General features: G+C 41.7%; 1 protein-coding gene across 1 annotated transcript; it reads left to right on the forward strand.

The window, feature by feature from the left end:
• The first annotated feature begins 24298 nt into the window (after nt 1-24298).
• Nucleotides 24299-87994, forward strand: LOC126416522 (molybdenum cofactor biosynthesis protein 1-like). Its single transcript, XM_050084267.1, has 7 exons — nt 24299-24427; nt 25609-25801; nt 30025-30251; nt 41974-42198; nt 52306-52451; nt 65725-65810; nt 87915-87994. Exons 1-7 carry the CDS (start codon nt 24299-24301, stop codon nt 87968-87970), a joined length of 1062 nt encoding a protein of 353 aa, XP_049940224.1. The 3' UTR covers nt 87971-87994.
• Nucleotides 87995-144179: the final 56185 nt, after the last annotated feature.

Here is a 144179-nt window from a genome sequence, read left to right on the forward strand (position 1 = left end):
TACAGTAAAGAAATACAGTTGATGGTAAGTACACTCCCCACATCCTGTGAAATGGTTAAATCAGGAACTTCTCTCACAATATATCGAGTGAGGTGGCACAGTGGTGAGCTCACTGGACTCACATTCAGGGCGACTAACAGTTAAAGTCCATGCATTACTCTCCTGTGGCAACCTGTTCATCTCAGAGTAGCCCTTTCAACCTACAGCCTCAATTATCTGCTGGATGTATTCCAATCTCTGTTTTCCTCTACAGTTTTTGCTCTCTACAGCTCCATCAAGTCCACCCAGACTTGGGTTTCCTGAGCTTTCTTTAAATCAGTACAGGCAAATGCCGAGATGGTTTCTCTGAAAGGGCACAATAAATAGCCTTCCCATCCTTGAAACAATCAGAGTTTGTGCTTAGACACTAAAGACCTCAATGTTTATGGGACATTAAACACTTATCTTCCTTCATTTCTCCTTTCTCAATATTCTTTTGTCTACCAGAAATCACTAAGTACAACTGACTGTGTAATGTAGGTGAAAGCGAACCTGCACTCTCATTTACCTTAGCAGAGTGCACTATGTCTCCATTCGTTAATGGGACAGTGTGACTCACGTGGGCCGTACAGTCTGTCGACCTGCTGCAAAGAGTCACTTAAGGCTTTTACTGGTCATGAGAGATATACTTAGCAGTAGCTGTGTTTCTTTACTGCATTTATGGGAATACATTGAACCACTTCTGCATGCTCCTGGCATCCAGTGATAGTCCGCTGCACCAGTTTACTTTCTTTTTGTTATGAAATATAGCTTTTAGGGCTGTGAGAAGTATACAGCCCACCAAATAACAGTGTTTTAATGGCTCTTGGAAAATATGCTTTCCATCAAAATAGTTTCTCAAAATGGTTTGGGAAGTACACTTGCTGTATTTACCCGAATCTAAGCCGCACTCAAATCTAAGCCGCACCTGAAAAATGAGACTCGAAATCAAGGAAAAAAATTTTCTCGAATCTAAGCCGCACTTGAAATTTGTGCCTCGAAATTCAAGGGGGAGAAACGTTTTAGACCACATCTCCAAACCGAAACAAAGTTGGTCCATTGTAATATGAGACAGTTTAGGTCGAATGAATGATGATGCAGCTACAGTAGTTTGGTGCGTGTGGTAAACTTAGCAGTTAAGCTTTACCACGTAGTCATTGCTATGCGTCAGGCTCTCTGTCCGTATTTATACTAGAGAGCCTTTTTCACGTGCTTCGTCTGGTTTGAATTGATTGCTTATTTTTCTTTGATCTGATAAGTGCCGTTCTCTTTGTTATAGGTGTTTCCGTCACTCTAAGCTCAAAATGCATTATCATACTGTGCCATGCATTGTTTGTCGCATTCTGATTATGCGTGTTTACAGCCTGTCACCGCTCGTGGGATGGCTTGCTTTTGCGCACGCTACCGCTGCTTACAATTAAAAAAAAAAAAAAGAGAGAGGAATCGTCTCATCAGCGAAACAATGGCAAGAGACTGCTATTTGTTGTTAGTTACACTGCCGCTTTCTTTGATAATGATCAACAAGAACCATATAATAGACTGCATATGATAGATGTTCCAAACGAAAGTTTAGCGAAAAATTTTCTCCGTTTGAAAATTTTTGCAGACGCCTCTTTAGTGCATTACATTCTGCACAGAAATTAGAGCCATCTTAGGTTTAAAAATCTAGTCAGTTGCCGTGCTTCATTTCTGACTGTATCACTATTCAGCATAGGAATAATACGAATATAAACATGATATATATATTCTTCTGCGTTTGCTGTTGTCTCACTATAGTTTCGTAGTTTATTAGGAAGACAGGATTTACATGAGATAGCAGGAAAGACGTAGGAATACATGGCAAAATGTTTACATTCGTATTATTCTTATGGTGAAGAGAATACTGCATGTGATTCACAATTCATAAAAGTTCGTAATAACAACCATCTCTTGTCACAGGTAGGACAAAAATTCAGAATGTTGACTTGGCCATATTGACAAACATCCCAAACAGTCTTCCAGTCGGATTTTCGTAGCACATTGAAAGGCTGCAACATTCGGAGATGAAGAATATGGAATTTGTATTTACTTCGTTGGATAAAATATGAAAATGCAGTGGTCGAAACTTGGGGCAGAGAAAAAAGCTCATCTTCCACCCCCCAGCCCCGTTTTTTTTTAATTTGTTTACTGACGCAGACGTTTTGGCGCCAGTATTTATCTTTGTGCCTGCAAAGCATGCCTGTGTAGTGCTACATATATTCAATGGCAGAAGTTAGTTGTGGCAGCACCTACCAACATTTTTCAGAACTTCCGCTTACTTTGCACTTGATTCTAAGCCGCAGGCGGTGTTTTGGATTACAAAAACTGAAAAATAGTGCAGCTTAGATTTGAGTAAATACGGTATTACACAATTATGTCTTTTGTGAATCTCGGGAAGCATACTTGCCAACCACTTAGTGGTTTTACAAAGCTTTTGGGAATATATATTACCATCTGTAGATGTACCTGGTATCTTGTGATAGTACACTGTACCAGATGCATAAAAATTGCTACATCAAACAGTTTGTGGCTATTCTAACAGATATACATAAGGCACTACATTCTAAAATATTTGCATCTTTTACTGAAAAGAAAGCAACTAGAGGTAAAGTTCTCTTGCCATTTGTAAAAACAGTCGCAGATCGCGACCTCCGAGTGCTATGAAGAGAAGGTATTGACGCAGTGCTTAAACCAAACTGAAGACCACAACAGCAGCCATACCCAAGTAAATTGCTATGCACTAGTTTCAGTGAATTTGACAATGATGTGGCTGCTTTCATGGTGGCCCAGTCATATTGTGGGGTAAAAATACGTTTTGTTTATAACAAGTTGTATACCAATAAAAACATCACACACAGATACTCTTTATAAAATTATTTAATTGGATAGATAAAAAATCTACTCACCAAGCAGTGGCAGAACACACACATAAAAGACTGTTGTGATAGGGAAGCTTTTGGAGCCAGTGACTCCTTCTTCAGGCTGAAGGGTTGCAGGGGAAGCAAGAAGGGTGAAGGAAAAGGACTGGAGAGGTCTAAGAAAAGGGGTAGATTTTGGGAAAGTTACCCAGAACCGTGGGTCATGGGTGACTAACCGTACAGGATGAGAAGGAAAGACTAATTGTTGGGGACTGCATCGGGCAAGATTCGGAAACCTGAGAGCTTAAAGGTGGAAGACAGGGTAATATGCAAGACAGAGATTACTACTAAAACTGTACGTGAGTTAATAAGAGTGAGAAGCTAAGTGTATTGTATGCAACAGCTGTTGGAGGGGGCAGTGAAAATAGATGGGAAAGACAATGAAAGATGTAGAAAGCTAAAACGGAGTGAAGCACAGAGTAATTACAGTGAAGAAAGGCTGAGACAGGAGAAATTAACGTAAATTAAGGCGAGGTGGGTGGTGAGAACCAAGGACACGTTGTAGTGCTAGTTCCCACCTGCGGAGTTCTGAGAAACTGGTGTCTGGCGGAAGAATCCAGGTGGCATGTGTGGTGAAACAAGTGTCGAGGTCACGTATGCCATGTTGTAGAGCATGCTCTGCAACAGGATATTGTGAGATTCCAGTATATACACTATGCGTATGCCCATTTATCCTAACTGATCATTTGGTGGTAGTCATGCAGATGTAGAAAGCTGAACAGTGTTTACATAATAGCTGGTATATGACATGTGTCGTTTCTATTTTTCGCCTGATCCGCAGTTCTGGGTGACTTTCCCAAAATCTACACCTTTTCCTGGAACTCTCCAGGCCTTTTCCTTTACCCTTCTTCCTTCCCCTTCAATGCTTCTGTCTGGAGGAGCCACTGGCTCCGAAAGCTTGCCAATCACAACAGTGCTTTATGTGTATGTTCTGCTGCCACTTGGTGAGTAAATTTTTTATCTATTCAATTAAATAATTTTATCAATAATTTATTGTTTTTGTTGTTATAGTTACTCTTTATAACCTACTTAAAATACATCACATACCCTCCTCTCCACAATTCTTCGAACACATAGTTTTGCCTTTTGTAAAAAATCACTGCGTTTCTGTATAACATACTTGGAGTCAAAGTGTCCAACATCTATTACAATCATAAACAGAAGAAAGAAAGTCATTGTATTTATTGGCAGTATTACCCAATCAAATATTTTGAAAGAGTTCCAGTGGTATAAATTTACAAAATCTTACAAATAAATATATACGTTTATTCTTTAAATCAATTCTTAGCAATAACATAATAGTATAAATTGCAGAATCAATATAGCCAATTTTAATGTAATGACTGCAATACAAATACAAAATAACAGCGGTAAGTTATAACAAATGAGAGAGAGGCATTTAGACAATGTTTCATTACAGTGTGAAACTTATTAGAATTAAAATGAAGCCATAGTGAATTATTACATTCCAAAAATAATAATTATTGTGCTCTTTCACCCCAAAATAATACATTCATTAGGTAATATATACTTTTAATTTCAGAAATTTTTACAACAGCTCTGGACTTCACTGCCTCGATGAATTTATTACATGTGTCAATGAATGAGGGTTGATAACACTGCTTTAGTCATTCAGTTGTTCGTCATGTGATATTCGCAATGTTCTTAATAACTTCTTATGTAAAGTTCTATCATCAAAAAGATAATCTACGTAAGTTTTAAAAGTCGCGAATCTTTAAACAACAACTTGAAAATGGGTATATCAGTATTTTGTATACATTCTAGCATTGCTAGATTTACTTTTAAATTTTAAAGTATATGAGCAGATTGAGCTACTTTCCATCCAGAAAATTTGCTGTTGGCAAGACCTCACTACAACAAAAAATGGTCTTTCCGGAGTCAAATGCTAAAGAATTCATAAATACCAGCATTGTAAGTGATACAAACAGGTATTAAGCAACGGGCATAAATATCGTTCTGCTTGATGAGAAAAAAAAGTAGGTAGATGAAAGAGTAAATTGGGTGCAAGGATTGAACATAAACTCACCCAAATTGCAAAGGTTTTTTTTAAAAAAATATGTAAAGAGAATTACAGATAAAGAGTTTTCTAGAATGAGATTTTCACACTGCAGCATAGCGTGCACTGATATGAAACTTCCTGGCAGATTAAAACTGTGTGCTGGACCAAGACTCAAACTTGGTGATCGTAACGCCAGACCTGTGTTGCCATTTTTGGAGGTAAATCTCGAATCTGGAAAGAGATGACAGTTAGGGTACTATGGGCGAGCAGCTGCCATCAATTTTTGATGGTGCAGAACCCACAATAGTGCAACTGCTGCCTAGTCCAAAGGCACCTGTTACCAGTCTTACCCCACAATAGTGTATCGAATCCAGGCGTAATGTCGAAGCTGATAAAAAGTCATATGAGAGATTCCTGTAATCTAGGTGTGACTGCACCAATGCTGCATACAGGCATATCAAACTAGAGTGGACCACACCGCGGTTGGTGTCGCTGAGGCATAGAAGAGCATTCAGGTGCGACCTACATGTCTGCTTTAGTTGACAAAGACGGGGAAGCCATGTCAACTAGGCATCAAAGACCGGTCCTAAAAAACACAATGCCAGAAATGCATAACGTAAGTCATGGCAGCCAAAAAATGGATGCTATGAGTGAAAGCCCAGGATTGTGCTTGGTGTATTGCTCCGTGCATTCTGCCTCCAGCAATAGCCGTCGCGGACGAACAGAAAAGATGGGGACACCATATGTCATGCAGCTGCCGCCAGATCATTGATAGCCACAAAAAGGAGAGCGACACTCAAAACAGAACCTTGTTCAAGCCCCTTCTTCTGCAGGGGGGGATGCTACAGGAGGCACCAACCTTTACCCAAAAAGTGTGACATGGAAGAAAGTTCTGGATACAAATCAGGAGTGGGCCATGGAGGCCCCACTCCTTTAAGGTGGCAAGGACGTTATGGCACCATGTGGTATCATAGGATGTATACGCAGATCAATGAAAACTGCAACAAGGAACTGATGCTGAGCAAAAGCTGTTCAGATAGCACACTTCAAGTGGACTAAATTATCTTCAGTAGAGCGCCCTTGGCGAAAAGCACCCTGGATCGAAGCCAAAAGATCCGGGGATTCAAGGACACAATACAGCCTTCGACTAACCATATGTTCAAATAACTTGCAGGACACTGAGTAAACAATCTGGACGACAGCTGTCCGTTTGAAGAGGCAATTTATCTGATTTCAAAATTGGAATAACAGCATTTTCTCGCTACTGGGAAGAGAATTCTGCATTGCACCAGGGATGGTTAAAGAAAGGCCAGGTACACTGATGGAAAATTTTGCAACGCCAAAAAATAATTAATGTAGAGTAATGAAATACCAGGAATATATTTGTTGAGACAACGTATGTAAAGTGATTAATGTTGCAGCATCAGAGATCAATGTAAGTGTGAGATAAGCCACTGCAAATGTAAAAGTAAATGCTGGTATGCTGTTGTACTCGTGTCATGTGTCAGTTTGTGGGATGGAGTTCCATGCTTGTTGCACTTGGTTGGCCAATATAAGGACAGTTAATGATGTTTGTGGATGGGTTGAAGCTGTCATCAGTTAATGTCCAATATGTGCTCGATTGGAGGTAGAGCTGGTTATCAAGCAAGCCAAGGCAATATGTTGACACACTATAGCATGTTGGCTTACAACAGCAGTATGTGAGCAAGTGTTATCCTGTAGGAAAACACCTCCTGGAATGCTGTTTGTGAATGGCAGCACAACAGGTCAAATAACCAGACGGACATACAATTTTGCAGTCAGCGTTCGTGGGATTCATACAGACAGTTTTGTCAGTGGAAAAGCGACAATCAAGACATTGCTGAAGATGCCACTAAGTGAGACAGGTTCATAGAGAACTGCAATAGAATGCAAAATCGTCAAAAAAAGGGAGTGGGAGATGTCCGAGGAGGCAGACCCCATACGTACTTCGAAAACTCATCTTTTAAAAGTTCCTCAAGGAGATGGGGCAGTTGGCCCCATGTGTAGAGAGTACAAACGATACTAGTCCTCCAACAAATGTCATAGACTTTCTCCAAATTGAAAAACACAGCCAGTCTGGGATTTCCACAGAAAACCATTCATGACTTGGGTAAACAAAGTGGGTGATGGCCAGAAGGAAGTTGTTTGTCCTTACTGGGCTTAGGTGTGGGTATGACAGTGGCTTCACGACAGTGGCTGGAAAACATGCCCTCTGCCCAGGTCCGGTTGTATGTATTAAGCAAAAAGTGCTTGCCCACAAGAGAAAGGTGCTGCAACATTTGAAAGTTAACAGTGTCTGGTCCAGGGCGGAGGATTGAGATGAAGTGAGAGCGTGATCTAGCTTCCTCATAGTAAAGGCAGCACAGTAACACTCATGATTCTGAGAACAGAAGGGTATTGCCCGAGTCTTCTCTGCTCATTTCCAATAGAGGTAGGCAGGACAATAGTGGGAGGAGCTCAAAATTTCTGCAAAATGGCGACCCAAGGTGTTGGAGATAGCAATAGGGTACACGATGATATTGTCTGCTACTGTCAGGCCGAAAATTGGGGAATGGATCTTGCTCCCAGAGAACCGTCGGAGGTTGGTGCACACGAAGGTAGAGGGGGTGGTGAAACTGTTAAAAGAACTAGTGAATGAAGTTCAGCTACCTTTTTGGTTATCCTGAAGAATGCGAATTGCATCGCAGCAGGCTTCAGTCCACCAAAGGACTGGGACACAGCATGGTAAAGAGGAAGTGTGAGGAATGGAATGTTCTGCGACGGTAAGGATAATGTTTGTAAGAAATTCCACCTGGTCTTGACAACTGCGGAAATCGTGTTCGTTGAAGGTCGCCAGGGAGGAGTAAAGTCTCCAGTCAGCCTTAGTGAGCTGCCATTTCGATGTGCACGGAGGTGGGGTAGGAGTCAGCAAATGGATAGCACACAGGAAATGGTCGCTCGAGTAGGTGTCAGAAAGAACGGACCGTTCAAGATGATGTGCAGGACGGGCAGTGAAGAAGGAAAGGTCCAAATGGGAATAGGTGTGTGACGAGTCTGAAAGCAACATGAGTGCTTCTGTGTTAAAGAAGAAAAGGTTAAGTTGATTAAGAATGGCAGCGAAGAGTGCACCTCTCGGATAGGTTCTGGAAGAGCCCCAAATGGGATGGTGTGCATTAAAGTCCCCAAGCAGCAGAAATCGGCGAGGAAGCTGTCTAATAAGCTGGAGGAAGTCGAACCTGGTGACATCGAATGACGGAGGGATGTAAATGGTAGAAAGGGAAAAGCTCAAGTGAGGAAGGAAAAGACAAACTGCAACAGCTTGATGACTGGTAGTCAGGGAGATGGATGGGTTGACTATGAATGTCATCCCATATGAGCAGCATGACTCCCCCATGAGACAGAATGCCAACCTCGAACAGAAGGTCAAAACAGACCAGGAAGAAATGCGAAAGCTCAAAGCAGTCGTGAGGATGCAATTTTGTTTCCTGAAGGCAGAGTACAAGTAGAAGCTGCGATTCTAAAAGCAGTCATAAATCCTCTTTGTTGGATCAAAGGCTGCAAAAGTTCCATTGGAGGACATTCACGATGAGGACAATACAAAGGGGTGTCACCTCGGCAGCTGCCGAGTGCCAGTCTGCAAAAACTCGCTGCTACAGGGCACAGAGGCAAGAGGATCCTGCTCCATGAGGTCCTACAGAAGTGTCGGCTTTCTTCTGCTGTTGACATGAGGAATCCAGGGCATGTTGTCTGTAGTTCAACAATGTCTAGATGATCAATACTGCAGTTCGATTGCATCTGCGTTATTACTTTGTGCCAAGAAGGGCTCTCAGCAAGGGTAGTGTCCAGGCATCGTGGCGTGAACCGTGGCAATGTAGTTCGGACATGGAGGAGATACAGAGAGACAGGAACTGTCGGTGACATACCTTGCTCAGGCCACCCGAGGGCTACTAATGCAGGGGGTGACTGCTACCAACGGATTATGGCTCTGAGGAACCCTGACAGCAATGCCACTGTGTCGAATAATGCTTTTCGTGCAGCCACCGGACGTCACGTTACGACTCAAACTGTGTGCAATAGGCTGCATTATGTGCAGTTTCGCTCCACACATCCATGGCGAGGTCCATCTTTGCAACTGCAACACCGTGCAGCACGGTACAGATGAACCCAATAACAAGCTGTATTGGACTGCTCAGGATTGGCATCATGTTCTCTGCACCAATGAGTGTCACATATGCCTTCCGACGATTGTCAGAGATGTGTTTGGAGGCAACCCGGTCACGTTGAACTCTTAGACACACTGTCAAATGAGTGAAGCAAGGTGGAGGTTCCCTGCTGTTTTGGGTGGGATTATGGGGGGCTGATGCACACTGTTGGTGGTCATGGTAGGCACCATGACAGCTGTGTGCTATAAGTGAATACCACCCTTATATTAGAACAAATAAGCCCTCGGTCACAAATATTAAGTCAAAATTGACCAGGTTTCGATGCTACTATGAGCGTCATCTTCAGAATTAGACTAACTGTTCTAAAATATATTAGGTATATAATACATTAATAAAATTAAAGTTTGTACTGACTGGAAAAGATGCAGTACAAACTTTAATTTTATTAATGTATTATATACTTAATATGTTTTAGAACAGTTAGTCTAATTCTGAAGACGACGCTCATAGTAGCGTCAAAACCTGGTCAATTTTGACTTAATATTTCTGACAGAGGGCTTATTTGTTCTAATATAATTCTGACACGGGCACTGAACCTTAGCAGCTATGTTCAAAGTTTTATGAATGCCATCCTCCGACCAATAGTGCAGTCATATTGGCAACATATTGGCGAGGCATTCGTCTTCGTGGATGACATTTCGCATCCCCATTGTGCACATCTTGTGAATGACTTCCTTCAAGATAATGAGATCACACGACTAGAGTGGCCAGCATGTTCTCCAGACATGAACCCTATCAAACATGCCTGGGATAAATTGAAAAGGGCTGTTTATGGGCAATGTGACTTGCCAACCACTCTGAGGGATCTACGCCGAATCGCCGTTGAGGAGTGGGACGATCTGGACTGACAGTGCCTTGATGAACTTGTGGATAGTATGGTACGACGAACACAGCCATGCATCAATCCAAGAGGACGTGCTACTGGGTATCAGAGGTACCCGTGTGTACAGCAGTCTGGACCAACACCTCTGAGAGTCTCGCTGTATGGTGGTACAACATGCACTGTGTGGTTTTCATGATCAATAGAAAGGGCGGAAACGATGTTGATCTCTATTGCAAATTTCTGCACAGGTTCAGGAACCGAGGAGATGCAAAACGTTTTTTGATGTGTGTGTGTATGTATGGGATGGGCATCAGTTGTTTGGTAAGTGGTGCTTAGGTGTGTGTGTGTGTGTGTGTGTGAGAGAGAGAGAGAGAGAGAGAGAGAGAGAGAGAGAGAGAGAGAGAGAGAGAGAGAGAGAGTGGAGGGGGGGAAACCGTGGTTGGTAAGACCTTTTCCCTTTTTGTAAGAGTGTAGTGGATTTGTTTACGGTTCATTGAGGTAATTTATGTTTGATTAATTTGGTATTATTTTTTGGGGGTATTTATTTGCTTATATCGGTGGGTTTTATGGAGTGTGGTCTGGTGTTGTTGATTTGTGGCAGTTGGTAGTATTGTGCACCTTGGTTGAGCTATATAGGTCAAGTGAAATTTGCAGTACCAGGTTTTTGTGTCTGGTTTCATGGTATCTCTGGCTATGTTTGAGCGGTATAGACCAAGTGAAAGTTTCAGTGTATGTGTGGGTTTCTAGTATCACTGTCTTCATTGGAGCTGTTTAGTTCAGGCAAAATGTATGATACCAATAGCTGTTTTTCGCAGTTTTGGGGTGGGATGATTGTTGAGGGTTTGTTGAGGATTTTGTGTGCATAATTTTTGGTTTGATATTTATTTTGGAATGGTGTCATGATACTTATTGTTGTGTGTGCTGATTGACACTGCCCAAAACCCCTACTTCGAGCGGTTCCCCCATTAGTTTCACTTTATTTCTGGTGTTAAATATTCCACTTGTTAGGGCCTGTTTATGTTTGTTCATGGGTGTAGTGACAGATGTCGTGGTCTCCATATTGAAAACGCTTGAAATAGGAGTGTCACCATCTTGAAGATGCCACGGGTTAAAGCAAATAAGAGAACAAGAACTTTTGGTAATCCCCTGCTGCCTATGTCTGTAAAATATGCTAACAACAAATTATGGCTAGTGCTTCTCTACTCGAATTGATAATTATGAAATTACTTGTAGATTTGTTATGTCAGGGGTAAACCAGCGATTTTGAAAATATCCACTGCTTGTCCTATACTATTTAGCTGCTATTTTTATATAATACTTCAAACAAAACATTCATGTAATGGGACACAGACTACTGTCAGCTCTCTATATATGGTTAAAGTCAGGATCTATATAATAGTATTAGTATGCAGAATTTACCTTCTGGAGCCCAGGTATTCTTATAAATTATGGACACCTTGTCTCATGGGGTATTTTTTTACTTCATTTTTAAGGATTTGGGGATTTTTGTTTGCCTGTCCGTCTCTTGTCATACAGTTACACTTTTGTAGCAGAATATAAAGCTGTAATCTGAACCGTACGGAGAGGTGCACAGTCTACATGGAAATATGCCATTGGTACTTGAGGGAACATAGATATATTAATGCTTAAATTCACATCATTGATTTTCCACAATAGTATTTGTTTTATAGTCTGTTATAAACCAGCGTTTGGCATTCTGTGTCATCCTCAGACAATTTCTGATGATGTCCTAAAAAGCCAAAATCTGATTCATAACGAACTGTAAAATAAATGACTTTGATCATGCTGAGCACCACAGCTGAGACCAATATTAATGATTATATGTGTTATTACATATTTATCATGTTGCAGTTGGTTTCACTGATTGAACATCTTCAAATTGCCCATTTGTGTCATGACTTTACACATGTAGGCCACCTGAATATGTTCAGTGAACAAATCTGGTCATAACACAATAAATGTGTAATAATACAGCTTAGATGGTTATTAATATGAAATAAATATCATTGTGGCACATCAATCATGTGTATTTCCAGGGTTGCCGCATGTTCTGGAAATCAGGGAATTTCAAATGTATCAGGGAAATTTGAAAAGAGCACTGGAAAAATCTTGTTTTTGTCTCAGTAGATGAAATGGTTTATTTACTGAGATGTCATGTGTCATCACTGGCTGCGTGCAGCTGAGTACGTGCGTAACTTCCCTACTCCCTTATTCTTACTGCTTTTCCCCTTTATACCACTCCCCTCGAATTGCAGTCAGTACCGCCACCACTTCTTGCCACTAGCCTAGCAGCTATCGATGAGAGACAGGGAGGCAGGAGGAGTGGTTATTTGAATCTGATTCTCAGAGATTGTTGACGCATCAGCCAGAGGTGGTGATCACGTATACATGAGTTGTGTCTGGGTGAGTGTCTGAATATCTGTGTGCTCCTGTTTTGTGACAAAGGGTATGGCGGAAGTTTAGTTGTGAGAATGTTATTGTCTTTTTTACATGCCTGGATGTGGCTCAGCAATCATCTTTAGCGTGAGTTGCTACTATCCTCATTAGTGTTGATTCTCAGAGTATTTGTGCAACTCACCAGCTACACAACCGGCAGGCCGGAAAGGACAGAAGGAAGACTCCCTTGAAGACTTGCTACATCCCTCCAGCCAATCAACACATGAGTCTCCCTCTGCCAACTGGAAAGGCTCGAAAAAGTCCAACAAAGGCAAATGGTCTTCTCTTTCGCTGACCCAAAGATCCTCTTTGACGGTGTCGCCATGTGATACCTTCTCCTGGCCGGCCTCCATGTCGCCAGTGTGCCCCACCAACCTTTCATGTGCCCTGGATTCCTCATGTCGACAGCAGAAGAAAGCCAACACTTCTGTAGGACCTCATGGAGCAGGATCCTCTTGCCTCTGTGCCCTGTAGCAGCGAGTTTTTGCAGACTGGCACTCGGCAGCTGCCGAGGTGACACCCCTTCGTATTGTCCTCATCGTGACTGCCCTCCAATGGAACTTTTGCAGCCTTTGAACCAACAAAGAGGATTTATGACTGCTTTTAGAATCGCAGCTTCTACTTGTACTCTGCCTTCAGGAAACAAAATTGCATCCTCACGACTGCTTTGAGCTTTTGCATTTCTTCCTGGTCTGTTTTGACCTTCCGCTCGAGGTTGGCATTCTGTCTCATGGGGGAGTCATATGGGATGACATTCATAGTCAACCCATCCATCTCCCTGACTACCTGTCATCGAGCTGTTGCAGTTTGTCTTTTCCTTCCTCACTTGAGCTTTTCCCTTTCTACCATTTACATCCCTCCGTCATTCGATGTCACCAGGTTCGACTTCCTCCAGCTTATTGGACAGCTTCCTCGCCGATTTCTGCTGCTTGGGGACTTTAATGCACACCATCCCATTTGGGGCTCTTCCAGAACCTATCCGAGAGGTGCACTCTTCGCTGCCATTCTTAATCAACTTAACCTTTTCTTCTTTAACACAGAAGCACCCATGTTGCTTTCAGACTCGTCACACACCTATTCCCATTTGGACCTTTCCTTCTTCACTGCCCGTCCTGCACATCATCTTGAACGGTCCGTTCTTTCTGACACCTACTCGAGCGACCATTTCCTGTGTGCTATCCATTTGCTGACTCCTACCCCACCTCCGTGCACATCGAAATGGCAGCTCACTAAGGCTGACTGGAGACTTTACTCCTCCCTGGCGACCTTCAACGAACACGATTTCCGCAGTTGTCATGACCAGGTGGAATTTCTTACAAACATTATCCTTACTGTCGCAGAACATTCCATTCCTCACACTTCCTCTTTACCATGCTGTGTCCCAGTCCTTTGGTGGACTGAAGCGTGCTGCGATGCAATTCGCATTCTTCGGGATAACCAAAAAGGTAGCTGAACTTCATTCACTAGTTCTTTTAACAGTTTCACCCCCCCTCTACCATCATGTGCACCAACCTCCGACGGTTCTCTGGGAGCAAGATCCATTCCCCAATTTTCGGCCTGACAGTAGCAGACAATATCATCGTGTACCCTACTGCTATCTCCAACACCTTGGGTCGCCATTTTGCAGAAATTTTGAGCTCCTCCCACTATTGTCCTGCCTACCTCTATTGGAAATGAGCAGAGAAGACTCGGGCAATACCCTTCTGTTCTCAGAATCATGAGTGTTACTGTGCTGCCTTTACTATGAGGAAGCTAGATCACGCTCTCACTTCATCTCAATCCTCCGTCCTGGACCAGACACTGTTAACTTTCAAATGTTGCAGCACCTTTCTCTTGTGGGCAAGCACTTTTTGCTTAATACGTACAACCGGACCTGGGCAGAGGGCATGTTTTCCAGCCACTGTCGTGAAGCCACTGTCATACCCACACCTAAGCCCGGTAAGGGCAAACAACTTCCTTCTGGCTATCACCCACTTTGTTTACCCATGTCATGAATGGTTTTCTGTGAAAATCCCAGACTGGCTGTGTTTTTCAATTTGGAGAAAGCCTACGACATTTGTTGGAGGACTAGTATCGTTTGTACTCTCTACACATGGGGCCAACTGCCCCATCTCCTTGAGGAACTTTTAAAAGACGAGTTTTCGAAGTACGTGTGGGGTCTGCCTCCTCGGACACCTTTATCAAGGAAAATGGTGTACCTCAGGGTTCTGTCCTGAGTGTCGTCGTCTTTGCTGTCGCCATTAACCCTACAATGGCCTGTCTCCTGCTGGGCATCTCTGGCTCTCTTGTTGTTGACAATTTTGCTATCTACTGCTGCTCTCCATGAGCCTGTTTCATTGATTGGTGTCTTCAGCAATGTCTCGATCGTCTTTACTCACGGAGCATCGACAGTGGCTTCCGTTTTTCTACTGAAAAAAACATTTGTATGAATTTCTGGCAGCACAGCTGGTTTCTCCCACCATTTTTACATCTTGGGCCTGTTGCTCTTCCATTCATTGAAACTACAAAATTCCTGAGGCTCCTGCTTTATACAAAACTATCTTGGTCCTCCCATTTCATGCTCCCTGCAGCTTTTTCGATGGGTGTGAACCCTTCACCATCTTGGCTTCGTGCGGCAGTCCATCTTCACCTTGACCTTCATTCACTTTCTAAAGACACTGCACCAGGCTTGCTCTATTGCCTTCAGTTTCACGACCTATGCATGGAATTTTGCAATAGTATCATTGTGTACACTGATGGCTCTTTGACTGACCATGGTGTCGGGTGTGCCTTCAACGTCAACCAACATTTTTTGGTACTGACTTCCGACACATTGCTCAGTATTTACAGCAGAGCTCTTCACCCTGTATTAGATCATGGAGTACATCTGGTGACATACTCTTTTCAACTGTGTCACTGCTCAGACTCTCTCGGCACCCTTCAAAGCCTCTGTGCACTGTGGACTGTCCATCCCTTAATGCACCGGTTCCAGGAAAGCTTCCACTTGCTCACTTTTTATGGAGCCACTGTGATGTTTATTTGGGTTCCAGGTAATATCGGTCCAAGAGGTTGCTGACACTGCTGCCAAAGCTGCATTCCTCGTACTTCAGCCCAATAATTCTTGCATTCCCTCTGATGATCTCTTGTAGCTTTCTGTCAGGAGGTGGTGTCACTTTGACATCGACACTGGTCCTCCATTCATAGGAATAAGCTCTTGGTTATTAAGCCTCTCCCAGTGGCTTGGACAACCTCCTCTCAGTCCTCCTGCGGCGAGGTCATTTTAACTAGGTTGCATATTGGGCACTGCCTTTTTAGCCATCACCATTTGTTAAGTGGTGCTCCCCCACTACTTTGTGCACATTGCACCCAACTTTTAACTGTCTGCCGTTTCCTGAGGGGATGCCCTTTTTTTTTTACCGTTTACGTTCCCGTTTGGGTTTGCCATCTGAGTTATTGGCCGTTTTAGTGAACAATGCGTGGGCTGTCGACCGTGTTTTACTTTTTATCAGTTGTAGCAATATGGTGAAGGCCATTTAATTTTTAGTTCGGGGCCTCCATTTCCCTATTGCGTACTTCGTAGACCTTTCTCCACGTCCCTGTTTATAGCTGTCCTCTCTTCTGTCATTAAACGTTGACATGTAATCATTTTTAACTCCTCTCTTCATCTTTGTGTTTCACAGTTTTGGCATGGACACATATGACCCTAGTTGTTTTTGCGCCCTAAAACAAAATGGGGGAGAAATACAAAGCCCTTACATTCTTTTGTTGACTTATGTCTTTACCTCTCCTTGAGACCTCAAAATTTGTCGGGGAAAAATTCTAAAATGTGTCTGTGGAATCAGAGAAATATCAGGGAATTTCACTTGGAGAAACTTGTGGCAACCCTGATATTAGGTTTTTATATATGGAAATTATTTTTGCTTCTAGTATTGCAGTTCTGAATTGCTGAGTTCATCTTAAACTAACTCTTGTTATTAATCACAAATACCATTAGGGAATATAACTTCTATAGGCATGTAAGTGTGAGAATCCATGGGTCCCTGATGAAGCTTTTTCAAGATGTAGAATAAATATTTTTTTCCGCTTAGCTGAAGTACCTCAGAAGATTATGCCATATGAGTAAACTGAGTGAAAGTGTGTTAGCAATCCTTTGTCCAGTTTCATACAGTAAGAGATTTCTAAGCACAAAATGGGCGGAACTGAGCTTCTCGGTTAACTGACCCACATGCTGGTCTCACACGTGATTGGTATCTGCATACCCAGGAACTTAGAACACGGGAGCCTAATTGCCCATTTATCCCCCCCCATGAACCATGGACCTTGCCGTTGGTGGGGAGGCTTGCGTGCCTCAGCGATACAGATAGCTGTACCGTAGGTGCAACCACAACGGAGGGGTATCTGTTGAGAGGCCAGACAAACGTGTGGTTCCTGAAGAGGGGCAGCAGCCTTTTCAGTAGTTGCAAGGGCAACAGTCTGGATGATTGACTGATCTGGCCTTGTAACAATAACCAAAACGGCCTTGCTGTGCTGGTACTGCGAACGGCTGAAAGCAAGGGGAAACTACAGCCGTAATTTTTCCCGAGGGCATGCAACTTTACTGTATGATTACATGATGATGGCATCCTCTTGGGTAAAATATTCCGGAGGTAAAATAGTCCCCCATTCGGATCTCCGGGTGGGGACTACTCAAGAGGATGTCGTTATCAGGAGAAAGAAAACTGATGTTCTACGGATCGGAGCGTGGAATGTCAGATCCCTTAATCGGGCAGGTAGGTTAGAAAATTTAAAAAGGGAAATGGATAGGTTGAAGTTAGATATAGTGGGAATTAGTGAAGTTCGGTGGCAGGAGGAACAAGACTTCTGGTCAGGTGACTACAGGGTTATAAACACAAAATCAAATAGGGGGAATGCAGGAGTAGGTTTAATAATGAATAGGAAAATAGGAATGCGGGTAAGCTACTACAAACAGCATAGTGAACGCATTATTGTGGCCAAGATAGATACGAAGCCCACACCTACTACAGTAGTACAAGTTTATATGCCAACTAGCTCTGCAGATGACGAAGAAATTGAAGAAATGTATGATGAAATAAAAGAAATTATTCAGATTGTGAAGGGAGACGAAAATTTAATAGTCATGGGTGACTGGAATTCGAGTGTAGGAAAAGGGAGAGAAGGAAACATAGTAGGTGAATATGGATTGGGGGACAGAAATGAAAGAGGAAGCCGCCTGGTCGAATTTTGCACAGAGCACAACATAATCATAACTAACACTTGGTTTAAGAATCATGAAAGAAGGTTGTATACATGGAAGAACCCTGGAGATACTAAAAGGTATCAGATAGATTATATAATGGTAAGACAGAGATTTAGGAACCAGGTTTTAAATTGTAAGACATTTCCAGGGGCAGATGTGGACTCTGACCACAATCTATTGGTTATGACCTGTAGATTAAAACTGAAGAAACTGCAAAAAGGTGGGAATTTAAGGAGATGGGACCTGGATAAACTAAAAGAACCAGAGGTTGTACAGAGATTCAGGGAGAGCATAAGGGAGCAATTGACAGGAATGGGGGAAATAAATACAGTAGAAGAAGAATGGGTAGCTTTGAGGGATGAAGTAGTGAAGGCAGCAGAGGATCAAGTAGGTAAAAAGACGAGGGCTAGTAGAAATCCTTGGGTAACAGAAGAAATATTGAATTTAATTGATGAAAGGAGAAAATATAAAAATTCAGTAAGTGAAACAGGCAAAAAGGAATACAAACGTCTCAAAAATGAGATCGACAGGAAGTGCAAAATGGCTAAGCAGGGATGGCTAGAGGACAAATGTAAGGATGTAGAGGCCTATCTCACTAGGGGTAAGATAGATACCGCCTACAGGAAAATTAAAGAGACCTTTGGAGATAAGAGAACGACTTGTATGAATATCAAGAGCTCAGATGGAAACCCAGTGCTAAGCAAAGAAGGGAAAGCAGAAAGGTGGAAGGAGTATATAGAGGGTCTATACAAGGGCGATGTACTTGAGGACAATATTATGGAAATGGAAGAGGATGTAGATGAAGATGAAATGGGAGATACGATACTGCGTGAAGAGTTTGACAGAGCACTGAAAGACCTGAGTCGAAACAAGGCCCCCGGAGTAGACAATATTCCATTGGAACTACTGACGGCCGTGGGAGAGCCAGTCCTGACAAAACTCTACCATCTGGTGAGCAAGATGTATGAAACAGGCGAAATACCCTCAGACTTCAAGAAGAATATAATAATTCCAATCCCAAAGAAAGCAGGTGTTGACAGATGTGAAGATTACCGAACTATCAGCTTAATAAGTCACAGCTGCAAAATACTAACACGAATTCTTTACAGACGAATGGAAAAACTAGTAGAAGCCAACCTCGGGGAAGATCAGTTTGGATTCCGTAGAAACACTGGAACACGTGAGGCAATACTGACCTTACGACTTATCTTAGAAGAAAGATTAAGGAAAGGCAAACCTACGTTTCTAGCATTTGTAGACTTAGAGAAAGCTTTTGACAATGTTGACTGGAAAACTCTCTTTCAAATTCTAAAGGTGGCAGGGGTAAAATACAGGGAGCGAAAGGCTATTTACAATTTGTACAGAAACCAGATGGCAGTTATAAGAGTCGAGGGACATGAAAGGGAAGCAGTGGTTGGGAAGGGAGTAAGACAGGGTTGTAGCCTCTCCCCGATGTTGTTCAATCTGTATATTGAGCAAGCAGTAAAGGAAACAAAAGAAAAATTCGGAGTAGGTATTAAAATTCATGGAGAAGAAATAAAAACTTTGAGGTTCGCCGATGACATTGTAATTCTGTCAGAGACAGCAAAGGACTTGGAAGAGCAGTTGAATGGAATGGACAGTGTCTTGAAAGGAGGATATAAGATGAACATCAACAAAAGCAAAACAAGGATAATGGAATGTAGTCTAATTAAGTCGGGTGATGCTGAGGGAATTAGATTAGGAAATGAGGCACTTAAAGTAGTAAAGGAGTTTTGCTATTTGGGGAGCAAAATAACTAATGATGGTCGAAGTAGAGAGGATATAAAATGTAGACTGGCAATGGCAAGGAAAGCGTTTCTGAAGAAGAGAAATTTGTTAACATCCAGTATTGATTTAAGTGTCAGGAAGTCATTTCTGAAAGTATTCGTATGGAGTGTAGCCATGTGTGGAAGTGAAACATGGACGATAAATAGTTTGGACAAGAAGAGAATAGAAGCTTTCGAAATGTGGTGCTACAGAAGAATGCTGGAGATTAGATGGGTAGATCATGTAACTAATGAGGAAGTATTGAATAGGATTGGGGAGAAGAGAAGTTTGTGGCACAACTTGACCAGAAGAAGGGATCGGTTGGTAGGGCATGTTCTGAGGCATCAAGGGATCACCAATTTAGTATAGGAGGGCAGCGTGGAGGGTAAAAATCGTAGAGGGAGACCACGAGATGAATACACTAAGCAGATTCAGAAAGATGTAGGTTGCAGTAGGTACTGGGAGATGAAAAAGCTTGCACAGGATAGAGTAGCATGGAGAGCTGCATCAAACCAGTCTCAGGACTGAAGACCACAACAACAACAACATCCCTACTTTTGATATTCGTATCTGTAAGTCGCTTTTATTTCTTTAGAACTGCACAATACAAGTTTTTAGGCCTTAAGCTGGTACCTGTGGATCAGTACAAGCCTGTTCTGTTATTCTCCTGGATGTTTCTGGTATGGATGAGTTTAGATCTTGCATCAATAAGTTTGTGACACTGCAAAACATTAGAGTTTTTCCAAAGCCCTCCAGTGCCCCAAGTAAATCATTTTTGTGGACTTGGCAGCAAACACTGTATGCCACACCATATTTTATGTTTTCCCTTTTTGAGTTTAATCTTATTCCTGTCTTATCATTTGTTAATGTGACCTTCCATTTTCTGTAGTTAAAGTACAACTCAATCCATGCAAGGGGAAGACTTTTAATGCCATACTATTTTAGCTCCCCCTCACAGAATTTTTTAATCTAAACAGTCAAAGGCTTTGGCAAGATGACAGGGGGGATAATTTCCACTATTTAATTCTACTGGAATTGAATTTTTGAGATATTATGTTGGATTCTCAGTATAGAACCTTTACAGAAGTCAAACTGTGTTGTTAAAAAGTTACTCTCTGAATGGTGGTTCACCATTCTAAGTGGATTTAGGTTGAAATACTATGCAGAGATGAAGAGGCTTACAAAGGCTGGAATAGGCTGGTGAGATGCACCAAAGCAGTAGTTGGATGAAGACCACAACAGCAGACTTCAACTCAGTTTATTGAAGGAAATCCAGCTCTTGCCGAAATTAGCTCTCTCTCTCTCTCTCTCTCTCTCTCTCTCTCTTTCTCTCTCTCTCTGTCTCTCTTTCTCTCTCTCTGACACACACACACACACACACACACACACACACACACACACACACACACACACCCTTCCTTCTAGCTACCACTCCATCTCTCTTACCAGTGTGTTCGCAAGGTGATGGGACATATGATTCATGCCTGGATGATATGGTGGCTCGAGTCTCACAATTTTTGATGAATGCACAGTGTGGCTTTCAACACGGCATTCTGCAGTTGACCGTCTCATTATTTTGCCCACCCATGTCATGAATGGTTTTCTGCAGAAATCCCAGACTGTCGCCGTGTTTTTCAATTTGGAGAAGGCCTATGACACCTGCTAGAGAGCTAGTACCCTCCATACTCTTCACATGTGGGGCTTCCGTGGCCACCTACCCTGTTTCCTTCAGACATTTTTAAAAGACTAAGTTTTCGAGGTGCATGAAGGGTCTCCCTTGTTGGACACCTTTATCCAGGAAAATGGTGTGTCTCAGGGTTCCATTCTGAGTGTCATTCTCTTTGCTATCACCATAAACCCTATAATGGCCTGTCTCCCACTGGGCATCTCCGGCTCCCTTTTTTTTGACGATTTTGCCTTCTATTGCAATTCTCTATGAACCTGTCTCACTTAGTGGCATCTTCAGCAATGTCTTGATTGTCTTTACTCCTGGAGCATCGACAATGGCTTTCGCTTTTCCACTGACAAAACTGTCTGTATGAATCCCACGAACGCTGACTGCAAATTTGTATGTCCGTCTGGTTATTTGACCTGTTGTACTGCCATTCACAAACAGCATTCCAGGAGGTGTTTTCCTACAGGATAACACTTGCTCACATACTGCTGTTGTAAGCCAACATGCTGTAGTGTGTCAACATATTGCCTTGGCTTGCTCGATAACCAGCTCTACCTCCAATCGAGCACATATTGGACATCATCTGATGACAGCTTCAACCGATCCACAAACATCATTAACTGTCCTTATATTGGCCAACCAAGTGCAACAGGCATGGAACTCCATCCCACAAACTGACACATGACACGTGTACAACAGCGTACCACCATTTACATTTATATTTGCAGTGGCTTATCTCACACTCACATTGATCTCTGATCCTGCAACGTTAATCACTTTACATATGTTGTCTCAACAAATATATTCCTGGTATTTCATTACTCTACATTAATTATTTTTTGGTGTTGCAAATTTTTCCGTCAGTGTACCTGGCCTTTCTTTAACCACCCCTGGTGCAATGCAGAATTTTCTTCCCAGTAGCGAGAAAATGCTGTTATTCCAATTTTGAAATCAGATAAATTGCCTCTTCAAACGGACAGCTGTCGTCCAGATTGTTTACTCAGTGTCCTGAAAGTTACTTGAACATCTGGTTAGTCGAAGGCTGTATTGTGTCCTTGAATCCCCGGATCTTTTGGCTTCGATCCAGGGTGCTTTTCGCCAAGGGCGCTCTACTGAAGATAATTTAGTCCACTTGAAGTGTGCTATCTGAACAGCTTTTGCTCAGCATCAGTTCCTTGTTGCAGTTTTCATTGACCTGCGTATATATCTTATGATACCACATGGTGCCATAACGTCCTTGCCACCTTAAAGGAGTGGGGCCTCCATGGCCCACTACAGATTTTTATCCAGAACTTTCTTCCATGTCACACTTTTTGGGTACAGGTTGGTGCCTCCTGTAGCATCCCCCCCTGCAGGAGAAGGGGCTTGCACAAGGTTCTGTTTTGAGTGTCGCTCTCCTTTTTGTGGCTATCAATGATCTGGCGGCAGCTGCATGACATATGGTGTCCCCATCGTTTTTGTTCGTCCGCGACGGCTATTGCTGGAGGCAGAATGCAGGGAGCAATACACCAAGCACAATCCTGGGCTTTCACTCATAGCATCCATTTTTTGGCTGCCATGACCTACGTTATGCATTTCTGTCATTGTGTTTTTTAGGACTGGTCTTTGATGCCTAGTTGACATGGCTTCCCCGTCTTTGTCAACTAAAGCAGACATGTAGGTCGCACCTGAATGCTCTTCTATGCCTCAGCGACACCGACCGCGGTGTGGTCCACTCTACTTTAATATGGCTGTGCAGTCACACCTAGATTACAGGAATCTCTCATATGACTTTTTATCAGCTTCAACATTAAGTCTGGATTCGATACACTATTGTGGGGTAAGACTGGTAACAGGTGCCTTTTGACTAGGCAGCAGTTGCACTATTGTGTGTTCTGCACCATCAAAAATTGATGGCAGCTGCTCGCCCATAGTACCCTAACTGTCATCTCCTCTTTCCAGATACGAGATCTACCTCCGAAAATGGCAACACAGGTCTGGGGTTATGATCACCAAGTCTGAGTCTTGGTCCAGCACACAGTTTTAATCTGCCAGGAAGTTTCATATCAGTGCACACTATGCTGCAGAGTGAAAATCTCATTCTAGAAAACTCTTTAACTGGAATTCTCTTTACATATTGGCTATTTTCTTCACATATGTGGGACATGGTCTCATCTGAAAAGTGAAAGCAAGCCTGTAAAAGAAAGGGGGGGCAGTTCTCAATTCTTGAGCAGTGACCCTCTTTTTTTTTCTTTTTCTTTTTAAAAAAAAAAAGATCCTTTGTAATTTGGGTGAGTTTATGTTCAATCCTTGCACCCAATTTACTCTTTCATCTACCTACTTTTTTTCTCGTCAAGCAGAACGATATTTATGCCCGTTGCTTAATACCTGTTTTGTATCACTTACAATGCTGGTATTTATGAATTTTTCTTTGTAGTGAGGTCTTGCCAACAGCAAATTTTCTGGATGAAAAGTTGCTCAATCTGCTCATATACTTTAAAATTTAAAAGTAAATCTAGCAATGCTAGAATGTATACAAAATACTGATATACCCATTTTCAAGTTGTTGTTTAAAGATTCGCGACTTTTAAAACTTACGTAGATTATCTTTTTGATGATAGAACTTTACATAAGAAGTTATTAAGAACATTGCGAATATCACATGACGAACAATTGAATGACTAAAGCAGTGTTATCAACCCTCATTCATTGACACATGTAATAAATTCATCGAGGCAGTGAAGTCCAGAGCTGTTGTAAAAATTTCTGAAATTAAAAGTATATATTACCTAATGAATGTAGTATTTTGGGGTGAAAGAGCACAATAATTATTATTTTTGGAATGTAATAATTCACTATGGCATCATTTTAATTTTAATAAGTTTCACACTGTAATGAAACAATGTCTAAATGCCTCTCTCTCTCTCTCTCTCATTTGTTATAACTTACCGCTGTTATTTTGTATTTGTACTGCAGTCATTACATTAAAATTGGCTATATTGATTCTACAATTTATACTATTATGTTATTGCTAAGAATTGATTTAAAGAATAAACATATATATTTATTTGTAAGATTTTGTAAATTTATACCACTGGAACTCTTTCAAAATATTTGATTGGGTAATACTGCCAATAAATACAATGACTTTCTTTCTTCTGTTTATGATTGTAATAGATGTTGGACACTTTGACTCCAAGTATGTTATACAGAAACGCAGTGATTTTTTACAAAAGGCAAAACTATGTGTTCGAAGAATTGTGGAGAGGAGGGTACGTGATGTATTTTAAGTAGGTTATAAAGAGTAACTATAACAACAAAAACAATAAATTATTGATAAAATTATTTAATTGAATAGATAAAAAATCTACTCACCAAGTGGCAGCAGAACATACACATAAAACACTGTTGTGATTGGCAAGCTTTCGGAGCCAGTGGCTCCTCCAGATAGAAGCATTGAAGGGGAAGGAAGAAGGGTAATGGAAAAGGCCTGGAGAGTTCCAGGAAAAGGTGTAGATTTTGGGAAAGTCACCCAGAACTGCGGATCAGGCGAAAAATAGAAACGACACATGTCATATACCAGCTATTATGTAAACACTGTTCAGCTTTCTACATCTGCATGACTACCACCAAATTATCAGTTAGGATAAATGGGCATAGGCATAGTGTATATACTGGAAACTCACAATATCCTGTTGCAGAGCACGCTCTACAACATGGCATACGTGACCTCGACACTTGTTTCACCACACATGCCACCTGGATTCTTCTGCCAGACACCAGTTTCTCAGAACTCCGCAGGTGGGAACTAGCACTACAACGTGTCCTTGGCTCTCACCACCCACCTTGCCTTAATTTACGTTAATTTCTCCTGTCTCCGCCTTTCTTCACTGTAATTACTCTTTGCTTCACTCCGTTTTAGCTTTCTACATCTTTCATTGTCTTTCCCGTCTATTTTCACTGCCCCCTCCCACAGCTGTTGTATACAATACGCTTAGCTTCTCACTCTTATTAAGTCATGTACAGTTTTAGTAGTAATCTCTGTCTTGCATATTACCCTGTCTTCCACCTTTAAGCTCTCAGGTTTCCGAATCTTGCCTGATGCAGTCCCCAACAATTAGTCTTTCCTTCTCATCCTGTACGGTAAGTCACCCATGACCCACGGTTCTGGGTAACTTTCCCAAAATCTACCCCTTTTCTTAGACCTCTCCAGTCCTTTTCCTTCACCCTTCTTGCTTCCCCTGCAACCCTTCAGCCTGAAGAAGGAGTCACTGACTCCAAACGCTTCCCTATCACAACAGTCTTTTATGTGTGTGTTCTGCCACTGCTTGGTGAGTAGATTTTTTATCTATCCAATTAAATAATTTTATAAAGAGTATCTGTGTGTGATGTTTTTATTGGTATACAACTTGTTATAAACATAACTTATTTTTACCATTTAATATGTTTCCAGATATTTACCAGTGGTAAAGATGAAATTGGGTTGATTGTACTTGGTTCTGACAAGACACAGACTCCACTTGATTACCCAAATGTGAGTGTGGAATTTCCTCTTGCACTGCCTACATGGCAGATGATATCCATTGTGGAGAAATCTTTACATGAAAGAGAAATAAAAACAGATTGGATAGATGGTGTTGTTGTTGGCATGCAAGTCTTGAAAGATGAGCTAGATTAAGTATTTAAAGCTGTCTGTTTCATGACATTCCTGGAACATGTTCCAGAATGTGTGTTACACAAATCACAGTGACATAGTTGTGACTTTATAAACTTGAATCAATATGTTTTTGTAATGAAAAAGAAACAGAAGGCACAATACCTGCAGAAATAGGAAATTTGTTTGTGTGATTTTACTGTATGAATGTTTCTTACAGTTTTTCAGCTCAATAATTAAGGAGGTATTGATACAAGGCTTTGCCAAAAATCCATCTGTCACCTACAATTCCAGCCCTGTCACTGGCATTCCCTACCCCACAATATGACTGGGCCACCATGAAAGCAGCTACATCATTGTCAAATTCACTGAAACTACTGCATAGCAATTTACTTGAGTATGGCTGCTGTTGTGGTCTTCAGTTTGGTTTAAGCACTGCGTCAATACCTTCTCTTCATAGCACTCGGAGGTCGCGATCTGCGACTGTTTTTACAAATGGCAAGAGAACTTTTCCTCTAGTTGCTTGTTTTTCAGTGAAAGATTCAAATATTTTAGAATGTAGTGCCTTATGTATATCTGTTAGAATAGCCACAAGGTCTGAAAGTTATTTTCAAATGATTGAGCTCTTCTACACAGTATTGAAATTCACAGATTCTTCCAACCTGGTCCACCAATGTCTTACATACTCCTCTTCCTCCATGAATTGTTTCCAGCATTTGGAGATGAAACATTAGGCAGCAAAACGTGCCTTATAACCAAAATATAATGAACATATAATTAAATTAACCAAAGATGTAATGTTGCACTCTCAGGTAAGACTGATCTTGAATGCAAAGCCAAAGTGGAAATTAAATGTACGCTGCAACATTCATCACACTTTTTGTTATTGAATTTATTCACAGTGCCATAGGGAGAACTGAGTTTATGTGTTTTATAGAGTCAGATACACGCTGTGGCACAGGGTGCTGTCCGTTATTCTCCTGACTATGATGTGCAGGAATGGTAGTCTTCCTTCTTCTTTGGTCTCCATAGTGAATTTGATTTTGTGGCGTGTGGAGTTCACATGTACAAAGAAGTCAAGAAGTTTGTCTCTTCCATGAGGCCAGATGACAAGTGTGTTATTTACATAACAGAAGAAGAAGAAGATGGATTTCCATTTGGATGACATCAGGGCCTCTTCCTCGAAGTGCACCGTAAACATATTCACAATCTCTGGTCAGAGTGGCCTGCCTATTGCGACTCCATCTGTTTGCGGGAGGTGGGTGTGCCACAAGTCAGTGAAGTGGGAAAGCTGACCAAGTAATATGCGTGACGTGTCATACCTCGACCGATATTGAGAACAGAATAAAAAATTCAGAGGCATTACTTTTCAGCACTCCCATGCATATTCTGTATGCAAGAAAAGCTTATGGAGCAGGTTTCTCATTCAGAAATTCTATTTCAGTGTTGGTTGTTCACATGAAGACCGTGTTAAGCATAATGGAAGAAGGAGAAATGTTTATCAGCATTCCAGATTTGGCAGTGGAAGGCTCATGGTCTGCTGAGACTCTGGTTTATTGTTTCACTATATTGCTGCTTGCATTGCTCAGAATCTCATTTTGTGCGAACATAGAATTGGTAGGTTCAGCTGGGCCATGCTAAATGCCTTGCAGGGCCTCAGTAGTGCCACCCAACTAGCACCTGAGAGGGCAGACAAGTGTTCGCTCATGCGTACATGATCCTGCAGTGAAGTTGTGTACATTTAGTCAGGAAGTGGGCTTGTATACAGTGAGACAAGTATCCACACAGACAATGTGATGGCATCTGGAGCAGCACAGACTGTCAAGCCCTTAATGCAGCTCTAGAGAGAGGTGAACTGACAGCGGTGCAACTAACAACAATGCCAGACACAGGAATGGCACTGTGTCATCGTATCAGATGAGTCTCGGTTCTGCAACATCGTCACAATTGATGTACTTGTGTGTGGAGGCTCTGATGCCAACAGACCTGGCCAGATTGTACCTGTCATTCCCATGCGGGTCCAGCTTGTGATGTGATGGTATGGGGTGAAACTGGATACATGTCACAACCTCTGGTTCGCATCGCCAGTAATTTGGACAGCAGCCATTGCATTTGTGTTTTGTTAAGGCCTATCGCTGTGCCATATTTTCAAGGGCTCCATGATGTTATCTTTTAACAAGATAATGCAAGACTACACATCACCTGAGCTGTACTGAGCTACCTCGATACAGAGAGTGTTCCACTGTTGCCATATCCAGCATTTTCTTCAAATCTGTCAACTGTGGAGAACGTCTGTTCACAGAATGCCAAGAGATGGGTATGCCACCAGTCGCCAGCCACCAGTCGCCAACCACTACAGTTGATGAACTCTGACATATGACATACAGTTGAGTAGCATGAATTAATGTACCCATGGCTGTAATCCAACCTCGATTTGATATCCAGTGTGATGAGAGCTGTTCTGCTGTTCCAGTTTCAATACTGAAATTCATATATTATTTTTATGCTATCCTTACCAGATTGGACTGTGGTGTCATACAGCATAAAATATCTTACAACGTGTTGAATCAGTGATGAGAAGTGTAGAACAGCCAGCAGGGGAAAGATGTTGGCAATGAGACAGCTTTTATGTAGAACAGCAGTACAGTGTTTTACAGTGCATAATACTTCCACTGATTGAGAACAAAATGTGCAGTTTGCTGTCATCCATTTTCACAAACATAGCCTTGAAAAATAATGTTGACATTACTGTGCATTTCACTCTGAGGCATATTGCACTCTGAGAATGTTCATCGAATTCAGTTACTTTGTATTATATTTCAGTAACAGTGACATAATAGCAAATTGGACTGTATGAGTTTTTATTGATTTTTTTTTCCAGAGACACACTACCATTTCTTCAGATTTATTTAATTTGGGTATAAATCCTTTCCAGCATATATGCTGTACACAAAATGTTGAACATAAAATATAGCTATCTGCTGATTTAACATCTTGCTGAGTATACCAGTACAATGTTCTGTTGTAACACATAGTTCAATGTATTTTACACACTTATAAACTTATTTATACAGTTATAGTAATTTATACCATTACATTAATGTTGTACCTTAATGTTCTGGAAGATGATATTATAAGGAACCTCATACTTTTCCTGGATGATAGAGTTGTCTATAATGAATTATTGCCTGAAAAAGATCTGCACAAATTTGAGTCAGATCATAACATTTCAAATTGGTCCAAAGATAGGCAACTGAGTTTAAGTTTTCAGAAATGTAAATTGGAGCACATCACAAAATAAATAAAAGACAGTATTGTATGACTAAATTATCAAATAATCACAGTTTTAACTGGTCAACTCATACAAATATCTGGATGAAATGAAATGGTGACATAGACTCACTTGTAGGCAAAGCAGAATGCAGACTTCAATTCGTTGGTAAGATACTGGAAAATGCAATCAGTCTATAGAGGACATTGCTTACAAAATACTTGTGTGGCCCATTCTAGAATATTGCTTAAGTATGACCCATAACAAATAAGGCTAATGGCAGACATTGAATGTATACAAAATAGTGTAGCATGATTGATCATAGATTTATTTGATGCTTGGGAGAGCATCAAGAAGCTACTAAAAATTGGAAATGCCAGACAAGTGAAGATAGACGCCAAATATATGACAAAACCCAACTTATGAAATTTCAGGGACCTGTATTAAGCGAGGTATTTAGGGATTATACAATAACCACATATATATCACTCCTATAGGGACCATGAAGGCAAGATTAATTACAGCATGCACAGAACCATTTAAAGAATCATTCTTCCCACACACCACATGAGCATTGAATGGGGAAAAACCATAATAGGTGGTACAACAATGTACTGTGTCGGACAAACCCACAGTGGTTTATACAGTGTGCATGGAGACATGGAATCAGTTGACAGTAGCTGGGTAATGGTTCATATTGATTCCCATTTCCCTGTTGTAGTAGGTGATCTTATGCCTCTAATTATTTTTTCATTGCTATCTTAACTTGCATTCTTCAATTCAGTTTATTAACCCTTCTTATCTCTTTGTATTAGGGCAAATGTACAGTTAACTTTTAAGGAATTTGTATTTTCAATTTATCAACTGGAGTTTTGTTTCATATGCAGCAGCAATGTTACAAATTATTTGTTTCAGTTTGTTTAGAATAATTTGCTGTTTCACAGGTGCCTTGAAGAAAATAAAAGATCTCGAAAGTGTCTTAATGACAACCGATGGCCTCATATTGACAAGACAGCTGGTTGCTTTGCAGAGGGCAGGGCTTGACGGTCTGAACATCAGCTTAGACACCCTGCAGTCCCAACGCTACAACCAGATCACGAGGAGGAAAGGCTGGGAGCGTGTCATGGCTGGCATAGATCTAGCCTTGCAACTTGAATACGACCCTGTGAAGGTATTACTAGTGCAGCTGTCATCGCATGCAGACTTTCATAAGCAAAAGATGTAAATCTGTTGTTAAGAATATCAATACAAGAATCACCATTTTAAAGCAGTATGCCCTCACCCTCGCCCCCATCCCTGCTCCCACCCTCACCCCTGTCTCCACACTGCAGCTGTAAGTGAAGGAAGGTATATTAAGACAGAAGAAGTAAATTTTAGCTGACGATGCTAACAGTTTCGTAGTTTATACAACATAAAAAGTATGCCTTGCAAGTTTACCAATTAAATATCGTATATTTTCCTCCAAAGAGAGTCTTATGAGACTCAAGATCTTTATAGTTTCTCTTTTTTTCTTTTGTGTCTTTAGTTTAAAGTAAGTTTCCTCTATTGTGGTGTTGTTTTGAAAAAAATACTCAATTGTTTGGAAAAATTATTCTTAATTCTGTAGTCACACTTTTGTTGTGTCTAAGTACTACTGGTTTCAGTAGCGAGTACCGGCATCAGTTCATCTTATTATCAAAAATTTCTGTGCAAAATAAAAGCTGACCACTGTGGCCGAGCGGTTCTAGGCACTTCAATCCGGAACCGTGCTGCTGCTATGGTCGCGGGTTCGAATCCTGCCTCAGGCAGAGATGTCCTTAGGTTAGTTAGGTTTAAGTAGTTCTAAGTCTGGGGGACTGATGACCTCAGATGTTAAGTCCCATAGTGCTTAGAGCCATTTGAACCATTTTGCAAAATAAAAAGCTTCTGTACAACTGCAAACTAGACATACCATTTTCAGGGTGCAGTTCACATCTATTGAAAGCACAACAGTGACCTTTACTTTTAGTAGATAAGACACCTACTGGGGTAAGTGACTTGATGAATGCACACAAGAAGTTGTCATTTATTCCACATGTAGCTGCCATGCAGAATCATATTTTGTATTAGTTTGTCCTTACTCTTCCAAAAGGTTAAACCTTGTCTCTGCAGCCACAGCTTCCTCTCTTCAGCAGTTGTCTTCATCTCCATGTGTGAAGAAAATCCCATTCATTGATCATATTGTTTAAGTAGGATGTTCTCAGTCATCCCCTTGTTTTCTTACCTACGATCTTGCCTTCAGAAATGTTTTTTAAAAGATTATCATCTCCAGTTAAGTGTCCAGTGTATTTTGCTTTGCTCTGGCCTATAACTTTCAGTGGTTCTTTCTTCTCTCCTATTTCCTTTAATTTTTCTGTCAATGCAGATAGTTCTTGTACTTCTCCTCCAGAACCACATTTCAACAGGTTTGAGGTGAGCTTCCTTTGGCTTTTCTAATGTACAGATTTTGCATCTGTGTGTCAGAACACTCCACACAAAGGTCTTTACAAATATTTTCTTAATGTGGGAGCTGATATGTTTATTCAGTTGCAGCTTCTTCTTATTTTGGAAGGAACTCTTCACCTGTGCTATTCTTTTCTTGAATGCCTTGAAATATTGGTTGTTTTCTTGCAAAATGCTACTGAGATAGTGAATTTCAGTTCCTTTCTTGAGTTACTCATTGCCTGTTCTTGTGTCAGTCCTACCTCCACCTCCTTTCTTGTCTGTAGCCATAACTTTTGTCTTCTTTGTATTCATTTTTAGCTTTAGTTTTACCATTTCTTGATTTAAGGCCTGAAACATTTTATTTAGTTCCTACTCTGATTTACTATTGCGATGTCGTCAATCTGCAGTGTATATGCATGCAATTAAGTCTCCATATCGACATCATGCTCCAAAAACCACCTAACTGTGTGTGGCAGGGGGTACGTCTCATGCTACCAACTGATCCCCTCTGCCTTGTTCCATTTGTGAACAGTGCTTCGGAAGAATGACTGTCAGTACGCTTCTGTATTATCTCTAACTTCTCAAATTTCCTTCTCGTGATCATTTCGTGAATTGTATATGAGTGAAACTATTATGTTGTCAGACTCTTCTCGGAAACTACTCTCTCGAAACGTTGGTAGTAAATCTTTCCGTGATGCACAACTGCTCTCTTATGGCATCCACCACTGGAGTTGCTGAGCATCTCTGTAATGATCTCACAGTGACTAAATGATCCTGTGACAAAACACTCCGCACTTCATTGGATCTTCTTTCTCTCTTCTGTCAGTCGTACTGGGTAAGGACACAGGGGTAATTTACATTCACTTAAGATTCTTCCTGTGGATGTTAGTCTGGCATCTGCTTTTCTATTGCTGTTTTGTGTGGTCATTCCACTTTAAGGTTGCTCTGGATAGTTACTTCTAGATATTTTACGGTAGATTCTGTTTCCAGCAATTTGTCATTAATAGTGTAGTTGTACAGTATTGGATTTTGGATTTCTTTTCCTGTGTGTGTGTGTGTGTGTGTGTGTGTGTGTGTGTGTGTGTGTGTGTTACATTTATTTATGTGCAGGGTCAACTGCCAGAGCCTGCATCATTCACCAATCCTCTGCAGGTCATTGTGCAAATTGATACTGTCTTCTGTTGTTGATACTTTCTTATGGACAAGTGTAATACCTGTGAACGATATTAAGGAGCCTCTGACACTTTCTACTGGATCATTTATATACATTGTAAATGTAATGGTCCTATCACATTTCCTTGGAGTATTCCAGAAATTACCTTTTGATTCTTGTCATCTTTTCTTTGTTGTTGTTATCACTTCCTTGATGAACATATTAAGGAAGTAAGGTGATAGAAGGCGCCCTTCTCTCACTGCCCTTCTGGTTTTCCTTCTTTCATATCCGGTTCAGTACTCTGACTTTTGTATATACTCAAAATTAATCATCTGTCCTTCCACTTTGGACATTACTTTAAGGAATGATGATATAATGGTAATCTGTTTATTAAACAATATTTTAATGATACACGATGCTTTCTGATCATATAGTGGCTTGATGATGGAATTTGATACTGAAATTAGTAATCATTAGACAAAATAAAAGTGAAGCTATAATAAAAGAAAGTAATATTTTGGATCATGTCAGTTGTTGTTCCAAACAACAGCACGTCAGGAATAGGTTCAAATTGCTCTGAGCACTATGCAACTTAACTTTGAGGTCATCAGTCACCTAGAACTTAGAACTAATTAAACCTAACTAACCTAAGGACATCACACACATCCATGCCCGAGGCAGGATTCGAACCTGCGAACGTAGCGGTCACTCGGCTCCAGACTGTAGCGCCTAGAACTGCACGGCCACTCCGGCTGTCCAGGAATAGGTACTAAATTATTTGTCCGCTGATGACCTCACAGCTTAGAACACTAAAACACAAATGTTACTTGTTTGTTATGTGCCCTGGTAGAGTGTACAACTGTTTACAGTTCACGATTGGTTGTTGGAGATTGGGCGTTACTCACATAGTGTATTTGGTGCACAGTGCAGAAAAAGGCAGTGTCCAGAAAAGTAAACAAGTGTAAAGGCAAAAGTTTCATGACAGGATGTTGTGTCACCATACTTGGAAGACAATTATAGCCAAAGACAGAAATTTAAAAGAAACTGGCTCATTTGAGCTGCGGAGACCTAGTCGAGGAATCTCAGTAGATAATTGTTAGCACAGTAGAATTTATAAAGAGACAATGTCAGTTCGTGTGAGGGAAGGTTGATTGGTAAGTACCTATCAGCTTTCTCATAAAACTCACAATTTGAAGAATACACATCAAGGAAAAGGTAGAAGTCCAACAGTGTCAAATCTAGACAATAATATCGATCATCCAACAGTTTTGCAAAATCCCCAGTTGTACTTACTTTACTTACTTACTACTAACTTACTCAGATTTGCTGTGTACCATACAAGGAACTGCTTTCAACTAGTTCACTCGATCAGCTGCCAAGTTCTCACCTTCCTCCAAGTTTGTGTCCATGCATTGAAGATTCATTGCAAAAGTTCCAGGTGTTAAAAGGTCTTCCTGTACATCTGTATCTGTCCATTGATTTCAACAACAGTGGTGATTTTGGGATTCTTCCACCTTACATGCGTAGAACATAACCTGCAATCTTCAGTCTTCTTTCAACAATAATTTTGTGCAGGCTGTGTAGACCTCGTATTCTCAGCACTTCATCGTTTGTAACTTGGTTGGGTTAACATCTTCAGAATTCATCTCTAGCATTGTTGGTGAAAAATATGGAGACTGTGTGCTGATTTTACTGACATTTTCCAAGTCTCACACATATAAACGATAAAGGAGTACAGTCAAAGCTTTGTTGACATATTACAGACCTAATTGCCATATGGACTGATTTTCCAGTTCTGCTGGTGATTTCTGCATCTGTGACCTCATTATTACATATAAAGCTACCGAGATATGGCATCTGTCAACATCTTGTAGTATCTTCTATTGCAATGTAATCGGGGAAGAGACGAGTAATTTCCACTTACTTTGCACATTCTGTTTGCCTTATCTCTATTAATTTTTAGCCCTACACAATAGGGCATTTAATGAGAAAGCAGATAAAAATTAACTTGATGCCTTCAAAGGAGATGGTCTCTACTAAGTCTCTACTCCTTCAAGTCTGACTATGTAAGTGTAGACCAGAGATGGTTTGAATTCAGAGAAATAGTATCGACATCAATTAAGAGATATATACCAAATAAATTGAAAGGATACCAAATAAATTAAAAGGGTGGTGCACAAAATATGTCAAAACTCAGCTGCAGAAGCAATGAAAAAAAGCATGTCAAAATTTAAAAGAATGCAAAATCTCCAAGATTAGCGATGTTTTACTGAAGCTCGAAACTTAGGGTGGGTTTCAGTGCAAGATGTGTTTAATAGTTCCCATAGTGAAACTTCATTTTGAAATCTGGAAGAAAATCCAAAGAGGTTCTGGTTGCATGTATAGTACACCAATGGCAAGACACAACCAATACCTTCACTGCGCAATAGCTGTGGTAATGTTACTGATGACAGTGCTACTAAAGCAGGGTTACTAAACACGGATTTCTGAAATTTCTTCACCAAAGACAACAAAGTAAATATTGCAGTATTCAAATCAAGAACAACTGCAACTGTGAGTAACTTAGTAGTAGCTCTCCTCAGTGTCATAAACCATTTATGTTTCTTTCAGATAATGTTGATACAATAGCTCCATTAGAAATCATATATAGCTGCTCATTTGATAAAGATCCATACCTAGAGACTGAAAAGTTGCTCAGGTCACACCAATGCTCAAGAAAGAAAAGAGGAGTAATCTACTAAATAACAGACTCATATCACTAATGTTGATTTGCATTAGGATTTTGGAACATAAATTGTGTTTGAATATTATGAATTATCTCAAAGATAATGATTCATTGATAAATAGCCAAGATAGAGTCAGAAATATTGACCTTTTAAAACACAGCTAGCTCTTTAGTCACACAAAGTGATAAGTGCTGTTGATTGGGGATCTCAAATTGATTCCATATTTGTAGATTTCCAGAAGACTTTTTGAAACAGTTCCTCACAAGCATTTTCTAATCATATTGTGTGCCTATGGAGTATTGTCTGAGTTGTACAACTGGATGTGTGGTTTCCTGTCAGAAAGGTCACAGTTCATAGTAATTGATGGAAAATCGTCAAGTAAAAGAGAAGTGATATCTGACATTCCTCAAGGAAGTGTTATAGACCACCTGCTGTTGCCAATCTACATTAACAATTTAAGAGAGAATCTGAGCAGTCCTCTTAGATGATGCTATCATTTACAGTCTTGCAAATCATTTACTGTCTTTTAAAGTGATCAGATGATAAAAATGAACTGCAAAATGATTTAGGCTACCTATCCATATGATGCAAAAAGTGGTAACTGACCTTAAATAATAAAAATTGTTATGTCTTCTGCATGAGTAGTAAAAGGCATCTACTAAATTTTGTTTACATGATAATTCACACAGATCTAAAGGCTGTGAAGTTTACTGAATACTTAGGAATTACATTTACAAATAACTTAAATTGGAATGCTCACATAGATAATGCGGTGGGAAAGCAAGCAAAAGACTGTGATTTAATAGTAAAACATTTAGAAGATTAGGATTACTAAAGAGACTATCTACAACTATACCTGTCTGTCCGCTTTTGGAGTATTCTGCATGGTGTGGGATCCGTACCAGATAGGACTGACAGAGGACATCATTTAAAAGTTCAAAGAAAGGCAGCTCATTTTGTATTATTGGGAAACAGGAAAGTGCATGCCACAGATATCACATGTGAATTGGGGTGGCAGTCATTAAAGCAAAAGCATTTTGCTGGAGCAGGTTCTTAAAATTTCAATCATCAACTTTCTCCTCTGAATGTGAAAATATTTTGTTAGAGCCCTCTTACATAGGGAAAAATGATCATTGTAATAAAATAAGAGAAATGAGAGCTTGTACGGAAATATTGAAGTGTTTGTTTTTCCGCAAATGCTGTAGGGGAGTGTAATGGTAGATAAATAGGTTGAGAGTGGTTCTCTGAACCCTCTGCCAGCATTTAATTGTGAATTACAGACTAGTCATGCAGATATAGATAATGTAGATAGGCTTTCAATATTGTGCACTGATTCTCTAATTTTATACATTGCTCAAATACTTTCGTGGCGCTTTGGAGTGACCCCTTTAAAATAACAATTTACCAGTCTTCTTAATATGTATTTTGGTCACGAGGTTGATAAGAAGTTACAACAATACTCTCTTATTACTCCCCAGTTTTGGTTTTTATTAATGAACAAAATCGCCGCAGTGTTCCATAACAATTACGGGCTGAAGTTTCCTGCTGATGGAACCAATATGATTTTCTGTGTTTCTGAGCATACAGGTTGTGTACGCTGTTTGGAGTCTGGTGTGTGCTGAATCAAATGTTTTTATTGTTTTGATCTTCCATCTGAAGATTGGTTTCATGGAGTTGCCCATGCTAGCCTATCCTGTGTGACCCTCTTCACCTCTGCGTAACTACTGCAGCGTACAAAAACTTGAACTTGCCTACTGCAGTCAGTTTTTGGTCTCCTACACTTGTTACCCCCATTATATTCACAGATGACCACATATTGTGGAAATTGCATATTGTAATGTAGGATGCAATAATAACGTACGGAAAGTTTCTGTTGAAAATTACGAATTATTTAGGAATAAAGCAGATGGCTCACCAAAAGGCAGAAGCACTGTCTCATCGATAGGCACACGAACAAAAGGTATGTAGAATGAGATTTTCACTGTGCAGTGGAGTGTGCACTGATATGAAACTTCCTGGCAGATTAAAAGTGTGTGCCGGACTAAGAGTCAAACTTGGGACCTTTGCCTTTTGTGGGCAAGTGCTCTACCATCTGAGCCATCCATGCACTACTCACGACCCGTCCTCACAGCTTTACTTCCACCAGTACCTCGTCTTCTACCTTCCAAACTAAAAGGTACGTTGCTTGGCGAGCTTCCAGAATGCACTTTCTTTTTCTAGCTGTAGGGAAAACATGCGCGCGCGCACATACACACACACACACACACACACACACACACACACACACACACACACATACACACACACACGCGCGCGCATGCATGTCTCCTTATGTTGTGGTCGCTCAACTGCCAGCTCCTTACTGGCCCATGGTGAGTGTTCTGGAGTGAGGTGGGGCTTTAGAGTGGGGTAGGATGGGGTGGGTTGAGGCAATGTGAGGGATGGAGAGAGATGGAAGGGGTTTGGAGGGAAGCATTTAGTGGCTCGTGGGAGAGTGGGGAGCCATCTGTGGGCTAGCTAGGGGTGCAGGTAGAGGGGTCAGGCGACAGACAGCTGGGCACTCATAGACTAGGGTGTGACGTAAGATAACAGCACACAACTAGCTGATTGATGGGGGGGGGGGGGAGGGGAGAGGGGGGGGGGAGTGGCATGTGTGTGTGGGGGGGGGGGGGGGGTAGGGGGGCTGGTAGTTAACTTGGATTTAGGTCAGGAAGCAAAGGATGTGCTGTAAGTATGGCTACGAAAGTTGAATATTCTTAAATAAGATCAGCTGGTGCCAATGTATTGGAAAGTAACTGGCACACAAAGTGCAATTGTGGCTCCTTTTTCTTTGTGAATTTTAAATAGTCTGCAGAGCAAATTGAATTAGGAGGATCAGGCATTTGTGTGGGTCTAGGAAAGTAAATTGTAGAGCCAGATAAAAGGCGCGCAAGACAGGAGGGGTACTACTGCTCATCACTGCTGTATCGTGCTACTAGTACGTGTCAGTGTGAGTGCACCGGAGTGGTGTTGCCGTACATGCGTCTTTAAATTGGTCACCCACTGATCACTGCAGGCTGGCTGCTGGATGCCGTCTCTGGAAGCCAAGCATGTGGCGCGGTCCCTGCCGTGCCATCTGCTGGCGACTCGCACATATATAGGTGTGGAACAGTGCTGACTGTCTCTCTGTGTGATTCTAGTTTGTAATGTGCACATCAGTGTTCTGTGTCTTGTTGAGTCCTTAGAGGCATATTGTTCGGAGGTTATTATTAAAGCCATATTTGTGCGACTTGGATCACACTTCAGTATTACTTGGTTATTACATCACCACAAACATATTGACCGGGAATGTACATGCTTTGACAGTTTGCTACGTCTCTCTCTTCTAGGATTGACATGGTAGCTGCCTTGCATTTGTTAATGACTCTGACCTTGTCAACCAAAAACCGAATCTTAGTACAGTCATGATTTCCCTGAAGAGATTACATGACAGCAGAGACTTGTAAAATTGTGTTACCCATTTCTCTAGCCAGTGAAGATTCATTCTATACCTTCAGATACAGTGTCATGTAGGAGTAGAACAGCAAGAAATACGTAGCTCCTCTAACCGTAATGACAGTTTATCACCTCCCAACACTACATGTGCCAATGTTTCAGTGCATTTTTGAATATGTTTGTTAACAGATTCATCAACACAACAAAAATTTACGATCTCAGTAGCATCTTATTTCTTAACTCATACTTTACTATTCATCAGAATCTTCATCGCTGCTCTTTGATTCGTCAGAGCTCCCTGCTGTACTTTGTTTTATTTCATAGTCAGAATTAGTTGAAATACCACCTACCGTATTTACTCAAATCTAAGCTGCACTCAAACCTGAAAAATGAGACTCGAAATAAAGGAAGGAAAAAAAAAAAATTCCCGAATCTAAGCCGCACCTAAAATTTGAGACTCAAAGTTCAAGGGGAGAGAAAAGTTTTAGGCCGCACCTCCAAATCGAAACAAAGTCAGTCCATTGTAATATGATACAAAATTTAGGTCGAATGAATGACGATACAGCTACAGTAGTTTGGTTCGAGTCGAAAGCTTAGCACTTAAGCTTTACCAGGTAGCCTTTGCTATGTGTCAGGCGCTCCGTCCGTATTTATACTGGTACCCTTCCTTTTTCACGTGCTTCGTCTGGTTTGAATCAATTGCTTATTTTGCTTTGATCTGATAAGTGCTGTTTTCCTTGTTATAGGCGTTTATATCACTCTAAGCTGTAAATACATTACTGTACTGTGTCATGCATTGTTTGTCGCATTCTGATAGTGCGTGTTTGCGGCCTGTCGTCGCTCGCGGCATGGCTTGCTTTTATGCACGCTACCACCGCCTAAAATTAAAAAAAAAAAAAAAAAAAGAGAGGGAAATCGTCTCATTAGCGAAACAATGGCAAGAGACTATTTGTTGTCACTTACACTGCTGCTTTCTTTGATAATGATCAACAAGAACCAAATAATAGACTGCGTATGATAGAACATGTTCTGAACGAGAGTTAGGCGAAAATTTATCTCCATTTGAAAATCTTTGCGGCCGCTTCTTTAGTACATCAAATTCTGCACAGAAATTAGAGTCATCTTGGATATAAAAATCTAGTCAGTTGCCGTGCTTCATTTCTGACTGTATCACTATTAGGCATAAGAATAATACGAATATAAACATGACACGATACGTATATTCTTCCGCATTTGCTGTTGTCTCACTCTAGTTTCGTAGTTTATTAGGCAGACAGGATTTAAATAAGATAGCAGCAAACACGAAAGAATACGTGGCAACATGTTTATATTCGTATTACTCTTATGATGAAGAGAATACTGCATGTGATTCACATTTCATCAGGTTCCTATAAGCAACCATCTCTTCTCACAGGTAGGAAAAAATTCAGAACGTAGAGTTGGCCATATTGGCAAACATCCGAAACAGTCTTGCCAGTCGGATTTTCGTAATACATTGAAGTTCTGCTACATTCGAAGATGAACAATACGGAATTTATATTTACTTCGTTGGATAATGTATGAAAATTGTCTTCCACCTTTTTTTTTAATTTATTTACTGACGCAGAGGTTTTGGCGCCAGTATTTATCTTTGTGCCTACGAAGCATGCCTGTGTAGCGCTACATATATTCGATGGCAAAAGTTAGTTGTGGCAGCACCTACCAAAATTTTTCAGAACTTCCACTTGCTTTGCACTCGATTCTAAGCCGCAGGCGGTTTTTTGGATTACAAAAACCGGAAAAAATGCGGCTTAGATTTGAGTAAATATGGTACATCCTCTCCTTTGGATTCAACTTCTTAAGTATTATCTTTCAAGTCAACACCTGCTAATCTGTGAGACCGAAATGATGAGCCATACTACTCTATTTCACTGTGCCTGTTTGTTTCATTTATATAACATTTTATTCCATCATAGATGCTGCACTTACAGTTTCATATATGCATTGCAGCAGCAGACACAATAAAAGTAGCAATCAGCAGTGCTTAGTTTGTTGAATGGGTAAAAAATATGCCATTGTCCCAGTTCCACATATCCCCAAAATTTGATTCTCCCAAATTCTGTACTCTCTGAAATCGAATGTTTAATCCAAAGATGAAAGTGAACAAGTTTGATGCAGTATTGCTAATATTGTTTATTACTCATCTTGCTAAATGAAGTGCATACCGTGTCTTTTCTGAAAGGTAAGCAGAAGTAATGCACATACCAGTTTTCTAAAAACTTACATTGAGGTTGTGCTCTCCTTCCTCTTGTACAAATTAGTAGAGCCCTTCGGATTACTCCACGATATGCCTCTTGGCAAGGTGGTAACGACAGTATTATGAAAAGGATAGATAGGCACTCACTGTATAGTGTAGATGTTGTGTTGCTGGCAGGGGGGGGGGGGGGGGGGGGAAATACACCACCCATTAAACACGTAAGCTTTTGGTGCGTTGGAGTGGGGAAAAAGATTGGAGATGTATGTAGTTTAATTTTCGTAAGTTGTTAAGATGGTTAACAGCTTGGCATGGTAAGATAAATTCCCACATTCTCTAAAAAGAGAGAAAAAGATTAATTTTACAGAATCAGTGAGGTATACAAATATAACAGCAGACTTGTAGAACCATTATTTTGTAGGTTAGATTAGATTAGATTCAGCTTTTGTTCCAAGACCCAAAAAATGAGATGATTCTCGTGGGTGAGTAACATGCCAGAAAGTATAACATAAAAAATATAAAACATTTGAATACCCTGATCATTTGTCAGGAGATTGTCAAACTAGGTGAATACAATACAAACTGGAACAGCTAATATTTTCAGAATTGATACACTGTCAAACTGAAACATTGTTATGCACTATTAATAAATTTATCAAACAAAAAGTACATAATCTTGACTGTTATGACAAGGTGCTCTCAGAACTGAAATCTAACAGACATTCTTATTTAAGCTGGCCCAACAGCCACTGTTAAGATATTCATCTATAGAGTAGGATGAGTTGCCTATCAAAAAGTCTTTCAAACTCTGTTTAAATCATGCTTTATCTGTTATCAAGTTTTTAATGGTGTCTTTCTTCCACAGATAAATTGTGTTGTAATGCGAGGTTTTAATGAAGATGAAGTGTGCAGTTTTGTGGAGTTAACAAAAGAGAAAAATGTTGATGTAAGATTTACCGAGTACATGCCTTCCAGCGGCAACAAATGGAATGATGGGAAGATGGTCTCATTTAGTGAAATGCTCCAAATAATTAGAAAGCAGTGGCCTGATTTTGATCCTCTTCCCAATGGGTCCAATGATACCTCAAAGGTACGTGCAGTATTACATATGAACATACATTGAAAATAATTTAATGTTAAACTTCCTGGCAGATTAAAACTGTGTGCCCGACCGAGACTCGAACTCGGGACCTTTGCCTTTCGCGGGCAAGTGCTCTAGCAACTGAGCTACCGAAGCACGACTCACGCCCGGTACTCACAGCTTTACTTCTGCCAGTACCTCGTCTCCTACCTTCCAAACTTTACAGAAGCTCTTCTGCGAACCTTGCTAGAGCACTTGCCCGCGAAAGGCAAAGGTCCCGAGTTTGAGTCTCGGTCGGGCACACAGTTTTAATCTGCCAGGAAGTTTCATATCAGCGCACACTCCGCTGCAGAGTGAAAGTCTCATTCTGGAAACATCCCCCAGGCTGTGGCTAAGCCATGTCTCCACAGTATCCTTTCTTTCAGGAGTGCTAGTTCTGCAGGTTCGCAGAAGAGCTTCTGTAAAGTTTGGAAGGTAGGAGACGAGGTACTGGCAGAAGTAAAGCTGTGAGTACCGGGCGTGAGTCGTGCTTCGGTAGCTCAGTTGCTAGAGCACTTGCCCGCGAAAGGTAAAGGTCCCGAGTTCGAGTCTCGATCGGGCACACAGTTTTAATCTGCCAGGAAGTTTCATATCAGCGCACACTCCGCTGCAGAGTGAAAATCTCATTCTGGAAACATCCCCCAGGCTGTGGCTAAGCCATGTCTCCACAGTATCCTTTCTTTCAGGAGTGCTAGTTCTGCAAGGTTCGCAGAAGAGCTTCTGTAAAGTTTGGAAGGTAGGAGACGAGGTACTGGCAGAAGTAAAGCTGTGAGTACCGGGCGTGAGTCGTGCTTCGGTAGCTCAGTTGCTAGAGCACTTGCCCGCGAAAGGCAAAGGTCCCGAGTTCGAGTCTCGATCGGGCACACAGTTTTAATCTGCCAGGAAGTTTCATATCAGCGCACACTCCGCTGCAGAGTGAAAATCTCATTCTAATTTAATGTTTATGACTTACTACCAATCACAAGAATACTTCACATCTGCTGGTGGTATGAGAGATAGACTGGTTTAATTACATATTTCTCATCCCATTCAGTAAGTCTGTCCTGGCCTGGGTTTCTCTGCAGCTTTTCTGCAACTCTCCCCATTTCCTAAACCTTGACAATCCTTTTCTTTCTTCCCTTTTCCTTCCCCTTCATTGTTTCTGCCAGAAGAAGAAGCCACTGGCTCCGAAAGCTTGCACATTTCCATAACTTTAAGGGGAGTTAGAAGGGGAAAACATTCTTTTTCACTTTTTCGGGTTTTTATCTGATTATAAAATTTGCAATTTTCCAAATAAAATGATATGTATATTACTTATAAACTTGCGTGGGAAGTATTTTATTTTATTTTCTAAAATATAATCTACACCAGTTGAAAATGTTAAAATTTTTACATGCATTACTTCAAGACCTAATAAAATCGGTAATTTTTTATATACAGGGTAGTCCATTGATCGTGACCGGGCCAAATATCTCACGAAATAAGTGTCAAACGAAAAAACTACAAAGAACGAAATTTGTCTAGCTCGAAGGGGGAAACCAGCTGGTGCAATGGTTGGCCTGCTATAAGGCGCTGCCATTCTCAAACTGATATCAACTGTGTTTTTTAAAATAGGAACCCCATTTTTTATTACATATTCGTGTAATACGTAAAGAAATATGAATGTTTTAGTTGGACCACTTTTTTCGGTTTGTGATAGATGGCGCTGTAATAGTTACAAACATATGTCTCATAATTTTAGACAAACAGTTGGTAACAGGTAGGTTTTTTAAATTAAAATACAGAACCTAGGTACATTTGAACATTTTATTTCGGTTGTTCCAATGTGATACATGTACCTTTGTGAACTTATCATTTCTGAGAACGCATGCTGTTATGGCGTGATTACCTGTGAATACCACATTAATGCAATAAATGCTCAAAATGATGTCTGTCAACCTCAATGCCTTTGGCAATACGTGTAACGACATTCCTCTCAACAGTGAGTAGTTCGCCTTACGTAATGTTCGCACATGCATTGACAATGTACTGACGCATGTTGTCAGGCATTGTCGGTGGATCACGATAGCAAATATCCTTCAACTTTCCCCACAGAAAGAAATCCGGTGCTTTGACGACCAATCCACCTGTCATGAAATGTGCTGTTCAATACTGCTTCAACCACATGCAAACTATGTGCCGGACATCCATCATGTTGGAAGTACATCGCCATTCTGTCATGGAGTGAAACATCTTGTAGTAACATTGGTAGAACATTACGCAGGAAATCAGCATACATTGCACCATTTAGATTGCCATGGATAAAATGGGGGCCAATTAACCTTCCTCCCTTAATGCCACACCATACATTAACCTGCCAAGGTCGCTGCTGTTCCACTTGTCGCTGCCATCGTAGATTTTCTGTTGCCCAATAGTGCATATTATGGCGGTTTAGGTTACCGCTGTTGGTGAATGATGCTTCATCGCTAAATAGAAGACATGCAAAAAATCTTTCATCGTCTCGTAATTTCTCTTGTGCCCAGTGGCAGAACTGTACATGACATTCAAAGTCATCGGCATGCAATTCCTGGTGCATAGAAATATGGTACGGGTGCAATCGATGTTGATGTAGCATTCTCAACACCGACGTTTTTGAGATTCCCAATTCTCGCGCAATTTGTCTGCTACTGATGTGTGGATTAGCTGCCCCAGCAGCTAAAACACCTACTAGGGCATCATCATTTGTTGCAGGTCGTGGTTGATGTTTCACATGTGACTGGACACTTCCTGTTTCCTTAAATAATGTAACTATCCGGCGAATGGTCCCGACACTTCAATGATGTTGTCCAGGATACCGAGCAGCATACATAGCACACGCCCCTTCGGCATTTTGATCACAATAGCCATACATCAACACGATATTGACCTTTTCCGCAATTGGTAAACGGTCCATTTTAAAACGGGTAATGTATCACGAAGCAAATACCGTCCGCACTGGCGGAATGTTATGTGATACCACATACTTATATGTTTGTGACTATTACAGCAGATGACCGGAGTGACTGAGCGGTGCTAGGCGCTACAGTCTGGAAACGCGCGACCGCTACGGTCACAGGTTCGAATCCTGCCTTGGGCATGGATGTGTGTAATGTCCTTAGGTTAGTTAGGTTTAAGTAGTTCTAAGTTCTAGGGGACTGATGACCTCAGAAGTTAAGTCCCATAGTGCTCAGAGCCATTTGAACCATTTTTGACTATTACAGCCCCATCTATCACAAAGTGAAAAAGTGGTCCAGCTAAAACATTCACATTTCTTTACGTACTACATGAATATGTAATAAAAAATGGGGTTCCTATTTTTAAAAAATGCAGTTGATATGAGTTTGACCTATGGCAGTGCCATCTAGCAGGCCAACCATAGCGCCATCTGGTTTCTCCCTTCAAGCTAGACGAATTTCGTTCTTTGTAGTTTTTTCATTTCATGCTTATTTCGTGAGATATTTGGCCCGGTCACTATCAATGGACTACCCTATAGAAAGCTGTGGATTGCTGTGTTATAAAGGTTAAATTATGTGTTTGTATTGGTAGCACTGTCAAAAATAGTATCGTATCTTTTCATAGTATAAACATGCTTTGTATATCGAAGTGCTAACGTTTTTCTGAGGAAAAGTGACGAATAGACTGGTAAATCTCTCAAAAAGTATGACTCCAAAATGAAGTGTTTTTAAGAAATGTGGGTTTCATGGTAATAAATTTTTGAATAAAGAGAAAAATTGTGTTCAGCATGTGGTGTGTGAAGTTACAGACAATGAAATACTGGCAAACTCATGAGTATCTAGAGAAACACCCATTAGTGCTTCGAAGATTAAAATAAAACATAGTGATAACACAGTTATCTCAAAACAAAACTCATGTAAACGGTAGGTTAGGTTATATTCTGATACATTTACACATCCTAACAGGGGTGTTATGTGAATGTGTATGCTGTATGTATGTGGAGGGCCAGTTAGTTTACATGAAGACATTAAGGTATCAAATGGACTAGCCAGGAAACTTATCATTAATTCTGCCAGTTGTAAATACACTCATTCATTTTGGAATTCTGATAAGTGTAAAGATAATTATTTTGACATAAATGTTAGGTGGTTTTATGGATTGAGAGCTATTGGCAAAGGACACACTGCAGCAGAAACAATGTGTTTCGTGATGTATATGCCACACCCACTTTGTAAAATGGACAAGTATGCAGGATTTATTGGAGCTGCTGTGAAATCCACTGCATGTGAGTCAATTAAGGGTGCTGCAAATGAAGCTGCTGAAATAAACGATGGTATGATTGACATAGCTTTTGGGGCACTTGGTAGAAGCGCAGCTGCAGTTCTAAGAATTCTGTTGCTACAGTGATCAGTGTGGATACTGGAAAGCTAATAGATTTCCAGATTTTAACCAAACATTGTTATAAGTATAAATCAGGGAATGAAGAAGGGCATATCTGTGACAGAAATTATGAAGGACAACTAGTCGTACGGAGGCCTGTGCAGCTGTTGAAATTTATAATCGATCTGTAAACTAAAGGGGAGTGTGTTACACTAAGTTCTTAGGTTATGCAGACTCAAATGCGTATAACAGTGTAGTAGCCACTCAGCCTTATGGTGAGAAGTTTATCACAGAACTGGAATGAGTTGGTCATGTCCAGAAGAGGATGGGTACCAGATTGAGGAAGTTGAAACAGAGTTTGAGAGACAAGAAACATTCAGGTGGTAAGACCACAAGAAGCAGGCTGACAGACAAAATGATTGATGAAGTACAACAGTATTATGAGATTGCCATTAGAAATAATACTGAGGATTTGTTGAAAATGAAGCAGGCAGTATGGGCTACCTTCTTCCAGAGACTGTCAGCTGATGATAAACCAGTACACCATCTTTGCCCTCCTAGATCTGGTTCATGGTGCAATTACCGCAATGCCCAGTACTCAAACAGGTCATACAGCCATAAACATTCTATCCCAGCAGCAGTTGTGGATATCATAAAACCTGTTTACAGAGACCTGGCAATCCTGAATTATTGAAGAAGTGTCTGCATTGTCAGACTCAAAATCCCAATGAGTCGTTCAATAATCTTATTGTGTCAGTGTTGTCGTAACTGCCATCTGGGTCACGTCTGCTGTGCAGCGAGCTATGCTAATTTAAGTATTAACTCTATTTTTCTTACTTGTCACTTCTTTTTCCGTGTGTTTTTGCTTTTAGGAAGCTTTAATTGTCGGGTGCTAGTAATAGTGTTCCATAGATTTCATGTTTGTTTTGAATACAGTCAGAGAGAGTCCGTTTAGTCAGCCATAGTGCCAGTAGTGCTAGTGTTTGTTTTCAATACAGTCCAGAGACAGGTAGTGCTATTTTCATTGTTTTCTACAGGAAGTGTCTAGTAACCACAGTTTAGTCAACTATCAGCCGCCTTTAGTGAATTAGCAGTCTAGTTATAAGTTGATTAACTCTCTACAGTAAATTGATTTCTTAGGATGGATAGGATGTGTGACTGCTGTGTACGGACACAGGAGGAGCTGGCCACTGTTCGCGAACAGCTGAATGTATTGAAGCCACAATTAGCCATCTTCAGGCGGCTGCCTCAGAGTGTAGCAGCAGTGGGGAGTCTGGTGCGTTGCATGGTACACCCCAGGTGTTACATGCTTCACCCACTGACCCTGCTGTCAAGACATCTTTGCGGGTACCGGGTGCAGTTGGGCCACCCTCTTCCCAAGGGGAGTGGCGGGTTCAGCGGCATTCGTGGCGCATGAGGCGGAGGGTCAGTGTGGAGGCTGGCCGTGTGGCATCGCCCGTTCTGCCTGTGAGTGGACATGTGGCCACTCCTTCAGCAAGGTCCGAGCAGGCACATGGGGGGAGGGGTATATTAGTTATTGGGAGCTCCAACGTTAGGCGGGTGATGGAGCCCCTTAGGGAAATAGCGGAAAGGTCGGGGAAGAAGGTCAGTGTTCACTCTGTCTGCTTGCCAGGGGTCTCATCCGAGATGTGGAGGAGGCCGTGCTGGCAGTGATAGAGAGCACTGGGTGCACCCGACTGCAAATTGTTGCTCATGTCGGCACCAATGACTCCTGCCGTCTGGGTTCAGAGGTCATCCTCAGTTCGTACAGGCGGTTAGAGGAGTTGGTGAAGGCGGAAAGCCTCGTGGGGTGGAATCTGAGCTAGCTATTTGTTGTATCATTCCCAGAACCGATAGTGGTCCTCTGGTTTGGAGCCGAGTGGAAGGCTTAAACCAGGGGCTCAGACAATTCTGCGGAGATCTGGGGTGCAAATTTCTCGACCTCCGCTATCTGGTGGAGAAATGTAGGGTCCCCCTGAATAGGTCACGCGTGCACTACATGCAGGAAGCGGCTACAAGTGTAGCGGAGTATGTGTGGAGTGCAGATGTGGGTCTTTTAGGTTAGAGAACTCCCTCCCTAGGCCCGACAAGACACCTCCTGAGATGCGGCAAGGTAGGAATAGACAAAATGCAGCAGGGAATAACAATATTAATGTGCTAATAGTAAACTGCAGGAGCGTCTATAGAAAGGTCCCAGAACTGCTCTCATTAATAAACGGTCACAATGCCCACATAGTACTAGGGACAGAAAGTAGGCTGAAACCAGATGTAAACAGTAATGAAATTCTAAACTCAGATTGGAATGTATACCGCAGAGACAGGCTGGACAGTGAAGGGGGAGGCATGTTTAAAGCGATAAGAAGTGCAATAGTATCGAAGGAAATTGACGGAGATCCGAAATGTAAAATAATTTGGGTGAAGGTCATGGTTAAAGCAGGCTCAGACATGGTAATTGGATGTCTCTATAGGCCCCCTGGCTCAGCAGCTGTTGTGGCTGAGCACCTGAAGGATAATTCGGAAAATATTTCAAGTAGATTTGCCCACCATGTTATAGTTCTGGGTGGAGATTTTAATTTGCCGGATATAGACTGGGAGACTCAAACTTTCATAACAGGTGGCAGGGACAAAGAATCCAGTGAAATTTTTTAAGAGCTTTATCTGAAAACTACCTTGAGCAGTTAAACAGAGAACTGACTTGTGGTGATAACATATTAGACCTTCTAGTGACAAACAGACCTGAACTATTTGAAACAGTTAACGCAGAACAGGTAATCAGCGATCATAAAGCGGTTACTGCATCGATGATTTCAGCCGTAAATAGAAATATTAAAAAAATGTACGAAGATTTTTCTGGTTAGCAAAAGTGACAAAAATCAGATATCAGAGTATCTAACGGCTCAACACAAAAGTTTTGTTTTAAGTACAGATAGTGTTGAGGATCAGTGGACAAAGTTCAAAACCATCGTACAATATGTGTTAGATGAGTATGTGCCAAGCAAGATCGTAAGAGATGGAAAAGAGCCAGCGTAGTACAACAACCGAGTTAGAAAACTGCTGCGGAAGCAAAGCGAACTCCACAGCAAACATAAACATAGCCAACACCTTGCAGACAAACAAAAATTACGCGAAGCGAAATGTAATGTGAGGAGGGCCATGTGAGAGGCGTTAAATGAATTCGAAAGTAAAGTTCTATGTACTGACTTGGCAGAAAATCCTAAGAAATTTTGCTCTTATGTCAAAGTGGTAGGTGGATCAAAACAAAATGTCCAGACACTCTGTGACCAAAAAGATACTGAAACAGAGGATGATGGACTGAAGGCCGAAATACTAAATGTCTTTTTCCAAAGCTGTTTCACAGAGGAAGATTGCACTGTAGTTCCTTCTCTAGATTGTCGCACAGATGACAAAATGGTAGATATTGAAATAGATGACAGAGGGATAGAGAAACAATTAAAATCACTCAAAAGTGGAAAGGCCGCTGACCTGATGGGATACCAGTTCAATTTTACACAGAGTATGCGAAGGAACTTGCCCCCCTTCTTGCAGCAGTGTACCGTAGGTCTCTACAAGAGCGTAGCGTTCCAAAGAATTGGAAAAGGGCACAGGTCATCCCCGTTTTCAAGAAGGGACGTCGAACAGATGTGCAGAACTACAGACCTATATTTCTAACGTCGATCAGTTGTAGAATTTTAGAACATGTATTATGTTTGAGTATTAAGACTTTTCTGTGAACTAGAAATCTACTCTGTAGGAATCAGCATGGGTTTCGAAAAAGACGATCGTGTGAAACCCAGCTCGCGCTATTCGTCCATGAGACTCAGAGGGCCATAGACACGGGTTCCCAGGTAGATGCTGTGTTTCTTGACTTCCGCAAGGCGTTCAATACAGTTCCCCGCAATCATTTAATGAACAAAGTAAGAGCATATGGACTATCAGACCAATTATGTGATTGGATTGAAGAGTTGCTAGATAACAGAACGCAGCCTGTCATTCTCAATGGAGAGAAGTCTTCCGAAGTAAGAGTGATTTCAGGTGTGCTGCAGGGGAGTGTCGTAGGACCGTTGCTATTCACAATATACATAAATGACCTTGTGAATGACATCAGAAGTTCACTGAGGCTTTTTGCGGATGATGCTGTGGTATATCGAGAGGTTGCAACAATGGAAAATTGCACTGAAATGCAGGATGATCTGCAGCGAATTGATGCATGGTGCAGGGAATGGCAATTGATTCTCAATGTAGACAAGTGTAATGTGCTGCGAATACATAGAAAGAAAGATCCCATATCATTTAGCTACAATATAGCAGGTCAGCAATTGGAAGCAGTTAATTCCATAAATTATCTGGGAGTATGCATTAGGAGTGATTTAAAATGGAATGATCATATAAAGTTGATCGTCGGTAAATCAGATGCCAGACTGAGATTCATTGGAAGAATCCTAAGGAAATGCAATCCCAAAACAAAGGAATTTCGTTACAGTACACTTGTTCGCCCACTGTTTGAATACTGCTCAGCAGTGTGGGATCCGTACCAGATAGGGTTGATAGAAGAGATAGAGAAGATCCAACAGAGAGCAGCATGCTTCGTTATAGGATCATTTAGTAATCATGAAAGCATTACGGATATGTTAGATAAACTCCAGTGGAAGACTCTGCGGGAGAGACGCTCAGTAGCTCGGTATGGGCTTTTGTTGAAGTTTCGAGAACATACCTTCACTGAGGAGTCAAGCAGTATATTGCTCCCTCCTACGTATATCTCATGAAGAGACCATGAGGATAAAATGAGAGAGATTAGAGCCCGCACAGAGGCATACCGACAATCCTTCTTTCCACGAACAATACGAGACTGGAATAGAAGGGAGAACCAATAGAGGTACGCAAGGTACCCTACACCGTCAGGTGGCTTGAGGAGTATGGATGTAGATGTAGATGTAGACCAAAAAATGTTTTTCTTGTAATGAAGACACTAAAGTGGGGGTCAGTCATGCTGTTATTGCTTTTAACGATGGCAACATTGGTAGCGTGAAAGTGCTACAACATATGGGAATTAATTCTGGAGCAAACTGCATCAGAGAATTTGAATGGATGGACACGGTTTGCAATGGTAAAGCAGAGTATGCAGCACAGTTGGCCACTACGGAGTCCAGAAAGAAGAAAACAAAAAAAACTTAAAAAAGATCAAGAGGATGATATACAGTATGGTGCAGGGTGCTTTTGAGTGACTAAAAATAAAATGTTAAGCATATATTGAGTTACAGTCTATTAAAACTTTAAAAACTCTTCCTGAAAATTTACATTTTCTCTTGCATTTTTCCCTAAATCTCAGAAACTAGTTCAAGTAGCGAATTCAAATTTTCAGGGAGTAATGACATATGTATCCTGAGTCTTCTGAACTTAAAGAAGAACATAATGTTATGTATAAATAAAATTATTTAGAATAACATACAAAAAAGTACACAAAATTTTAACTGTGTAATTAAAAAATTGTATTTCCAAAAGCAGTGGCTGAAATGCAATTATTGTAAGACTCAGAACATATAGTTTAATGTCCTGTAAAAGTTTCTTGTCAATGGCTACAGTTGTTCCTGAAGTACGGGGAAGTTAAGTCACTAAATTTAACATTGTCAGGATAGGGCGTTCAAACTCCCCTTAATGCACATTTTCTCCTTCCTCCACTTGGTGAGCAACACATTTATAGTATTTTCACAACAGCAGTAGCTATTTTCTTACAATTTCTTTTTGCAGGCATACCATGTCCCGGGCTTCAAGGGACGTGTGGGATTTATTACCTCAATGAGTGAACACTTCTGTGGCACGTGCAACCGTTTACCGATAACAGCTGATGGCAATTTGAAGGTGTGTCTCTTTGGGAATTCAGAGATATCTCTCAGGTGAGTGATGAAACATAGAATAATCATGTCCAAGTGAAAATTCATGCAAGGAAACCATAAAATTACTAGAAGACTGACAGACTGATCAGTATTTTACCTTCAGGAGGTGAAATTCCAAAACTTCTTATAGACACATTTGTTCCTCTTGTCCTCACATTAGTTGTGGAGTCCGAGTGACCTTTCAGACCTTCAGAAACTTATCCCTCTTTCCTCTCTCATGAAGGAACTGATAGTTCCAAATGCTGAGTATAGAATAATACTTTCAAACTGTTTGCCATGCACATTAGGTATGTGGTTGGTATATGGAAGAGATAAACTGCAGTTAAATCCAGCAGGTATGAAATGAGTAATCTTTTCTTGAAGTTTTCAGCTTGCACCCTCCTCCCTCCCAGACATACAAACCAGATACCTCTAGCTAAATAATTTGTGAGTATATATAATTTGCCTCTGTCAACATCATGTTACACTAACATATTTGTGAGATTAAATTAAAGGAAAGTAATCAGGACTGGAAATTATGTGAAGACATTTTTAGCTATGTCCCTAGGTTGTAATAAAGTTAACACAGTATTTCTGTCCATGTGATGGTAACTATGATTCGCCAGCCACCGTTGCCGAGCGGTTCTAGGCGCTTCAGTCCAGAACTGCGCGACTGCTACGGTCGCAGGTTTGAATCGTGCCTTGGCTCAGATGTTAAGTCCCATAGTGCCCAGAGCCATTTGAACTGTGATTCATGATTATCAGAGTCTATATGTTCCAAATAAAAATTGGAACGTCATGTGTATAAATGTACAAATTATTAGACAATGGGACCAACAACTGACACTTTTAAATTGATGACTAGACTAAGAGATTAATAATAGGAAAAAAACTGCAAGATACTTGGCGATAAGTTTGTTTCAGGACAAGGTAAGGTGGGTGGGGGGTGGGAAGAATCAGCTCTCTCTTTGTGAGCATACCAGAAATCCTTTATCAACCGAAGGTAAAATAAGATATAAAAATACAGGGTCAAACAATTAATTTAAGTATCTTAAAAACCAAATGACTAATAAAATTGGAAGCTAAGAAAAGTAAGTTCGTAGTAAGTAGGGTGAAACACAGGGGGCTGCAACATATTGCCATTGTTGTTTGACTTGTCTATCAAAGAAAAAAGAAATGGATCGAAACAAAATAAAAGTGAGAATGGAAATGTATCAGAAGCAGATAGGAATAAGCAAGGAACATATTCTTTAATAAAAAAAAAAAAAAAACTGACATGTGAGGCAGATTTTCCTACAATTTTATGTTCAAAGCACAGCAGTCTGTGAAAGCAAAATATTTATGACATTGAAAAAAGAAAATCAGTGAGTGAAAAGTGTGTGTAGGTGAATTGTGGTGAAAGATTGGATATTGGAACTTCTGTTAGGCTGCCCAGTATTAGTTAACTTGGTAGTAAAGGAGCAAGTTTGCAAGGGCAGATAACTGTTTGACTACGTAAAATAGAGTGGGAGTATGGAAAAGCTAGTCCAAGATAGGATGAAAAAGATAACAGCAACTTAAAAAATGAACTGATAAGTTACCATGAACCCCATTCCAATCTAGTGAATGCAGTGGTTGACAATATCTTGTGACATTCACCTATAAGGCTCAAACAATAATTCAATAATTGCTAAATAAAAATACAAAATGTTGACAAGACTGTATCTAAGCTGTCACTCTCTTTTGAAACAAGGGTGTTTAAACCAACAAACACGCAGGAAAGCAGGGACAACTCGCACACTAGAGAAGGATGGGCAGTATCATTGAAGGAGTGAGCATAAACCATGTGGAATATGAAAAAAAAAAGAAGAAGAAGAAGAAGAAGAAGAAGAAGAAGAAGAAGAGGAAAAATGTTGATCTGCAAACAAGGGAATAAAAATTTTCCACGTGAAGAGACAATATGGTACTGTGCTGATGAGTGTGTACAAGTGGTGATATACAATATACATTGATAAAGGAACTCTGCATTGGGCCCAGAAGACCACGCAATGCTCTTCGAGAGATGTCCTCTACTATATATCTATGGAGAGTTAGGGGGTCAGTATACGACTCTCCAGGCTGTTATCAACTTCCAGAAGTTGAAGACACTACTTCTCACTTGAGTATCTCCTCAGCTGGAACTACAAGCAGAGTGTACCCTATTCCAGTCTGTCCACCGAGCAGAATTTCCCGGCTCTACAAGGAATTGAACCTGATCCCTTTCTATGGCACGCCTGTGGCATACTGACTGCATGGCTGTGGCAAGAGTCATAATATATACTTGTGAACAATTGAGTTATAATTATTCTGTTTATTGGGGAGAGAGTATGTATATTGCCACTGTGAATGAAACAGTTTAGTGTATCATATTTGGAATGTATTCAGACCTCGTACTTGTTGTGTGAGAGCGCAGTGTCTTAGACACTTGTAGTGTTTGTCTTAGCATGTACTAACTGGTGTGCCTTACTTTCTAGTATTTTTAATTGTATATCATTACTGGTGCCTCTGGCACTTTTGTGTTGCAATAGCAATAGCTTGCAATAGCAAACATTGAGTAAACCATGGTTTTTGGATTAGAAGTAGAGGTCAGCTGGATTGACATTGGGAATAGAGTGATGGGAAGTGGACAATAAGCAGTTATATCGAAGGGTGCATTATTTGATATGTCAAGGTTAATTACAAAATGTGAATTGGAGAATTTTTCACGTTGAGCAGAAGTAAGTTTACAGGACCAGGTGTCAAATTACATATGATCAGTGTGAATCCCTATAGTCAGCATGAACACTGGCACACAGAATAATTTATAGGTAGCCTTGCTGTATATAAAAAATCAGATTTGTGCTGAACTGTCATAAACAAACTGTCACTTCTCTGGAATAAATAGACTCTGATTTGTTAATTACATCTGTGTAAATGAAAAATATAGGAAAACATAGATTGCTGCTTACTGTAAAGGAGACATGTTACACTGTAGACAGGCACAATTAAAAAGGCACTTACACAAAGCTTTCGGCCACAGCCTTCATCAGCAAAAGAGATACAGAGAAACACACACATTCATACACACAGGCAAGCACATGTCACACACATATGACTGCCAACTCCAGCAGCTTGCCCCTAGCTGCTGGACTTGGCAGTTTTTTTTTTCTCTGTGTGTGTGCAGGGAAAGATAGATCACTATTTACCATAAAGAAAACAAAGTTGCACCAGGCACAACACACAAGCATTCATTACGTATCCTGTTTCAGACCTCACGCCCTCCTTTTTTAACTTAGCGCTTGCCTTTCGGCTTCCTCTCATTGTGTCTAGGCTGTCTTGTCTAGACACAACAATTTTTGGCGACGAGTCAACGGAAAGGGTCTTGTCCTTTCTAATTGCTTACATTTACTTGTGTCATGTCTTCGCCAGATGTACTGTCCGAATTTTATCGCTTGCAGAATCAGCAGACGCAGGCGTTATTGGATGCCCTTGGACAGCTCGTCCAGGGTCAATGTGAACTGCACAACGATGCGGCAGCCGCCGCTCTACCACTACCGCAGCCACAACTCACAGTTGCACCGCCTTTTAGGCCGTTTGACCCAGCTAAGGAAACATGGACGGAGTGGTCACGCCAGTTTGGATTTCATCTCGCCGCCTACAGAATTCAAGGTAACGAGCGGCAGCCTCATTTATTGGCGTGTGTAGGGGTGCAAACGTACCATGTGATAGTGAAATTATTTCCCCGACGCGACGTAGCAACTCTGTCCTACGAAGAACTTTTGTCTGCTTTAGATGCCTATTTCAAGGAAACAGTTAATGTAGTTGCAAAAAGGTATACGTTCTTTTGTACAAAATGTACGGCTGGTCAAACTAATAGGGAGTAGGTTGCAACATTGCAAGGCCTTACAAGGGATTGTGCTTTTGAGTGTGAATGTGGACTCCCTTATTCAGATACAATGGTCCGTGATGCAATTGCACAGAACGTTTCTGATGTTCGTATATGGGAACAGATTTTGAAACTAGTTAATCCCTCCCTTCAGCAAGTGATAGACATATTAGATAGACACGACACGCTTGAATTTGCTCAGGAATCATTTGCAACTTCGCCAGCCGTGTGTAACATTAACCGGCCCGTCGGGCGCGCTGCACGGCCCGGTAAACTGCCCTCGCGCACGTCCACGCAGCTGCCGCTATGCTCTAAACCAGGTGTGCCGCGACACCATACAACTGCAGTGAAATCATGCCCGCGGTGTGCTACTAGACATTCGCGTGAAAATTGCCCGTCACGCCAAGCTATTTGCTTTTTCTGTAATAAGAAAAGACATGTTCAAAGTGTTTGCCAGAAAAAGCTCAGATCAGACAATCACAACCATTCCAGGCCTTTTGCTTCGCGCTGGAATCGAACCAAGGACACTCGGGCTCGTGGACCTTCGCCCATGGACATTCATGTAGTGAATTCCACCCCGTCCAGTGCCACTTTCTCAAACAGTGACAGTGTTCGTCCCACACAAAGTGTGCGTCGACGTCGCCGGAAATCACGTCAATTAGCAAGTGATGCTGTACCTGTATCAGTTCAAATTGCACGAGACAGTCGCTCTTGTCGTCAGCAGGACGATAAACTTTTTGTAGATTTGGACTTTAATGGAATGGTCATACCATTCCAGCTCGATACCGGAGCTGCAGTTTCATTGCTCAATCACGACACGTACAAACAACTGGGCAAACCTCCGTTGCGTGCCGCAAATGTTAAGTTAAATAGTTATTCAGGTCAGAATATCCCTGTGTTAGGACAGTGCAGCCTTCTTGCAACATACAAGGGACAAACAAAACTTGTCTCATTTTACGTTCTTCGTTCTTCTACTGCAGTGAACTTGTTTGGTTTCGATTTATTTCAGTTGTTTAACATGTCTATAGTAAATCAGGTCCTATCAATGAATCAGACTGTGCCTTCAGACAATGTTTCTCATCTGTGTGAAGAATTTGCAGACATTTTTTCACCGGGCTTAGGTTGCGCTAAAAACTATGAAGCACATTTGGAACTGAAAGTCAATGGGCAACCGAAATTTTTCAGAGCGCGCAATGTTCCTCACGCATTGCGTGATGAGGTCGCAAGAACATTACACGATTTAGAATCACAAGGTGTAATTGAACGTGTGCAGGCTTCTCTCTGGGCCTCACCATTACTAATTTTGCCCAAACCTTCCGGAAAACTGAGACTTTGTGTGGACTTCAAGGCCACTGTGAATCCACAACTAGTGATTGCAACTTTTCCATTACCCCGCCCGGAAGATCTTTTTGACAAACTGTGCCCGGGTAAATATTTTTCAAAGTTGGACGTCGCAGATGCGTACTTGCAAATACCAGTGGACGAAGAATCCCAGCGCGTCTTGGTGGTTAACACGCATCTTGGTTTGTACCGATTCAAAAGACTGCCATTCGGGTGTGCATCCGCCCCTGCATTGTTTCAGCAATATTTACAAACTGTTTGTGTGTCGGTCCCTACTGCTGCGAACTATCTGGACGATATTGTGATCTCCGGAAAGACAGCAGACGAGCATTTAGCACACCTACGAACATTATTTCAGGTATTGCGACAAAATGGTCTTCACTTGCGAAAGGACAAATGTGTGTTTTTTGCTCGTGACTTACCATACCTGGGACATGTCTTCAATGCCCAAGGCATACATCCGAGTCCAGAGCACCTCCGTGCCATACAAGACTTGCCTTCGCCGCAGAATTTGAAGCAGCTACAGAGTGTGTTGGGTAAAATTAACTATTATCATCGCTTTCTGCGCAATGCCTCTTCCATTTCAGTTACGCTTCATAGCTTACGCCGTAAGGGTGTTCCGTTCGTCTGGACGACGGAATGCAAACGCGCCTTTCGCCAGTTGAAATCGGTGTTGCTTTCTAATAGTTGCCTTACGCCATTCGATCCCCAGAAACCCCTTTTGTTGATGGTAGATGCATCAGATTTCGGGATCGGTGCTGTGCTTACGCACAAAGATGGGTCGCATGATCGCCCTATTGCCTTTGCATCCAAATTGCTCTCGTCTGCGCAAAGAAATTATTCACAGATAGAGAAAGAAGCTTTGGCTCTCGTGTTTGGTGTTACTAAGTTCCATGATTTCTTGTATGGTCATCACTTTACCATCATCACAGACCACAAACCTTTGACGTCGCTTTTTCATCCGAACAAGCCTGTACCTACGCGTACAGTGCAGAAATTCATTCGCTGGTCTATTTTCCTCTCGCAGTACCGCTACGATATCTTGTATCAGTCCACTGCTAAGCATGGAAACGCTGATGCGTTGTCCCGTTTGCCTGTTGCTGAGGATAGAGCATTCGATTCTTCTGAACTTGCTTGCATGTTCATTGATTCGGAAACCGATGACGTGGTCGACTCGTTTCCGATTGATTTTCGTCGTGTAGCTACAGCCACAGCTGCTGACCCGGTCCTTGCTACCGTTTTGCGTTTTGTTGCTACGCAATGGCCTTTGTCAAAGTCTCGGATCGAGGATCCGTTGGTTCGCCGATTTTTTGCTCACAAGGAGAGACTTTTTGTTCGACGTGGTGTTTTGTTGTTGCGTTCTGATAATCATCAGTCCAGAGTCGTGGTCCCACGTTCGTTACAGTCCTCTGTTTTACGGCTTCTTCACCAAGGACATTGGGGTATAGTGCGAACGAAACAACTTGCTTGTCAGCACTGTACTTAGTTCGGAATTGATGCTGCAATTACGAATATGTGTTCTTCTTGCATGGCGTGTGCCGAACAACAATCCGCACCGCCGCGGAAAGTCTTTGCATGGCCAAAAGCCACTTCCCCTTGGCAACGCTTGCACATCGATTTTGCTGGTCCATTCTGGAATGCTCGGTGGTTTGTTCTGGTAGATGCCTTCAGTAATTTTTCTTTTGAGGTCCGGATGTCTTCCACGACGTCAACTGCCACCATCCAAGCGTTGTCTGCTATCTTTTGCACTGAAGGTCTTCCACAGACTATTGTTTCCGACAATGGCCCACAATTCATGTCCGCATAATTTCAGTCATTCTGCCAGACCAATTGTATTCAACATCTGACATCCGCACCGTTTTCGCCTCAGTCAAACGGTGCCGCTGAACGATTGGTCCAGACTTTCAAGTCACAGATGTTGAAGTTGAAAGAGTCGCTTTCTCGGGAGGACGCGTTGTTGCTCTTTTTGTCTTCGTATCGCTCTCAGCCCCGAGATGGTCGCTCGCCGGCTGAGTTGCTCCACGGTCGTCCTCATCAAACCTTGATGTCTTTGCTGCACCCGCCGCATCAGGTTCCTGTGCAGCGGCAGACTTCTGCTTTTGCTCCAGGCGACGTTGTATTTTATCGCAACTATCGAGGTTCACGGCGTTGGCTCGCTGGGCGCATTCTTCGCTGCCTTGGCCGCGCGATGTATTTGGTTTTGGGGGCCTCTGGTGAGGTGCGTCGGCATCTCAATCAGCTGCGCCTCTGTTGTCGCACGGGTTCTGCCGCTCCCCGTCTGCTTTCAGCGACGGTGCCATCCGGTCAGCGCCCTCGGGACCCATCTACTGGCTCGCCTCATCCCCAGGTGTTACCGACGATGCCTTCCATTTTGCCCCATGGCGACGCCCCGCTGCCGCCTCCGCCGCCGCCTGTCCTCCAGCCAGTGCCGCCCGCAGTGGATGCTTCGCTGCAGCCACCAAGCGCCTCCCTGGGTCATGTGCCACCGATCGCTTCCCGTGACCAGCTGTCCTCCACCATGGAACTCTTGCCCGCTCCGGACCACATGGCGTCTTCGCGCGTCGGGTACCCCGACGCAATGGAGGTCGACCCTTCGGCCCCTCCTGTCTCTTTACGGGCGCATACACCGCATGTTGACGTGCACCCTGGACTAGGTTTTCAGGTGTTTCCTAGCTCCCCTTGGACCGAATGGCCGGGTGCGGGTGGCACAGCCTCGCCTGTTGTTAGGCTCCCCACCTCATCGCATACGTCAACATGGGGTTCTCCCCACGGCGGGCGGAAGCCTTATAACACGACCGTTCGCCGATTTGCAGGGGAGGAATGTGGTGTCACCGCCAGACACCACACTTGCTAGGTGGTAGCTTTAAATCGGCCGGGGTCCATTAGTACATGTCGGACCCGCGTGTCGCCACTGTGTGATTGCAGACCGAGCGCCACCACAAGGCAGGTCTCGAGATACGGACTAGGACTCGCCCCAGTTGTATGGACGACTTTGCTAGCGACTACATGGACGAAGCATTGCTCATTAGCCGAGCCGATAGTTAGAATAGCCTTCAGCTAAGTCAATGGCTACGACCTAGCAAGGCGCCATTAGTAACATTGCATGTATATAAAGAGTCTCACTTGTATCACCACAATCACCAGATGTACCAAAAGGATGGATTAAAGTTAAGTATTGCAGAAGCTACGTACTTTTCTTTATAGCATTCATTACGTATCCTGTTTCAGACCTCACGCCCTCCTTTTTTAACTTAGAGCGTGTCTTTCGGATTCCTCTCATTGTGTCTAGGCTGTCTTGTCTAGACACAACACGAAGCATGCAGGAAGGTCTGATGATTTGCGGTACATATTGCCAAGGTGGCAGGGAGCAAAATAAGGAGTGATCAAAAAACTTCCATTTGAAGGTTGCATAGTTCAGATCAGATCAGTATGCCACACACACACACACACACACACACACACACACACACACACACACACACACATATCCATCCACACATATACCCTGCTTGTGTCTGTATATGTGCGGATGGATATATATCTGTGTGTGTGTGTGTGTGTGTGTGTGTGTGTGTGCGCGTGCGAGTGTATACCTGTCCTTTTTCCCCCCTAAGGTAAGTCTTTCCACTCCCAGGATTGGAATGACTCCTTACCCTCTCCCTTAAAACCCACATCCTTTCGTCTTTCCCTCTCCTTCCCTCTTTGCTGATGAAGCAACTGTGGGTTGCGAAAGCTTGAATTTTGTGTGTGTGTTTGTTTGTGTGTCTATCAACATACCAATGCTTTCGTTTGGTAAGTTACATCATCTTTGTTTTTAGATATATTTTTCCCATTTGGAATGTTTCCCTGTATTATATTATATATCAGTGCTTTCCTCTCCCACAACTATCCTGCAGATCTTGTCCACAAACAGATCTCCCAAGCAATACATTCCTCCCCACCCAACAACAATGTTACTACCCCCAGACCACACAGAAGCATCCCCCTTGTCACCCAATATTATCCTGGCCTCGAGTACATCAACTAATTACTCCGCCAGGGATATGACTTTCTCAAGTCAAGCCCTGAAATGAGATCATCCCTTGACAATATTCTCCCCACACCACCCAGAGTTGCCTTTTGCCAACCCCCTAACCTCCGTATCATCCTTGTCAAACCCTACAATATTCCCAGACCACCTTCTCTACCCAGCGGTTCCTACCCCTGTAACCGACCCCGATGCAAAACCTGCCCCATGCATCCCCCCACAACCAACTACTCCAGCCCCGCTACTGGTAAAACATACACAACTCAAGGCAGGGCCACATGTGAGACAACACGTCATTTATCAGCTGACATGCCTGCACTGCACAGCCTTTTACATTGGTATGACGACAACTAAACTGGCTGAGCGCATGAATGGGCACAGACGAACTGTCCGCCTAGGAGATGTCCAATACCCAGTAGCGGAGCATGCCCTCCAGCATAATTCTAGGGACCTAGGAACCTGCTACACCATATGTGCCATTTGGCTTCTCCCACCCAACACCAGTACCTCGGAACTGCGGAGATGGGAACTTGCACTCCAACACATCCTTTCATCCCGCCATCCCCCTGGACTGAAACTATGTTAACCAACCTCACTCCCATTTACTCTTTAGTCTTCTCCTCTTTCCCTTTCCTCTTTAGCCATTCATGCATCTTTTCATCCTACATAGTTGCATTTATCTTTATACTATGTACCTCTTTACTTCTGTATTCATCCTCCTTGGTTTGAAGCTGGCAAAGTAATTACAGTAGAATATCTTTGGCTTCCCTCTGACATCCATGCCTCCATCTTTGCTACCCTCCCTGTTTACCTTTCCCCTGTTGCTTCATAACCTGGGTTGTGAATAACTGAATCCACTTTCCCTTCTTCCCCTTTTTTCCCCTCTCTCCACCCTGATGTAGGAACGAAGTTCCGAAAGCTAGGATACGTCAATTTTCTGTTCTGTTTTGTGTATGTATCGGCTGTACTGAGCTGAGGTAAGTACTGGCCAGGCCCTCTATCTCTTTGTTAGTATTTGTTTCATATATATAAACACACACACACACACACACACACACACACACACACACACACACACACAAGTAATTTAATACAAGACACATGGGATCACAAATGTTGGATACAATACAAATGTTGGGAAATGTGTCAAAAGTGAATGATAAATGTCGCCAGATGATGTACCTTGCCATGCTTGCAGTGGTAGAGCCTCTCGGTCTGTCACACTTGATCATCCCAACCCAAGTCAAGTATTCATATCATTGTGGCTACGGACACACATGTGCGACTTTAGTGATGGCGTTCAGGATTTGAGTCTTGCATCTGGCAGGCAGTATTTTTTCATTGTGTTAAACAATTATGTATTTATATTGAAGTTTATTATTTTATTTACCGATCTTGCAGTTTCCTTGATTTCTTGCAAAGTACAGTACAATGAAAACCTACCGTATTGCATAAAAAGTAGATGAGTATAAACTTCAGAATAGCATCATTGCCATTAAATGACCTATGTTTTCTTTACTAACTAATGTCTGTAAACAAAAAGAAGACAGAAGCAAAAAACACAAAATCAGAACTTGTTTTGCTTGATTACAGCAGGGACAATAATTTTGTAACATCTACAATTACAACAGATCATATTTACAAAATGTTTTCGAAATTTGCTCTGTTTGCTCAAATGAAAGTATTGCGCTGCTCAATCATTCCTTTACACTCAGCCCTGACTGCTGCACATGCTGTGGGGTATGTCATCTGGTTATGTCATATGTTCAGTGTTTCTCACCAATTTTTGGGGTATTTTGAAATGTACAAAAAGGCAAATGCAGAAAATTATCACATTTTGCTGCACATTACATGCGTCACATAAAAATAATGTATACAAATCTTCTCAGATTTGCCACTGAATAACTTTGTGCAAGCCTCACAATATTTCACCAACACAACTGTTCGTCATCTTCAGGTAGTGGTGGGTCCTGTCATCACTGCTGCAAGATGTGACTGGTGATATTTGCACAGCAGAATTGAAATTTGTCAGGCTAGAAGCAGGAGTACGAATGTGTGGACAGGCACTCCCAGTTGTATGGAAATGCCATTCATAGTAGCCTTCTGCTTATGTGTTGTGGGCAATGACTGCACTTCTGGACACTCATGTGGTTAAAAGCTGAATTAACTCTCTGCAAGGTGCTGCATCAGGTCATACATTGGAGGATCTGGTTTCTACTGTTTTAATTTCATGGCAGTCAGTGCTGGATTCTGGGCAGTGCTTAGTCAAAATTCCATATTCCTGTTGGTAAGATTGCCCACCGTATGGATACATGCCTCATTCTTAAAAACACAATCCTAAAGTGATGATGCTGAGGATAAAATTTCAGTCCTCTTGGGAAATGTGTGGTGCCCTGTATTCAGGCAGTGCTCTGCTACCACTAATTTACTGGGTGGCATTTTTGTCAGCGCTGTTGAACACAGTGTTCTTGCACAATGTGAGGTGTCTGCCCTATATAAGATTTCCCATAATGGCATCAGATCTTATATATGATCTGTGTTTTCTAAGGTCAAGATTGTCTTTAACTGAACACAAACAATTCCTTAGTTTTGCTGGTAGACGAAAAACACACTTGATTCTGTTTCTCTTAGTGATTCTTTATATTTTTGAAAACATGCCACTGAAATATGGTAGGAAAGCCATTTGCAGTGCTTGTCTAAGTATCTTCATTTACATCCCTACACTGAACTTGCTTTGCTCAGAACACATTGCAAATCTGTTTACAAGAATAAACATTCTGCTGGAACACTGTTCTTAGGTGTTACAGTTCACCAGGCAGACTGTCAGTATCTGAGATCACGTGTGCTCTATGTGCCAGGGAGTGTAAGACACTACCACATTGTGCAGGGTGACGGCAACTTTTGGACCGCAAATATAACTCTGCGTGTATCAGTTTGCAGTAGAGACTAAGCCCCAGTGTTATGTCAGCTTTTCTTCTAACCGTGACATCCAGGAATGGTAAGCTGCTATCTTTTTGTACTTCCACAGTGAACTGAATATTCAGATGGACCGAGTGCAAATGCTGCAGGAACATAGGTAGTGTCTGTATTATGTGGGCCACACCACAAATGTTTCTTCAGCATTCTGCCAGAAGGAGGAATGTTGGATATTTACTAAGGGAAATAGAGGATCTCCCATGGGAACACTGTCCACTTGATCAAAGTAGTTGGTGTTACATAAGAAATAGGATGAGGTATGCACATGTTTAAACAGCACCACAATTTCTTTCTCAAACTTGCTGCTAATAACCTCTAATGAGGGCTGCAGGGGCACTTTTGTAAGTAATGGTATAACATTTGAGCTAACTAAAAGATCTGAAAGTTCTAGTTTAAGCATCTTCAGGTATTCTATGAAATCCTCTGAATTCTAAATATGATGGTCATAGTCATCCACATGATAAATTTCAAAGCTGTCATGTGGAAATTGCCAGTTCCATCTTGCAGCAGTGATGGTGGAAATCACCACCACCTGAAGATTCCAAAACGTTGTGTCACTGAAGTATTGAGGGAGGGACTTGCATAACGTTATCTGGTGGGGAACCCAAAGTGTTTTTGCAACAGATCTATCAGGCAAGCCTGAAAAGTCACATATACTCCAAGCAGTAAGTACCTGTTGTAAAATGGCCACATTAGTGAGCTTGGCAATTAATTAACAGTTTATCAATAAATTTGGCTTCATTTTGCAAGAAATTGTGCTGTGTTCCACTACTCCCTCTTCAACAAAACTAATGTCAGTTTCTGCTCCACCTCTTCAGCCCGAGATCCTATGTATACTCTTGAGCATTTGTGTAAGATACCTGTTTATTTATAAAAATAAAAGTAACTTCTATCATGACTTTCCCATTCTTGTCCAGTGGGTTTGTTATCCTGCTGTTGCCTACTGCAGACTACAAGATTACTGTTGAAGATTTCTGCAAAGTTTTTCTTTCTTTTTAGTGTACCAACATTTCACTGTGTGGTAATTGCCTGGTACTGTTTAACGGGTGTTTTAACTGTTGTTTCAGAGATGCAATACGAAGCAAATGCAGTGAGGATGACTTGCTTGCCATGATTGGGGCAGCAGTGAGAAGAAAGAAGAAACAACATGCAGGTAAGATACATTACAGCAAATGTAACTCTATAGATAGAAAGAAAATTTCTGCTTAACAAGTCATAGCAAACATAAGAGCAAAATAGAACGAAAAACAACAGTGATAGAACCTGAGTTTTTTGTGTAAAATTGGATTTAATTTTTTATTTAGTATTCATTCTGATTAATGCCCATTGGTCAACAGTACATTTCAGCCCTAGAATTTGGTTCTGCAAGGTCCACCAGATAACCATATATGGCTGTTGTAACTCCTTTATTGGACTTCAGAAGTTTTCCAGCAACAAATCTTTTTTTTTTTCTTTCTTTTTTTAAAAATAGCTAAAATGCAGAAAACATCATAAAGGAAACACTCACAGAAAAGCATCAGTGTCCTTGAAACAATGGAAACTCCAGTAGGAATATCAACAATGTTGGAAAAGACAGATTACTACTTACTGATGAAGGCTGTGGCTGAAAGCTTTATGTAAGTGTCTTTTAATTCTGCCCATCTGCAGCCTAAGGTATCTTCTTTATGGTAAGTAACAGTCTGTCTTTTCCTTCATTATTCATTAGTGTTCTTTGTTTTTATTGCTGTTTAGCAAGCATCGTGTGGTATATAAGGGATGTGAATAGCGTCAGATGTTGAATCATCACTCTGGAGGATATGAAGGTGCTGCATATTGGTGTGAGACAGCATTATCTGATGAGAGTTTGAAAGAAACCTCATTGTGGATGTCCATTTGGTCGCCTGGTTAAACCTTGCAACATCTGTATTTTTGGAGTATTTGGATCTGGCAGTGGCCTGATGTTGGAAAGTAAGGGCATACTCATCATCAATCTTCCAGTTGACTACATCAGACCACTATAAGTGAGCATCACTGTGTAGTGTACTGAGTACATTGTAATCTGTTCACGTCTGTGACTGCCATCTGAGAACAAGTACAGTAAACTCTCGTGCAGCTACACTTTTGGCTAGCTAGATTGACACTTGACAAGTTTCAATTTGCGTGCACCTGGAGCCAAGCATTTGCTGGTGTTTTTTGGCAATCTACTGCTAATCAGTGCACTGGTGCGTGTCAAAAGTCCAAGTATCGTCAATTTGTGCGTGTGTTGGTTGAAGCTCTAGTGTGTTTCTTATTCGTATTGCATGGTTTCATGCCACTGCCATCTATTGGAACTCCTTGGAAGTACAGTACATACAGTATTGTTCTGTGCAGTGCCACGTAGCCCTGTCGAAACCGACAATTAGAGTGCGCCGTCTAACACTTTCCACTTGTTGTCGGTACATCAAAGCTGAGTGTTTAACAGTGAATGTACAACACCCTGTTGTGTTGCCACGTGGGCTTGGGTATAACAGAGGAAATGGCATAGATGTATCGAATGCTTTCATTTGATGGCTGCCACAGCCTGGTTTCAAAAGTCAAAAGTTTGTCTAGTGCATCTCGAGTGTTGTCAAGTTGTGCATCTGTGTGTTTCTGATTTGAGGTTTTGTGCTCCCACTATGTGCCTTAAAGTGTCCAGAGATAAAAGGGACCAAAAACCATAAAGGACTCAGTCGAGTGTCTGTAAAAAGAACACTGAACGTGACTACGGGCACAAAACATAAAACGAATGTGATCTTGTTGGAAAAAGAGCTTCACACTTTGCAGAGAATTGATGCTGGTGAGCCACCCACAAAAGTTGCTGCAGAGTAGGAGTACAATTACTGATCGGAAGACAAATCGATCAGGAATTGAAAAATTTTGTTCCATCCAAGCATTGGGCAGCGCAGTGAAATCTTGAAAAACAATGAGAAAAGGTGCACATCCTCAGTTAGAAGAGGCATTATTTTTGTGGCACGAATAAATAAGAGCCAAAGGTGTGTCAGTTTCAGGTCCTCTACTTTGTCAAAATGAGCTGATGAGTTGATTGAAGGAAAGAAGCAAGAATTCCTCGGAAGTAATGGCTGGCAGGATCGTTTCAAGAAGCGGCATGGCATTCATGAAATTGCCATCAGTGCCAAATCATTATCTGGGGATGAAGCTGCTACGCTGATTTTAAGAAGAAACTGCACACAATCATTGACAAAGGAGGTTATACTGGCAATCAACTTTACAAATGTGATGAAACTGAGTTGAATTACAAAGTGCTGCCAACGAAAACCCTTGCCTCTAAAGAAGAAGAAATGGCTTCCGGATACAAAAAAATCAAAGAAAGATTTACTGTCCTCACTTGCAGTAATGCCACTGGTAATCATAAACTGTGTCTTACTTTAATTGGCAAATCCAAAACACCAAGAGCATTTAGACACCAACCAACCAGCTTTGCCACTGAGGTACACGAATCAGTCTTAAGGCATGTATGAACAGTGCCATCTTCAGAGAGTGGTTCCAGGCAGAGTTTGTTCCAGCTGTAGTAAATTACATGGAAGGAAATGGACTTCCTTGAAAAGCGCTACTTCTTGTGGACAGTGCTCCTTATCACCCAGGTGATCTGCAAGATGGGGATATCAAAGTTGTATTTCTCCCACAAAATGTCACATCTCTATGTCAACCGATGGACCAAGGTATTCTTGAGGCGATGGAAAAACATTACAGACGCAAGATGCTGGAATACTTAATAGGTGTGATTGATGCTGCAGATGATTTTGTGGAAGCTCTTAAAAAAATCGATGTTTTAAGTGTCATTCATTGATTGCTGAAGCTTGGAATCTAATTCCTCCAGTTCCTCTTGTTAGGTCTTGGAAAAAACTCTTAGATCGTAAGGCAACCTAAGTGATGGGAAGGAGGAGGCAACACCGAAACTCAAGCTGACATAATTTTGGTGAATTTACTGGAGAAGCTGGTTGTAAAGACACACACTTCGAAGACATTGAAGAGTGGATGGAAAATGGCATTTTTTCATGTGACTGAGGATGAAATCGTCCAAATTGTGACCGATCATAAAGTGTCAGAAGACTATGTTTCTGATGATGAATCAGAGAAAAATATTCCTCACACATTCTGTTACGAAGTGATCCAAACTGCCCTGGAGTACATCAGCCAACAGGAGGAGACGATTTATCCTGAAATAGTTTGATTTCAACGTTGGAGATGTATTGTTGCAGCAATAGTTTCTCAAGCAAAAAAACAAAAAAAAAGACATTTGTGACTTCGTTACCAAAAAATAAACTCTAATGAAGCATCCTAGAACTTCTATGTCCATAACTTAAAAAGTTTTTTTTTTTTTTTTTTTACTTTTCTTGAAAGTTCCTCTGGACAGACTTTTCGTTCCTTTGAGTAATCTCTAGATTTGTTTCGTAATTTTGTTCAGTAGTTTATTTTTTATTCAAAAGAGCAGGTAATAAAATTAAAACTCCTGTTTTTTCCTGCTGCCAAATAAGGGAGATTTTTTTCTGTAAGAATGCAAAATAAACGAGCTTTGTTATACAGCATTTAAAAACTTTGAGTTTTCAATCATAGTTTGGTGCCTTTTTAACATGTCAACACAATTTTTTCAGTAAAAAAGTGCAGGGTTATTTGCAACCGTATCAGAAACGTTTTACATACCCTACACACATTTTACGATCGTATTTCGCAATATTGACACAATTTGAAGTGTTCACATGTGAAAACAGGGGGACTTTGATTTATCTGAAATTTTCGTTATCGGAACCGGCCACCGTCCTGATCATTTTGGATAAACAGGAGTTCACTGTAATAGACTCCTTGCAACATGCTGTGTCATACAGCTAGGAGCAGCCAGACTGGAATTGCCATCCTGCGCATAGGCTGCCATTAACACCCAAGCAAATGACTGCGTGTGAAGTGGTGCCATGATCGAGAAGTATGGACTGCTAATGAATGGTGTCACATTATGTTCACTAATGAGTCCCAGTCCTGCACTGCTCCAAATGACTATCGTGAAGTTTGACAGTGACCCGGGGAGATTGGGAGAGGTCCCATTCTTCCACATTTTGGGGGGGGGGGGGGGGTGTCACAAAGGAGTCCCATGGTGTGGGGAGCCATTGGGTATGACTTCAAGTCACGGCTTGTAATGGCCGAGGGAACTCTGATGGTACAGCAGTGTGTAATAGTATTGTGGTACTATTTTTCAACAGGCCAGTGCTTGTCCACATGTAGTATGTGTCTCTTTAAATTGTCTGCGTGATGTTGATATACTCCTGTGGCCAGCAAAATCCCCATATCTGTCCCCGATAGAACATTATGGGACCAACATGGACGTCAACTCCGTCCCACTACCTGTATCCATGATTGCAATGTCCAGTTACAACAGTTGTGGATCACCTTTCTCAGGAGGGTATGCAGCAGCTTTACGACATCCTCCCGCACTGTCCAAGCCAGACAGGGTGCATTTCTGTATTGATAAGTGGGCTCAAACTGATAAGTTCTGTGTAAATTTGACTCTGTTTTGTTATCACTGAAATAACATCACATATCCTCTAAATTCGCTATGTTTCAATTTGTTTTCTCCCCACCTTCTGAGTGTCTCACTTTTTTTCAAGCATTGTAATTTAAGACAGACATAAGAATATGAAAATGGGATGGCATATCACATTGCTATTCAACTATGCCCCTAAGAAAATTGTAAGGTAATGGAGAAGAGCAGGTGCACTATTACACTGACTAGAACGTAAACTTAAAGATAGAATTATATTGTGTAACCTATACCGATGACATAATACTAATTGACAAAAACATCACTGATGTGCTAAAGCAATTTGAAATATTAAGGGAGCAAGCTAGGAAAATTGGACTACTAATTTCACCTGGAGAAAAAATTCTTGGCTGATACCAAAATGGCACTAGTTGAACTTATATAGGCAACGACATAGTATTTGGTGTTAAAGAGTTTAAATAATTAGGTGAAAAAGACCACTGAACATCATAATGAAAAGAAGGCCATAGAATCCAGACTTCAGAAAATACAAACTGTCTCTCAGTTAACTAAAAGTATTTTTCCTGGAACTTTAAAATCTAACATTGTACAACAGTGATCAAATTAGAATTTCTTTATGCATGAGAGAGACTCTTTGTCCAACACAAGACATGAAAACAGCAAACTGAATTAGAAGAATGTAAAACTGTAGTAAAAATCTTAGGTCCAAGAATAAAAGATGGAACACATCACACAGAACCCAGCGTGAAATCTCCAGGCAAATTCCAAAAAACTCTTGTTACAATGTGTCTCCAAAGACTCCAACTTGTGGGACATACAGAAAGAATGTATCCAAACAGGCAGCTCATTGGATTCCCACATACTTGAAAAATAAGATCCAACTGATGAAAACAAACAGGAAGAGACCTTAAGAAATTGGAATCACTACATTTCCAGTATTCTGATGTAGTGATGAGTCACACAGAGTGCAGTTTCACAGTAGCTTGATCGATGCTTGTACTTGTGTATGTAGTATATGCAAGTGCGTACAGCGTCTATTCTGGTGTACTCACAATATGCTAATTTAGTGGCTGAGCAGTAAACCGGATCCCTACTCGGTTCCAGTGTGCTGTGCTAATTATTCTTCTTCACTTGACATTTATGCTTGGAGCTGCAAGAGAGGTCATTTTCCAGATAGTGCCACAAAAACAACAAATTCTCAGATATCAGTTTAACTTACACTCTTCAACATCATAGACAACATTTCACATTAATATGTTGCAGAACACTAGATTAGTGTTAAAATTGCCAGAGTAAACATTGTTCTCCATGTGACAGATTGTCACCCAACGTCCAAAATAGATAAATTTTATATCTCTGCACAGAGAAGCAGCTGGTTGCTCATTGTCATCTGTGGTGCTAATCAATGGGTCGAGCTCGTTGCTGGCACAGTGCCACCACAGAGTAAGTGGCCCCTCATCCCAGCAGGTGGCGATGTTTTAACACCCGTATAGCTCCCCAGACTTACCACGTCTGTGGATAACTCCGTCTCTGCACAGAACTTCCCACATTTCCCACACAGTGGGCCATAGTGCCTTTTACACACAATAAATCTTCAAACTTATTTCATTGGCTAAGTTAAAATTCGAGTGTGACATGCTATTTCGTAAAAAATAGCAAACGGTAGACATGGATGTTATTGTGACTCTTTCCTAAGGCAACATTTGTGTATTACACTTGTAGAAGTGCACTGCAACATAAAACAGTAGACCATAAGTTCAAACAATGGAAACTCCAGGTTGGAATATCAGCAGTGTAGGAAAAGATAGAGTGCTAATTACCATAAAGATGGCACGTTAAAATGCAGACAGGCACACTTAAGACACTTACACATAAGCTTTTGGCCACAACCTTCATCAGAAAAAGAAATAGAAATACACACCATTCATTCACACAAGCAAGCGCACCTCACACACACATGACCGCCAACTCCGACAGCTCAGACCAGAATGCTAGTCTGTAAGTTTGCTACACAATAAAATAATTATTCTGAGCTACAAAAAAATGGATTCAAAGAACTAAACTGCTTGAAGAAAAAAAAGGGAAGCTCCCTGAAGCAACGTAGTTTCACGAGTGTGCATACCAGTGGTAAATTATGAGAGTCGCAACTCTCTGAAATGGATACAAAGGCCACCAGATTGCATTAGCTTTGTTTGTGTCTGGGATTGTTACCATGAATGGTAGGAGCTATAAGAGATGTGAAGAGTGTAAGATGTTGAGTGATCCCTGTGAAGGACACAGATGCCCTGTACTTCTGTGAGTCAGCATTATCAGCACATAACAAAATTTGAAGGGGCCTAATTGTGTGTCTCCATTTGCCAGGCTGATTGAATTATGCAATATGCAGATTTGTGAGACATTCAGACATGGTAGTGGCCCCATGTTGGACTGCTTGGGAACGTAAGGGCGGCGTGCTTGTCAGCAAGCTTCCAGTTGACCGTGTCTGACGAGCCCATGGGAGAATCGCTGTAATGTACGCCGAGCACATTGTAACCCTTTCACACCTGCACCTGTCATGTGATCAGCAGTGAGTCACATTCTGCAAGACCCGCAATGACAGTTGTCAGTGAGTATGACAACGACATAGGGAGAGGGCATGTGGGGCAGCATCGGATATGACTTCAGGTCACTCTGACAGCACAGCAGTATGTCATGGACATCCTACATCCTCATTTGCTACCTCCATGTCCAACGGAGTTACAAGAGACAGAGCAGTGAAAACATATCCAGTTGTTGACTCACAAAACGGTTTTGAGCTGTGACGCATGTAGTCTCAAGTGAATCATTCATACAAAAAGAAAAGAAGAAGAAGCTAAAGTCAGAATGTGAAAAAATTGGAGAATGGAATAGATATTTGAAGACTTCACACTTGAAACTCCCAGTTTTCCTATTGTGAAAGTACCTTTGTGACCATATGCATTTCACTGACGATAAACTTTCTTTCTCCCCCTGGGTCTTGGCTCCATATTTTTTCATCCAGTTGAGTCATAATACTTGCATAGTATTTGTGAGGTATTGTTTCAGTCTTGCAAGCTAATCTAAAATACAATCCCTTTTGCATCCTAGAAAACAATGACCACTCTTTCTCTCCGATGAAGTCACCTTGGCTATTTTTGTGCAACTGCTGTTTCATTTCATCCACGGGAACAGATTGGTGCATAGAATCAGTTGTGTGTCAGATTGTCCCAAATTGTTTTTCACATTAGGTTGTAGTCAGGCTTCAACAGACATGCCACTCACTTTCTGGTACAGCCACGGCATCAGCTGGTTTGCACATCTTTTTAATTACTGATCTTGCAATATCACACTGTGTTCTTTCTCAGCATTTTCATATTTGATTGTAATTCTAGGAAGTTTGTTCATGAGTCATCTTACAGACATATGCCACATATGAATTCAGCCACCCATTCCTTAACTGTTGACTATGAAGGAACTCTCCCCATGAACCATGGACCTTGCCGTTGGTGGGGAGGCTTAAGTGCCTCAGTGATACAGATGGCCGTACCGTAGGTGCAACCACAACGGAGGGGTATCCGTTGAGAGGCCAGACAAACATGTGGTTCCTGAAGAGGGGCAGCAGCCTTTTCAGTAGTTGCGGGGGCAACAGTCTGGATGATTGACTGATCTGGCCTTGTACCATTAACCAAAACGGCCTTGCTGTGCTGGTACTGCGAACGGCTGAAAGCAAGGGGAAACTACAGCCGTAATTTTTCCCGAGTACATGCAGCTCTACAACTTGACTAGAAGAAGAGATCGGTTGGTAGGACATGTTTTGAGGCATCAAGGGATCACAAGTTTAGCATTGGAGGGCAGTGTGGAGGGTAAAAATCGTAGAGGAAGACCAAGAGATGAATACACTAAGCAGATTCAGAAGGATGTAGGTTGCAGGAGGTACTGGGAGATGAAGAAGCTTGCACAGGATAGAGTAGCATGGAGAGCTGCTTCAAACCAGTCTCAGAACTGAAGACCACAGCAACAACAACATGAATGAACTGACTCCTAATAAGTAAGATGATGCCTGTAGAAAAGTACAGCAAAACAGTAATCTCAAAAAAGGACAGGATAGACAGTACATTCTGTAGGACATATTAAAAATGATTGGTAAAAGAGACTTGCCGTGTTAAATGCAGCTTTTGATTACATGATAATTGAATTGGATAGATAAACAATCTACTCGCTAAGTGGCGGCAGAACACACACATAAAAGAAGATTATTATTAGGCGAGCTTTCAGAGCCAGTAGCTCATTCTTCAGGCAGAAGGGTTGAAGTGGAAGGAAGAGGGGTGAAGGATAGGTCTAGGAAAAAGGGTAGATTTTGAGAAAGTTACCCAGAACTGCAGATCAGGGGAGACTTTCCAGATGGGATGAGAAGGAAAGACTGATTCCACATCTACATACATACTCCACTAGCCACCATATGGTGCATGGCAGAAGGTACCCTGTCTCACTACAATAGTCTGAATAAAATTACTTGACAGTTGACATCAATCACTTGCTGCAACAATGTTGCCACATTGGCTACCAGCAACCGTTTGGTTACAGGTGACAACAAACAAGCGGCTCACTTCACAAATTATGTTAAATGTTTAACACAGAGCAATTTTTCTGGTGGCTGGTGCAAGGTATGTCAGAAATGTTGGATACTCTGTCGACTATTGATTTAAAGTGACCAGTGACTGAACTGGGGCAGACAACCCGTTTTGTATCCCTGACTGTAAACTTGTGTCCTAACCCAGCTGAGAAAATTGTGGTCAACAGTCTGCAGCAGTACTAATATCACTATCGCTTTGTTCATGGCGATTAAAGCTAACCCTTAAGGGTAAACTCAAGACAACAAAAACTCAGTTTCAGGGCTGAAAGCAAATTGAAATTTCTCCGTGTCATTTGTTACCTGTAACTATCCTTACACTAGCTGCACATGCTGCCATGTTAGAAACCAGTGAACAGTCCGTGTGGGCCCTTAGTCGTGGATTATAGATGACTGAGGCAGATTCCAAATGAAGAAATAATGACAGGAAGAAAAATAAGACCAAATAGAACAGTCAAAACAATGATGAAAAATGATGCAGCAAAGTATTAAAAATAAAAAAAAATACATTTAAACCAATTAATTGAATGAAAATAATAATCACACTCATTTGGTTAGATTTAGAAATAAAAATTTTGCTACAATGATGAGATTCGAACCTACGACATGCTACACATTAGCTTAATCTGCCAACCATTGTGCTATGCCACAGCACTGCATGAAGTATTTATATATGTGAATGTAGTGACCCTAAAAATTTCAGTTTCACGCAGTGTAGTGAAAAGCTTATCTAATGTAACATGATCTCTGTGAATATGATAACTATAAGTATGATACTGAATTACACCTTGTGCTGATTTATTCGGTAATGTTTGGTTAGTGCTATGAATGAAATGTGTGTCTTTCATTAGCATTGTTAATGTGTGTTGTTTTTGGTGTAGTTATCGCGTGTCATGAAATACATAATAAAAGTGTTGGGCTCATAATTCGGGATACAAATACATCAAGAAAGAATGCTGAACCAGGAATTGGAAGTGACTGGCCAATTTTGGTGGAGTTTGGCAACAGCAGACAGTTCAAGTGTGACACTGACAACTCTTATTGACGTTTGAAGTGCCAACTATCAAGTAATTTTAATTCGACTGTAGTCAGTTCCTTTCCCGTTCCATCTGCCAATCGAGTGGGGAAAAAGTGAATGTCTATATGCCTCTCTATGAGTCCTAATTTCTCGTCTCTTATCTTCATGGTCCTTATGCGTAATGTATGTTGGTGCAAGCAGAATTGTTCTGCAGTCAGCACAGTGTTCCTCAAAATCCCTCCAGGGATTCCCATTTGAGTTCCAGAAACATCTCCATAATACTTGTATGTTGTTGTTTCAACCTACTGTTAACAAATCTAGTATCCTGCCTCTGAAATACCTCAATGTCTGCTTTAATTCGACCCCTTGTGGATCCCAGACACTCAAACTGTACTCAAGAAGAGATCACACTAGCACCCTATATGTGATGTCCATCACAGCTGAGCCACACAAGTAAAATCCACCCAACAAACGAAAGATGATTATTCACCTTCCCTACCATGACCCTCACAAGTTTGTTCCATTTCATATCACATTGCAAAGTTATGTCCAGATATTGAAACAATATGACTTCTTCATTCATGACACTACTAATGCTGGATTCTGGCACTATGGATTTGTTTTTCCGACTCATTTGCAGTAACTTATATTTTTCTACATTTAGGGTTAGCTGTCATTTATGGCACAAACTGGGAACTTTGTCCAAGTCATCTTTTATCCTCCTAAATCACTCAACAATGACACCTTCCATACACCACAACATCATCAGCAAACAACCATAGATTACTGTCCACTTTGTCCATCAGATCAGTTATGCACATAGAAAATATGAGTAATAGCGCTCCTATCACACATCCCTGGAACGATCCTAATGATACCCTAGTCACTGATGGACACTCACCATCGGGATAATGTAGTGGGTTCTATTACTTCAGAAGTCTTTGAGCCACTCACATGTCTGGGAACCTATTCCATGTGCTTGTACCTTTGTTAAAAGTCTGCAGTGAGGCACTATGTCAAATGCTTCTCGGAAATCAAGAAATATGGAATCTGGGTTTGTGAATTTTGTGATGGCAAACTTAGAGGAGCAATGCATCTGCATTAAATTTTGCGTGAAACTCAAGAAAACCTTTACAGAGATACACCAAATGATGCAGGGAGCCAATAGCGATGAGTGCTTAAGCCATACTCGGTGTTACGTATTATTCACACATTTTAAAAATGGCTTTACAAAAGTCAAAAATGATCCTTGTTCAGGACACTCTTAGATGTCCTCTGATGACGCTTGTGTCAGGAACGTCGACGAAATTGTGTGTGCCAGTCGAAGATTCACTGTCCGAGAGATTGTAGAAGAATGTAACATTTCAATTGGATCATGTTATGAAATGACACAGCATCTTGGAATGCATTGTGTTGCCGCCAAGTTCATTCCACGGCTCATGAGTCAAGACCAAAAAAACTTTTTGGATCTCACAAAAGAGAATGAGATGTTCCGTGTGAGAATAGTATGACCCCTGCAGACTTCTTTTTATTTCCAAAGTTGAAAAGGATGAAGTTTTGCAATGGAAGATGAGATAAAAGAAAATTCGCAGACGGCACTTTATGCGACCCAGCAAAAGGTGTGTCAAGACTGCTCCTGGAAGTGGAAATGATATTGGGAGCAGTGTATCAATTGTGGAGGAGAGTATTTCGAAGGAGACAATCCGTAGTAACTAAAAGATAAGCATAGAAAATTTTGTGGACAAAGTTCTGGAATTTTTTGAACAGACGTCGTATGACAAAAGAGCATGCTGAGTTGCCCATGAGCGATGCTTTGTACTGATTTGTGGACATAAACTTATTGGTCTCTATGAAACTGATTAGATTCAAACCCAGAATATGTTCAAGAATTCTGCAGCAAACTGATGTTACGGGTATTGGTCTGTAATTTCGTGGGTCTGTTCTTTTGCCCTTCATATATACAGGAGACGCCTCTGTATTTTTTTCCCCAGTTGCTTAGGTCTTTCTGCTGGGTGAGAGATTCACAATAAATACAAGCTAAGTAAGGGTCCAGTGCCATATAGCACTTTTTGTAAAACCAAATTGAGATTCCATCTGCAACTGGCGACTTATTTGTTTTTAATTATTTCAGGTGTCAGGGATGCTTACGAGGGTGGTTTGAAAAGTTCTTGAAACAGAATAGAAAAAAAGTACTTATGTCACTGAAACTTTTTTGTTTTCCAATGTACCCTGCTTGTAGATTAATTCACTTGGTCCAACAGTGTTCCAATACCTTGATCCCATCTCGACAATGATTTTCCTCCAGGCCTACAAAATAGTTGTCAACTCAGGCTACCAATTCTTCATTTAAGTGAATCTTCATCCACAAAGAAAAATTTTCTGTTTAGGGAAGAGGCATGTGTGGCAACAGTTCATACCTTAGTTTGTGTAATTTTACCATGGCGATGGCACACGCGTGCGAGCGTGCATTGGCTTGATGCTAGATGACTTTCTTCCTTATTAAACCTGGCCTTTTTCGTATACCTTTTGTTGTAATTTGTCCAGAAGGTTAGCATAATATTCTCCAGTAATTGTTTGCCCAGTGGGGAGACAATGTACAAACAGAATCCCCTTCTCATCCCAGAACACTGATGCCATGATCTTCCCAGCTGAAGGAATTTGGTGGCGCATCCCAGAACACTGACGCCAAGTCCTTCCCCGCTGAAGGAGTTTGGCGGCAGAGATTCAGCATGTTTCCACTGCTTTGATTGTTGCTTTGTCTCTGGGGTATAGTAGTAAACCAAAGTTTCTTCGTGGTCACAAAACAGCACAAAAGATCTTGTTTGTTTCTCCTAAAACAGGCCAAACATTGTTGTGATATGTCCATTCTCATGCGTTTTTGACCCAGCGTCAAGAGTCGCGGCACCCATCTTGTGAATACCTTTCAGATACATCTGGCAAGCGTGAGCAATTTCATGCCCTCTAAATTGGTGATCCTCCTTGATCATTATGCGCACTTTTGCAATGATTTCTAGAATAGTGACACATCTTGGCTGACCTATTCATGGATGATCATCATCTAAGCTCTCCTGACCAAATTTAAATTCATTTATCCACTTGGCAACAGTTGAAGACAAAGGAGCAGATTCCCCTGGTGTATTCTGGAAATCGGCATGAATGTCCTTCACTTTCATACCTTTCTTTATGAAGTAATTAATCACTGCTTGAATCTCGACCCCCCCCCCCCCCCCCCTGTACTGTCACGTCTTTGCAGATCACTACACAGGAACAACAACAGAGCCGTGTCACTGCCACAGCTCTCTTCCAAGAGCACTGACATGGCACGTGTTTACAGGCAACAGTCCAACGAATATCATGTGAACAACTTGTGCTAGCGCTGGCCTCTTGTGGTGATTGTTGTTAGGTGTCTTTGTGCTATTGTCAAATGACGGTATGTTTATATGATTCTCTTGCATGAATGATTTCTTGAATGCAAAATTTAAAACATTTATCTCCTACTGCCACACCAGACTGGTCAAGTGACTTGATGGAAAACTTTGACTCACTTAGTGATTTTACATAGGACAATAATTTCCCCTGCTTCTCAGCCAGATCTTTTGCTGAGGTATGACAGTGGTAGTAACCTTTCCTTGTTGGCATTTGGCATTCTCTTTTGAACTAAGAGTGCAGTAGCTTTTCCTTCCTCAGTATTTTCTGAATTTCATTGTTAAACCACAATGGCTGTTTTGCATCCATAATTCGTATACTAGGTACAGACTTGTTGAGAGTGCAATTCACGAACTATTTAAGCTTTGACCATAATCTCTCTACGTCCATCTTAATGGATCTAAGTGATGTCAGTTCTGTCTAAGTGAGATGCTAACATCTGCTTATCTGCTCTTTCTGGCATGAACATTTTCCTAGCTTTCTTGACTGATTTTTTAATTTTTGTAATCTTAGTTGCTATGATGTTATCATGATTATTAATCCCCATCTCTATGCTGAAGTCATTGATGATATGTGGCCTGTTTGTAACTACAAGGTCTAAGATATTTCCATTGCATGTGGCGTGCCAAACTAGGTGCTTAAGACAATTTTCGAAAACCACATTCAAAAGTGCTTCACAAGATTGACTGCACCCCCTGTAATAAAGGCATAGGCTACCATCTATACTCAGTAGGCTAAATTCACCTCCAACCAGTATTGCATGATCTAGGTATTTACATGCTACTGTCTGTATACTTTCTTTGAATGGCTCCAAAACTGTCATAGCAGAACCGGGTGGCTGATTAAAACATCCATTAATTAACATGATTTTACATAGACTTGTTATAGGCAACCAGATAACTTCACTGTCACAATCAGCTTTGACCTCAATAGAGACAATGGACACTCCCTCTCCTACAGTGTCTAACCTGCCTTTCCGATATACATTCCATTAATCACTAAATATGTCAGAGCTTTCTACTCTGGGCTTCAGCCAGCTCTCAGTCTCTGAGAATAATTTGAGTTGGAGACTTCCCTGGATGGCAGTAAATTCGGAAACTGTGTTACAAGTACTTTGACAACTGATAAAATTCTGACAATCTACACTGGAGTGAATTCAAAAGATAAACCTCAACCAACATTGAATGTATCTTGGTGATAAAGAGCCAAAATAAATAAATTGATGATTTTATTCCATTTCATCTGATTGAATGAAACACACACAGCATAACTACTCAGAAAACAACTATAGTGCGGATTACATTTACTATCATACATGTAGCACTCTGAGAACATTTCACCTTGTCATAGTAGTCCTGTGTTTTGGAACTAGGCAGTGCTTCATTTCACAAAGCGAAAGGAATGGCTTGTGTAAAAAAAAAAAAAAAAAAAAAAAAAAAAGAAGAGGAAATAGTGGTTGCTGGTGTTTTTAACACTATCATTCAATTTAGTTCCTATTGTGAACTTTGCAGCTGGGATATGTAACTGCTCTGAGACTGCTATTGATAATATCTTTATGAACAAATCTAGGGGAAAAAAGTCATATCACAAAACCAATAGTAAATGGACTATCTGATCACGACGTGCAGCATCTTGTGTTAAATGTTGAAACTTGTCAGGATAAAAAAATATTAAATCTGAGTACAGGAGGATAATAAATAAGCCAGAAATTGAGGAATTCAGGAAATTGCTCAAAGACATGAACTGTAGAGATGTTTACCTGACTCAAATGGAAAATGCAAAGCATTTATTAATAAAGTTACCTCCTCTTTTGAAAATTGTTTTCCCCTAAAGGTAACTCAAATCACACAGAAAAGTCAAAAGATAAACCATGGATTACACAAGGAATAAAGATATCATGTGGGGCAAAAAGGAGACTGTATCTACTATCTAGGAACATTTCTGATATTAGCATTGTAATGCATTACAAAGAATACTGCAAAATATTGAATCAAGTAATCCAGAAATCGAAGTAGCTTTATTAAGAGAAAAAGATAATTGTATCGGGCAACAAAATAAGAACTGTATGGGATATAGTGAAGACAGAGAGAAGTGGGGCCAAAAAGGAAGTGGAACAGATAGCTCTAAAAGTAAATGAGACTTTGGTAACAAGTGCATGTAGTGTTGTAAATCTCTTAAGCAACACTTAATTTTTGTTACTGACAGCTCGGGGTTATCAGGTTTGGTGAATGGTGCAATGGAGTATCTGGGATCAGTCTTTAAAGAACATCGTGTAGAACCTATTCGAGGAACTTTGAATTCCAACCATTGCTTCTCAGTATACTTACTCCTTAATGAAATTCGTTGCAAGTTATATATCTATATTTCCAACAAATAGCTCAATACATATTATCAATACTAGGAATAAGAAAAATCTACATAAAGACCTAAAATCACTTATGTTGGTCCAAAAGGGGGTCCAATATTCAGGAACACACATTTTCAATAAATTACCAGCAACCATTAAAAACTTGGTTTCAGATAAAGCACAGTTTAAACAGAGTTTGAATGACTTTTTGATAGGCAATGCCTTCTACTCTATAGATGAATATCCTAACAGAGACTGTTAGGCCAGCGTAAGTATAAATATGTTAGATTTAAGTTTTGACAGCACTTGGTTGCAACAGTCATTATTAGGTATTTTGTGTATGCTAAATTTATTAATAGTGCATAACAATGTTTCATTCTGACAGCGTATTAATTCTGTAAATATTAGCTTTTCCAGTTTACTGTATTGTATTCACCTATTTTGACAATCTCGTGACAAATGATCAGGGTAGTATTAATTATATTAAAATGTTTTGTGTTATACATTCTGACATGTTCCACACCCTCGAGAATCATCTCATTTTTTCGGTGTATGTAACGAAAACTGAATCAAATCAAATCCAATCACCATCTCTCGTCATGTAATAACTTCACTTCTTCTTCTTCCCTTGTCGTCTTCTGTTTTTCCAGTACTCGTCCATCTCCTCCTCATGTTTTTCCCCCTTTATTCTATTCGTGTTGTTCTCAATCCCCTATTTCTTCTGCATCGAAAGCCTTTTATTTTTATTTATTTATTTTTTTTATCGAGGTGAGTCTCTATGGACGGCGTGGTAACAACCGACTTCACTCTAGTGTCCAGGTCTTGTACTTGCTCCAGCTTTGACTTCCTGCCAGTATCTTCTGAGTCCCTCCAAGAAGTGCCTTTTTATGCCCTTCAGATAATGGTCCTGACTGTCTTTCGGATGTTGATGCCATGTTAAAACCTTGGTAGTTGGTCACCAATCTTCTAAATTTGTTCCTTTCAGGAATTTCTCTCTGAGACACCAATCTGCTTAAGATCTTTTTCACATTCTTTGAACCATCTCGGCCTCGTTTTCTTAGATAGGATGAAACTCTGTATTCTTTTTGTTAGTCGATCACCGTCCATTTTCATGAGATGACCATGAAATAACAATCATTTCTTCGTAATGGCTGCTGTGATAGGTTCTGTCTTGCTGCACGAGTCCTCATTTGCTCTCATTCGCCATTGTCCATCGACCCATCTATTACCTTAGGATTTTCCTTAATATCCTACACTCACGCTTTTCCAGCCACTCAGCTTGACCTTGTCTATTCGTGGTCAAAGTTTTGGATGCTTATAAGCCCTCAGGTTTTACAACTGTATTATAATGTTGGAACTTGGCCCATATACTCATAGACTTTTTGTTATAAGTATTCTTTGTCAGTTGGTATGCTTGGTCTAACTTCCTCATCCCGACAATTGCTTCTTCTTTTAATCCATTCTCCTGGTAGATGACTTCACCGAGATACCTGAAATTCTTAACTCATCCGATTTTTTTCCCAAGTTGGTTATCATCCATTCAGGTCCGTTACAGATGTTCATCATATATTTTGTCTTTTGAATAGAGATCTGGAGTCTAACTTTTTTCAACAATTTCTGACAGCCTATTTATCTTGTTGACTGCTGACTCTATGTTGTCAGCAAAAATGGCCAGGGCAGCCGCAAAATCTAAGCAGTCAATGCACACCCCTTTGTTCTTAGGACCAAGTCTGAACCACTCTTCATTTGTTTCTTCTTGGGCTAATAACTTTCTCCACTCTCGAATGACCTTTTCCAAGACACAATTGAAAAGGAGAGGTATAGTCCATCTCCTCGTCTTATGTCCGTTCTGGTTGTAAAGGGTTCAGATACCTCACCCATAAATTTAATTTTTGACACTGTGTTAGTAAGAGTTTGTTTGATCAGCTTTCTTGATGTATTATCCATCCCAAACTTTTCCAAAATATTCATTAATGCCTGTCAGTCGATGGAGTTATATACTTTTTGAAAATCAACAAACATGACCACATAGTTATTTCTTCCAGTTTTTTGGACCTGATGATGTTCTTCAGGCTAAAGATCTGTTCTGCGCAAGAATCGCCCTTTCGGAAACCAGCTTGATAGTCCCCAATCAGTTGGTTACAATGACCTTCTATTCTATTCTGTATCACTTTGGAGAGAATCTTATATGGAACAGATACTAATGAGGTACCCCTATAGTTATTGACATTCAATTTATCACCTTTTTTGTGTAGACGAAGGATTAAAGCTGACTACCATTCAGTTGGTATCATCCCAGCTCTCCAGATCTCCTCAAAAAGTTGGACTAGTATATCTAGAGTTTCATTATTTGCCAGCTTCAGTAGTTCCACCACTATTGAATCCTCTCCAGCTGCCTTATTATTCTTAAAGTTGTTGATGATCTCTTTGGTCTCCTCTTTACTAGATGGAGATGAGGGGTAGTTTGTGGATTGGGGCACATACACGGAATCTTTCTTTTGGTTCATCACAATTAAGTAGGTTTTCAAAGTAACAAGACATGATCATGCAGTTTTCTTTGTTGGTCAGGCCGAGTGTGGTGTGCGTACTGTAAGACCTTCAGTACACACACCATCAGATTATTTGACTTGTTGCTCTAACGAAGTAAGCGAGTGTCAGCAATATGTCTCGTGGTCTTATCATGGTGTGTTTATCTTCTGCCATTAGGTCAGTGGATAGAAATGCCACTTGCACGCTTAGAGTAGCAGATTGACGGTGACCAACTTTAAACAGAACTTGATTAATTTTCACACACATTTATTAAAATAATAACAAATATAAAAATTACTTAACTTGGTTCTGGATGCTATTTACAATTGACAATCTGAAGTTCTTTGGGATTGGTACGTTAATCTTATTCTCACATATATCTCAGATACTTGACAAAAGTGTCTATACATTTATCTTCATGGCTATGTACAGGAATATGGTAATCTTATTAGGCGCAGACTGAATCTTGACTATGGACTGGTACAGACAATTGTAGAACTCGACAGACTGGTACAGACTAATGCAGACTGGTACAGACTAATGCAGACTGGTACAGACTGGTGCAGACAAATGCAGACTGACTGATCGAAGGTCTTTACACTCGTTATAATACCTCGCACGTTCATGTATCACTGCGCGAGTGTTATGCGCAAGGAGAAAATGTTCTATGTTAGCAGCAATCTCATTGGCTGCGCTACATATTAATAAGTGGATCGGCGGAAGCAGAATTTGGTCCGTCTCTATGGCAGCGCCATCTCATAGTGTGGAGATGGACGAGCGCTGCGCCTTCGCTGTTGTGCTTAGCGGGGCGCACTCTAGTGGGAAATTTGTGTACGCGCTGAATATGCGGAACTATGTACACAACACTGAGCTTTCCATTTTCGTCTCTAAAACAAAAACTAGGGGCTTGGTATCCTTTCAAATTCGATTTGAACGTCTGATAGAAGTCTCTGACATTGTTTATCTGGAAACGCTGATCGATCTGTTCTAACTGCGGTTTCTCATGCAATTGCTTAGACCTTCATAGAGTTCTGGCTGCATATTTTCGAACTTCATGGAATACATCAAAATCATCAGGTCTCCTGGTAGAGTTCCACTTTTTCCATGCACTTGCTGTTTGGGCCACCACCTCGCCACAAACCTCATTCCTGATTCCTCTTTTTATCTGTCAGGATTGTAGTATTAGCTGCTTGTTGGATCATGGAGGCAATGTCTGCCCATTTATGGGATTCAACTGTCAGTTACTGGTGGCATTGTTCCAATATGTTTTGATTGATTTTGAGCTTCGCAATATCATATTTATGAATTTTATTTCCGGTTTTCACGGTCTTATTGAGAGGGATGAAATTAATTTTGATCTTGGAGAGGTGATGATCCTTTTAAATTCAGTATTTTATCTGTAAAAAGGTTTCTTTCTATTATTTCTGATTGTTTGATGTTGTTTCTTTCTTATTTCTGTAATCCATGCTATCATTGATTCCTTCTTCCAGAACTACTCATTCAGTATAGGTCTCTAAAAAAAGATTAATCTTCTTTTAGCCATTACTTCTGATATTTTCTCAAAATTTTTGTAGATCTCCTCATTACTTCTAATTTTCCAGCCATCTGTAGCTTGTATTGCAACCATTATTTTCTAATAATCCTCCTTTGAGGATCCTCTGTTCTGTCCAGCTTATAGTTCATGATTAGGCATCCTCATCCATATAAATATCCTGGTCATACCACTGTGGGATAGTGTTTTAGTTTTGTTTTTTTAGTTGTGCATTTCTTGTTGTAAATATCCTTTGTCAAATGATTTGCTCTCTCCAGTTTGCTGACTCTTGCATCTACTGTTAATTCTTCTAGTCCATTTTGTTGTACAGTTTGTCCAATATATTTAAATTTACTTACTAATGCTATTTTACATTTTTGTTTTTCTAAGAATGTTGATGCATTGTTTGAAATTGTCATCAATGTTGTTTTTTCAGCTGAAATTTTGGGACCAGCTCTCTTTGCTATTTCTTCCAAAAGATTTCTTTCAATAACTGTCTGTCAGATTTTTTGAAAGTATATCAGAATCATCTGCAGAAGCCAGGCAGTTTACCTTAATTCCACTTGTTATTCGTCCTAAAATTATTGGTTCAATTTTGTGATTTTTTTTTCTCCAAATTCCAGATACTTTCTATTTTTTCTAGAATGCAGTGTTACAGTAAAGGTGATAAACTGTCCCCTTGTCTAACACCAGTTTTTATTTCAAATGGTTGAGATACTTCTCCCATAAATTTAGCTTCAGTCATCCTATTTGCTATTGTTTTGACGATTATGTTTGCTTTAACACAAAATTCTTTGATGATTTTACCTATAGTTTCTCTGCCTACCAAATCAAATGTTTTCTTGAAACCAATACATGATACTATTATAGGTTTGGTTATTAGCAGTCTGTGGAGGATTACCGATTTTCTAATAAACATCTGCTCTGTGCAGGGTCTTCCCTTTCTAGAGCTCCTCGAGATTCTCCCAGTTATTTGTCTAAAGTTTCTACAACTCTGTCCGTAGAATTTTTGATAATATTTTGTATACCACTGGCAGAAGTGAGGCATCTCTGCCATTGTTGACATTTTGTGTCTCCCCTTTTTTTCATAGCTGTGGATTAATGCTTTCCATAATCTCTTCAGCTTTCCAAATGTTCTCAAACAGCAGTTGTAGATCATTTGTGTGTTCTGACTATTTCAATAATTTTGCTGTAGTGGAGTCTTCATTTGTTGCTTTGAAGTTTTGGAAGATTTGATGGCTTCATGAATTTATTGCTCTGTTAGTGGAAAATCTTCCTCCAGATGTTGTGGGACTGCTATTATATATTGCTACAATGTGCTGTTATTATTGTTGTTGTTGTTGTTGTTTGGTTGCCTGTTCTTCAGCACTTTCTTTCTGTTTCGTTTATCTATTTGCCGCCATTTTAGCCCATTTACCGGTATTTTCAGCTTGTTCTTCACTTATTTGACCTTTTGGTGGCTCCTCTTGAAGAGATCTTATTTCTCGGCATTTAAAATTACATCATCTGCTGCTCTTTCGCAACTGAATTTCATCATGTCCATCTTCCTTGACTCAAGATCCTGAATTTTCATCCTTAATTCTTGAACAGTCTCATTTCTCTTTTTACGTTTTCCAGATGAAGAAACTTTTGGTCCTCAAAGCTAAGATTAGTATCAGTTTTTTTATTTGTTTCTGCCTATGGCTGCTATATCTCTTTAGTTAGAATATTTTCTCTCTCTGTATTTGATTATAGTCTAAGTCTGAATATTTTTATAAGTACATTTATTGCTGTAGCATTGAGTAAAATAAATTGTATTGCACTGCCTGTAGCATGTAGCACCATTTTGACTGTTAGTCCTCTTGCTGTGCAAAAAGTAGCTTTGATGATTACTTAATGCAAGTATTTTGTAAGAGCTGTGGAACGGTTAGTATCTGTTTATATTTTTCTGATTAATTCAAGCTCGTCAATGCACATCCTGTGTTAAGGAAATATTTGAACTGAATTTACTGTGTGTTAAATATAAGCAGTGGATCCATTGCGGTAGTCTTTTTGGTAGAAATATGTCAAGGTGAACAAAACAGGAGATGGTGAAGGAAGAGAGGGAAAAGATCAACATTTGCTTCTCATCAGCAATATAACTGGGTTGCAACATTCAGTGAAAATTATCTGTGACAGGAAGTTGTCAGAAATACATTTTTTGAAGAAACTTTATGTTTGTATAAGCATTTATTAAATTTAAAAAGTTGGATTTCATCTGTTAATACAAAAGATAATGTTTTGCATTGCAGGCATGATGAACCTGTCAAAGATGAAGAATCGGCCAATGATTCTTATTGGAGGATAACAGTATGTATAACTTAAACTTGAGATTCTTGAAAATAAAGCTAGTCAGTATTTCTTAACAGTACTGATTTAAATATATCTAAAAGATCGCTGTTACCTAAATGAAAGTTGACGAGCAAAGTCTTAGTGGACATTTGTATAAAATTGTCATAGGTGTTATTTACAAGAAGAGTAAATAGTTTCAATAGGAATGTGGTGAGACATTTAACAAATGTCATGACCACACATTAATAGGACCTTATAACACTACCATTATGATATTAGTATGCTTTTACGTAAATAACAGAAACCCTGTCTCTATGTTGCCACGTATAACCCTCTTACTAAAATTTAGTTTAGTTTCCAAATAAAATACACTATGGAAGGATAGTCCTGTTTATAGGAAAAGATAATCAATAGAGTTATCCTTCTTACAGGATTTACCATGTGTTGCGTCTAATGGACTATTCACTTCTTTTCCTAAGATCTTACCCAGTGGCTAGATAGGAACACAGTATGAATAATAATATACTGAAGCTAGGACAACTCATTTCCAAGTTCATTTAGTGATTTAAAACATGTACTTAATGGTCACCAACCTATCCTGGCAATGAAATAGTGAAGTATTGGAGAAGCAGAAATGTGAATTTTGCCTACTTTCTTGCTACTGTTTAGTTTGGCTCTTCAAATAAATTACCCCACTTAAACAATTTTGGGCTACATCTTTATACATTATGTTTTTAAAAAAGAAAAAACCCAGTAGATAACTTCAAGGAAGGTAAAAAAAATTAGCTGGGGTGGGGGGGACTACCTTTAGAAAAGCACTTTCCATAATCAAGAAACTTAAATACTTAGACACTAAAGCACACACATTTTAACTGAACATTTCACTTAAAGAAAACCTCTTTCTTGGTGTAATTTACTTTCAGAAGCTATTATTCTTTGAACTAATTCTGTATAGCCATCTAACAGGTTCTAGTAACTTGGCTTCACTCTGATTGAATTTTATGTAAGCAAACCATAACACTTTGCAATAGTTAAGAAAACATTTTTATTATTTACACTAAAGCAATTTAAATGGTGCCTCTTTATATTAACTTGGCACTTCATAAGTCTGTAAAACAGGACACTCGGATTAATCAAACACCAGGAAGGAACCCTATACAGATGTATGATTAGGATGAAATAACAGGGTGAGCCAGTTTCCGTAAAGTTCAAGAATGATTATTAAAACACAGTTTAAATTAATGGTTCATGCTGTACAAAGGTAAAAATAGAAAAAAATCTTATCTGGTGGCTGTAGGCTTGGGTGTGGCGAACAGTTATGATGGCTACACTACCCACACTACGGCCTGCAAGTTTCTTGCTGTACGGGCTCAATTTATCTTCTTGGCTTCATTCAGTTTTACATACAGTAGCTCAACAACTCGCAGCTATGCTGTAAGCTGTTTGCAGTCTTCAACCGACGCATTTTTATGAAAATTTGCAGGCAAAGCTTCTGCTCCACAAAGGAGTTACCTCAATCACTGCTGCCTTCAGACTGTGTGACTTACTTCCCGAACTTGCTCAAGGTAGCACGCCAATTTGCCTTTCGCACCTTTTCCACTCGCCACAGCCATTTTCGTTTCAAACAAAAGCACACTGGCTTTTACATAACACCTATTTCTTACATTTTTCAAAAGCATGACCATTTCTTAAATTGTCAAATTTACAACAACATGAACAATTTATACACACACATATTTTTAAATACAAAATGTTATCAAAACATTATTTAGACACTTGGTATCCTTTGTAGAGGACTTGGGCAGGTTTGTCCCATCCTAGTACACATTATTTTGTTACTACCCTTCAGATATTCCATTTAGCTACATCTACAATAATTCCCAATGTTCTGCCTTTTGAGGTGTCCAGTGTGGGTTGCTCTCCACTTCCTGGGTGTATTGTATCGAGTTACCTTTTTCAAATTTCCATGAGGGTTTATCAATGTATTTTGTAACTGATATTTCAGCACCAATGATAACTTTTGTGAGCCAATGTACACTCCTTGAAAAATGTTTCAGTACTACTATTGAGTGATTCAGTGGTAATTTGTTCTCATCAGTGGAAAAGATGGATGGGTCAGGTTTTGTATCAGTGTCCATCTGCCTGCCCAAAACGTTTTAAATTCCTTGGCATCAAACTTAGATAATTTCTTGTGTGTTGATCCATTCGAACAATGGTTCTCTATTTTTGTCTCTATTTATGTATCTCCGGGTTGTGTTTTGGAATTAAAATCTTAAACATATACGTGCTGTCTAGTTGCTGTGTGTAAGACTAGTGTCAGACACTTTCCGTTAGGTGATTTGTGGACTGATGTAATAACCAGGCCTTTGCGTTTTATCCTAATTACTTCTACATCACTAATTTTCTGACAGCTTAAGCCAGCATAATCCAAGAGCTGTTTCTTTTTTCATTTATTGTGGATGCACCTAACAATTGAGAGGAGTATTGATATTGCTTTATATTGCGTAATCTTGCATGTAGCTGCTGAATTATCACCTAAATGCATTTCCTATAGAGCTATAATACTGATGGCATGCTCATCATTTAATTTGTTTTGGTAACTGCATTTGTCACTTGTTAATCCTACATTAATTTGCATAATATGGACACCTTGCCTGATAATTTTTGACTGTAAGCTCTGAGAAGTGCTGGACCATCTTTTGTGTAGAGTTTTTGCTGTCTGCTCCTGCAGTCACACAGCCTTGGTGCACCATCTCGGGGGTTGTCTACTTGCCCCACAACAGTCTTTTTGGTGTCCAGTGTGAATGATTCACTGGTAAATATCCTGTCCCATACACTTTTGTTTGTAGACAATACTTCTGTGTTAGCTGAAAATAGAAACCCTGGGCCAGGAAGCAGTAGTCTCAGTACCTCAGAGAATTAGTTTCAGGTAAAGTATATGGATCTAACATATCTAAAATGCACATGGTGTAATTTGGAAACCACACAAACACCCAAATGTACACACCTGCAGTAGCTGCAGGGGGGGGGGGGGGGGGGCAGAGTGATTGGAGAAGACAGTACATGGTCTGAATGGGAAAAGATTGGTGGGTACAGAAGATAGAAGGGAAAAGGTAAAGTGATACAGTGGGAAAAAAATTAGCAGAGGTTTCGGTCAGGTGGATGGCACTAGATGTGCAGGAGAGACAATTTCCACCTGCATAGTTCAGAAAAACTTGCACTGGAAGGGAATATCCAAATGGTATGTCTAGTGAAGCAGTTGTTGAAGTGGTGTACAGCCTCTTGGCAACTGGAATGTGAAGTCTCTGGTTTGCCACAGTTTGGTGCTAGACATTACTGCGAGTGAACAGTTGGTTACTTGTCATCCCTACATGGAAAATTTTATGGTAATTGCAGCATAGCAGATTTTTAACAGGTTGCTTTTGCACATGATCGTGCCTTTTATATGGTGGGAGATGCCTGCGACTGGACTGCTGTAGGAGGTGGTGGGTGGATTTGTGGGACAGGTCTTGCACCTGGGTCACTCACAGAATTAGTGGCGGACAAGTATGTTCTCTAGATTGTGCGGGCTGTGGAACACTACTTTGCAGGACATTGACCGTGAAACACAGAGATTGCATCGGGATTGAATAGAATAGGCACTATGCCCACTTAAGTACAAGAAGAGTGAATCTTTTAAGATTTTGTGCTTTGAGTGGCTCCTGGGTGACCAGTATTAGATTCATATACACCAGTGGAGGTTTACTGTATCCCTTGGACTTTCAGAATGACATGGAACACAGAAATTGCATCGGGGCTGAATACAAAAGGCAGAATGCTGACTTAAACACAAGAAGAGTGAATCTTCTAAGAGTTTGTGCTTTGAGCGGCACCTGGGAGACCAGTATTAGATTCTGTTTCACCAGTGCAGGTTTGCTGAATCCCTTGGACCTTCACATTGACAATGAGACACAGAAATTGCATGGGGATTGAATACAAATGGCACAATGCCGACTTAAGTACAAGAAGAGTGAATCTTCTAAGTGTTTCTGCTTTGTACAGATCCTGGGAGGCCAGTATTAGATTGTGATGCACCAGTGCAGGTCTGCAGAATCCCTTGGACGTTCACATTGACCATGAAACTCCGAAATTGCATCGTGATTGAATACAATAGGCTCTATGCCGACTTATGTACAAGAAGAGAGAATCTTCTAAGAGTTTGTGCTTTGAGCGACTCCTGGGGGTAAAGTATTAGATTCCAATGCACCAATGCAGGTTTACTGTAAACCTTGGACCTTCACATTGACCATGAAACAGAGAAAATGCATCGGGATCGAATACAAAATTCACAATGCCGACTTAAGTACAAGAAGAGTGAAACTTCTAAGATTTTGTGTTTTGAGCTGCTCCTGGCAGACCAGTATTAGATTCCGATGCGTCAGTGCAGGATTACTGTGTCCCTTGGACTTTCACAGTGACCGTGTAACACAGAAATTGCATTGGGATTGAATACAAATGGCACATTTACGACTTAAGTACAGGAACAGTGAAATGTCTATGAGTTTGTAGTTTGAGCGTCTCCTGGGAGACCAGTATTAGATTCCGATGCACCAGTGCAGATTTACTGAATCTCTTGGACCTTCACATTGACCATGAGACACAGAAATTGCATCGTGATTGAATAAAACAGGCACACTGCCGACTTAAGTACAAGAAGAGTGAATCTTCTAAGAGTTTGTGCTTTGAGCGGCTCCTGGGAGACCAGTAATAGATTCCGATTCACCAGTGAAGGTTTACTGTACCCCTTGGACCGTAACATTGACCATGAAATACAGAAATTGCATGGGGATTGAATACAAATGGCACAATGCCGACTTAAGTACAAGAAGAGTGAATCTTCTAAGAGTTTCTGCTTTGAGCGGCTCCTGGGAGACCAATATTAGATTGCGATGCACCAGTGCAGGTTTACTGTATCCCTTCGACATTCACATTGACCATGAAACGCAGAAATTGCATCGGGATTGAATACAAAAGGCTTAATGCCGACTTAAGTGCAAGAAGAGTGAATCCTCTAAGAGATTGTGCTTTGAGCGGCTCCTGGGAGACCAGTATTAAATTCTGATGCACCAGTGCAGTTTTACTGAATCCCTTGGACCTTAACATTGAGCATGAAACACAGATATTGCATCGTGATTGAATACAAAAGATAGAATGAAGACTTAAGTACAAGAAGAGTGAATCTTCTTAGAGTTTATGCTTTGAGTGGTTCCAGGGAGACCAGTATTAGATTTCGCTGCACCAGTGCAGGTTTACTGTATCCCTTGGACCTTCATATTGACCGTAAAACACAGAAATTGCATCGGGATTGAATACAAAGGCACAATGCCGACTTAAGTACAAGTAGAGTGAATGTTCTATGAGTTTGTACTTCGAGCGGCTCCTGGGAGACCAGTATTAGATTCTGATGCACCAGTCCAGGTTTACTGTATCCCTTGGACATTCACACTGATCATGAAACTCAGAAATTGCATCGTGATTGAATACAAAAGGCACAATGCCGACTTAAGTACAAGAAGAGTGAATCTTCTAAGAGTTGGTGCTTTGAGCGGCTACTGGGGGTTAAGTATTAGATTCCGATGGACCAGTGCAGCTTTACCGTAAACCTTGGATTTTCACATTGACCATGAAACACAGAAATGCATCGGGATTGAATACAAAAGGCACAATGCCGACTTAAGTACAAGAAGAGTGAATCTTCTACGAGTTCGTGTTTTGAGCTGCTCCTGGTAGACCAGTATTAGATTCCGATGCACCAGTGCAGGTTTACTGAACCCATTGGACCTTCACTTTGACCATGAGACACAGAAATTGCATCGTGATTGAAAAAACATGCCGACTTAAGTACACGAAGAGTGAATCTTCAAGAGTATGTGCTTTGAGTGGCTCCTGGGGGTTATGTATGTGATTCCGATGCACCAGTGCAGGTTTACTGTATACCTTGGACCTTTGCATTGACTGTGAAACACAGAAACTACATTGGGATTGAACACAAAAGGCACAATGCCGACTTAAGTACAAGACGAGTGAATCTTCTAAGATTTGTGCTTTGAGGGGCTCCTGGGATACCACTATTAGATTCCGATGCACCAGTGCAGATTTTCTGTATCTCTTGGACCATCACATTGACCAAGAAACACAGAAATTGGTTCAGGATGCAATACAAAAGGCACAATACCGACTTAAGTACAAGAATAGTGAATCTTCTAAGAATTTGTGCTTTGAGCGGCTCCTGGGAGACCAGTATTAGATTCCAATGAATCAGTGCAGATTTACTGTAGTGCTTGGACATTCACATTGTCCATGAAACACAGAGAATGCATCCGGATTGAATGCAAAAAGCACAGTGCCAACTTAAGAACAAGACGAGTGAACCTTGTAAAAGTTTCTGCATTGAGTGTCTCCTGGGAGACCAGTATTAGATTCCGATAGACCAGTGCAGGTTTACTGAACCCCTTGGACCTTCATATTGACCATGAGACACAGAAATTGCATCGTGATTGAATAAAAAACGCCGACTTAAGTACAAGAAGAGTGAATCTTCAAGAGTTTGTGCTTTGAGTGGCTCCTGGGTGTTACGTATGAGATTCCGATGCACCAGTGCAGGTTTACTGTGTACCTTGGACCTTCACATTGACCATGAAATACAGAAAAAGCATCGGGATTGAATGCAAAAGACAGAATGCCGCCTTAAGTACAAGAAGAGTGAATCTTCTACGACTTTGTGCTTTGAGCGGCTCCTAGGAGACCAGTATTAGAATCCGATGCACTATTCTAGCTTTACTGTATCCCTTGGACCTTCACATTGACCATGAAACACACAAATTGCATCGCGATTGAATACAAAAGCACAATGCTGACATAAGTACAAGAAGAATGAATCTTCGAAGAGTTTGTGGTTTGAGCGTCTCCTGAGAGACCAGTATTAGATTCCGATGCACCAGTGGAAATTTACTAAATGTCTTGGACCTTCACATTGGGCATGAAACACAGGAATTGCATTGCAATTGAATACCAAAGGAACAATGATGACTTATGTACAATTATTGTTAATCTTCTAAGTGTTTGTGCTTTGAGCGTACCTGGGGGACAAGTATTAGATTCCGATGCACCAGTGCAGGTTTACTGAATCTCTTGGACCTTCGCATTGAACATGAAACACAGAAATTGCACCGGGATTGGATACAAAAACACAATGCCGACTTCAGTACAAGACGAATTAATCTTCTAGGAGTTTCAGCTTTGAGCGGCTCCTGTGAAACTACTATTAGATTCCGATGCACCACTGCAGGTGTACTGTATCCCTTGGACGTTTACATTGACCATGAAACACAGAAATTGCATCAGGAACGAATACAAAGTTCACAATGCCAATTTAAATACAAGAAGAGTGAATCTTCCAAGAGTTTGTGCGTTGAGCGGCTCCTCGGAGACCAGTATTTCATTCCGATGCACCAGTGCAGGTTTACTGTATCCCTTAGACCGTCACATTGACCATGAAACACAGAAATTGCAACGGGATTGAATACAAAAGGCACAATGCCGACTTAAGTACAAGAGGATTGAATCTTCTAAGAGTTTGTGCTTTGAGCGGCTCCTGGGAGACCAGTATTAGATTCTGTTTCACCAGTGCAGGTTTGCTGAATCCCTTGGACCTTCACATTGACAATGAGACACAGAAATTGCATGGGGATTGAATACAAATGGCACAATGCCGACTTAAGTACAAGAAGAGTGAATCTTCTACGAGTTCGTGTTTTGAGCTGCTCCTGGTAGACCAGTATTAGATTCCGATGCACCAGTGCAGGTTTACTGAACCCATTGGACCTTCACATTGACCATGAGACACAGAAATTGCATTGTGATTGAAAAAACATGCCGACTTAAGTACACGAAGAGTGAATCTTCAAGAGTATGTGCTTTGAGTGGCTCCTGGGGGTTATGTATGTGATTCCGATGCACCAGTGCAGGTTTACTGTATACCTTGGACCTTTGCATTGACTGTGAAACACAGAAACTACATTGGGATTGAACACAAAAGGCACAATGCCGACTTAAGTACAAGACGAGTGAATCTTCTAAGATTTGTGCTTTGAGGGGCTCCTGGGATACCACTATTAGATTCCGATGCACCAGTGCAGATTTTCTGTATCTCTTGGACCATCACATTGACCAAGAAACACAGAAATTGGTTCAGGATGCAATACAAAAGGCACAATACCGACTTAAGTACAAGAATAGTGAATCTTCTAAGAATTTGTGCTTTGAGCGGCTCCTGGGAGACCAGTATTAGATTCCAATGAATCGGTGCAGATTTACTGTAGTGCTTGGACATTCACATTGTCCATGAAACACAGAGAATGCATCCGGATTGAATGCAAAAAGCACAATGCTGACTTAAGAACAAGACGAGTGAACCTTGTAAAAGTTTCTGCATTGAGCGTCTCCTGGGAGACCAGTATTAGATTCCGATAGACCAGTGCAGGTTTACTGAATCCCTTGGACCTTCATATTGACCATGAGACACAGAAATTGCATCGTGATTGAATAAAAAACGTCGACTTAAGTACAAGAAGAGTGAATCTTCAAGAGTTTGTGCTTTGAGTGGCTCCTGGGTGTTACGTATGAGATTCCGATGCACCAGTGCAGGTTTACTGAATCTCTTGGACCTTCGCATTGAACATGAAACACAGAAATTGCACCGGGATTGGATACAAAAACACAATGCCGACTTCAGTACAAGACGAGTTAATCTTCTAGGAGTTTCAGCTTTGAGCGGCTCCTGTGAAACTACTATTAGATTCCGATGCACCAGTGCAGGTGTACTGTATCCCTTGGACGTTTACATTGACCATGAAACACAGAAATTGCATCAGGATAGAATACAAAGTTCACAATGCCAATTTAAATACAAGAAGAGTGAATCTTCCAAGAGTTTGTGCGTTGAGCGGCTAATCGGAGACCAGTATTTCATTCCGATGCACCAGTGCAGGTTTACTGTATCCCTTAGACCGTCACATTGACCATGAAACACAGAAATTGCAACGGGATTGAATACAAAAGGCACAATGCCGACTTAAGTACAAGAGGATTGAATCTTCTAAGAGTTTGTGCTTTGAGCGGCTCCTGGCAGACCAATATTAGAATCCGATTCACCAGTGCTGGTTAACTGCATCCCTTTGACTTTCACATTGACCATGAAACACAGAAATTGTATCGGGATTGAATACAAAATGCACAATGCCAACTTAAGTACAAGAAGAGTGAATCTTCCAAGAGTTTGTGCGTTGAGCGGCTCCTGGGAGACTAGTATTAGATTCCGATGCACCAGTGGAGGTTTACTGAATCGCTTGGACATTCACATTGACCATGAGACACAGAAATTGCATCGGGATTAATTCAAACGGCACTATGCCGACTTAAGTACAAAAAGACGGAATCTTCTAAGAGTTTGGGCTTTCAGCGGATCTTGGGAGACCAGTATTAGATTCCAATGCACCAGTGCAGGTTTACTTTTTCCCTTGGACCTTCACATTGACCATGAAACCCCGAAATAGCATCGGGATTGAAAACAAAAGGCACAATGCCGACTTAAGTAAAAGAAGAGTGAATTTTCAAGGAGTTTTTGCTTTGAGCGGCTCCTGGGAGACCAGTATTTCATTCCGATTAACCAGTGCAGGTTTACTGTATCCCATAGACCGTCACATTGACCATGAAACGCAGAGATTGCAATGGGATTGAATACAAAAGTCACAATGCTGACTTAAGTACACGAGGATTGAATCTTCTAAGAGTTTGTGCTTTGAGTGGCTCCTGGGAGACCAGTATTAGATTCCGATTCACCAGTGCTGGTAAACTGTATCCCTTTGACTTTCACATTGACCATGAAACACAGAAATTGCATCGGGATTGTATACAAAATACACAATGCCAACTTAAGTACAAGAGGAGTGAATCTTCTGAGAGTTTTTGATTTGAACGGCTCCTGGGAGATCAGTACTAGATTCCGATGCACCAGTGCAGGTTTCCTGAATCCCTCAGACGTTCACATTGACCAAGAAACCCAGAAATTGCATCGGGGTGAATACAAAATGCACAATGCCGACTGAAGTACAAGAAGAATAAATCTTCTAAGACTTTGTGCTTTAAGCGGCTCCTGGGAGACCAGTATTAGATTCTGATACACCAGTGCTGGTTAACTGTATCCCTTTGACTTTCACATTGACCATGAAACACAGAAAATGCATCGGGACTGAATACAAAAAGCACAATGCCGACTCAGGTACAAGAAGAGTGAATCGTCTAAGAGAGTGTGCTTTGAGCGCCTCCTGGGAGACCAGTATTAGACTCCGATGCAATAGTGCAGGTTTACTATATCGCTTGGACCTTCACATTGACCATGAAACACAGAAATTGCATTGGGATTGAATACGAAGGCACAATGCCGACTTAAGTACATGAAGAGTGAATCTTCTAAGAGTTTCTGATTTGAGCGGCTCCTGGGAGACCAATATTAGATATCGATGCACCAGTGCAGGTTTACTGTATCCCTTGGGCTTACACATTGACCATGAAACACAGAAATTACTTTGGGATTGAATACAAAAGGCACAATGCCGACTTAAACACAAGAAGAGTGAATCTTCTAAGAGTTTGTGCATTGACCGGCTCCTGGGAGACCAGTATTAGATTCCGATGCACCGGTGCAGGTTTACTGAATACCTTGGAACTTCACATTGACCATGAAACAGTGAAATTGGATCGGGATTAGTTCAAACGGCACAATGCCGACTTGAGTACAAGAAGAGTGAATCTTCTAAGACTTTGAGTTTTGAGCGGCTCTTGGGAGACCAGTATTAGATTCTGATGCACCAGTATAGGTTTAATGTATCCCTTGGAGCTTCACTTTGACCATGAAACACCGAAATTCCATTGGGATTGAATACAAAAGGCACAATGCCGACTTAAATAAAAGAATAGTGAATTTTATTAGAGTTTGTGATTTGAGCGGCTCCTGGGAGACCAGTATTAGATTCCGATGCACCAGTGCAGGTTTACTGTCTCAATTGGACCTTCACATTGACCATGAAACACAGAAATTCATCGGGATTGTGTACAAAATGGACAATGCCGACTTAAGTACAAGAAAAGTGAATATTCTAAGAGGTTGTCGTTTGAGCGGCTCCTGGGAGACCAGTATTAGATTCCGGTGCGCCAGTAAAGGTTTACTGTATCCCTTGGACATTCACATTGACCATTAAACACAGAAATTGCATCGGGATTGAATACATAAGGCACAATGCCGACTTAAGTACAAGAAGAGTGAATCTTCTAAGGGTTTGTGCTATGAGTGGCTCCTGGGAGACCGGTATTAGATTCTGATGCACCAGCGCAGGTTTACTGAATCCCTTGGACCTTCACATTGACCATGAAACACAGAAATTGGATCGGGATTGAATACAAGAGGCACAATGCCGACTTAAGTACAAGAAGATGAATCTTTGAAGAAATTGTGCTAGAGCGGCTCCTGAGAGTCCAGTATTACATTCCGATACATCAGTGCAGGTTTACTGTATCCCTTGGACCCCCACATTGACTATGAAACTCAAAAATTGCATCGGGATTGAATACCAAAGGCACAGTGCGGACTTAAGAACAAGATGAGAGAATCTTCTAAGAATTTGTGCTTTGTGCGGCTCCTGGGAGGCCAGTATTAGATTACGATGGAACAGTGCAGGTATACTGTATCCCTTAGACCTTAACATTGACCATGAAACACAGAAATTGCATCGGGCTAGAATATAAAACGCACTATTCCGACTTAAGTACAAGAAGAGTGAATCTTCTAAGACTTTGTGCATTAAGCCGCTCCTTGGAGACCAGTATTAGATGCCGATGCACCAGTGCAGGTTTACTGTCTCAACTGGACCTTCACAATGACCATGAAACACAGAAATTGCTTCGGGATTGAGTACAAAATGGACAATGCCGACTTAAGTACAAGAAAAGTGAATATTCTAAGAGGTTGTCGTTTGAGCGGCTCCTGGGAGACCAGTATTAGATTCCGGTGCGCCAGGAAAGGTTTACTGTATGCCTTGGACTTTCACATTGACCATTAAACACAGAAATTGCATCGGGATTGAATACATAAGACACACTGCCGACTTAAGTACAAGAAGAGTGAATCTTCTAAGAGTTTGTGCTTTGAGTGGATCCTGGGAGACCCGTATCAGATTCTGATGCACCAGTGCCGGTTTACTGTATCCCTTAGACCGTCACATTGACCATGAAACACAGAAATTGCATCGGGATTAAATAGAAAAGGCAAAATGCCGACTTAAGTACAAGAAAATTGAATCTTCCAAGAGTTTGTGCTTATAGCGGCTCCTGGGAGACCAGTATCTGATTCCGTTTCGCCATTGCTGGTTAACTTTATCCCTTTGACTTACTCATTAACCATGAAGCTCTGAAAATGCATCGGGATTGAATACAAAATGCACAATGCCGTCTTAAGTACAAGAAGAGTGAATCTTCTGTGAGTTTTTGCTTTGAACGGCTCCTGGGAGACCAGTATTAAATTCCGATGCACCAGTGCAGGTTTACTGAATCCCTTGGACTTTCACATTGACCAAGAAATACAGTAATTGCAGCGGGGTGAATACAAAAGGCACAATGCCGATTTAAGTCCAGGATGAGTGAATTTTCTAGGAGTTTGTAATTTGAGCGGCTCCTGGGACACCAGTATTAGAGTCCGATGCAGCATTGCAGGTTTAATGTATCCCTTGGACCTTCACATTGACCATGATACACAGAAATTGTATCGGGATTGAATACAAAAGGCACAAGACCGACTTATGTTAGAGAAGAAAGAATCATCTAAGATTTTGTGGTTTGAGCGGCTCCTGGGAGATCAGTATTAGATTCCGATAATCCAGTGCACATTTACTGTATCCGTTGGACCTTCACATTGACCATGAAACAGAGAAATCGCAACGGGATGGAATTCAAAAGGCACAATGCCGACTGAAGTACAAGAAGAGTGAATCTTCTAAGAGTTTGTGGCTTGAGCGGCTCCTGGGAGACCAGTATTAAATTCCGATGCACCTGTGCAGGTTTACTGTATCCCTAGGACCTTCACATTAACCATGAAACACAGAAATTGCATCGGGGTATAATACAAAAGGGACAATGCCGACATAAGTACAAGAAGATGAATCTTCAAAGAGTTTGTGGTTTGAGCGGCTCCTGGGAGACCAGTATTACAATCCGATGCACCAGAGCAGGTTTATTGTATCCCGTGGACCTTCACATTGACCATGAAACACAGAAATTGCATCGGGATTGAACACAAAATGCACAATGCCGACTTAAGTACAAGAAGAAAGAATCTTCTAAGAGTTTGTGGTTTGAGCGGCTCCTGGGAGACCAGTATTAGTTTCCGATGCACCAGTGCACGTTTACTGTATGCCTTGGACATTCACATTGACCATGAAACACAGAAATCGCAGCGGGGTGGGATACAAAAGGCACAATGCCGACAGAAGTACAAGAACAGTGAACCTTCTAAGAGTTTGTGGTTTGAGCGGCTTCTGGGTGACCAGTATTAGATACCGATGCACCAGTGCTGAATTTACTGTATTCCTTGGACCTTCACATTGATCATGATACACAGAAATTGCATCGGGATTGAATACAAAAGGGACAATGAAGACTTAAGTACTAGAAGAGTGAATCTTCTAAGAGTTTGTGGTTTGAGCGGCTCCTGGGAGACCAGTATTAGATTCCGATGCACCAGTGCTCGTTTACTGTGTCACTTAGACCTTCACAATGACCACGAAACACAGAAATTGCATCGGGATTGAATACAAAAGGGACATTGCCGAGTTAAGTACAAGAAGAGTGAATCTTCTAAGACATTGTGCTTTGAGCGGCTCCTGGGAGACCAGATTTAGATTCCAGTGCAATAGTGCATTTTTATTGTATCACTTGGAAATTCGCATTGACCATGAAACACAGATATTGCATCGGGATTAAATACAAAAGGGACAATGCCGACCTAAGTACAAATTGAGTGAACCTTCTAAGGGTTTGTGCATTGAGCGGCTCCTGGGAGACGGGAATTAGATTCCGATTCAGCAGTGCAGGTTTACTGTATGCCTTGGACCTTCACATTGACCATGAAACACAGAAATCGCATCGGGATTGAATACAAAAGGCACAATGCCGACATAAGTACAAGATGATGAATCTCCTAAGAGTTTGTGGTTTGAGCCGCTCCTGGGAGAATAGTATTATATTCCGATGCACCAGTGCAGGCTTACTGTACCCCTCGGACCTTCACATGGACCATGAAAAACAGAAATTGAAATGGGATTGAATACAAAAGGGACAAAGCCAACTTAAATACAAGAAGAGTGAATCTTCTAAGAATTTGTGGTTTGAGCGGCTCCTGGGAGACCAGTATTAGATTCCGATGCACCAGTGCAGGTTTACTGTATCCTTTCAACCTTCACATTTAAAATGAAACAGAAATTGCATCTGTTTGAATAAAACATGGACAGTACTGAATTAAGTACAAGAAGAATGAATCTTCTGAGAGTTCGTGGTTTGAACGGCTCCTGGGAAACCAGTATTAGATTCCGATGCACCAGTGATGGTTTACTGTATTCCTTGGATATTCACATTGACCATGAAACACAGGAATCGCATCGGGATTGAATACAAAAGGCACAATGCCGACTTGAGTACAAGAAGTGTGAATCTTCAAAGAGTTTGTGGTTTGAGCGGCTCCTGGAAGACCAGTATTAGATTCCGATGCACCAGAGCAGGTATACTGTATCCCTTGGAAATTCACATTGACCATGAAACAGAAATTGCATCGGGATTGAATAAAAAAGGGACAATGCCGACTTAGGTACAAGATGAGTGAAACTTCTAAGATTTTGTGCTTTGAGCGGCTCCTGGGAGTCCAGTATTACATTCCGATTAACCAATGCAGGTTTACTGTATATTTTGGACCTTCGCATTGACCATGAAACACAGAAATCGCATCGGGATTGAATACAAATGGGACAATGCCGACTTAGGTACAAGAATTGTGAAACTTCTAAGACTTTGTGGTTTGAGCGGCTCCTGGGAGAATTGTATTATATTCCAATGCACCTCTGTAGGTTTACTGTACCTTTTAGACCTTCACATAGACCATGAACCACAGAAATTGAATCGGGATAGAATACAAAAGACACAAAGCCAACTTAAGCACAAGCAGAGTGAATCTTCTAAGAGTTTGTGGTTGAGCGGCTCCTGGGAAACCAGTAATAGATTCCGATGCACCAGTGCAGATTTACTGTATTCTTTGACCTTCACATAGACAATGAAACACACAAACCAAATCGGGATTGAATTCAAAAGGCACAAAGCCGACTTAAGTACAAGAAGGGAGAATCCTCTAGGAGTTTGTGCTATGAGTGGCTCCTGGGAGAACAGTATTATATTCCGTTGTACCAGTGCAGGTTTACTGAAACACTTGGTTCATCACATTGACCATGAAACGCAGAAATCGCATCGGGATTGAATACAAAATGCACAATGCCGACTTAAGTATATGAAGAGTGAATCCTCGAAGAGTTTGTGGTTTGAGCGGCTCCTGGGAGACCTTAATTACATTCCGATGCACCAGTGCAAGTATAGTGAATCACTTGGAAATTCATATTGTCCATGAAAAATAGAAATTGCTTCGGGATTGAATACAAAATGCACAATGCCGACTTAAGCACAAGAAGAGTGAATCTTCTAACATTTTCTGCTATGTGCGGGTCCTGGGAGACCAGTATTAGATTCCGATGCACCAGTGCCAGTTTACTGTATCTCTGAGACTTTCACATTGACCATGAAACTCAGAAATTGCATCGGGATAGAATACAAATGGCACATTGCCGACTTCAATACAAGAAGATTGAATCTTCTAGGAGTTTGTGGTTTGAGCGGCTCCTGGGAGACCAGTATTAGATTTCGATGCAACTGTGCAGGTTTACTGTATCCCTTGGACCTTCACATTGACCATTAAACACAGAAATTGCATCGGGATTGAACACAAAAGGCACAATGCCGATTTAAGGTCAAGAACAGTGAAACTTCTAAGAAAATGTGGTTTGAGCGGCTCCTGGGAGACCCGTATTAGATTCTGATGCACCAGTGCAGGATTACTGTAACCCTTGGATCTTCACATTGACCATGAAACACAGAATTTTTTTTGGGATTGTATACAAAAGGGACAATGCAGACTTAAGTACAAGAAGAACGAATCTTCAAAGAGTTTGTAGTTTGAGCGGCTCCTGGGTGAATAGTATTAGTTTCCAATGCACCAGTGCAGGTTAACTGTATACTTTGGACCTTCACATTAACCATGATACACAGAATTTGCATCGGGATTGAATACAAAAGGGGCAATGCCGACTTAAGTACATCAAGAGTGAAACTTCTAAGAGTTTGTGGTTTGAGCTGCTCCTGGGAGACCAGTATTCGATTCCGATGCACCAGTGCCGGATTGCCGTATCCCTTGAACATTCACATTTACCATGAATCACAGAAATTCCATCGGGTTGAATACAAAAGGGACAATGCCGACTTAAGTACAAGAAGATTGAATCTTCTAAGAGTTTGTGGTTTGAGCGGCTCCTGGGAGACCGGTATTAGTTTCCGATGTACCAGTGCAGGCTTACTGTATCCCTTGGACCTTCTCATTGACAATGAAACACAGATATCGCAGCGGGATTGAATACAAAAATCACACTGCCGACTTAAGTACAAGAAGAGTGAATCTTCTAAGATTACGTGCTTTGAGAGGCTACTGGGAGACCAGTATTAGATTCCGATGCACCAGTGCAGGTTTTGTGTATCCCTTGAACCTTCACATTGACCAAGAAACACAGAAATCGCATCGGGATTGAATACCGAAGGCACAATGCCGACTTAAGTACAAGAAGAGTGAATCTTCTATGAGATTATCACTTGAGCTTCTCCGGGGAGACCAGAATTAGCTTCGGATGCACCAGTGCAGGTTTACTGTATCCCTTGGACCTTCACATTGACCATGAAAAACAGAAATTGCATCGGGATTGAATGCAAAAGGGACAATGCCGCTTTAAGTACAAGAAGAGTGAATCTACTAACAGTTTGTGCTTTGTGCGGCTTCTGGGAGACCAGTATCAGATTCCGATGGCCAGTGCAGGTTTACTGTATCCCTTGGACCTTCACATTGACCATGAAACACAGTAATCGCTGCGGGATTGAATGCAAAAGGGACAATGAAGATTAATGTACAAGAAGAGTGAATCTTCTAAGAGTTTGTGGCCTGAGCAGCTCCTCAGGGGACCAGTATTAGATTCAGATGCACCAGTGCAGGTTTACTGTATCCCTTGGACCTTCACAATGACCATGAAACAGAGAAATCGCATCGGGATTGAATCCAAAAGGCACAATGCAGACTTAAGTACAAGGAGAGTGATTCTTCTAAGAGTTTGTGCTTTGAACGGCTCCTGGGAGGCCAGTATTAGATTCTGATGCACCAGTGCAGGTTTGCTGTATCCCTTGGACCTTCACATTGACCATGAAACACAGAAATTCCATCGGGATTGAACACAAAATTTACAATGCCGACTTAAGTACAAGGTAAGTGAATCTTCTAAAAGTTTGTGCATTGATCGTCTCCTGGTAGCCGGGTATTGCATTCCGAATCATCAGTGCAGCTTTACTGTATCCCTTGGACTTTCACATTGACCATGAAACACAGAAATAGCATCAGGATTAAATACAAAAAACACAACGCCGACTTAAGTACAAGGAGAGTAAATGTTCTAAGAGTTGATTGAATACCGAAGGCACAATGCCGACTTAAGTACAAGAAGAGTGAATCTTCTAAGAGATTGTCACTTGAGCTTCTCCAGAGAGACCAGAATTAGCTTCGGATGCACCAGTGCAGGTTTACTGTATTCCTTGCATCTTCACATTGACTATGAAACACAGAAATTTTTTCGGGATTGGATACAAAAGGGACAATGCAGTCTTAAGTACAAGAAGAGTGAATCTTCTAAGAGCTTGTGGTTTGAGCGGCTCCCGGGAGAATATTATTATAATCCGATACACCAGTGCAGGTTTACTGTACCCCTTGGACCTTCACATAGACCATGAAACACAGATATTGAATCGGAATTGAATACAAAAGGGACAAAGCCAACTTAAGTACAAGAAGAATGAATCTTCTAAGAGTTTGTTGTTTGAGCGGCTCCTGGGAGACCAGTATTATATTCCGATGCACCAGTGCAGGTCTACTGTATCCTTTGAACCTTCACATTTAAAATGAAACACAGAAATAGCATCGGCTTGAATACAAAAGGGACAATGCCGCCTTAAGTACAAGCAGAGTGAATCTTCTTGGAGTTTGTGGATTGAGCGACTCCTGGGAGACCAGTATTTGATTCCGATGCACCAGTGCAGGTTTACTGTCTCCCTTGGACCTTCACATTGACCATGAAACACAGAAATCGCATCGGGATTGAATACAAAAAGACAATGCCGACTTAAGTACAAGAAGAGTGAATCTTCTAAGAGTTTGTGGTTTGAGCGGCTCCTGGGAGACCAGTATTAGATTCCGATGTACCAGTGTAGGTTTACTGTATCCATTGAACCTTCACATTTACAATGAATCACAGAAATTGCATCAGGTTGAATACAAAATGGACAATGAGGATTTAAGTACAAGAAGGGTGAATCTTCTAATAATTTGTCGTTTGAGCGGCTCCTGGGAGACCAGTATTAGTTTCCGATGCACCAGTGCAGGTTTACTGTACCCCTTGGACCTCACACTGACCATGAAACAAAGAAATCACATCGGGATTGAGTACAAAATGCACAATGCCGACTTAAGTACAAGGAGAGTGGATCTTCTAAGAGTTTGTGTTTTGAGTGGCTCCTGGGAGACCAGTATTAGATTCCGACACACCAGTGCAGGTTTACAGTATACCTTGGACCTTCACATAGACCATGAAACACAGAAATCGCATCGGAAATGGATACAAAGTGGAAAATGCAGACTTAAGTACAAGTAGTGTGAATCTTCTAAGAATTTGTCCTTTTAGCGGCTCCTGGGAGACCAGTATTAGTTTCCGTTTCACCAGTGGAGGTTTACTGTACCCCTTGGACCTTCACGTTGACCATGAAGCACAGAAATCACATCGGGATTGAGTACAAAATGCACAATGCCGACTTAAGTACAAGAAGAGTGGATCTTCTAAGAGTTTGTGTTTTGAATGGCTCCTGGGAGACCAGTATTAGATTCCGACTCACCAGTGCAGGTTTACAGTATACCTTGGACCTTCACATAGACCATGAAACACAGAAATCGCATCGGAAATGGATACAAAGTGGAAAATGCAGACTTAAGTACAAGTAGTGTGAATCTTCTAAGAGTTTGTAGTTTGAGCGGCTCCTGGGAGAGTAGTATTAGATTCCGATGCACCAGTGCAGGTTTACTGTATCCCTTGGACCTTCAAATTGACCATGAAACACAGAATATGCATCGGGATTAAATACAAAATGGAAAATGCCGACTTAAGCACAAGAAGAGTGAATCTTCTAATAGTTTGTGGATTGAGCACCTCCTGGGAGACCAGTATTAGATTCCGATGCACCAGTGCAGGTATACTGTATCCCTTGGACCTTCACATTGTTCATGAAAAAGAGAAATCGGCACGGGATTGAATACAAAAGTGGCAATGCCGACTTAAGTACAAGCAGAGGGAATCGTGTAAGTGTTTGTGTTTTCAGCGGCTCCTGGGAGACCAGTATTAGATTCCGATGCACCAGTACAGGTGTACTGTCTCACTTGGACATTCAGATTGACCATTAAACACAAATATTTAATCGGGGTTGAATACAAAAATTACAATGCCGACATAAGTACAAGAAGAGTGAATCTTCAAATAGTTTGTGGTTGAGGGGCTCCTGGGAGACCAGTACTAGATTCCGATGCACCGGTGAAGGTTTACTGTATCCCTTTAACCTTCACATTGACCATGAACCCAGATATTGTATCGGGATTGAATACAAATGGGGCAATGCTTATTTAAGTACAAGAATATGAAATCCTCTAAGAGTTTGAGGTTTGATTGGCACCTGGGAGACCAGTATTAGATTCCGATGCACCAGTGCAGATTTACTGTATCCCTTGGACCGTCACGTTGACCATGAAACACAGAAATCGCATCGGGATTGGATACAAAAAGCACAATGCCCACTTAAGTACAAGAAGAGAGAATCTTCTAAGAGTTTGTGTTTTCAGCTGCTCCTACGAGACCAGTATTAGATTCCGATGCACCAGTGCATGTAAACTGTATCCCTTGGACCGTTAGTGACCATGAAACAGAGAAATCTCAACGCGATTGAATACAAAAGGGACAATACCGACTTCAGTAAAAGAAGAATGAATCTTGTAAGAGTTTGTGGTTTGAGCGGCTCCTGAGAGACCAGAATGCGATTCTGATCCATCAGTGCAGGTTTACTGTATCCCTTGGACCTTCACATTGACCATGAAACACAGAAATCGCATCGGGATTGAATGCAAAATGGACGATACCGACTGAAGTTTAAGAAGAGTGAATCTTCTAAGAGTTTGCGGTTTGAGCGGCTGCTGGGAGACCAGTATTAAGTTCCGTTGCACCAGTATAGGTTTACTGTATTACTTGGACCATCACATTGACCATGAAGCACAGAAATCGTATTGGGATTGAGTACAAAATGCACAATGCCGACTTAAGTACAAGAAGAGTGAATCTTCTACGAGTTTGTGGTTTGAGCCGCTGCTGGGAGACCAGTGTTAGATTCCGATTCACCAGTGCGTGTTTGCTGTATCCCTTGGACTTTCACATTGACCATGAAACACAAAAATCGCATCGGGATCGAATACAAAACGCATAATGCCGACGTAAGTACAAGGAGAGTGACTCTTCTAAGAGTTTGTCTTTGAGCGGCCCCTGGGAGACCAGTATTAGATTCCGTTGCACCAGTGCAGGTTTACTGTATCGCTTGGACCATCACATTTACCATGAAACACAGAAATCGCATCAGGTTTGAATACAAATGGCACAATGCCGACTTAAGTACAAGAAGAGTCAATCTTCTAAGAATTTGTGGTTTGAGCGGCTCCTGGGAGACCAGTATTAGATTCCGATGCACCAGTGCATCTATACTGTATCCCTTGGACCTTCACATTGTTCATGAAAAAGAGAAATCGGCATGGGATTGCATACAAAAGTGGCAATGCCGACTTAAGTACAAGCAGAGGGAATCGTGTAAGTGTTTGTGTTTTCAGCGGCTCCTGGGAGACCAGTATTAGATTCCGATGCACCAGTAAAGGTGTACTGTATCCCTTGGACATTCAGATTGACCATTAAACACAAATATTACATCGGGGTTGAATTCAAAAGGGACAATGCCGACATAAGTACAAGAAGAGTGAATCTTCTAATAGTTTTTTGTTTGAGAGGCTCCTGGGAGACCAGCATTAGATTCCGATGCACCAGTGCAGGTTTACTGTATAACTTGGACCTTCACATTGACCATGAAACACAGAAATTGCATCGGGATTGAATACAAAAGGGACAATTCGAAGTTAAGTACAAGAATATGAAATCTTCTAAGAGTTTGAGGTTTGAATGGCACCTGGGAGAACAGTATTTGATTCCGATGCACCAGTGCAGATTTACTGTATCCCTTTGACCTTCACATTTACCATGAAGCCCAGAAATAGCATCGGGATTGAATACAAGTCGGACAATGCCGACTTAAGTACAAGATGAGTGTATCTTCTAGGAGTTTGCGGTTTGATCGGCTCCTGGGACACCAGGGTTAGTCTCCGATGCACCAGTGCAGGTTTACTGTATTCCTTGGACCTTCACATTGACCATGAAACACAGAAATTGCATCGGGTTTGAATACAAAAGGGACAATGCCGACTTAAGTACAAGAAGAGTGAATCTTCTAAGAGTTTGTGGTTTGAGCGGCTCCTGTGAGAAGAGTATTGGATTCTGATGCACCAGTGCAGGTTTACTGTATCCCTTGGACCTTCACATTGACCACGAAACAAAGAATTTGCATTGGGATTGAATACAAAGTGCACACTGCCGACTTAAGTACAAGAAAATTCGATCTTCTAAGAGTTTGTGCTTAGAGCCGCTCCTGGGAGATCAGTATTAGATTCCGATGCACCAGTGCAGGTTTACTGTATCCCTTGGACCTTCATATTGACCATGAAACATAGAAATTGCGTCGGGATTGAACACAAAAGGGACAGTGCCGACTTAAGTACAAGCAGAGTAAATCGTCTAAGAGTTTGTGCTTTGAGCGGCTCCTGGAAGATTAGTATTAGATTCCGATACACCAGTGCAGGTGTACTGTATCCCTTGGACCTTCACATTGACCATTAAACACAAATATCACATCAGGGTTGAATACAAAAGGGACAATGCCGACATAAGCACAAGAAGAGTGAATCATCTAATAGTTTGTGGTTTGAGGGGCTCCTGGGAGACCAGTATTAGATTCCGATGCACCAGTGCAGGATAACTGTATACCTTGGACCTTCGCATTGACCATGAAACACAGAAATTGCATCGGGATTGAATACAAAAGGGACAATGCCGACATAAGTACAAGAATATGAAATCTTCTAAGAGTTTAAGGCTTGATCGGCTCCTGGGAGACCAGTATTAGATTCCAATGCACCAGTGCAAGTTTACTGTATCCCTAGGACCTTCACATCGACCATGACACAAAAATCGCGTCGGGATTGAATACAAGAGACACAATGTCGACTTAAGTACAAGAAGACTGATTCTTGTAAGATTTTCTGCTTTGAGCGACTCCTGGGTGACCAGTATTAGATTCCGATGCACCAGTGCAGGCTTACTGTATCCCTTGGACCTTCATATTGTCCATGAAACACAGTAATTGCATCGGGATTGAATACTAAAGGGACAATGCCGACTTAAGTACAACAATATGAAATCTTCTAAGAGTTTGAGGTTTTATCGCCTCCAGGGAGACCAGTATTAGATTCCGATGCACCAGTGCAGGTATACTGTACCCCTTAAACGTTCACAATTACAATGAAATACAGAAATTGCATCGGATTGAATACAAAAGGGACAATGCAGAATTAAGTACAAGAAGAGTGATTCTTCTACAAGATTGTGGTTTGAGTGGCTCCTGTTAGACCAGTGTTAGATTCCGACTCACCAGCGCAGGTTTGCTGTATCCCTTGGAGCTTCACATTGACCATGAAACACAAAAATCGCATCAGGATCGAATACAAAATGCACAGTGCTGACTTAAGTACAAGAAAATAGGATCTTCTAAGAGTTTGAGTTTAGAGCGGCTCCTGAGAGATCAGTATTAGATTCCGATGCACCAGTGCAGGTTTACTGTTTCCCTTGGACCTTCACATTGACCATGAAACATAGAAATTGCATCGGGATTGAACACAAAAGGGACAATGCCAACCTAAGTACAAGTAGAGGGAATCGTCTAAGAGTTTGTGCTTCGAAGGGCTCCTGGGAGACCAGTATTAGATTCCGATGCACCAGTGCAGGTGTACTGTCTTACTTGGACATTCAGAGTGACCATTAAACACAAATATTTAATCGGGGTTGAATACAAAAATTACAATGCCGACATAAGTAAAAGAAGAGTGAATCTTCAAATAGTTTGTGGTTGAGGGGCTCCTGGGAGACCAGTACTAGATTCCGATGCACCAGTGCAGGTTTACTGTATCTCTCTAACCTTCACATTGACCATGAAACCCAGATATTGTATCGGGATAGAATACAAAAGGGACAATGCTTACTTAAGTACAAGAATATGAAATCCTCTAAGAGTTTGAGGTTTGATTGGCACCTGGGAGACCAGTATTAGATTCCGATGCACCAGTGCAGGTTTACTGTATCCCTTGGACCTTCACATTGACCTGGAATCACAGAATTTGCATCGGGATTGAATACAAAAGGAACAATGCCAACTTAAGTACAAGAAGACAGAATCTTCTAAAATTTTCTGCTATGTGCGGCTCCTGGGAGACCAGTATTAGATTCCGAAGCATCAGTGCAGGTTCACTGTATCCCTTGGACCTTCACATTGACCATGAAACACAGAAATCTATCGGGATTGAATACAAAAGGCACAATGCCGACTTAAGTACAAGAAGAGTGAATCTTCTAAGAGTTGGTGGTTTGGGCGGCTCCTAGGAGACCAGTATTAATCCGAAGCACCAGTGCAGGTTTACTGTATCCTTGGACCTTCACATTGATCATGAAACAGAGAAATCGCAACGGGATTTAATACAAAAGAGACAATGCCGTCTTAAGCACAAGCAGAGGGAATCGTCTAAGAGTTTGTGATTTGAGCGGCACCTGGGAGACCACAATTAAATTCCGATGCACCAGTGCAGGTGTACTGTATCCTTGGACCTTCACATTGACCATGAAACACAGAAATTACATCGGGATTGAATACAAAAGGGACAATGCGTACTTAAGTACAAGAATATGAAATCTTCTAAGAGTTTGAGGTTTGATTGGAACCTGGGAGACCAGTATTAGATTCCGATTCACCAGTGCAGATTTACTGTATCCCTTGGACCATCACGTTGACCATGAAGCACAGAAGTCGCATCGGGATTGGATACAAAAAGCACAATGCTTACTTAAGTACAAGAAGAGAGAATCTTGTAAGAGTTTGTGGTTTGAGCGGCTCCTGAGAGACCAGCGATTCTGATCCATCAGTGCAGGTTTACTGTATCCCTTGGACCTTCACATTGACCATGAAACACAGAAATCGCATCGGGATTGAATGCAAAATGGACGATGCCGACTGAAGTGTAAGAAGAGTGAATCTTCTAAGAGTTTGCGGTTTGAGCGGCTCCTGGGAGACCAGTATTAGATTACGATGTACCAGTGTAGGTTTACCGTATCCCTTGAACCTTCACATTTACAATGAAACACAGAAATTGCATCAGGTTGAATACAAAATGGACAATGCCGTTTTAAGTACAAGAAGAGTGAATCTCCTAATAGTTTGTCGTTTGAGCGGCTCCTCGGAGACCAGTATTAGTTTCCGATGCACCAGTACAGGTTTACTGTACCCCTTGGACCTCATACTGACCATGAAACACAAGAATCGAATCGTGATAGAATACAAAAGGCACATTGCCGAACTAAGTACAAGATATGTGACTCTTCTAAGATTTTGTCGTTGAGCGGCTCCTGGGAGACCAGTATTAAATTCCGTTGCACCAGTGTAGGTTTACTGTATTACTTGGACCATCACATTGACCATGAAGCACAGAAACCGCATCGGGATTGAGTACAAAATGCACAATGCCGACTTAAGTACAAGAAGAGTGGATCTTCTAAGAGTTAGTGTTTTGAGTGGCTCCTGGGAGACCAATATTAGATTCCGTCTCACCAGTGCAGGTTTACAGTATGCCTTGGACCTTCACATTGACCATGAAACACAGAAATATCATCGGAAATGGATACAAAGTGGAAAATGCCGACTTAAATACAAGTAGTTTGAATCTTCTAATAATTTGTGGATTGAGCACCTCCTGGGAGACCAGTATTAGATTCCGATGCACCAGTGCAGGTTTACTGTATCCCTTGAACGTTCACAATTACAATGAAATACAGAAATTTCATTGGATTGAATGCAAAAGGGACAATGCCGACTTAAGTACACGAAGAGTGAATATTCTACGAGTTTGTGGTTTGAGCTGCTGCTGGGAGACCAGTGTTAGATTCCGATTCACCAGTGCGGGTTTACTGTATCCCTTGGACCTTCACATTGACCATGAAACACAAAAATCGCATCGGGATTGAATACAAAAGGCACAATGCCGACTTAAGTACAAGAAGAGTCAATCTTCTAAGAATTTGTGGTTTGAGTGGCTCCTGGGATACCAGTATTAGATTCCGATGCACCAGTGCAGCTATACTGTATCCCTTGGACCTTCACATTGTTCATGAAAAAGAGAAATCGGCACGGGATTGAATACAAAAGTGCCAAAGCCGACTTAAGTACAAGCAGAGGGAATCGTGTAAGTGTTTGTGTTTTCAGCGGCTCCTGGGAGACCAGTATTAGATTCTGATGCACCAGTGCAGGTGTACTGTATCCCTTGGACCTTGAGATTGACCATTAAACACAAATATTACATCGGGGTTGAATTCAAAAGGGACAATGGCAACATAAGTACAAGAAGAGTGAATCTTCTAATAGATTTTGGTTTGAGAGGCTCCTGGGAGACCAGCATTAGATTCCGATGCACCAGTGCAGGTTTACTGTATCCCTTGGACCTTCACATTGACCATGAAACACAGAAATTGCATCGGGTTTGAATACAAAAGGGACAATGCCGACTTAAGTACAAGAAGAGTGAATCTTCTAAGAGTTTGTGGTTTGAGCGGCTCCTGTGAGAAGAGTATTGGATTGTGATGCACCAGCGCAGGTTTACTGTATCCCTTGGACCTTCACATTGACCACGAAACAAAGAATTTGCATTGGGATTGAATACAAAGTGCACAATGCCGACTTAAGTACAAGAAAATTCGATCTTCTAAGAGTTTGTGCTTAGAGCGGCTCCTGGGAGATCAGTATTAGATTCCGATGCACCAGTGCAGGTTTACTGTATCCCTTGGACCTTCATATTCACCATGAAACATAGAAATTGCATCGTTATTGAACACAAAAGGGACAGTGCCGACTTAAGTACAAGCAGAGTTAATCGTCTATGAGTTTGTGCTTGGAGCGGCTCCTGGAAGACCAGTATTAGATTCCGATGCACCAGAGCAGGTGTACTGTATCCCTTGGACCTTCACATTGACCATTAAACACAAATATCACATCATGGTTGAATACAAAAGGGACAATGCCGACATAAGCACAAGAAGAGTGAATCATGTAATAGTTTGTGGTTTAAGGGGCTCCTCGGAGACCAGTATTAGATTCCGATGCACCAGTGCAGGATGAGTGTATCCCTTGGACCTTCGCATTGACCATGAAACACAGAAATTGCATCGGGATTGAATACAAAAGGGACAATGCCGACTTAAGTAAAAGAATATGAAATCTTCTAAGAGTTTAAGGCTTGATCGGCTCCTGGGAGACCAGTATTAGATTCCAATGCACCAGTGCAAGTTTACTGTATCCCTAGGACCTTCACATCGACCATGACACAAAAATCGCATCGGGATTGAATACAAGAGGCACAATGTCGACTTAAGTACAAGAAGAGTGATTCTTCCAAGATTTTCTGCTTTGTGCGGCTCCTGGGTGACCAGTATTAGATTCCGATGCACCAGTGCAGGTTTACTGTATCCCTTGGACCTTCACATTGTCCATGAAACACAGAAATTGCATCGGGATTGAATACTAAAAGGACAATGCCGACTTAAGGACAACAATATGAAATCTTCTAAGAGTTTGAGGTTTTATCGCCTCCAGGGAGACCAGTATTAGATTCCGATGCACCAGTGCAGGTTTACTGTATCCCTTAAACGTTCACAATTACAATGAAATACAGAAATTGCATCGGATTGAATACAAAAGGGACAATGCAGACTTAATTACAAGAAGAGTAATTCTTCTACGAGATTGTGGTTTGAGTGGCTCCTGTTAGACCAGTGCTATTTTCCGACTCACCAGTGCAGGTTTGCTGTATCCCTTGGACCTTCACATTGCCCATGAAACACAAAAATCGCATCGGGATCGAGTACAAAATGCACAATGCTGACTTAAGTACAAGAAAATGGGATCTTCTAAGAGTTTGAGTTTAGAGCGGCTCCTGAGAGATCAGTATTAGATTCCGATGCACCAGTGCAGGTTTACTGTATCCGTTGGACCTTCACATTGATCATGAAACATAGAAATTGCATCGGGATTGAACACAAAAGGGACAATGCCAACCTAAGTACAAGTAGAGGGAATCATCTAAGAGTTTGTGCTTTGAGGGGCTCCTGGGAGACCAGTATTAGATTCCGATGCACCAGTGCAGGTGTACTGTCTCACTTGGACATTCAGATTGACCATTAAACCCAAATATTTAATCGGGGTTGAATACAAAAATTACAATGCCGACATAAGTAAAAGAAGAGTGAATCTTCAAATAGTTTGTGGTTGAGCGGCTCCTGGGAGACCAGTACTAGATTCCGATGCACCAGTGCAGGTTTACTGTATCCCTTTAACCTTCAAATTGACCATGAAACCCAGATATTGTATCGGGATTGAATACAAAAGGGACAATGCTTACTTAAGTACAAGAATATGAAATCCTCTAAGAGTTTGAGGTTTGATTGGCACCTGGGAGACCAGTATTAGATTCCGATGCACCAGTGCAGGTTTACTGTATCCCTTGGACCTTCACATTGACCTGGAATCACAGAATTTGCATCGGGATTGAATACAAAAGGGACAATGCCGACTTCAGTACAAGAAGACAGAATCTTCTAAAATTTTCTGCTATGTGCGGCTCCTGGGAGATCGGTATTAGATTCTGAAGCATCAGTGCAGGTTCACTGTATCCCTTGGACCTTCACATTGACCATGAAACACAGAAATCTATCGGGATTGAATACAAAAGGCACAATGCCGACTTAAGTACAAGAAGAGTGAATCTTCTAAGAGTTGGTGGTTTGGGCGGCTCCTAGGGGACCAGTATTAGAATCCGATGCACCAGTGCAGGTTTACTGTATCCTTGGACCTTCACATTGATCATGAATCAGAGAAATCGCAACGGGATTTAATACAAAGGAGACAATGCCGACTTAAGCACAAGCAGAGGGAATCGTCTAAGAGTTTGTGAATTGAGCGGCACCTGGGATACCACAATTAAATTCCGATGCACCAGTGCAGGTGTACTGTATCCCTTGGACTTTCACATTGACTATGAAACACAGAAATTACATCGGGATTGAATAAAAAAGGGACAATGCGGACTTAAGTACAAGAATATGAAATCATCTAAGAGTTTGAGGTTTGATTGGCACCTGGGAGACCAGTATTACATTCCGATGCATCAGTGCAGATTTACTGTATCCCTTGGACCTTCACGTTGACCATGAAACACAGAAATCTCATCGGGATTGGATACAAAAAGCACAGTGCCCACTTAAGTACAAGAAGAGAGAATCTTCTAAGAGTTTGTGGTTTCAGCTGCTCCTAGGAGACCAGTATTAGATTCCGATGCACCAGTGCATGTTAACTGTATCCCTTGTACCTTTGGTGACCATGAAACAGAGAAATCTCAACGCGATTGAATACAAAACGGACAATACCGACTTAAGTACAAGGAGAGTGAATCTTGTAAGTGTTTGTGGTTTGAGCGGCTCCTGAGAGACCAGAATGCGATTCTGATCCATCTGTGCAGGTTTACTGTATCCCTTGGACCTTCACATTGACCATGAAACACAGAAATCGCATCGGGATTGAATGCAAAATGGACGATGCCCGACTGAAGTATATGAAGATCGAATCTTCTAAGAGTTTGCGGTTTGAGCGGCTCCTGGGAGACCAGTATTAGATTCCGATGTACCAGTGTAGGTTTACTGTATCCCTTGAACCTTCACATTTACAATGAAACACAGAAATTGCGTCAGGTTGAATACAAAATGGACAATGCCGCTTTAAGTACAAGAAGTGTGAATCTTCTAATAGTTCGTCGTTTGAGCGGCTCCTGGGAGACCAGTATTAGTTTCCGATGCACCAGTGCAGGTTTACTGTACCCTTGGACCTCACACTGACCATGAAACACAAGAATCGAATCGTGATCGAATACAAAAGTCACAAAATGCCGAACTAAGTACAAGATAAGTGACTCTTCTAAGATTTTGTCGTTGAGCGGCTCCTCGGAGACCAGTATTAAATTCCATTGCACCAGTGTAGGTTTACTGTATTACTTGGACCATCACATTGACCATGAAGCACAGAAATCGCATCGGGATTGAGTACAAAATGCACAATGCCGACTTAAGTACAAGAAGAGTGGATCTTCTAAGAGTTTGTGTTTTGAGTGGCTCCTGGGAGACCAGTATTAGATTCCGACTTATCAGTGCAGGTTTACAGTATACCTCGGACCTTCACATTGACCATGAAACACAGAAATCGCATCGGAAATGAATACAAAGTGGAAAATGCCGACTTATGTACAAGTAGTGTGAATCTTCTAATAATTTGTGGATTGAGCACGTCCTGGGAGACCAGTATTAGATTCCGATGCACCAGTGCAGGTTTACTGTATCCCTTGAACGTTCACAATTACAATGAAATACAGAAATTTCATTGGATTGAATACAAAAGGGACAATGCCGACATAAATACACGAATAGTGAATATTCTACGAGTTTGTGGTTTGAGCCGCTGCTGGGATACCAGTGTTAGATTCCGATTCACCAATGCGTGTTTGCTGTATCCCTTGGACCTTCACATTGACCATGAAACACAAAAATTGCATCGGGATCGAATACAAAACGCATAATGCCGACGTAGGTACAAGAACATTGACTCTTCTAAGAGTTTGTCTTTGAGCGGCCCCTGGGAGACCAGTATTAGATTCCGTTGCACCAGTGCAGGTTTACTGTATCCCTTGGACCTTCACATTGACCATGAATCATAGAAATCGCATCAGGATTGAATACAAAAGGCACAATGCCGACTTTAGTACAAGAAGAGTCAATCTTCGAAGAATTTGTGGTTTGAGCGGCTCCTGGGAGACCAGTATTAGATTCCGATGCACCAATGCAGCTATACTGTATCCCTTGGACCTTCACATTGTTCATGAAAAAGAGAAATCGGCACGGGATTGAATACGAAACTGGCAATGCCGACTTAAGTACAAGCAGAGGGAATCGTGTAAGTGTTTGTGCTTTGAGCGGCTCTGGGAGACCAATATTAGATTCCGATGCACCAGTGCAGGTGTACTGTATCCCTTGGACCTTCAGATTGACCATTAAACACAAATATTACATCGGGGTTGAATTCAAAAGGGACAATGCCGACATAAGTACAAGAAGAGTGAATCTTCTAATAGTTTTTGGTTTGAGAGGCTCCTGGGAGACCAGCATTAGATTCCGATGCACCAGTGCAGGTTTAGTGAATCCCTTGGACCTCCACATTGACCATGAAACACAGAAATTGCATCCGGATTGAATACAAAAGAGACAATGCGGACTTAAGTACAAGCATACGAAATCTTCTATGAGTTTGAGGTTTGAATGGCACCTGGGAGACCAGTATTTGATTCCGATGCACCATTGCAGATTTACTGTATCCCTTTGACTTTCACATTTACCATGAAACCCAGAAATAGCATCGGGATTGAATACAAGTCGGACAATGCCGACTTAAGTACAAGATGAGTGTATCTTCTAGGAGTTTGCGGTTTGAGCGGCTCCTGGGACACCAGTATTAGTCTCCGATGCACCAGTGCAGGTTTACTGTATTCCTTGGACCTTCACATTGACCATGAAACACAGAAATTGCATCGGGTTTGAATACAAAAGGGACAATGCCGACTTAAGTACAAGAAGAGTGAATCTCCTAAGAGTTTGTGGTTTGAGCGGCTCCTGTGGGAAGAGTATTGGATTCTGATGCACCAGTGCAGGATTACTGTATCCCTTCGTCCTTCACATTGACTACGAAACAAAGAATTTGCATTGGGATTGAATACAAAAGGGACAATGCCGACTTAAGTACAAGAAGACAGAATCTTCTAAAATTTTCTGCTATGTGCGGCTCCTGGGAGACCAGTATAAGATTCCGAAGCATCAGTGCAGGTTCACTGTATCCCGTGGACCTTCACATTGACCATGAAACACAGAAATCTATTGGGATTGAATACAAAAGGCACAATGCCGACTAAAGTACAAGAAGAGTGAATCTTCTAAGAGTTGGTGGTTTGGGCGGCTCCTAGGAGACCACTATTAGAATCCAATGCACCAGTGCAAGTTTACTGTATCCTTGGAACTTCACATTGTTCATGAAACAGAGAAATCGCAACGGGATTTAATACAAAAGAGACAATGCCGACTTAAGCACAAGCAGAGGGAATCGTCTAAGAGTTTGTGATTTGAGCGGCACCTGGGAGACCACAATTAAATTCCGATGCACCAGTGCAGGTGTACTGTATCCCTTGGACCTTCACATTGACTATGAAACACAGAAATTACATCGCGATTGAATACAAAAGGGACAATGCGGACTTAAGTACAAGAATATGAAATCTTCTAAGAGTTTGAGGTTTGATTGGCACCTAGGAGACCAGTATTAGATTCCGATGCACCAGTGCAGATTTACTGTATCCCTTGGACCTTCACGTTGACCATGAAACTCAGAAATCGCATCGGGATTGAATGCAAAATGGACGATCCCGACTGAAGTATAAGAAGAGTGAATCTTCTAAGAGTTTGCGGTTTGAGCGTCTCCTGGGAGACCAGTATTAGATTCCGATGTACCAGTATAGGTTTACTGTATCCCTTGAACCTTCACATTTACAATGAAACACAGAAATTGCATCAGGTTGAATACAAAATGGACAATGCCGTTTTAAGCACAAGAAGAGTGAATCTTCTAATAGTTTGTCGTTTGAGCGGCTCCTGGGAGACCAGTATTAGTTTCCGATGCACCAGTGCAGGTTTACTGTACCCCTTGGACCTCACACTGACCATGAAACACAAGAATCGAATCGTGATCGAATACAAAAGGCACATTGCCGAACTAAGTACAAGATAAGTGACTCTTCTAAGATTTTGTCGTTGAGCGGCTCCTGGGAGACCAGTATTAAATTCCGTCGCACCAGTGTAGGTTTACTGTATTACTTGGACCATCACATTGACCATGAAGCACAGAAATCGCATCGGGATTGAGTACAAAATGCACAATGCCGATTTAAGTACAAAAAGAGTGGATCTTCTAAGAGTTTGTGTTTTGAGTGGATCCTGGGAGACCAGTATTAGATTCCGATGCACCAGTGCACGTTTACTGTATCCCTTGAACGTTCACAATTACAATGAAATACAGAAATTTCATTGGATTGAATACAAAAGGGACAATGCCGACTTAAGTACACGAAGAGTGAATATTCTACGAGTTTGTGGTTTGAACCGCTGCTGGGAGACCAGTGTTAGATCCCGATTCACCAGTGCGGGTTTGCTGTATCCCTTGGACCGTCACATTGACCATGAAACACAAAAATCGAATCGGGATCGAATACAAAACGCATAATGCCGACGTAAGTACAAGATGAGTGGCTCTTCTAAGAGTTTGTCCTTGGGCGGCCCCTGGGAGACCAGTATTAGATTCCGTTGCACCAGTTCAGGTTTGCTGTATCCCTTGGACCTTCACATTGACCATGAAACACAGAAATCGCATCAGGATTGAATACAAAAGGCACAATGCCAACTTAAGTACAAGAAGAGTCAATCTTCGAAGAATTTGTGGTTTGAGCGGCTCCTGGGAGACCAGTATTAGATTCCGATGCACCAGTGCAGCTATACTGTATCTCTTGGACCTTCACATTGTTCATGAAAAAGAGAAATCGGCACGGGATTGAATACAAAAGTGGCAATGCCGACTTAAGTACAAGAAGAGTGAATCATCTAAGAGTTTGTGGTTTGAGCGGCTCCTGTGAGAAGAGTATTGGATTCTGATGCACCAGTGCAGGTTTATTGTATCCCTTGGACCTCCACATTGACCATGAAACGTAGAAATTGCATCGGGATTGAACACAAATGGGACAGTGCCGACTTAGGTACAAGAAAATTGGATCTTCTAAGAGTTTGTGCTTAGAGGGGCTCCTGGGAGATCAGTATTAGATTCCGATGCACCAGTGGAGGTTTACTGTATCCCTTGGACCTTCATATTGATCATTAAACATAGAAATTGTATCGGGATTGAACACAAAAAGGACAGTGCCGAGTTAAGTACAAGCAGAGTTAAACGTCTAAGAGTTTGTGCTTTGAGCGGCTCCTGGAGGACCAGTGTTAGATTCCGATGCACCAGTGCAGGTGTACTGTATCCCTTGGACCTTCACATTGACCATTAAACAGAAATATCACATCAGGGTTGAATACAAAAGGGACAATGCCGACATAAGCACAAGAAGAGTGAATCTTCTAATAGTTTGTGGTTTGAGGGGCTCCTAGGAGACCAGTATTACATTCCGATGCACCAGTGCAGGATGACTGTATCCCTTGGACCTTCGCATTGACCATGAAACACAGAAATTGCATGGGGATTGAATACAAAAGGGACAATGCCTTCTTAAGTACAAGAATATGAAATCTTCTAACAGTTTACGGCTTGATCGGCTCCTGCGAGACCAGTGTTAGATTCCAATGCACCAGTGCAAGTTTACTGTATCCCTAGGACCTTCACATTGACCATGACACAGAAATCGCATCGGGATTGAATACAAGAGGCACAATGTCGACTTAAGTACAAGAAGAGTGAATCTTCAAAGATTTTCTGCTTTGAGCGGCTCCTGGGAGACCATTATTTGATTCCGATGCACCAGTGCTGGTTTACCATATCCGTTGGACCTTCACATTGTCCATGAAACACAGAAATTGCATCGGAATTGAATACTAAAGGGACAATGCCGACTTTAGTACAACAATATGAAATCTTCTAAGAGTTTGAGGTTTTATCGCCTCCAGGGAGACCAGTATTAGATTCCGATGCACCAGTGCAGGCTTACTGTATCCCTTAAACGTTCACAATTACAATGAAATACAGAAATTGCATCGGATTGAATACAAAAGGGACAATGCAGGCATCAGTACAAGAAGAGTGATTCTTCTACGAGTTTGTGGTTTGAGTGGCTCCTGCGAGACCAGTGTTAGATTCCGACTCACCAGTGCAGATTTGCTGTATCCCTTGGACCTTCACATTGACCATGAAACACAAAAATCGCATCGGGATCGAATACAAAATGCACAATGCTGACATAAGTACTAGAAAATAGGATCTTCTAAGAGTTTGAGTTTAGAGCGGCTCCTGAGAGATCAGTATTAGATTCCGATGCACCAGTGCAGGTTTACTGTATCCCTTGGACCTTCACATTGACCATGAAACATAGAAATTGCATCGGGATTGAACACAAAAGGGACAATGCCAACTTAAGTACAAGTAGAGGGAATCGTCTAAGAGTTTGTGCCTTGAGGGGCTCCTGGGAGACCAGAATTACATTCCGATGCACCAGTGCAGGTGTACTGTGTCACTTGGACCTTCAGATTGACCATTAAACACAAATATTTAATCGGGGTTGAATACAAAAATAACAATGCCGACATAAGTACAAGTAGAGTGAATCTTCAAATAGTTTGTGGTTGAGGGGCTCCTGGGAGACCAGTACTAGATTCCGATGCACCAGTGCAGTTTTACTGTATCCCTTTAACCTTCACATTGACCATGAAACCCAGATATTGTATCGGGATTGAATACAAAAGGGACAATGCGGACTTAAGTACAAGAATATGAAATCCTCTAAGAGTTTGAGGTTTGATTGGCACCTGGGAGACCAGTATTAGATTCCGATGCACCAGTGCAGGTTTACTGTATATCTTGGACCTTCACATTGACCTGGAATCACAGAATTTGCATCGGGATTGAATACAAAAGGGACAATGAACGACTTAATTACAACAAGAGTGATTCCTCTAAGAACTTGTGGTTTGAGCGGCTCCTGGGAGACCAGTATTAGATTCCGAAGCATCAGTGCAGGTTCACTGTATCCCTTGGACCTTCACATTGACCATGAAACACAGAAATCTATCGGGATTGAATACAAAAGGCACAATGCCGACTTAAGTACAAGAATATGATATCTTCTAAGAGTTTAAGGCATGATCGGCTCCTGGGAGACCAGTATTAGATTCCAATGCACCAGTGCAAGTTTACTGTATCCCTAGGACCTTCACATCGACCGTGACACAGAAATCGCATCGGGATTGAATACAAGAGGCACAATGTCGGTTTAAGTACAAGAAGAGTGAATCTTCTAAGATTTTCTGCTTTGAGCGGCTCGTGGGAGACCAGTATTAGATTCCGATGCACCAGTGCAGGTTTACTGTAACCCTTGGACTTTCACATTGTCCATGAAACACAGAAATTGCATTGGGATTGAATACAAAATGGTTAATGCCGACTTAAGTACAAGAGGAGAGAATCTTCTAACAGTTTGTGCTTTCATCGGTTCCTAGGAGACCAGTATTAGATTCCGAAGTATCAGTGCAGCTTTACTGTATCCCTTGGACCTTCACATTGACCATATAACACAGAAATTGCATCGGGATTGAATTCTAAAGGGACAATGCCGACTTAAGTACAACAATATGAAATCTTCTAAGAGTTTGAGGTTTTATCGCCTCCGGGGAGACCAGTATTAGATTCCGATGCACCAGTGCAGGTCTACTGTATCCCTTAAACGTTCACAATTACAATGAAATACAGAAATTGCATCGGATTGAATACAAAAGGTACAATGCAGACTTAAGTACAAGAAGAGTGATTCTTCTACGAGTTTGTGGTTTGAGCGGCTCCTGGGAGACCAGTGTTAGATTCCGACTCACCAATGCAGGTTTGCTGTATCCCTTGGACCTTCACATTGACCATGAAACCCAAACATCGCATCGGGATTGAACACAAAATGCACAATGCTGACTTAAGTTCAAGAAAATTGGATCTTCTAAGAGTTTGAGCTCGGAGCGGCTCCTGGGAAATCAGTATTAGATTCCGATGCACCATTGCAGGTTTACTGTATTCGTTGGACCTTCACATTGTCCATGAAACACAGAAATTGCATTGGGATTGAATACAAAATGGTCAATGCCGACTTCAGTACAAGAGGAGGGAATCTTCTAAGAGTTTGTCCTTTGATCGGTTCCTAGGTGACCAGTATTAGATTCCGATGCACCAGTGCAGGTTTTTTGTCTCACTTGGACCTTTAGATTGACCATTAAACACAAATATTTAATCGTGGTTGAATACAAAAGGGACAATGCCGACATAAGTACAAGAAGAGTGAATCTTCTAATAGTTTGTGGTTTGAGGGGCTCCTGGGAGACCAGCATTAGATTCCGATGCACCAGTGAAGGTTTACTGTATCCCTTGGACCTTCACATTGACCATGAAACACAGAAATTACATCGGCATTGTATACAAAAGGGACAATGCGGACTTAAGTACAAGAATATGAAGTCTTCTAAGAGTTTGACGTTTGATTGGCACCTGAGAGAACAGTATTAGATTCCGATGCACCAGTGCAGATTTACTGTATCCCTTTGACCTTCACATTTACCATCAAACCCAGAAATAGTATCGGGATTGGATACTAAAGGGGCAATGCCGACTTAAGCACAAGCAGAGGGAATCGTCCAAGAGTTGATGCTTTGAGCGGCTCCTGGGAGACCAGTATTAGATTCCGATGCACCAGTGCAGGTGTACTATATCCCTTGGACCTTCAGATTGACCATTAAGCAAAAATATTACATCGGGGTTCAATACTAAAGGGAGAATGCCGACTTAAGTACAAGAATATGAAATCTTCTAAGAGTTTGAGGTTTGATCGCCTCCAGGGAGACCAGTATTAGATTCCGAAGCACCAGTGCAGGTTTACTGTATCCTTGGAACTTCACATTGACCATGAAACACAGAAATTGCATCGGGTTTGAATACAAAAGGGACAATGCCGACTTAAGTACAAGAAGAGTGAATCTTCTAAGGGTTTGTGGTTTGAGCGGCGCCTGGGAGAATAGTATTAGATTCCGATGCACAAGTGCAGGTTAACTGTATCCGTTGGACCTTCACATTGTCCATGAAACACAGAAATTGCATCGGGATTGAATACAAAATGGACAATGCGGACTTAAGGACAAGAGGAGGGAATCTTCTAAGAGTTTGTGCTTTGATCGGTTCCTAGGAGACCAGTGTTAGATTCCGAAGCACCAGTAAGCTTTAGTGTATCCCTTGGACCTTCTGATTGACCATATAACACAGAAATTGCATCGGGATTGAATACTAAAGGGACAATGCCGACTTAAGTACAACAATATGAAATCTTCTAAGAGTTTGAGTTTTTATCGCCTCCAGGGAGACCAGTATTAGATTCCGATGCACCAATGCAGGATTACTGTATCCCTTAAAGTTCACAATTACAATGAAATACAGAAATAGCATCGGATTGAATACAAAAGGGACAATGCAGACTTAAGTACAAGAAGAGTGATTCTTCTAAGAGTTTGTGGTTTGGGCGGCTCCTGGGAGACCAGTATTAGATTCCGATGCACCAGTGCAGGTTTACTGTATCACTTGGACCTTCGCATTGACCATGAAACACAGAAATCGCATCGGGATTGAACACAAAATGCACAATGCTGACTTAAGTACAAGAAATTTGGAACTTCTAAGAGTTTGAGCTTAGAGCGGCTCCTGGGAAATCAGTATTAGATTCCGATGCACCGGTGCAGGTTTACTGTGTCCCTTGGACCTTCACATTGACCATGAAACACAAAAATCGCATCGGGATCGAATACAAAAAGCATAATGGCGTCGTAAGAACAAGAAGAGTGACTCTTCTAAGAGTTTGTCCTTGAGCGGCCCCTGGGAGACCAGTATTAGATTCTGATGCACCAGTGCAGGTGTACTGTCTCACGTGGACCTTCAGATTGACCATTAAACATAAATATTTAATCGGGGTTGAATACAAAAGGGACAATGCCGACTTAAGCACAAGCAGAGGGAGTCGTCTAAGAATTTGTGCTTTGAGCGGCTCCTGGGGGACCAGTATTAGATTCCGATGCACCAGTGCAGGTGTACTGTCTCACTTGGACCTTCAGATTGACCATTAAACATAAATATTTAATCGGGGTTGAATACAAAAGGGACAATGGCGACATAAGTACAAGAAGAATGAATCTTCAAATAGTTTGTGGTTGAGGGGCTCCTGGGAGACCAGTACTAGATTCCGATGCACCAGTGCAGGTTTACTGTATCCCTGTAACCTTCACATTGACCATGAAACCCAGATATCGTATCGGGATTGAACACAAAATGCACAATGCTGACTTAAGTACAAGAAAATTGGAACTTCTAAGAGTTTGAGCTTAGAGCGGCTCCTGGGAAATCAGTATTAGATTCCGATGCACCAGTGCAGGTTTACTGTGTCCCTTGGACCTTCACATTGACCATGAGACACAGAAATTGCATCGGGATTGAACACAAAAGGGACAATGCCAACTTAAGTACAAGTAGAGGGAGTCGTCTAAGAATTTGTGCTTTGATCGGTTCCTAGGAGACCAGTGTTAGATTCCGACTCACCAGTGCAGGTTTGCTGTAGCCCTTGGACCTTCCCATTGACCATGAAACACAAAAATCGCATCGGGATCGAATACAAAAGGCATAATGCCGACGTAAGAACAAGAAGAGTGACTCTTCTAAGTGTTTGTCCGTGAGCGGCTCCTGGGAGACCAGTATTAGATTCCGTTGCACCAGTGCAGGTTTACTGTATCACTTGGACCTTGACATTAACCATGAAACACAGAAATCGCATCGGGATTGAACACAAAATGCACAATGCTGACTTAAGTACAAGAAAATTGGAACTTCTAAGAGTTTGAGCTTAGAGCGGCTCCTGGGAAATCAGTATTAGATTCCGATGCACCAGTGCAGGTTTACTGTGTCCCTTGGACCTTCACATTGACCATGAGACACAGAAATTGCATCGGGATTGAACACAAAAGGGACAATGCCAACTTAAGTACAAGTAGAGGGAGTCGTCTAAGAATTTGTGCTTTGAGCGGCTCCTGGGGGACCAGTATTAGATTCCGATGCACCAGTGCAGGTGTACTGTCTCACTTGGACCTTCAGATTGACCATTAAACATTAATATTTAATCGGGGTTGAATACAAAAGGGACAATGCCGACATAAGTACAAGAAGAATCAATCTTCAAATAGTTTGTGGTTGAGGGGCTCCTGGGAGACCAGTACTAGATTCCGATGCACCAGTGCAGGTTTACTGTATCCCTGTAACCTTCACATTGACCATGAAACCCAGATATCGTATCGGGATTGAATACAAAGGGGACAATGCGGACTTAAGTACAAGAACATGAAATCTTCTAAGAGTTTGAGGTTTGATTGGCACCTGGGAGACCAGTATTAGATTCCGATGCTCCAGTGCAGGTTTACTGTATCCCTTGGATATTCACATTGACCTGGAATCACAAAATTTGCATCAGGATTGAATACAAAAGCTACAATGCCGACTTAAGTACAAGAAGACAGAATCTCCTAAAATTTTCTGCTATGTGCGATTCGTGGGAGACCAGTATTAGATTCCGAAGCATCAGTGCAGGTTTACTGTATCCCTTGGACCTTCACATTGACTATGAAAAACAGAAATGGCATCGGGATTGAATACAAAAGGCACAATGCCGACTTAAGGACAAGAAGAGTGAATCTCCTAAGTGTTTGTGGTTTGGGCGGCTCCTGGGAGACCAGTATTAGATTCCGATGCACCAGTGCAGGTTTACTGTATCCTCGGACCTTCACATTGATCGTGAAACAGAGAAATCGCAACGGTATTTAATACAAAAGAGACAATGCCGACTTAAGCACAAGCAGAGGGAATCGTCTAAGAATTTGTGATTTGAGCGCCTCCTGGGAGACCAGAATTAGATTCCGATGCACCAGTGCAGGTGTACTGTATCCCTTGGACCTTCAGATTGACCATTAAACACAAATATTACATCGGGGTTGAATACAAAAGGGACAATGCCGACATAAGTACACGAAGAGTGAATCTTCTAATAGTTTGTGGTTTGAGGGGCTCCTGGGAGACCAGCATTAGATTCCGATGCACCAGTGAAGGTTTACTGTATCCCTTGGACCTTCACATTGACCATGAAACACAGAAATTACATCGGCATTGTATACAAAAGGGACAATGCGTACTTAAGTACAAGAATATGAAGTCTTCTAAGAGTTTGACGTTTGATTGGCACCTGAGAGAACAGTATTAGATTCCGTTGCACCAGTGCAGATTTACTGTATCCCTCTGACCTTCACATTTACCATCAAACCCTGATATAGTATCGGGATTGAATACTAAAGGGGCAATGCCGACTTAAGCACAAGCAGAGGGAATCGTCTAAGAGTTGATGCTTTGAGCGGCTCCTGGGAGACCAGTATTAGATTCCGATGCACCAGTGCAGGTGTACTATATCCGTTGGACCTTCAGATTGACCATTAAGCAAAAATATTACATCGGGGTTCAATACTAAAGGGACAATGCCGACTTAAGTACAAGAATATGAAATCTTCTAAGAGTTTGAGGTTTGATCGCCTCCAGGGAGACCAGTATTAGATTCCGAAGAACCAGTGCAGGTTTACTGTATCCTTGGAACTTCACATTGACCATGAAACACAGAAATTGCATCGGGATTGAATACAAAATGGACAATGCCGACTTAAGGACAAGAGGAGGGAATCTTCTAAGAGTTTGTGCTTTGATCGGTTCCTAGGAGACCAGTATTAGATTCCGAAGCACCAGTGAGCTTTAGTGTATCCCTTGGACCTTCTGATTGACATATAACACAGAAATTGCATCGGGATTGAATACTAAAGGGACAATGCCGACTTAAGTACAACAATATGAAATCTTCTAAGAGTTTGAGTTTTTATCACCTCCAGGGAGACCAGTATTAGATTCCGATGCACCAGTGCAGGATTACTGTATCCCTTAAACGTTCACAATTACAATGAAATACAGAAATAGCATCGGATTGAATACAAAAGGGACAATGCAGACTTAAGTAGAAGAAAAGTGATTCTTCTAAGAGTTTGTGGTTTGGGCGGCTCCTGGGAGACCAGTATTAGATTCCGATGCACCAGTGCAGGTTTACTGTATCACTTGGATCTTCGCTTTAACCATGAAACACAGAAATCGCATCGGGATTGAACACAAAATGCACAATGCTGACTTAAGTACAAGAAATTTGGAACTTCTAAGAGTTTGAGCTTAGAGCGGCTCCTGGGAAATCAGTATTAGATTCCGATGCACCGGTGCAGGTTTACTGTGTCCCTTGGACTTTCACATTGACCATGAAGCACAAAAATCGCATCGGGATCGAATACAAAAGGCATAATGCCGACGTAAGAACAAGAAGAGTGACTCTTCTAAGTGTTTGTCCTTGAGCGGCCCCTGGGAGACCAGTATTAGATTCCGTTGCACCAGTGCAGGTTTACTGTATCACCCGGACCTTGACATTAACCATGAAACACAGAAATCGCATCGGGATTGAACACAAAATGCACAATGCTGACTTAAGTACAAGAAAATTGGAACTTCTAAGAGTTTGAGCTTAGAGCGGCTCCTGGGAAATCAGTATTAGATTCCGATACACCAGTGCAGGTTTAATGTGTCCCTTGGACCTTCACATTGACCATGAGACACAGAAATTGCATCGGGATTGAACACAAAAGGGACAATGCCAACTTAAGTACAAGTAGAGGGAGTCGTCAAAGAATTTGTGCTTTGAGCGGCTCCTGGGGGACCAGTATTAGATTCCGATGCAGGAGTGCTGGTGTACTGTCTCACTTGGAACTTCAGATTGACCATTAAACATAAATATTTAATCGGTGTTGAATACAAAAGGGACAATTCCGACTTAAGCACAAGCAGAGGGAATCGTCTAAGAGTTGATGCTTTGAGCGGCTCCTGGGAGACCAGTATTAGATTCCGATGCACCAGTGCAGGTGTACTATATCCGTTGGACCTTCAGATTGACCATTAAGCAAAAATATTACATCGGGGTTCAATACTAAAGGGACAATGCCGACTTAAGTACAAGAATATGAAATCTTCTAAGAGTTTGAGGTTTGATCGCCTCCAGGGAGACCAGTATTAGATTCCGAAGCACCAGTGCAGGTTTACTGTATCCTTGGAACTTCACACTGACCATGAAACACAGAAATTGCATCGGGTTTGAATACAAAAGGGACAATGCCGACTTAAGTACAAGAAGAGTGAATCTTCTAAGGGTTTGTGGTTTGAGCGGCTCCTGGGAGAGTAGTATTAGATTCCGATGCACAAGTGCAGGTTAACTGTATCCGTTGGACCTTCACATTGTCCATGAAACACAGAAATTTCATCGGGATTGAATACAAAATGGACAATGCCGACTTAAGGGCAAGAGGAGGGAATCTTCTAAGAGTTTGTGGTTTGATCGGTTCCTAGGAGACCAGTATTAGATTCCGAAGCACCAGTGAGCTTTAGTGTATCCCTTGGACCTTCTGATTGACCATATAACACAGAAATTGCATCGGGATTGAATACTAAAGGGACAATGCCGACTTAAGTACAACAATATGAAATCTTCTAGGAGTTTGGGTTTTTATCGCCTCCAGGGAGACCAGTATTAGATTCCGATGCACCAGTGCAGGATTACTGTGTCCCTTGGACCTTCACATTTACCTTGAAACACAAAAATCGCATCGGGATCGAATACAAAAGGCATAATGCCGACGTAAGAACAAGAAGAGTGACTCTTCTAAGAGTTTGTCCTTGAGCGGCCCCTGGGAGACCAGTATTAGATTCTGATGCACCAGTGCAGGTGTACTGTCTCACGTGGACCTTCAGATTGACCATTAAACATAAATATTTAATGGGGGTTGAATACAAAAGGGACAATGCCGACCTAAGCACAAGCAGAGGGAATCGTCTAAGAGTTTGTGCTTTGATCGGTTCCTAGGAGACCAGTGTTAGATTCCGACTCACTAGTGCAGGTTTGCTGTATCCCTTGGACCTTCACATTGAACATGAAACACAAAAATCGCATCGGGTTCGAATACTAAAGGCATAATGCCGACGTAAGAACAAGAAGAGTGACTCTTCTGAGTGTTTGTCCTTGAGCGGCCCCTGGGAGACCAGTATTAGATTCCGTTGCACCAGTGCAGGTTTACTGTATCACTTGGACCTTGACATTAACCATGAAACACAGAAATCGCATCGGGATTGAACACAAAATGCACAATGCTGACTTAAGTACAAGAAAATTGGAACTTCTAAGAGTTTGAGCTTAGAGCGGCTCCTGGGAAATCAGTATTAGATTCCGATGCACCAGTGCAGGTTTAATGTGTCCCTTGGACCTTCACATTGACCATGAGACACAGAAATTGCATCGGGATTGAACACAAAAGGGACAATGCCAACTTAAGTACAAATAGAGGGAGTCGTCAAAGAATTTGTGCTTTGAGCGGCTCCTGGGGGACCAGTATTAGATTCCGATGCACCAGTGCTGGTGTACTGTCTCACTTGGACCTTCAGATTGACCATTAAACATAAATATTTAATCGGGGTTGAATACAAAAGGGACAATGCCGACATAAGTACAAGAAGAGTGAATCTTCAAATAGCTTATGGTTGAGGGGCTCCTGGGAGACCAGTATTAGATTCCGATGCTCCAGTGCAGGTTTACTGTATCCCTTGGATATTCACATTGACCTGGAATCACAGAATTTGCATCAGGATTGAATACAAAATGTACAATGCCGACTTAAGTACAAGAAGACAGAATCACTTAAAATTTTCTGCTATGTGCGGCTCCTGGGAGACCAGTATTAGATTCCGAAGCATCAGTGCAGGTTTACTGTATCCCTAGGACCTTCACATTGACCATGAAACACAGAAATGGCATCGGGATTGAATACAAAAGGCACAATGCCGACTTAAGTACAAGAAGAGTGAATCTCCTAAGTGTTTGTCGTTTGGGCGGCTCCTGGGAGACCAGTATTAGATTCCGATGCACCAGTGCAGGTTTACTGTATCCTCGGACCTTCACATTGATCATGAAACAGAGAAATCGCAACGGTATTTAATACAAAAGAGACAATGCCGACTTAAGCACAAGCAGAGGGAATCGTCTAAGAATTTGTGATTTGAGCGTCTCCTGGGAGACCAGAATTAGATTCCGATGCACCAGTGCAGGTGTACTGTATCCCTTGGACCTTCAGATTTACCATTAAACACAAATATTACATCGGGGTTGAATACAAAAGGGACAATGCCGACATAAGTACACGAAGAGTGAATCTTCTAATAGTTTGTGGTTTGAGGGGCTCCTGGGAGACCAGCATTAGATTCCGATGCACCAGTGCAGATTTACTGTATCGCTTGGACCTTCAAATTGACCATGAAACACAGAAATTACATTGGGATGAATACAAAAGGGACAATGCGGTCTTAAGCACAAGAATATGAAATCTTCTAAGAGTTTGAGGTTTGATTGGCACCTGGGAGACCAGTATTAGATTCCGATGCACCAGTGCAGATTTGCTGTATCCCTTTGACCTTCAAATTTACCTTGAAACCCAGACATAGCATCGGGATTGAATACTAAAGGGACAATGCCGACTTAAGTACAAGAATATGAAATCCTCTAAGAGTTTAAGGCTTGATCGTCTCCTGGGAGACCAGTATTAGATTCCGATGCACCAGTGCAAGTTTACTGTATCCCTAGGACCATCACGTTGACCTTGACACAGAAATCGCATCGGTATTGAAAACAAGAGGCACAATGTCGACTTTAGTACAAGAAGAGTGAATCTTCTAAGATTTTCTGCTTTGAGCGGCTCGTGGGAGACCAGTATTAGATTCTGATTCACCAGTGCAGGTTTACTGTATCCCTTGGACCTCCACATTGTCCGTGAAACACAGAAATTGCATCGGGATTGAATACAAAAGGGTCAATGCCGACTTAAGTACAAGAGGAGAGAATCTTGTAAGAGTTTGTGCTTTGATCAGTTCCTAGGAGACCAGTATTACATTCAGAAGCACCAATGCAGCTTTACTGTATCCCTTGGACCTTCACATTGACCATATAACACAGAAATTGCATCGGGTTTGAATAGAATAGAGACAATGCCGACTTCAGTACAAGAATATGAAATCTTCTAAGAGTTTGAGGTTTGATCGCCTCCACGGAGACCAGTATAAGATTCCGATGCACCAGTGCAGGTTTACTGTATCCCTTGGACCTTCACATTGACCATGAAACACAGAAATTGCATCGCGTTTGAGTACAAAAGGACAATGCCGACTAAAGGACAAGAAGAGTGAGTCTTCTAAGCGTTTGAGCTTAGAGCGGCTCCTGGGAGATGAGTATTAGATTCCGATGCACCAGTGCAGGTTTACTGTATCCCTTGCACCTTCACAATGACCATGAAACATAGAAATTGCATCGGGATCGAACACAAAAGGGACAATGCCAACTTAAGTACAAGTAGAGGGAATCGTCTGGGAGTTTGTGCTTTGAGCGGCTCCTGGGAGACCAGTATAAGATTCCGATGCTCCAGTGCAGGTGTACTGTCTCACTTGGACTTTCAGATTGAACATTAAACACAAATATTTAATCGGGGTTGAATACAAAAGGGACAATGCCGACATAAGTACAAGAAGTGTGAATCTTCAAATAGTTTGTGGTTGAGGTGCTCCTGGGAGACCAGTACTACATTCCGATGCACCAGTGCAGGTTTACTGTATCACTTTAACCTTCACATTGACCATGAAACCCAGATATTGTTTCGGGGTTGAACAGAAAAGGGACAACGCGGACTTAAGTACAAGAATATGAAATCTTCTAAGAGTTTGAGGTTTGATTGGTACCTGGGAGACCAGTATTAGATTCCGATGCAGCAGTGCAGATTTACTGTATCCCTTTGACCTTCACGTTTACCATGAAACCCAGAAATAGCATCGGGATTGAATACTAAAGGGACAATGCCGACTTAAGCACAAGCAGAGGGAATCGTCTAAGAGTTTGTGTTTTGATCGGCTCCTGGGAGACCAGTATTAAATTCCGATGCACCAGTGCGGGTGTACTGTATCCCTTGGACCTTCATATTGACCACGAAGCAAAGAATTTGCATCGGGATTGAATACAAAATGCACAATGCCGACTTAAGTACAAGAAAATTGGATCTTCTAAGAATTTGTGCTTAGAGCGGCTCCTGGGAGATCAGTATTAGATTCCGATGCACCAGTGCAGGTTTACTGTATCCTTTGGACCTTCATATTGACCATGAAACATAGAAATTGCATCGCGATTGTACACAAAAGGGAGAGTGCCGACTTAAGTACAAGCAGAGTGAATCGTCTAAGAGTTTGTGCTTTGAGCGGCTTCTGGAAGACCAGTATTAGATTCCGATGCACCAGTGCAGGTGTACTGTATCCCTTGGACCTTCACATTAACCATTAAACACAAATATTACATCAGGGTTGAATACAAAAGGGACAATGCCCACATAAGCACAAGAAGAATGAATCTTTTAATAGTTTGTGGTTTGAGGGGCTCCTGGGAGACCAGTATTAGAGTTCGATGCACCAGTGCAGGATGACTGTATCCCTTGGACCTTGGCATTGACCATGAAACACAGAAATTGCATCGAGATTGAATACAAAAGGGACAATGCCGACTTAAGTACAAGAATAGCAAATCTTCTAATAGTTTAAGGCTTGATCGGCTCCTGGGAGACCAGTATTAGATTCCAATGTACCAGTGCAAGTTTACTGTATCCCTAGGACCTTCACATCGACCATGACACAGAAATCGCATCGGGATTGAATACAAGAGGCACAATGTCGACTTAAGTACAAGAAGAGTGAATCTTCTAAGATTTCCTGCTTTGAGCGGCTCGTGGGAGACCAGTATTAGATTCCGATGCACCAGTGCAGGTTTACTGTATCCCTTGGACCATCACAGTGTCCATGAAACACAGAAATTGCATTGGGATTGAATTCAAAATGGTCAATGCCGAATTAAGTACAAGAGGAGAGAATATTCTAAGAGTTTGTACTTTGATCGGTTCCTAGGAGACCAGTATTAGATTCCGAAGCACCAGTGCAGCTTTACTGTATCCCTTGGACCTTTACATTGACCATATAACACAGAAATTGCATCGGGATTGAATACTAAAGGGACAATGCCGACTTAAGCACAAGCAGAGGGAATCGTCTAAGAGTTGATGCTTTGAGCGGCTGCTGGGAGACCAGTATTAGTTTCCGATGCACCAGTGCAGGTGTACTATATCCCTTGGACCTTGAGATTGATCATGAAACAGAGAAATCGCAACGGGATTGAATACAAAAGGGACAATGCCGACTTAAGCACAAGCAGAGGGAATCGTCTAAGAGTTTGTGTTTTGAGCGGCTCCTGGGAGACCAGTATTAAATTCCGATGTACCAGTGCAGGTGTACTGTATCCCTTGGACTTTCAGATTCACCATTAAGCAAAAATATTACATCGGGGTTGAATACTAAAGGGACAATGCCGACTTAAGTACAAGAAGACAGAATCTTCTGAAATTTTCTGCTATGTGCGGCTCCTTGGAGACCAGTATTAGATTCCGAAGCATCAGTGCAGGTTTGCTGTATCCCTTGGACCTTCACATTGCCCATGAAACACAGAAATGGCATCGGGATTGAATACAAAAGGGACAATGCTGACTTAAGTATGTGAATGGAGGAGACCCCCAAGAGTGATCATTGCCGACAAAATTTTATTTAAATAAATTTTCAGTGCATAATGTTCGGCCATAGCCGGTTTGGGCATACTGTGGTGGAAGGTGCTGGCCGGAAGACCATGGTCGGCACATTCCTGCCACGTGCTCCTCGGTCAGACTCAAGTCCCACGGGTTGGTTGCGCTGACGGGGGCACGCTACTAGCAAGGCGCGTTGGCGGAATCAATCCTCCAATCAGAGACTAATCGTGTGATCACGTGGGGACGCGGCCGGGAGCGGCGAGGGCGGCTTGGAAACAGCTCCGCTCTCTCTTAGCTTCTGACCTCGGCCCCGAGTAGTCGCTCCTCTAGCCTCTGCCTCTCTGATGAGCAGACGGCAACCACTCTTGGGGCTGCTCAGCCCTATGTAGGCACCACTGTACCATCATTACAAGAATAAACTGGGTCCATTCCACTCAATTAATTTTCATTTTACAACGCCCTCCGCTCCTGACTTCTATCCTGACGAACAAATGGTGTCAGAAGTGGGATGCGACCCACCTTACGGTTGTAAAATCAACTCATGAGCTGAGTATGAGCACTACGAAGGGGCTGAGTTTGAGCAATTAAGGGAAACTAGACCGAACGTGGCGAGGCTGCAGCGCGCCATGCACGTGCCAGCCGGGCGCCTGCGTTGCAGAATGTGCGTGGCCGCGCACTAGCGCGCCACAAGCGTGACGCAGTTCGCCGCCGGACGCGAGCCGAGGAGGGTCCGCGATGCAGTCACGCTCGCCGCCACCGCCGCCGCCGCTGTCCGTAGCTGCCACGGGTCACCGCCTGCGCCAGGGTCCGGAGTGTGGCCCTCGCGCCGCCCCGCCGTCGCAGCTGTCCGTGCTGTCGCCCGCCGCCTGCTGCGCCCACGCGTGATCAACGCGCGTGCCGCCGCTCGTCGACACCGCCGCCGTCCGTCGTCTGCACGCCACCAAATAATGTAAGTCGCTATCGACGCTACGGTGGTGTAGATGCCCACACTATTGTAACATGCCGATCACCAGGCAGCAATCGGAGGCAGGAGCAGCCGGAGCGGATGAGGATCCCCTCTTGGCGCTGCAGTCCCAGTTAAATCAATTAATTCTGACTAACGCGGAGCTTAAGCAACAGATAGAAGATCTTAAAATGGCTTCTCCGCAATCTAATGTTGCTAAGCCAGTGCTAGTGGAAGAACAGCCGAAGCAGGTGATTCCACCACTCACTAGTGCAGAATCACCTGTGGCAGTAGCCACCTCTACTTTGGTGCAGAGCTTCCCAGCAGTAGCGTTTATTCCGGCGTTCGCTGGAAAGCCGCACGAGGATATTCAAACGCTTGTCCAGAATATCCAGGACATCGGAAAGCTTTGTGGTTGGCCAGATGAATTTCTCTTAAACGTGATGAAAATGAAACTCACCGGCGAAGCGCGGAACTACGTGCAGTCGGTCGAGAGCTTGAAAAATGCCCCTACCTTCCAGTCCCTTGCAACAGGGTTGATTGAAAGGTATACAGACAAACGTGGTACTAGTTACTATCGCGACTTGCTTTCCACCCTCAAGCAAAAAACGGGTGAAGATTTAGAAGCATTCGCGGACAGGATTCGAAGCGTTGCATGCCACACGTACGCACGAAGTGCCAGTTCTGCTCGTAACGAAGTTCTGTTGGAAGAATCAGAATGTCGTATGATAGACGTGTTTATTCGTGGCATAAACCCTCAAATAGGGGGCGAAATCAAGGTAGCTTCCCCCCGCACCTTACACGAAGCCGTGCAATTAGCACTCTTGAGAGAGGAGGCGAGCCGATTTGTGGCCGTCTCCGCGCGGCAAAGTGAGCCCCGACGTGTCTTTTCGAACGATACTAATTGTGGGCGCTGTAATAGACAAGGACATGTGGCAGAGCAATGTCGCGTGCCATATTGTCATCAGTGCAGGAACATGGGCCACCAAAGCGTGCATTGTCCAAATAGTAGGCCACAACCGCCTGCAAATTCCAGGCGAAATGCAAACCAACCACAGAATTCGGGAAACGGCCGCGGGGCAGGAAGTGCCACCCCTCCCGGCCCCCGTTAAAAATAGTGACCCCCCTAGTTGATAAGGGAATCACGCAGGTGGCAAGCGTGGTTGTCGATGGTGTTAGAGGCCGCAAACCAATACGCGTGCTAATTGACACAGGCGCACAGATCAGCTTGGCATTTTTATCGAAGAGAGATAAAAGAACATTGCAACCGCCGCGGTACCATATCAAGTGGTATTGGTCCCGGCATAGTGAAACCTGATGGAAGCTGTTGCGTTGAGTTCATGTTGGACTCCACAGAATATGCTTTTACGATGGAGGTTGTACGAAACAGGCGCACGGATTACGACATCATCCTAGGAAGTGACTTTCTGCGTCATTTCCAGGGGGTTATTGACTATAGGTTAAATACCGTCCAATTCGGCGACAACGTGCACCGTTTTGGACGTGACTGCACGTTGCGGGCGAGCGGAACTGGGAAAAAAGGATCCGTTTCCCAAGTTTCAGAGTCTCCCGTAACGATGCTAAAAGCCGATAATCCCGTGGAGATACCAGAAGGCACAGGAAAGATCCTTTGGGTGCCTGTCGGGATACGTAAATCCGAAGAGGTTCATTTCTTGGTAGATCCACTCTGCCAGAATGAAACTCTTGACCAGATGCAGGTCCACGTAAAACGTAGCCTGTGCAAAGCGCAGCAAGTACAGAAAGAAAATTGCGTACCCGTTTGTTTAGACAATTTTAGTCACAAGCAAGCTTTCATACCGCGTGGTACAGTATTAGCCAGCTTACAGGTTATCCCAGAAGATGAGTTGTCAAAGAGAACCCCTTCTCTGAAAAAGAAAAAGACTGCTGCCGCCTCTCAACACCTTTTGACAATCACGTCACATCTGACAGATAAGTTTAAAGCTAAGCTTAGTCACCTCCCATTGCATGAACAAAAGCTAATAAATGAAGTATTGAATGAGTATTCATGGTTGTTTGAAGACAGGAAATATTTACCAGCAACAGATCTAATCCAACATGAGATTCCAACCGGAAATGCTAGGCCAATAGCTCAAAAAGGGTACCGAATTCCCTACCATCTTCAGTCAGTGGTAGAGGAAACTATACAACAGCAACTAGAAGCAGGAATAATACAACCCTCTTCTAGTGCGTGGTCTAGCGCAATTGTAGTCGTTCCAAAGAAATCTATAGACGGAGAAAAATCCTATCGCCTCTGTGTAGACATGCGAGCAGTAAACAAAGTTACTACTCCAGATCATTATCCATTACCCCGGATCGATGAAACACTCGATCGTCTGGGCAATTGCCGGTACTTCACAACATTAGACATGCGCAGTGGGTATCATCAAATTCCAATTGCCCCTGAAGATCGAGCTAAGACAGCTTTTGTAGTTCCTGGCGGCTTATATGAATTCTTAAGGATGCCTTTCGGGCTTCGCAACGCACCAGCAACCTTTCAGCGATTTGCAGATCTGCTATTACGTGGGTTGAAACCTACTATGTGCCTTGTGTATCTTGATGATATAATTATATTTTCAAAATCCATTGCTGAACATGCTGAACATCTACGCAGTGTACTGTTGCGCTTGCAAAATGCTAATTTAAGCTTAAAATTAGAAAAATGTTCTTTTGCTGAATCACAAGTGCAGTATTTAGGTCATGTCATCAGTTCCAGCGGAGTCAAACCAGATCCATGATTAACTGAAGCAGTAGACACTTTTTCTATTCCAACAAATTTAAAGGAATTACAATCCTTCCTTGGCCTTGCAAATTATTACCGCCGTTTTGTTAAAGATTATGCTACTATTACCAAACCACTTACTAAATTGTTGAAAAGGGATACTCCTTTTGTTTGGACGGATGAATGTTCGACCGCCTTTCAAACAGTGAAAACTATTTTAACTAGTTCACCTCTACTTGTTTACCCAGACTTCGCTGAACCTTTTATTTTATCTTGTGACGCATCTGATTTTGCTGTAGGATGTGTCCTAAGCCAAGTGCAAGATGGTGAGGAAAAACCCGTTGGGTATGCCTCTCGTCAACTGAATAAAGCAGAAACTAATTACAGTAGCACAGAAAAGGAATTGCTTGCCCTTCTTTTTGGAATTAATTATTTTAGATGTTACCTCTATGGTCGCAAATTTACAGTTCTTACCGATCACTCTGCTCTGCAGTGGTTATTGAATCTTAAAGACCCTAGCAGCAAACTTATGCGCTGGGCCATGAAACTGTCAGAATATGATTTTGAAGTTCGGCACAAGCCTGGTCGGTTGCATCAAAATGCTGATGCGTTAAGTAGAAAAGTGCGTGTCATTGAATCAGATGAGGTATCAATTGAAGAGTTAAAAGAAGCACAGCAGGTGGACGTTCAATGTCAAAGATACGCCACCTTCCCAGAATTTGAAGTAATAGACGACCTTTTGTATCGAAGAACTCCACATGGGAATCGTTTGGTAATACCGGAATGCTTGCAGCAACGTATAATACGGCAATGCCATGATACCATCCAAGCATGTCACAGCGGAAAACGCGCTACGAACGCTCGAATTGCGACACGTTATTGGTGGCAATACCGACAACGTGATGTGGACAGGTATGTAAGATCTTGCCTGCCGTGTGCACAACGAGCACAAAATAGGCATCCGCGAGTGCCGCTGCAAACACTTCCTCAGGCATCTTCACCCTTCGAAATTCTTGCTTTAGATTTCCAAGGTCCTTTTCCACAGTCGCAACAAGGTAACAAATACATTTTGTCTATTATTGATCACTTTTCACGTTATCTAATTTTGGTTCCCCTCCCCGACATGACAGCTGAAACTGTGGCGAGAGAGTTTGTAAATCGTGTGATACTACCTTTTGGAAGTCCTGATGCCATTTTAACGGATCAAGGAACCAATTTCATGTCTGCTTTATTTGTACAAGTTTGTAAATTATTAAGAATCAAAAAATGGCGTACAACTCCCTTCCATCCTAAAGCCAACGGTCGCGTTGAACGCGTACACCGTACAATTTGTAAAATGTTATCCTATTATGTTGCAAAAACGCACGCTGATTGGGACAGATATGTACCGTATATTTCTTCGGCATACAACACCCGAATACATGAATCCACAGGGTATACCCCTTACGAAGCTGTGTTTGGACCCCCGATGAATTCGCCGTTCGAAATAGACAAACTACCTCAAGGTGTAGAAATAAAGGAAGTATGAGGTTTAGCCCGCCGGCTAAAAGCGATCTGGTATAAGGTAAAGAGGAATAATATCAAAGCTACTAATAAACTGTTGCACAGGCAGAACAAAAATGCTGTTTTACCGACTTATCAGACAGGTGATTTAGTGTTACTACGAAACCCGGCAATCAAAAAGGGACGAACTAAAAAGTTCTCTCCCCGCTTTGAAGGCCCATATCGGATTGTACGGTTGACCTCACCAGTCAATGCAGAACTGCAATTAACCGATCGTACGGTGATAGTGCACTTTGACCGCCTGCAACCTTACCACGGTAGGGCTGTGTCACCACAACAGGTCGCAGCCCCCGATCCGCCTGTGTCACCTCCACCTCAAGTAGAACAAAAACGAAATAAAAAACGGAGGAGATTACCTCCACAGGGTTGTAGATACCCTCTGCGGAATCGACACCCTTATGGGTTGAGGTCGCGTGATTAATCACGCCTAGTTAGAGTTTTATGATATGTTCTATTGCAGCTTAGTTTAAGTCATTTTCTCCAGGGACTTGGAAGCAAGATGTGCCTGGCCACCACGGAGTTCCCAGCCATTCTCAATTGTCAGTTTCCAGTCCGGTCATGTATTTTTGCTCATTTTTATATGTATGATTATGTTTTATGTTTTGCAAGCAATGCCACGCATTAGACGTCACGCAACTGACTTGCTTCAAATGCAACCATTACACTTGGTGTTGGCAGAACCGCGGCTGCTAACTCCGAATAATATTCTTCAATGTCCTCTATTGCCATCTATTTGGCAAACCAGTACATGTGGAGTATTTTTACTCCGAGCTTTTCTTAATACTTGTTACGTTGACGTCTAGTGTATTGAACTATATGTCCTAGTTCTGTATTTGCTGCAGCTATTCGTAAGTAATCGGAACAGATAAGGCCAGGACTTGAAATGCATACGCCTCGTACGCTTTGTTTACGGGACCAGCTGTTGACGGGGCAAAACATCAGCTGTCGCCTCCCCTCCTCTTCAGCGCTGTCCCGTCTCCTCGCCAAGAACTGGCCAGCGGCCATCATTCCTTCTCAGCCAGTAACAGCGCTCCGCGCGATGACGTATCTTATCACCACGTGCGCTGCCGCCTCCAGCGTCTCAACACGCAGCGCGTCCGAGTAGTTACAAAAACAAACCGCAAATTACTGCCCTATCCTCCGTGTATGACAGACTACAATGCACTTACCATCAGTTTATGTAACTAACAGCCTTTTTTTTTTTTAAAAAAAAAAAACTCTTATGCTAGATAATTAGCAATTTCTAATGCATCGTTATTTCTGGTACACGCTAAGCGCGTGATATTTGTCGCTGCAGTAGCGACCGGTCTCTCGCGGCTACACGCCTTCTCACATAACCGCTGACGTGCCGTTGCCTACTCCGCACCTACGCCTGCGCTGCGCGCTCGCTAACAGCTCCAGGCTGGTTTCTTTCATGCAGCCGGAAGCCACGGCAAACAAAATTCATTCAAACATCCCAATAAATCTTAACATAAAAATTAAATAGATGTGATTCATTGTTTAAATTCTTTTCCTCGTTTTGTTTCACATTAGCTGGATAAATCACACGAAGTTCTTAACGATTTACATTATTCTGCATACCTTAGTCTGCCAATCCTATAAGTGAAATTTCACTACTGCTTTGATTCATTGTATGAGTTACAAACTACAGCCCTAACCCTCTTACACATCGAACTGCCTTGGACAAGGCCAGATATGGGCAAACCAATACAATGCCACGGGTTTTTCACGCTACTGACGAGGCACAAACGACCAATCGTCCGGGCTGCCGTATATGGGTGGACGATTGTTCCTTGGTTGCTACGCAGTTATTTTTGCCCTCCCCATTTATTTTACTCTACCGCCGTGGTTATTGTTCTATCCTGTTTTCCTTCTTCTGTCGATGAGGAGGTCCCTACAACATGTTAGGTACCCTCTTCCGACAGTACCGGTCTTTTAGTCTTACCACCATTTACACCGAGATATTGCTCGCCCTTGTTGCAGTCTTGCCCCAAAATATCGGCCGATGATCCATTGTGAGATACGTACTTTGCCTCTAATTAGCCGGTGATGTAAGCGCTACGGGAACTGTGCCTAGTTGTCCTTTCAGTTCAATTTGTTATCGTCAGTTTTAAAACTAACACACACGCAGCCTAGCAGCCAGCCCCAGGTGGCCAGTGTTACATGTTAACGTTGAGCGTTCCGACTACTTACAGCATTATTATTATACATCATTGTGTTTTTATTTTCCTGTCAATATATATCATTGTGTTTAATTATGTCATTATGCTAGCGCTAGTGATTTATAGTTCATGATTTTCATTTTATG

This window comes from Schistocerca serialis, chromosome 8, assembly GCF_023864345.2.
Source record: "Schistocerca serialis cubense isolate TAMUIC-IGC-003099 chromosome 8, iqSchSeri2.2, whole genome shotgun sequence".
NCBI lineage: Eukaryota > Metazoa > Arthropoda > Insecta > Orthoptera > Acrididae > Schistocerca > Schistocerca serialis.

Coding starts and splice junctions, on each gene's coding strand:
- LOC126416522 (XM_050084267.1), top strand. CDS start 24,299: ATGACTTTCTTTCTTCTGTTTATGATTGTAATAGATGTTGGACACTTT. Junction 24,428..25,608: donor GAAGAATTGTGGAGAGGAGG/GTACGTGATGTA, acceptor ATATGTTTCCAG/ATATTTACCAGTGGTAAAGA. Junction 42,199..52,305: donor GGTCCAATGATACCTCAAAG/GTACGTGCAGTA, acceptor TTCTTTTTGCAG/GCATACCATGTCCCGGGCTT.